The sequence below is a fragment of the Vanellus vanellus genome (assembly GCF_965231255.1).
Source record: "Vanellus vanellus genome assembly, chromosome: 2".
Classification (NCBI taxonomy): Eukaryota; Metazoa; Chordata; class Aves; order Charadriiformes; family Charadriidae; genus Vanellus; species Vanellus vanellus.
In genome coordinates, this window is record NC_138906.1 from 46408381 (window position 1) to 46532494 (window position 124114).

At 38.7% G+C, this 124114-nt stretch overlaps 1 protein-coding gene across 1 annotated transcript; it reads left to right on the plus strand.

The window, feature by feature from the left end:
- Window positions 1–66565: 66565 nt before the first annotated feature.
- On the plus strand, window positions 66566–120556 carry STT3B (STT3 oligosaccharyltransferase complex catalytic subunit B). Its single transcript, XM_082479181.1, has 16 exons — window positions 66566–67051; window positions 88384–88492; window positions 90280–90567; window positions 92218–92283; window positions 97192–97291; window positions 101918–102016; window positions 103598–103744; window positions 106261–106309; window positions 107962–108116; window positions 109859–110070; window positions 110909–111096; window positions 111604–111775; window positions 114084–114257; window positions 115169–115282; window positions 116612–116824; window positions 118902–120556. Exons 1-16 carry the CDS (start codon window positions 66771–66773, stop codon window positions 118980–118982), a joined length of 2448 nt encoding a protein of 815 aa, XP_082335307.1. The 5' UTR covers window positions 66566–66770; the 3' UTR covers window positions 118983–120556.
- The last annotated feature ends 3558 nt before the right edge of the window (window positions 120557–124114 follow it).

Genomic DNA, 124114 nt, shown 5'->3' on the forward strand with positions numbered 1-124114 from the left:
TAGCAGCTATGACTTTAGTCTGATAACAGGAGCAAGCCAGCAGTAAATGACTTCTCTTATTTCTGTATAAAAATGAAACTTACTTTGTAGAAGGGGGATGGGGAGGCTTGGAGCTGTATTTATTGTCTGAATTTCAGCTCTGTTGTATGAGATAAGAAAGATCCATCTCTTTTAGGCTTAGGCTAATGCATCAGATATTGCAAGCCTGAAAAGCTTTGATTTTCTATCGTGAATCAATCAGCTCCCACAAGGCTATCTGCTGCCTGGCAGGTCTCCATTGGTAAGTGTTTGTGTGAACAGCTTGGATCACGGGTCACACTAATGGAAGATCAAGCCTTCAACCAACTAGCCCATGAGTAGAACTCAACTCTACTTTTCATTAGTTGTGAGTTGGAGGAGGTCTCTTCCTTCAGAGACTTTGGTAGCGTAGACCTTCAGCATGTGCAAGGACCAATTTTCTGTTCTAGAAGAATATGAGTAAGATTATTCTGTTCCGTGATGGACGACTACGATGACATAGGCGATCATTCAAGCCTCTAGTACTTTGCCTGGATTTTTTTTATGCAAACTACAATATGAATTTGAAAGAAAAACAACTCTCAATCTTCACCAACACATAACAGTTCATCTTCCTCTACTTATAGAAGAGTATTACAATGAAGAACTTGACATGTGGCAAATCTCCAATAAGTCAAAACTCAACACCTCGCTTATGTGTCTCAAAAATGTTTTACTTTGCAGCAACCCATATTCTGCCTTCATTATACATCAGTAACACCATTTCCCTACACCATCTCATCTTTGTTTGCTGGTTGCCTCCTTGCTTATAGTCTGCAAGACGAGAACATGCACAAGGATGTTTGCTAATCATACAGTGAAGGTCCCAAACATTTATTTTTCTGTGCACTAGCAATCTCATTACCTCAGTAGCCAGTATGTTGCCAGAATTCTTGGGGATCTCGCTTAAAAATAGGTAGTTTTAAGATGAGATCTGAGAGAGAAACAGAAGGCAACTTTTCTGATATTTATAGGGAAGGGTTTTCTAATCATCAGGGCCAGAACAGGAGAAAACCAGAAGCTGTGAGTTTTAAAAAATCAGACTGGATGTAATGGAGGATGTGATCCCTGCCTGACCACAAGGCCATCACAAGTTTGACCTAAACCGTATCTTCCAATAAAGCAACCAAAAACTAGGCTTGACTTTCCTGATGTCTACAAGCACCTAAAAAAAGAAGCATGAAAAGCCTTTTAAAAGGAGAATCAGCCTTTCTGTTCTTAGTTTTATATGAGTTGGATATAAATATATTCAACAATCAAAAAGCAACTTAAGAATTGGCGGTATAAACATTAGGTGGAAAAAGCCTCAGTGCGATGATTTTGTCCTATTTTTAAAGGTGGAATTAAAATATTATTATTTGTCCTTGAAGTTTCAGAGGAATTTTTTTTGTACCTCTCTCAGTTTAACTACCTTAGGAATCATTAAGAGCCAAAACCAAGTTAAAACTTGGTACTAGTGAAATGTTTTTTCTTTAATCATTGAAGACTGGCATATATATCAATTTATGAACTCAGAGATGCAATGTGCAGATCACCTGACTGACAGGGAACCCTCTCAGGACCTCCCTAGCTAATAGTATTAATTCTGCCTTTGAGAGTCATTAAGAAACAAGATAAGAAAACTTTTCCTCATGTTGTTGGAACCTGGTCTAAAGCCACCAAAGCCGATACAAGTCTTTCCAATGGTTTCAGATCAGGCCAAAAGTCCTGAGACAGCACCGTCTCTTGAATTTGATGAACTATGATTCCTCAGCACTAGTGGCATACGCTCTCACTGGCAAGGTCACATCAACCATGAAACCCAGCCAGTGCTAGCAGACAGCTTGCCTTTGGTGACGTAAGAGAAAATCCAATGGGCTACATGTTTTTTGCAGTTACCAGTTTGTGCTTAATGCATGGGGAAAGAGGGAAAAGAATGAGTCTCAGCTCTGCCGCTCCACCTGGTATTCACTGGCTTTTTCTTTTTTTCCAATTTAAATACTGTGCACCTTATATGGCAATTATTTTTATGTACTCAAATTATGTGATGCTTTTTTTTTCCCCTGCTCTGTAAATGCAAAAGAATAGATGTTTTGACCTATTGAGCTGACATCACTTGAGTAATTAGGCTGATGTTAGAAGTCCACAGTTTGGCCTTCTGTGTGTTGCTATGCAGTTCTTAGGGATGTAACTTTTGTTAGATGAAACACAGTTAGACAGTTGTTATGAAAAAATTTATAACTGACAGAAATAGCAGAACTAACTCACCAAGCATATTTACCCAGTGACTCGCTAAAACACTGAAAGAGCAAAAGTTCACAACAGGCCTCCAGCCAGCAAAGTTCAAACAATCTGGAAGATGCTTTCCACCTCATAAAACTCATTCACCTCAGCCCAAAGAGGGAGCACCACCACTCTGCCTCTGGGGACACCGGACCTTGGCGGACCTGCAGGGATCTCTGGGACTGAGATCACGCAGCCCAAACCAGCACACTTAATGCCCTACTCCTCTAAACTGTTGACTACTGCTGCTCAGGTGAGCAGCTAAAGTGGGAGTAAAGACAATCCCATTTCTGTAGCTTTGTGGTCTTATACGCATTAATAATCACTCATTCACAGAGTCAATAAATATCCAAACTTCTTCACGCAGATCTAATTACCACATAGCGTTTGACGTGTGAGTTCAGTCTGTCCTGACCTAAATGACAATCATAGGAAATGCACTTTGAAACTCACTAGTCTCACTGAATTTATATTAATTCTCGTGAGCATGAAAATAAGCAGGACTACTGACAGAAGGTTCAGAAAGTCTAGAAAGGGCGTCGTTATCTGTTACAGCTATTGTAAAACATTAAATAAATAAATGCAAACATTCTTCCTACATATGAGATCCCATTCAAAAGAGTTCCAAAAGTCATCACTTCCTCTTCTAGTATTACCATAGGGCTGGTGTCACAAATGTGGCTTCTCTGGATATACAGGTTTATCTTCTTGCCAGAGCTGAAAGACTTACTGATACTGAAACAGCTTTAAAAAAAAAAGTAATTTTGCTCAACACAAATTTGCATCTATAAAAACAATAAAAATACCTAGTTGCCATAAATTTTGTGAAATAATAATACATGTTCTGCTTTCAGACTTAAACCTATATCTAACCACTGCTCAGGAGGGCACCTAATGTAAAGAAAACATTAGCCTCATTTCAATATGACATAGGTGGTTTCTTCCACCTTCCCTCTGAAACATCTGGTGCCAGCTACGTTCAGAGGCAAGTTTGTAGAGTAGATTGATATGAAGTCTAATTTGGTATGGCAAATCCTCTGGGACAAATTCCACCATAGTGTGCAGATGTACCATGACTCCGAAGTCAACAATGTTGCATAATTTATATCATTATAGATTTGTCCCAGGTTGGTTGGGTCTGGGCTTTGAGGTTTTCTTGCTGTTCTTTTTCCCCTTTTTAAGTCGGACTTCATTGGATTTTAACAAATAAATATACACTAAATTGTGTCTTCTTTGGCATATTAACTCCTAGATATAGTAATGGTTTTTCTATAAGGCTACTGCATTCAAACTGGGAAAAAAAAATCCCGTTTCACGAGATGCTCACATTAGTCATGTCAAGGCGTACAATGATGGGCAGTGATCTTATATATGCAAGTGTCTATCCTCTAGATCTAACAGCACGGTTGTTGCTTCTTCACCAAGCGTTGCCAAGTCCTACAAACAAAACTGATCATATTGTCTCCAGCTATATTACTCATCATAAGGAACACTTCATCAATAAGAATGATCTTGACCACCTGCCACCATCAGTTCTTTTCCTTTCTTCATAAATGCATACAGAACTGAATTTAAATCAGAAGCAGTGATTTTTACCTGCAAACAATTTGAGAGCTTGTGATCTGTGCAACCAGGGAACCCACAGATGGTCCAATAGGTCCTGGGAACACAGGGAGACATGAGAGGATTGAATAGCCTTGTCCTTGTCCTTCTGTTCTCTGTCTTTTTGGGAAGACACCTGTAGACTATTTGATTTCTTTCCCATTGAGAAGTGATTTATTTTTACTCATTGCCTGCTAGAAAGGTTGTGTTCATGTTAGAATTAGCAATTTATTTTTTTTTCCTCTGTGGGAACTACAATCCTGTTTCTCACATTGCATTCAATGATCTTTTTCCAGAATTCAACAAAGCACTAATCGTCACGCAACCGTTCCCTCCACAGAGCTTTGATTATATTTACATCAGGCAATGCTAACACCACAAAAAGGCTGTTAGACAAAGATAAACTTTAAAAACTATGAGTTTGCATAGTCAAGCTGGTGACAGACCTCTCATACCTGATAGTAAGCCTCCTTGAATACAATTGCGAGCTGCAGATAAAATCAACCTGCATTTTACTTTTTTTTCCAGGACTTAAAATGGATTCCTTCATGCATCCCGAATACAGCAAACACCAAGTATTCATTACAATCAATAGTGTATTATATTGTGACCTCTCAGCTGTGGCAAGATCTTTCACCCAGCAGAAATCATTCTATGTGAACGGCCCTTGAGCACAAATTAAATGAAAGTAGACTGCAATCGAGGGAAATTATAGTCATAACTGCCGTAGAAATGAAGTCAACTCTTTCTCTGCATGATCACAGCAAACAATGCAGATGCTCTCTGCTATCAGCATTGATGCAGGTGCCAAAATTCCTTCCTGCTAAAAGAGTTTTATTAAAATGCCTTTATCCTTAAGGGATGTGTCATCACTATTACACAAAAATAAAGACAGAAACAAGCCTTGAAAATACAATTTGATCTACTAGTGCCATTATAATCCAAATGAGTGTCTAATGACAGACGTTACACTTCAGGTGTGAATAAGAATCCATACACTGCCTAAGCCATGTGTGTGGAGTTGTACAAAACATGTTTAAAGGTCTTCTGCCCCAAGAAGGCAGACAGAATCACGCTCTGAGAAACCCAAAACATATACTTATTTAGAAAACTGAATGTTTTCTTTTTCCTTCCAACTGCTTCTTCAGCATAGATTTTACAATATGTCATTTTTTCTCTGCAAAGCTTATAAAAGCAAGTAATAGATCCTACAAAGTAGTAAATCATCAGAATCCAAGCTATCTTGACAATAGTCCAAGAAGCTAAGAACACATAATGGCATCTGCTTGCCAACAGCCACCAATTGAAAATACTAAATATTACTACTTATGACCATATTTATCAGAGAAAACTCACTAGCTACTATAATGTACTACAGTCAATAAGGGATCATAGAAAGGGCAGAAATAGTGTTCTTCTGAGCAGAGACACCAACTTCAGGGCTTTAAGCCTTTAAACAGAAGATTGGGTTTAACGGAGATTTTGAGCTCTCTAGGAGAATAAATTGGCCTTTCATGAAGGTAGAAATCTTTGAGTTTCCTAAATAAATAAATGCAAAACCCACAATTCTCTTTTAGGACTCAAGAACACTGAAGATCACTGAAGGAGCAGCAGGCCAGTTTATTTCAAAGACAGCAGGGAATAAGGAAAAACAAAAATAACAAACAAGAACCTTTAGGAAATGCTGGTCAAAAACTATTTAAGGATACTTCCTCTTTAAAAATATGCTTCACAAACCTATCAATTAAATGAATGCTCCTTAAAAGCTAACTCCTAATACATGTTAAAGATTAATTTACAATGCTGACATCTCAAAGAGAAAAATGCAAATAAAACCAAAACACGTTGTCTTAATTGAACTGCTTGCAGGAAACGTACCCATTTCCATCAATAACAAACAGCATACTCTGGGGACAAGGACAGATGGATGACAGGCGAATAGTGAGAAGTCTGAACTAGTCATCTGTAACATCACTTTAGGATTCCCTTCTCTTTCCATTCTGAAACTGTTAAAAGCTAGGAAGTTAGGGAAAATATCAGAGGAAGAGAAACATGTCTTTTCACCACATAAAAAAAAAAAAAAGCACAAACATACTGTCTTTTTTATTTATGGCCTCAGCTCTTTATTGAGACAACAAATATTTGTTGGGTTTTTTTTTTTTTCCTTCCCATTAAAGATTTTGGAAAAATGTAATGGAAAGTCAAATTACTATTTGTCATAGTCCTGGCTGAGTCCCTTTCATAGACAATCATCAATCTGTTGTAATTGGACCCAACAGTTGCATCCCACACATTTCCAAGCCAGCTGGATCTGGCAAAGTTCCAAATACTGTCTTTACTCTGGGTCTCTCCTGCAAATTTCTGGTTACAGAAATCCTGTTGGAAGCCCTCTGCAAGGGATCCTTTAGTATAAGTGCCCGGGGTGGCAAAATCCAACCCAACTCTCTTGTTAGGCACATTCTCACAGAATTACACCTAGCCGTAGCTGTTCTAGTTCATGTTAAAAAAAAAAAAAAAAAAAAAAACAAACCAAAAAACAGACATTCAAAGGAGTTTCCTACAAAAGTGTACTTTCATTTTAGCTAGTGCTAGAGCATTGCAATGTTCGTAAAAAAACCACACATGAAAAACATCTCCCTTTGGAGCACTTGGATTTGGTCTGTGTCCTTGAGGAAGGACAACGCTCCACTTGCCCCTGAGCTCCTTCAGCTGTCTTCTTTTTCCAGAAGTAGGTTGGACATACCTCCTTTTCTTTTACGGATGTCTCTCCTTTACAATATCAGAACACTATTCTTTTTCTTCTTCCTCTACTTGAAATTTTCCCATCTCTGCCCCCCGCCTCCCCTTCTTTATCAGCAGCTGAGCAGGGAACACATGAAAATCAGTGATTCTGCTGGTAGAAACCCTTTTGTTCTGCCACAGTGGAAACGTTTGCTGAGACCTTGATTGGCCTCTTTCTGCTTCCCAGGTGCATTCAGCACTGCTATAAAATGGATATTCTTCTCTACATTGAAGGTTACAATCATAAATGATGCTCATAAAACAAAGAAGAATTCTTGTCCTGACGGGCATATTCCCCACACTGTCACACTATTGCTCCTATCTTTATTACCAGAGGATCAACAGACTGTTGAAGGAGAGCTGCTGTAGCGGGGTATAAATAGCCTCCCCCAGCAGAGCGCAGGCCACGTGTTACACTAACACGGCTGAGCCGCCGCCAGTCCCCATCTTACCTACCTGTGGTACACCCCTGTAGTGCTGCCCTGGCGGCTTCTGAGCATCAAACTGCTGCTCCTCTTTGCTTTTGCTAATGGGCATTTATGGGAGCAGAATGTGCTTTGGATGCAATCAAAGAAGCATCTCTACCTATGGGCTTGCAGTTTAAAACATTCATTTTGTGCTAATGTTTCCTTACAAGGGTCATTATTGCATATCATAATTCATCAGTACAAAAACATAAACATGAAATTAAGGCATAAGGAGCCTCTCTAATGTAATGGCCCATGAAACAGATAACTTCACAAGATATTGTTAAGGGTTTTCAGGCTAGAGAACACAGATACTCCTTCTTAAAACAAGAATTCAATACTTATCCCTGGGCTCTTCATTTGTCAATTTCCTTCACAAATCCCTGTGTAGCTATAACGTGGGTCCAGTCTAATTTTGAAACATCTTGTAAACTGAACCTCGTCTCAAGCTGAGCTCTCCAGATCAGGTAGTGAGGTCAACCCGCCGAACATGCGAGCCCCCAGCTATACAATCAATCATGAAGTCGGGATTTCAAGCTGTGTGTATTTTAAATAAAGCAACACTGAAACTCTCTTAGCTACCTGACCTGTTGGTCCTAATAATAAATAGATTACTCAGCCAAACCCTGCTGACACAGAGAGATCCATTTAAATTAAAATAACCCTTTCTTCCTCTTCTCATCAGTTACCACCTAATAGATCAACCTGCAAGACATAAACCAAAGAGCAAGTCAGAGACAATTAAGGAAGATTTTGTGAATGCTCAGAGGTGGCCACACATGAGATCGGAGAACAAAATTCTGAGAGATTAACCGCATCACAAATCAGGAAACCTGTATTCTTAACATCATAATTTCTTCTCCCTCCCTACTAACAAATCAGTTTCTGAAGATTAAGAATTGCACCTTTCTTTATGAGTTAGATCATAGAAAATTTTTGCACTCTCCATGTATTACCTCCTAAGCCATACCTTGTCATTAGCTTCTTTCAGATTGCTCAATATTTGCACCGATTGCCTCCATTCCTTGCTGCTGACTCTCATGACACTTGCCATTAATTTGTTGCCTAAAGAAATCATTCTGGAAACGTTCTGAAATAACTCACTTCCTCAGTGCATAAAATTAGGCACTTCTACAATAAAGGATGCAGCTTTATCAAAACAGCCAAGTTCTAAACAGAATGACTTGAGTCTTGATTTCATGCCTTTAGGCGCTAGGCTGTCATGTAAAGGAATCATTAATAAAACAAGCATAGTCTGTACACCTAGAACAATTCACTCTTCAGTTAGGAAAAAAGCATACCAGATCACTTGAGCTAAATTCCCAAGAATCCCTGTGAAAGGGGCTAAGCAGCAAAAAATCCATTTCAGCACAAGACCAAAGAGAGCAAGGCAGAACAGGTTTTTGGTGTTATCCTCTAAAAAATTGTTGACCTACGGCAAAATAAGTTATAACCACTTCTAACTAATCAGGTTGCTGCCTTTTTCAGTCTTACTCTTTCCTTATCTATGCAGATATAATGAGTTGACGGAATCCTGGACCCCTTGCTATGGTCACCTTATCCTACAACTTCAGAAAGAATAAGACAGCATTCTTTTCATATGCAATCAACAAAGCAATATTATCTGGGAATAAATGTTCTTCACCTTAGGACAGGAGAAATCCTACCTTCTCCATACCAGAATTAGTAAATTACTCCAGCTGTCTGAGAAGCTTTGTTAGCTGACTGCTAAAGGGCAGTTTGCAATTTGCTTAAATGGAGTACAAACTTTTTAAGCAGTTTCCATATATTATCTACAATGTTAACAGGACACCAGGTGAGTGCACGAATATGTCAAGTACTTCAGTCTGGGGGATGGGGTATAGGAGGTGTCAGAGAGAGAGAAATTACATATATTTATGTGTTAATATCTTTTCATCTCAAGAAGCTGTTGATGGGATCCTGTTAATATGTCAACATTTTGACTTGGAATGAGTTTCAGCCTTATCCCTCTCCTGAAGCACTGGGTTGTTTCTAGGGAATGGGAAGAACAGGCTTATAAAATTCCTTCCAGGCTGAACAGCAAAACCAGCAAAAACAGCAGCTGCAGGAGGTATGAGTGGCTTTTTGGCAGAAAGGTATCCTGTCATGCATCAGACCTACGCTCATTAGTATTAGTGAGCATTGCTGCAGTCAGAATTAACTATTATGCACAGGACTCAAGGCTAATTTAGCCCCTAAAGCATATGTATTTTAACTTTAGAAGTAACGGTGGCATCAGCTTAGCTGCACTCTTAATTCTTTTGAACAGAATGCAAAACTAACCCCATGCAGAATGCCCTCCTCTTAGTCTAGTTTAAGACTTCCAAAATATTAAATAGAAAATATGACACAGTCTTGTAATAGGACAAAATAAAGAAAAACCTGATGTGAAAAACAAAAGCGTCATTATTTGGACCTACTTCTGGACAGTACTGAGCACATGCTGAACATTAAGCATTAAGCATTACTAAGCATTAAAAGGTCTCATTACCATTCAGGTAGCATCTAATGGAATCAGGCCTCTTACTAGGCGATAGTAGCTACAGGAAAGGTCATACTAGCATTTTTCATCCATACATCTCAAAGGACCACATGAAAGAGGCCAGTATCATTATGCCCATTTTACAGACAAGGAAATTGAGACAAAAAGCTGTGACATACCTTAATCAAGACTTGACAAGCTACTATTAGACCTAAAAATAGAATCCAGTTCTCTTAAATCATCATCTAGTCTAGGGATGAGCTTCCCAGGAGAAAAAGGAGCCAGTTATTTTTGAACAATGATAAAGAACTGACTTTTCAGAGGTGCAGCCAGCAAGGCAGACAGACACTTGAAGCCTACAGAAAAAAAAGCACATATTTTTCCCCTTCTTACAGCCAACACAATCACCAGATCAATAAGCAGCCTGGAGAGCTAAGACCACATTTCTTGGCCTGATTTCAGATAGCATCCCAGACCAATAAATACAACTGCCCTCAAAGGGTTGCTCTGAACTGAGTGGGATTCCCTTCAGGCAGAAAAGACGCATACGCAGGACAAGTTATAGGATCAAGATATAATAGCATGCTGAATTATTAATTTTAAAATGTTTAAATTTGCAACATCCTTTTAAATATAAACTATTTCCTACATAGTCTTGACAGTACTCTCATTAAATGCTAATAGATGGTTCTGTAATAAACGGAAGCTTAAAAATGAATCACATTTATATACCTTGGGATGTCATGAGTAACAGTGTTTTGCAACTTAGGAGTGCAGAGAATCTTTTTTTTTTTATGCATTGACATCTCCTTCTTGGCATTGAAAAACACTTCATAATAACTTACATTATAATTTTATTTCTTTTGTACCAAAATTTGTAGTTCTATACATTTCAAATGTTAATTGTATAATTGTCCTTTACCAGGATACAAGAAAGTCTCTTCAGATTCACCTTTTCTTATACATGCAAAGCAATCACTCCCTTGTGTGCCATAACAATGACAAATATCAGGTGTTTTTTGTTCTGACTGAAAGGTAACATAGCACTCCCCTCATTAGAAACGTAAATATTTGGGCTGAAAAGAAGAACTGTAACCAAGCAATGGTTTCAGAAGGTGACATTTCTCATGACCAACTGTCTAATCCTTCTCTAGGTGTGCTCATCATAATCTATTCCAAGCAAAGTTGCTGGTAATGCTGAGGTAACAGTTAATTAAATATTTTGTTCTAAGGCACTTCGAAATCCTTCAGTCAAAGACACCATGTAATTTCAAATACTATTACATCCAAAATCCCTGTTATCGGCTACTATAACAATATAAATTACATTAACACAGACTGCAGGCCTATCAATGCAAACAAACTGGAATTTCAGAGGAGTCCTAAAATGAGATTCTGGGGGGGGAGGGGGGGGGGGGCAGAGGCGGGTGACTCAGTCATTAAAAATGCAGCACAGTCTCAGCTTTTTTTCTTTGCAACAAAACTTTGGAGCCATACTATGGGGTACATCTCAATTCTGACACACAAAAAACAAAGAAGTCGACAACTGTTTATCACTGCTATTCACGCGGTTCCAAGCTCATCATAGCCACTTGCTAGGGAAACCACATGATGTCTGCATATTTGTGGTATTCAAGTTGGAAATAATAGCAGGGCAAAATAAAAGGTTTTGCATGAGTTTTATATTTGGAAATACCAAGGGAAAGAAAACAAGATGAGAACCAAGCTATTTACTTAGGTGCGAACGGATGTGTATAGAGATCCATTTTTAGCAATAAGGTAAAAGTTATTTACAATGGTTGGGTAGAAAAGCAGACAAGCATACCATGTAAGCTCTGCAGTTTAGTGTCAATGCTGGTTTTAATCTAACAATTGTTAATCACCTGATTTAATTATTAGTAGTCGCTTTGCACGCAGAGCTACAGCACAAACATGAATCAGAAGACCTAATTTCCTCTTTCTTTACATCTCCAAGTTCTAATTCTGTCTACTGTGGGGTTTTACACAATGGTGACACAGGTGTCATTATTGCTAGTTATGACAATGTCAGGATCAAATGACTTATTTATTTTATTGGCTCATCTGGATTTTTAAAACTGGCAAAACACAAGTTTAATAGTAGCTATCAGTTTAGTTACGTCAGTGCAAACTCCTAGAGGTGTGCGCATACACACAAATTACTGCAATGTAAGCAAGGTATGTATTTAGAGATATAGTAGACTGATAGAAGGATTAAAACGGTGTAGCTCAATTTGGGTATGTGTATGTCAACAGAATAAAATAGCTTCAATTTAATTTAGGCTAACATTTTAAACGGATTTACAAAATAAGCTCTCTGGAACCTCTCTGAAATTGCCACGCAGACAAATTACAATAGGGCAACAGCCTACTGTGTATCAGCTGATCCATGGCCACGGTCCATGTCAGTTCCGTAACAAATAGTGAGATAACCAAAGTTAGCTTAGCCATCTTTCCATGAAACCTAAACTAATTCAAATAATTTCTCATCTGTCTTGGACAGATGCACAGTCACTGTAGATCAGCTGATATGTGGTGTCTTGTCAAGGCACTGCATTGGATGAGGAACATGAGAACAGAGTCAAATTCTGCACAACAAAAATAACTAAATGACCCAACTAAAACGGGATAAACTGTATTTTGTTCCAGTTGATGCATTTTTCAGGGGTCTATGTCGGCCTAAACTAACTTATACTGGTACCAATTTTCTTTATCTAGATGGAAACCTACAGAGCCATCTATAAAATGTAGCGCTAGTTTAACTAAGTGTGCCTTTAAAATGACTAAATGTAATTCAGTTCAAATCACTACATTTAAAGTAGGTTTATTTTAATTTGCCTTAAATTGATTAGGAATAGGTTTAAATTAAACTAATATATTCTTAAATCAGAATGTCGGATCAGAATATCACAACTATGCAGACTTTTTCACCTGTGAAGATGTTTAAAAATACTTTCTAGCCTTTCCATCAGACAGGACAAAATCAATACTGGTAAAGGCAGTAGAAACTCCAATTAAGACCTCCATTTGTTGCCAAGAAGCTCTCAATAGTAGTAGTCTTTTGCACCTTCAAATGACCCAAAGGTGGGAATGTTTGCATATGCAAGGTTATTATAAATATCTGATTTACTCCTGGCTGAAATTTAATCCTACCTGAGGAAATACTGTCAGTTAACCCAGAAAGAGTTAATTATTATGCTTGGAAGAAATTAAGTATTTCTACAGCTTTTGCAATCCAAATTAAAAATGTAAAACCTTTTGCTCCTCAGACTCAAGGACTACAGCTAATTAGACTGAATCATAATGCTCCCTTAAAACCAATGCATATTAAAATAAGCGTATTTAAAAGACTAGAAAAAACAACATAAAGAAAAAGTAACAAAATTAGTAAATTCTTCATGATTCTGCAAATCAGTATCAAAGGGTTTACTGTCATCAGCTTTTAACGTCAAACTGTATAAAAGAGAATTTCTGTACGTGTTCTGAAGCAGGAACATCTCAAAAGAGATTTACTGGGTATATTGCTTTGGTTGGAAGTGCCAAAATATACAGAAAAAATATTACTGTCCAAGATGTCTGATCTGATTTCTAAATAAAAGAAGTAATAGCCTGAGCTTCATCCATTACAGGAATCCCAATCGTTTGGGAATCAGTCACGCTAAAACGACAGAGCAAAACATCTTAGCACACACAGGAATAAACAAGGCCTTGATGCAGGAAACTGCTCCCTTCTGAGACTGCTTGAGATCAATTAGACTCAGGGTTGACATGGGACATGGCTTATTCGGAGCAGTTTGCAAGACTGAGGCCAAAAATCTAAAGAAAAACTTTTAAAACAGAAATTCCTCTCGCTGCAACAAAAAGCCCCTTCTGCATTTTTTCAATTTTCCATTTTTTGTTGTTCCTTCTATATCTTATTGTAAGATATTAGGAAGGCCAAGGTTTATTTTATTCTTAACATTTTTCATTAGTAAAAAGGAATATTATCAATTTAAAAAAGCACATTTAAAGTAAATGATATACCACATTCTACATTCAGTGATGACTTCATAGGTGGCCAAAACACTTCTACAGGGTTAAGAACTGAGGAGGGGAGGTGTTCCCCAAAAGTCAGTTGACAAATTCCTCTTCTTTCCCAGAGACAATTCCAGGTATTTTTTATTTTCATTAAAAAGTTTCTCAGCTCGCCCTTGTGGGTACAGGTGGTGTAAACTGGTGGTTATGGAGAAAGACCATTCCGAGCTGTTGTGACTCAAGTGCTGGCACAGGTTCTAAAATACAGCAACAATTTCAGTGCTTTGATAAAGGCTGATCCTCCAGCACTTCTGCTTTTGCTACTATTGAAAATATTGCTGATAGAGTGTTAGTTATTCTCCACAATTCATACTAACCGTGGAAAATTTGCAGAGAAAGTTGAGAAAGGTCCCACTGTACTTAAATATGGACAGTATATCTACAGTTTCAATCCATTAGCTTAATAAAACTGAATTTATTTAAAAAAAAATAATCTGATTCACCATAGAGCTTGTATGCTTTTCCTATTTTCACTGCATTAAGTGAAATGCAAGAAGTAGACACTTATCCCAGCAGGGAATAGCACTGAGATATTTCATGGCTTTATAAAGTTTTAAATCAAAGGAGACCATCAGATCATCCCATCCGCTTCAGGTACATCAAAATTCATTATGTTTCGTCTCGTCACCACTGCACTGAGCCTCCTCTAACTCGTGTTTGTTGAATGCCGATCTACCAAAGTAGGCACCTGGGGGCTTTGCTTCAGTCATTACCGGTTAAACTGTGGTATCTGTGGCCCCTGCTGCAGCCGCAAATGAACACTGGGCAAACAAAATGTCACGGGTTTGTGTGGCGCACTCTGCCAGGGCACCTCACACACATTGCACCTCCTTGTGCTTGCATGTGAAGACAAGGCTGATGTAAGGATGCTCAGTTCCTTCACAGTTCATGGCACCTGAGGACCCTGACAGCAGGAGCGGCAGGTATGTCATGGTGTAGTGACCAAATCTGAAGAGACAGCTATTCTCCCTCCAGCAAATGCTGGTGCAGATCCCCTTCTGAGTGACTGGCTCTCAGACTCTTTCCTGAAAGACAGGTGTGAGGTGTTCCAGGATTATCAGTCCAAAAATGACTGGAGGACTGATAGAACCCTAGCACCTGATCGGGCGGGTATAACCACAGAACAGCTCTTTACAGAAATCAGAGGGTTCCTTCACTTCGCCCCTATGCATATCTTTGAAACTAGGACCCTTGTAAAGACATTTATCTGTATAATAGCTCCAGCACAACTGAGACTAGCAGTTGGCTTCAGGTAAACATAGGCAATACTTCACTGTCTCCTCTTCCTCTGTCAGTTGACCCTTAACTTGATAGTGCACTTGTTCAATTTGAAGTTTCCTGCATCACTGACACAACTGGAGCCTGGATTAAGGAGTTTATTAACATACTTGAAGGCCTTTGAAGACAGCTGCTACCCTTTCTCAGTCTGTTTAGCAACTGATGTAACCATGACCAGCATGACAACGCAGGTAGGCTGATGCAGAGGAGTATGTTCACCAACAGTAGGTGAAAATGGATCAATACGATCACGGCTGTCAAAAACAAAGTCATTCAAAGGATTTCTGAAGAAGTTGGAAGGAATTTAATGAAGGGATGTAGCCACTCCATCTTTATATTCTTGAATGAGAACATGAGGAGACACAGCAGAGGCATACTTGTCAAGTGTGAAAGAAGTGAATCTCCCACAGGGCCCAAGGAACGGAGAAGGGCTGATGCTGAATTAAAAAGAGAGGGAAAAGCACAGATGTCTGGATAAAGAGTCCCACATGATTCCTTCAGCCAAGTGCAGTCGAGTTGTGCTATGCCACAGAGCAAAAGGAGAACTGCTATTAAGTCTTTCAGTAGTGAGACGGGAAAAAAAAAAAAAAAAAAACAAAAACCAAAAACCAACAGTAAAGAAGAATCACCTGTTTCTTTACAGTTTCACTTTCTAGTTCTCATCTGCAACACCGTGACCGCACTGCCTGCAAACACAACAAGGGGACCTCTCTTCATCTTATTTTTTTTCCTGTAGTCAGTTATTTCTGCCTTTCCCTGAGGTGCCACTGAAATCTAAAACTCAAGGAAGAATTTAGTCAGCGAGTGGGTAGGAGTGTAAAGGAAAGAAGGGGAAAGAGAAGGCAAACAAGCAGGTAAATGTCAAACCAAACAAGCAAAGGAATCTATAGCATCAATATCAAAGCAGCAAAAGCCACAATGGCTGAGAACCTGAGGCTGATGTGATTTACTTTCATGCCTTAGGACATTCAGTTCCACATAATCCACTGTCAAAGTCAATTATAAATATTACAGTATCTGCTACTGGAACTGCTCCAATCCATTCAGAAGAAAACATCAAATACTGCCTGTAAGGTACATGAGCACTTAATGACAAGGATTTATACCAAGATAGAATCAAAAGGAACAAGCTGTACAAAAGAGCAAACCAAAGTTAGGTTGCTTGTGTCTCTCTGTTTTTAAGATCTGCACTTGATTTCTCAAGGGATAATTCTAAACTAATTTCTTCAAACATAACAGTATTAGGAAACAAAGGACAAAAAAAATTTTAACACTGGCCCATAAAGTTACTTTCCTAAGTCTATATTAATATATCAAAATAGACATAATTATTAGATTTTTAAAACACTCGGAGCCTGACACCTTCCGCTGAAATCAGTAACACCATCTATCTCTCACCACATGACTTTACCACTATTGAGAGGATGATCCACGCTTGAATGTGACAAAATAGTACTTTTTGAAGAAGGAAACTGTGCTGGTAGGCATAGGGAATTGCTTTGAAGAGTTTGAAATCAGATTACAGTCTCTTTTTGTCAAAGATATAGAGGCAGAACTGTTTTCTTATTTAACCTGGAACTGCTCCCCCAATCTTTCCCCAGTTTTAGGGCAGTTGAGTGAGTAGTGATTTTCAGTATATCTGCTTGGCTAAGAAACATGAGCCTTTTCTGGCAAAAGAGGACCTCGGCCACATTTATTTCTGTCTTTGCCGTTTCTTGACTTGTGTACAGTTGCCATGTGCTTCAACACAAAGCCTCTAACACTTTGGAAATTCCAGCTGGCACAGAGCAGAGCAGCATGTGCCCTCAGAAACACATGCTGCTGTGAGCGCATCAAATCTATTCTCCTCACTTGAAAGCGGCTTCTCAACAGGCAACAAATGAAGCTCTAGTTCTACCAGATGGCAGGGTGTCTAAAAGATCAACGGAACCTCCAAAATGAACATTATGATCAACATCATCCCACAGCCCAAGCGTGCACTATGGGAGCAGTACAAACCTCACCACGCAAGTACAGGTTGACTTTCTCTCACCTTCTCTTCTTCTAGCATTAACACACAACAGTAGCCGTAGTATATATTTTAACCTTAAATTCCATGGCACATACACTTCCTCTTAAGAAATTATGGAGTGGGCAGCACAGTCAGGCAGACAATGCCCTGCCACGTGACCTGGAAGTATAATGGCCATACCAAGTGGTGACACGGGTGGGAAAGGACTAGTGGATTGCTTAGCACACCCTTATCTAGCATATAAATTCAACAGAGATAAGCAAAAATTGCTAGGAGGTGCATAGAAGTGCATTCATCACAGAGAATAATCAGTCATACTGTAAAATCAGAAAGTAAGAGAGGAGACTGGATCAATTTTCACTTCTAACTTTCAACACTTCATCGAGCCAGGTCTGGACAATTATGACACCCTGATGCAACTCTAACTTGTGGGAAGCAAGCTGGTTCACTGGATACACTTTGCTAGCAGATAAAGAGCTATGGCACTGTCAGGGTCAGGGAAAACAAAGCCTACAAGAACAAAAGAATCCTCTGAAGTGGTATTCTAAGTGACCATGGATATCCTTTATGGAGGAAAATCGTGCTTCTGCTTTTCCTCTTGAAAACAGATGCAAGATTTGTTTCCAGGTCCATTCATTTGACTTCTCCTGAGGACATTAACAACTTATTCCTATATTTCCCACTTTTTTTTAACAGGAAGGGTTTCACTGAAAATTGTGGCTAGCACAGGAAACTCCTTTTAGTCCACCTTTTTAGCACAGTAAAAATCTTTCTACAACTACATAATTTCATTTGCTACAATGAATCATTATAAAGTCAGCTGAAGTGCAAGATAACATATCTTAAGAACCTTCAAAGAAAAAAAAATATAACGGTATCTACCTAATTATACATCAAAGAGTACTTTAGGAATAAATTTTGTTATCTGCAATGTTAGAATTTTTTTTAGTGCTCTACTTTAGTAACAATATAAGAACAGTGCTGCTTGAATTAACCATTCTGTATAACTGTGCTCAGATATCAGGGGTGTCCAGATGTCCTTTTACATGTCCACTCTATTCTTATCATTAAAGATTCTCATTCCGTATTTCCCACAAAAACATTAAATTCTTAATGCAGAAGTACTTCCACTGTGGTCCTTTTTAATAACTTCAGTCTTGTCACAGTTCAGCACAATATTTTATAAAGCTTCTTTTTGAGTTAAAGGGCATGAAGTTCCAATAATACTAGTAATGCATATTGCATTTGTATTTCAGTTTTCAATTAATTTCATGTTTCTATTACCACTTTCTCTACAAAAATGTTTATATGGAGTCAGTCTCATTTTACACATAAGAATACATCTAATTCTGACATCCATCTGGTATGCTGTCTGGAAACCTTTTTTATTATATTTGTCACAGCATATTTAGAGGTAAACTTACTCTGTGACATTTCAAGATATAACAGCACTTTCTCGCGCACGCTAATAAAAATCCTAAAAATCTCCTATACTATGTGAAAAATTTGCCATAAATCATAGATAAGATGTTTTTCAAGTTACATTGAATCTGCATGCTATTTTGCATCTAAAATGTTTAATCAAAGTTGATCAGAGTTGTGGCTGGAAGGGACTTTGGGAGGTCATGTTGTCCAAACCACCAGCACAAGCAGGGCCACCTACAGCTGGTTGCCCAGGACCACATCCAGATGGCTTTTGAATATCTCCAAGGTGAGAGACTCCACAGCCTCCCTGGGCAACCTGTGCCAGTGCTCAGTCACCCTCACAGTGAAAAAGTGTTTCCTGATGTTCAGAGGGAACCTCCTGTATTTTAGTTTCTGCCCATTGGCTCTGGTCCTGTCACTGGACACTACTGGAAAGAGCTTAACTCCATCCTCTTTGCACCCTCCCTTCAAGTATTTATATACATTGATAAGATCGCCCCCATGACTTCTCTTCTCTGGGCTGAACAGTCCCAGCTCTCTCAGCCTTTCCTCATAGGAGAGGTGCTCCAGTCCCTTAACAGTTTTCATGGCCCTTCATTAGATTCTCTCCAGTATGTCCGTGTCTCTTGTACTGGGGAGCCCAGAACTGGACACACTACTCCAGGTGTCGCCTCACCAGTGCCGAGCAGCGGGGAAGGATCACCTCCCTCATCCTGCTGGCAGTGCTTTGCCTAACACAGCCCAACAATACACTAGACTTTCTTGCTGCAAGGACAGCTTGCTGGCTCATGTTCAACTTGGAGTCCCCCAGGACCCCCAGCTCTTTTTCTGCCAAGCTGCTTTCCAGCTGGGTGGCCCCTAGCATTTATTGGTGCAGGGGGTTGTTCATCCCCAGGTTCAACATGAGCCAGCAACGTGCCCTTGCAGCAGAAAAGGCTAACAGTGTCTTGGGCTGAATTAGGAAGAGTGCTGCCAGCAGGCTGAGGGAGGTACATAAATATCTGAGGAGAAGGTACTGGATCCAGCATTGACCCCTGGGGTACATCGCTTGTTACTGGCCTCCAACTAGACTTTGTGCCACTGATCACAACCTTCTGGGCTCAGCTGTTAACTCAGTTTTAATCCCCTTCTCTGCCTGATCATCTAGACCATACCATCAGTCTCTCCGTGAGCATCTCCGTGAGGCAGTGTTGATTGCCTCACTGAAGTCAAGGTATACAATATCCACTGCTTTTAAGTTTACCAGAACCATGATTTCCTCTCATATTCTTTTATTGTTCATTAATACATCGATATTCCTGATGTGCTATGGTTAACATTTTCAAAAGAGAGTAGGTCAGATATTCAGCATCTATCAATTGGTCCATTGCCCCTAAAATCAGTGATACGTTGCTGCTTCCCCATTAGACCAAGAATCAGCCTTTAATACTGGGAAGAGAAAGCAAGAAAAACAGAGGAGCAACCAAGTTCATGATTTCTTTTTTGTTTTGTTTTGGGGTTTTTTTAATCCTTTTTTCTTTATAAATTCACTTCTCTGGGGCATCCTTGAGGATGTCTCTATGAGATGTCTGAAAGAAGAGAGGATGATGGGCCAGTAATTGGGATGGAAGAATGTCACCTGTACCCAGCAGTCCTTAAAAAAAAAAGAAACAGAAGAGTGGGATGTGAAAAGCTGGAATCACTAATAGAACAAAAGGAGGAGTGGTGACAGAATAAAAGGCTATTCAGAGGCAACAGGCTCCATTGCTCCTCAGTTTTGATTAAATCCCAGAGCAGGCTCATCTTGTGTACTGAATGAACCAAGGAATCCTTTGGAAAAAAATGGGAATGCCTTGGTGGCACAGAACTAAGTAAAAACTAATGGAACTCATATAACCAATGAGAAGTCATTAAGAACAGCTTAAAACTGAAAACTCCTTACACATTTTACCTCAGTGCGCTTTCTTTCTTTCAAACAAACATCATATTCAAATTGAGATATCTTTCCAAATGAGTCATCTTTTCACATGCAACATCCAAAATATTTTAAATAATCTTCCTTAGAAATAAGAGTAAAATTCCTTTGTCTTTTTCAGATGTTAATTCTCAGAGCAGAGGTGTCATAGGAGGCAATTATGAAATCTCAAAGTAAAATCCATCTTTCAAAGGGTAGAAAGTAGTACAGTTACATAATTAAAGAGGTAGAGTAATAAAATAGTAATAACACTGGCAACTTCTTTCTAAAGATCTTCGAAAGCTGTACAAATATTGATGTAGATGGAAGCATTATAATTTACCTGGCAATTAGGAAATAGTTTCAGTTTTATTTCAGAGATGAACAAAGGCATTCAAAGGTTAACTAATTAGCTCAGGGTCACTCAGTTATACAATGGAATCAAAAAAGGGGGATGCCGAACAGCTGTGCTTGGCCGCTGTTTTAAAAATATCACTGAAAACTGCTCTGAAGTCACATGCCTGCTTCCTAGATTGCATTCCATTCAGGAGTACTATCTATCCAGAAAATGGATCACTTTGTGCTTTTCATTGGCAAACGAAGTTACAAATCTGCCAATACAGTACCTCAGTAATGAAACACGTATAACATACAGTCTGGAACAAACGAAAAGGCAAAGTTCAGAAGATGTTTTGTCATTTTCTTACCTGCTTTTATTACTGCAGACAAATGAGAACAGGGCTGTGTGGAAAGACTAAATGATTAGATGAAATGCAAAATAGAATCACCCGGATAAAATTAAATTCTAGTCTAAAAATGTGACTGATAGTGAAGTTGGAGAAAGAAGGTGCATGCTTACATGCACTCATTTTGTCAGTGCAGGACTGAATCTATTCTACAGCATTACATACCAAGGTGAGAAATAATCAGATTCTATCCCACATTTATTTCCTCTAAAAACGTGGTAACGTATACACAGGGCAACACTGCAACACAATCAGCAACATCCTAGACTAGCTTCTCTAAAGGGGAAGCGTAAAGAGTGTAATTCACTGGCATTATACTGAGATATTTCAGTAGAGACACAAGAGAAATGAAACAAAGAATGAAAGGTGAAACTCTTCTGTGATACGGTATTAGTCACTGTCTTTATCTTTAAAGTAGGTGATAAGGGATGAGGCATACCTAATGTTGGTTAATATCCTGTTTGTTACCATTATACTGAATTTAGCAGTCTATTTCACAATTGGAGGATTTTAATCTCATTTGAATGTGACTCCTAAACCTAACACGGTGCTTGTATGAGTCCAATCTGTTGCTGAAGAAGCACCGCTTGTTCAGGTAACATTTCTGTGGAAGTAGCTTTAAATTTCTAACTAACTAACTCTGTTATTTCCAAAATGTCGTGTATTTGTATGTAACAAGAATACCAGCTCCATGTGATTGTACAACTTTGCCCAATTACAAGACCAAAACACAGTGGGAAATAGAAGACACGCTTGGGACAAGCTGAACATTGAACATCCCAGGACAATTCAGATCCTGTAATATGAATGTGTTTTACCTACCATCAACAAAGAACACACAGCTCTTTCTAGCCTGATATATCAAGCATTCTGATTTGCTATTTTGTATTGCAATAGAGCTAGATAATATCGGAATGATTCAATGGAAAATGTTTTGATTTCTTTTAATGGTAATGTAAAGTTTTGACAGAACTCATAGACCAAAGCTAAAAGGGACTGTATTTTTAGAACCTATATAAAATTTTCATTTGAACTAGTGTCAGTCTGTTAATCTTAATATAAATTCTTCATTTAAGCAACACATGCAGAAGCTTAACACACCCACGTACATTCCTTTGCTATAATTTTAGCCATTCACCTACGAAAAGGACAGAACCTGACATGAGCTGTGGCTGGAATTCTATGGATCTTAACAGATCCAGAAGCATATTTTGATGGCCAAGAAATTAGGAAACAGAGCTATAAAGGCTATTGATGTAGAAATTTGCCAATGGAGAGGGTTTGTTAAGGCTTTATCTGGAGCTATGTGATTTTTATTTTTTTTTAATTTGCCTGTTTTAGAAGAGGAAAATTTTTATCTTAAAAAGATGAACACTGATTCAAGGTGCATTTTTAAAAGTTGAATACATGAAAGATTTTCCTTACTGTCTTCTAAATGCTGTACAGATTCTCAGTCACCCTGTATTTTCTAAGTTCTCTTTATTCCTCAGCAGAACACTGTCAAGGCAAATCATATCAAGGCACCTCCACAGAAAAAATTACCGTGTATATTCAGAAGATATTAATACATTTTATAACTTTGATTTATACAAGGCAGTGGTAGGTTTTTGTTTCACTTTTTGCACACATAATTGCGATTTATTTTAAAAAATCCAACAGCTTTCCATCTTGTGACAGCAAAGTCTCTCTCATCTTCTGAGTAAAACCTTAAAAGGAAATCTCACTGTATTCTTTTTTATTAACAGTCTATAATGTTATAGCAAGAATATTCTCATTTCATTACAAATGAAAAATAATTTGCATAGTCTGGGACTCAAAAACCACACAACATACTAGAGAAAAATCGTATGACAAAATGGAAAATAAGAAATAACTTCTGTATCAGACAAGGAGCTAAAATAGGTGATCTCTAGAAACATGAACAAACCGGGTGTTTTACTTAAGATCTCACGGAAGTGGATTTATTTTCTGAGCAAGTTACAAGATCATTAATTTACACAATATTCAAAAGCCAGAATTGTGAAAGAGAAGCATGCAAAGGCAAGCACCTCCCAGCCAACATCCTGCCAATGAAGGTAGTACATCTTTTACTGTAGCTTACAACTCTACAGAGCTGATAACTAAACCAATTTATGCCCCTGATCTGTCAGTCTTTCACGTCTCAGATAAGTGCCATCAACTGCATCACGATAAAAGCGCTAAGCCTTTCTCTCTGTCTCTGCACCTGGAAAGCTTTCACCCAGCAGACATTTCATGAAAAGAAGTATATTTTTGCAGAAATGTTTAGTTTTACTAAGTGACCGGTTTTTTTGCAAAAGAATGTTTCGACAGAAAATTCATTATCTGAATTCTTGAGCATCCTCATGGCGATTAATATACTATTCTGATACCATTTTTCATTAGTTTCCTTCCACACAGAGACTGTAATATATTCTTATTAAAACAGTCATCCAAGACAGACAGAAAGACAGGCACTTTGAAGAATATTAAAACTACCTATCACAGTGCACAAAGAGGACTTTAGAGCCTACCAAGGAATCTATATATTCAGGAGCAACCAGTTATTCACAGTGTGTATTATCCACAGTCCGTAAGACTTGGCTGTAAATAGAGAGCTAGGAACAGTACTCAATTTGGTCATCTGCGGCCCCAAAACAAAGTTCTCAATTTTCTGAGTAGGCTGCACAGTGAAACACGTCCGGTAGTCTTGGACAGTATACACTGAATCTGTCATAGCTTTCTCATTGTTAGAGGTCCACAATATGCCTCCAAATCCTTTTTGGACACCTAATCAGAATGGCTAAGACTAGAATGTTAATAAAATAGTCCAGAGACTGTTCTCTGGCTCTAAGGCCATGTGGCAGATGCACACCACGTAGCATTTGACCCCGAGTCCCTCTGGGCCCCATGAATTGCCCCTCTGACCACAAGACATAATTATTTTTTACCCTGTTTTCTTTTCAGTTCAAACTGCCTGAAATAACATGAGAACTGTTCATACAGGTCCTCCAGCTTTCATTGTTCTCTGTCTGCAAAATTTAAATCTAAAAATATTCCTTCCATAATGATATGTCACACTGAAACAGCAGGCAAAAAAATGAGCGTGTATTACCATATACTACTGCTGTGGCTGGTAGCTGTACTGTAATTAAAAATTGTTAATGGTTCTATTATAACTGTCTAATTCATAGGTTTTATCATTTAGCCTTAAAAGATAATGGCTTCATTTTACTTCATTTACTTGAGTGAGTAATCCTGACTTGTGAAAGGAGTTCTGTAAATGAGTCACATCAATAAAGATGCAGGATTGGCCCCAAACTGAAATTAACATCTACAGTGTAAACTTCAGCTGAAAGCCACATTTCTCTCTTTTCCTCCCTCTACCTGTAAACAGCTTCATCTGAACCAAAATGAAAACACGTAGATGCTTTCAGTTAACACTGGATTTTTTTTTTCAGAATGAAATAGTAAATTTATGAAGTGAGCAGTCGTTACAAGGTTATGATTTCTTTTGGAAAAAATCTTTGCAATGTAGTTCAGGTGTTTATATTTGGTCATGATCAGTGGTCAGTGCCCTCCTAAAGCAAAAGCCAAAGGATCTTATTGCAAATCTTACATAAGATGCTGAGGTGATACTCAATTCATACTCAATACAACCCCAAACTCACTTCAAATTCAGGAGTAATTGGTCAGATCCAGAAGAAATGTTTGGTTTGGGATAGTGCCTACATATCATGATTTTTTGTTGGCAAATATGAAGCTTTTACACATATTATGAATGTCTATTTGACCATCTAAGGCCTGGTCTTTTTCACAACTATCAGTCCACCACAGTACAGAAGAAATTCAGTTATTTTGATAGAGATCTTATCTGCATTTTTATGCAGTGCCTCTACTGTGGGGTTTCCCCAGTCCACAAGGTATCCCTTGCACTTAACACTCCACACTTTGCAGCGCTGTATTTTTTTTCCTTCGACGTTGTTATTTTATGCACTACATCCAATAATGTGTCAGTGCAACAACAGAGATTCTGCATCACTTAGCATACCACCACATGGAAGTGCTAAATCACAGCGAAGAATGATGTTTCTTTGAGGGACATGAACTCCAGGCTGCCGAGGCCAATAAAACAATCCTGTTGCCTTCTGCCAAGATGAACAAGGGAAGTGAACGTATATCACAGAAGCTAGGAAGAAGTTTGTGCATCAAAACTGGTGACAGAAGGGTGCAACATTCAAGGTACAAACAGTGCTGGAGAGCTAAAGCAAAGGAGCCCAAGCCAGTGATGATTCTGATGATTTACCTTACTTTGAGCTGCTTATTTTAATGGGGATATCGAACTCATAAAACCAGATCCATGTTTGTAAAGGCAAAGTTTGATCCTGATGAGCTAAAATCCTGCCATGACAAGTCAGTCCCTCAGCTCAGTTCTTTTAGCAATGCAGGAAGCTGCTCTCATCAACACATCAAGTTCAGACCACTGAGAACTTTCAATACAGAAATTAAACATTAAAAAGGCACAGGAAACCACAGATAACACCTCAGCATTAGAATATGACAGAAAACAACATGGAGGAAAGTCTGACTCAGAGCTCAGAGGAAAGGGCCAAGAGCAGGATGAGTAAAAGTGTTGAGGTGTGATAACAGCCAAAAACCTCACTCAGGACAGCAGCCACTGAAAGAAAAGCTAGGTTAGGCATGTCTTTGAAAAGCTTACCTACCGTTTAAATTCCAGTGATAACAAGTGATTAAAAAAAAAAAAAAAAAAAAAAAGGATCAGGAGGCCTTAGGCTAAGGCTTACAGGAATCAAGGAATTAATTTTATTTATATATGTATACGCATCTATATGCATTGAGCACCTAAGAGGCTTTGACAAAAAGCTAAAGTTGTGTTGGCTAAAATAATTGGAAATTATTCCTGGGGCCAGGATTTTCTTCCAGGTCTTCAGTTACAAATTCTCTCAGAGCTACCAGATTATGAGAGAATGCACCAGCGGGGTGGATCCTTTGGAACAGCCTCAAAAGTCTCAGAGGTTAGCAGTTTCCCTGTTTGTGTCAAAGGGTGAAAAACAAGATGAATAGGCCCAAAACTAAATGAATAGGGGCTACAGAAAGGGCAGTGATTTTGACCTGGGGGCAAAGAAAAGCTGCGTATTGGGAATGCAAGTGTGAGATGGTACTGACCACAGATGAGTTAGAAATAAAACTCAAGGGCTTCACGAACTATTGAGTATCTGCCAATTTCCAAGTTGGTATTCTGAAAGACTTAGCACGTGTATTCACATGAAAATACTTTTAATGAATGCCTCAAGTTATCATATGACCGGGTAGCAGCAATTATAAACAGCAGTGGGGACAGAAAAAGTGATCCAGACAGTTACTGCACTATTTGGACCTCAGTGGAATACAGTACTTTCAAACAGATGACACCAGTAGACAGAAATAAATACAAAATGGATTCAAAGGCAGATAAGTCCACACTAAACTTGACAGCATTCTTTTTTAAAGACAGCTGGCTTTATAAGAAAATCTTTAGATGTCCTCTGTCCAGACTTCAGTAAAATAGCTGATACAGGGCTATGTGGGAAATTAATAAATAATGCTAGAGAAGAAAGAGGTAAAAGAGGAACTGTTAGATGGGTATTGCTAAAGGAAAAATGGAAATAGAGTGTTGGATAGTTGACAGTGTTGAAAGGGGCAATTTGACACCGGAGGGAGCTTAATGGTAGTTACTCGAGGATCAGTTCTCCGGCCAATTCTCTTCAAATTTTCTTTCATGATCATGGCATAAAAATGAGTGGTACGATGACACAAAGCAAAGAAGCATTGTCAATACAAAACAAAATCAAGTCACTTGAGAGAAAAATTGGAATGATATGAGGACAGGAATAATGGAAAAAAGAGTGTGGACTGCAACACTATTTACTTGAGGACCTAACTACAAATCTTTCTGCAGCAAATGAATGAGATCACTAGTGAAAAAAAAAAAACCAGAAGGACTTATCTTGGCAATGAGGCACAGATTTACCAAGAAACTAGAATGTCCTTCCTCTCTTGCACCAGCATTTACGTGAGAGCAAGTCCAGCACACATATTCCCACTGCATGTGATGCAATTTCAGTTGTTCAGCTGCCTAGATGCCCTGTCAGCGCATGGTATGTTTAAGGGCTGATCACAGAACAACTATGAGCAATGCAGCTGCAACAAGAATGAAGACAAAATCAGGATGTATTATTGAGGTATTTTCCATGGACACAGAGAACCACGTGTGCAATTATAGAAGGCACTGGTGATCAGTGAAAACTCCATCCACCCCTTAAAAAAAAAGGAAGACACAAACAGGAACAGGTGGCAAGAGGCTACTAGGAAAAGCACGAGGGTTATGGTTGATGTAATAACAGAGCTCTGAAGCTGAAATTGCAGGAGGTCTTGGCCAATCCTTTTTTCTTGGGTTGCAATCGGCAGTCTGTTACCCTGTCTCTATTGGAAGTAAAGTCACAATCCTGACCAAGAAGCAAAAAGGTTGGGTTGTTGTTTTGTTTTTTTTTAAAATAGTCTCACAACAGCACAGGTAACAGGCTTTTTTTTTGCAAAGCTTTACATTTGTATTTACAGCTTTAAGCAGATCCAAGATTACGGAGATAGAAGAGATATTTTAAAAATAACAACTCTGTTTGCATGATTTATCTTTCATGCCATTGTCAAGAGTGCATTGTACTATTGTACACTCAAAGAAAGGATCAGTAACCCAACCATAGAGTGATATTTCTATTGCATTCTGCAAGAAGTGCAATTATCATCACCACATCATAATACAGTCCCATAAAGAAAGATTCTTTCACCCTGAGCCAACACACAGAAACGTAATGCCTTCAAAGACTTTTTATAGCCCTATATTCTAAAATTTCCAGGTTCAAACAGAAAAAAAAAAAAAAAAGAGAAATAAAGTTTTATTAAAAAAGCATTCTGACCATTAAGGCAAAAATGTGCGTTTGCGTAACATCTTTTTGTAAACAGGATTAACAAGCAGAAGGACCAAATATTAAAGCCTGGGTTTTCTTTCATTCTTCCAAATAGCCTCCAAATAGCTCACTGTTGCATTTTTACTGGTTTATACCTTACTTATGAATTTTGGCATTAAATCAAAGTAATAGTCTTTTCAGTCTGTTATCCTGTCTTCCACAGTAGCTACAGGCAGATAATTTATGCAACAGTTTAAACTTTCTTCCTTGCGATCATATTGATGCATAAAGTTCCTTCCTTACCTCTGGCAGGTAGCAGTTAGATTACATCCTAAAATCTTACGTCCTGGATGATAGCCTCTTCTTTGAATATTTCTAATACAAGCTAACATGACTGTTGCTGTGTACTAACCCTGTAAAGTAGGAAGACCCATCTAGAAACATGGGCCATACATGACGTGTCAGAACAACTGATTGAGCCTGGCCGCTCTCTTCTCTTACTATTCCTGAGGCACAAGTGAGGAGGGAGCTGCCAGCCACCTGAAAAGTTCTATGCCCAGTCTTCTTTTCCAGCAGCCCAGCACGTGGCAGTCACAGAAAAATGGGAAAATGGCAGTGAAGGGCTACTGTGCAAGAAAGCAGCAGGGACTGGGATAGATTGATGATTATGGAGTTGGCAGTGAAGAATAGCCAAAGCTTTCCTTGATACACATGGACAGATGTATGCTGCATCGTGTATCAGCAATACTGCCGTTGCTTCAGATCTAGCAAGCATACTCAATCTCATTCATTTGGGCATGTTCAGTAAATCCTGTGCCATAAGGATAAATGTAATTTGCTGTGCAAGTGCAAATCCTCTGGTCAGTCCATTACGTACTGGCCACATGACCATGGAAGAGCCATGGCACGTGACTCAAGTGCTTCTATAAGACGCTGTGTGGCCAGCCACATCAGAAAGACTGGGCATCACCAACATAAAAAAATAATGGCAAAAAAAGATTGTCCACATAGTAAGGCACCAATCTAGCATTCAAGTCACTAAAATTCAGTTTTGCACTACATGAGATTCTGCCTGTGGTCGAGGACTAATCATCTAATGTTCCCTTGGCGTCAATTCTGTTCACTAGATTAGGGGCATGATAATACTTTCCTCCCTTAGAAGCCTGTTGTAAGGATCAATACATTAAGGATTCTTAAATATTCAGACCATATATTATTGGATGATTATCCAAGGTAGCAAGAAATGTCAGACCCTTTTATTAATCCCATGAAGTTCATTGCCTCAAAGCTCAAAGCAATGAGGCCACATTTATGTAAAAAGGATTTCTTGCTATCAGTTTTAAACTGAAAGGCTACGATTTCCTTGTGAACCCTTTGTTCTTGTGTTCTGAGAGAGTTAAATCAGTGCACCTTCTTGACATTCTCTAAACCATTAATAATTTATACAACTCTTTCATTTCACCTCTTATTCATCCCGGCTCTTACGTAAATACTCAAATCTTTTTAATCTCTGCATGTATGAAACTCCATGCCTCTAATCATTCTCATTACTATTCTCTATTCCCTATGTCTTATAACCTAAATGAAATAAAGTGACCAAACTGAATGCGTATTCAAAATGGAAGGTTACTATTGCTTTATGTAAGGTGTTTATAATACATTTGATTTATTGCTAAATTTCAGGATCCTCTTTTTTTTCTCCTTGTGTGTGCAGACGTTTTCAATAGGAAGTCCACAGTAACAGCATAGTCTTTCCTCTGAATATAGCTGCTGTTTGTTTAGGACTTCTCAGGGTATGCAAGCAGTCCTAGTAATTTTTCCCAATGTCCATTAATGTTTTCTTACTTTCTCAATTGTTGTTGGAGTACAGGCTTCCAAACTGTAGGTCCCTGCATTCTGCACCCTGACATTCTCTCTGTTTTGCATTTAATTTCTTTCTTTCCTGTGTCAGTACAGCTGTTTCCTGAGCTTTGCTGAAAAATCCTGTTTTTTTCTTCAATTTTATTTCTGTTACTCAAATAAGTAGTATCCCATCATATCTTGTACTGCTGCTTATGCCATTGCTTTGCATGAATCCAAATGTGATCATCTGGGCACAATGAGAAGACCTTCACTCACCTATTGCACTGATCTGTTTAGCTTGGCATTCCCTTATCTGTTCCCATGAACCCTCTTGCTTATCTTTGGGATCTTTTCCCTCCTGTTTGCCTTCCTTTCTGTTTTGCTTTAAATCAATGATCTCCTGGCCATCTTGATTGCCAACTCTGCCATACCATCATTTTGTGTTACCTATGAGAATGTGCGCTTTTGCTCAAAGTTCTGTTGATGCTGACTTGGTTAAATCCAGCTGCAGTGAAGTATGGACCATTGTCTGAGTACAGTAATCCCAGGCCAAACACATACTTTGCAAAACACACCTGGGGCACCCTCGTCAGAGCTCTTGCTTGCACGTCCTTCAGACAGACATTTCTCAGAAATGTGTGTAGTGCCTTACAGGTGACTGTTACCAGAAGTAAAGTCTATTCTCATCTTCTGCCAGAATTAAGATGCATGAAGACTATATTGCATACTGTCTTTGAATTCATAATCCAGTTACATATGTACCCTCAATTAGGTATTTATGTCTGCCAAGCAGACAGGCTCTCTAACCAGTCCTAGCAATGTCTGTAATTTCATATATGAGATGTTGTCCATTTCATATCATTCATATATGAGATGTTGTCCATTTCATATCAACTCCTAGGATTATGACTCAACTCTCCATAAATAAAATGTCTCTATCACACAGTTCATCCCTCATCTCATATAAGAAACAGCTTCATGTGGTACTTACTCCTCACCATCAGGTCAATACCAGAGTATAATCTTTTTTACTCCCGTTAATCCCCACTTTCAGTACAGTGTTGTATTAGATACAGAGGGTGCACACACACCTCTCAAGAAAAGAAGTAAATATAACATAGTCCATTGGTAGAATCCACCTCACAGAGACGCATGCATTGTGTTCCAGAAAGCCAGTTCAGTATCTGCTACTCGTAGTGACTCTTGCTCCACATTACGGCTCTGGAGTCTTCACAACACACAGTCATCTGAGTGTACTCAGAATGCAGCTTCTCTGATGAGACTGCTCACAGTGTTAGTACCTAGAGGTGAGCTGGTGAAAATGTTTGTTTGCAAAAAGCTCTCTGTGACTCTTTCTAACAGCCATTTTTGTGCCTCCTGATACTTTCCAACGACTTCTGCAAGCTGCTGCCTTAACCACAGCATCTTTGGTTTCCAGCAGGACAAATACTTTAGGCAACTACTTCAGCTATAATATTTTTATTCATCAAATACCCGTTCTTGGATCCATGACTCTCCTTATGCTGCAATCACTACGTGTTAAAACCTGTCTCAAAGGCTATTGGTAAGAGCGTGCAGTATCTAGGAAGACAGTTATCCGTCCTTATAGATCATTGATTCCTTTCATATACGTCAGTCCTACACACTCTTAATTGCACCTCGAGGCCTGACCATTATTTCCAAAAAGTCTATAGAGTTCAGTTCCCCTCACTTTAACCTTGCCCATGTTTTCAATAATATTCTCTTCACAGTACTTGCTTATAAATTGTTGCACCTTCATATTATGGACCTGCATTGCGTGTTCCTTGATACCTCATTTACCTTGAAGAATGTCATCAGAACTGCTCCTAGGACTTTTTCTAGTGTTTCGATTGACATTAGAACTCCTTTGAAGATGGACAGATACTCAAAGCTACTCATGGCCAGCAACGCTAACCCAATGACAACAGTAAAGGTAGTTGCATTGCCTTATTATGCCAAAACTTGTACTTGACTTCATCTAAAATGGTATTTTTATCCTAAAGCAGATCTTACATCCTCATTCTCTGGATAAGGCTAATGACTTATCTTCAGCGTGACTTCAGTACAGGTTCTGACATTACCCGAAGAGACCTTCATTTCTTGTGGAGCTAGATTACCACTGTAGTCTGCTGCAAGTAATTACTGTACACAGTATGGTAGTTCATTGCTATATTTGCCAGTTCCCTTCTATGGGGATTTTAAAAACATTTCATTGTCTCACACAGTAAACAGAGGAATATACCTCTAAAATAACCCTGCAGTGTAGGCGTCCTTTTCCTTGACATATATTATCAGTCTCCTATTTGGACGCTGCTAGAGAGTTTTCTTTTCTCTCTTCCATCACGGACTTCATTGCTGTTCACCAGTGGGAGGTACACCTGTATTTGGACTACTGGAAATTCTAACAAATAACATCATTTGGGGAGGAGGGGTTCTTAGGGACAGTATGTATTCACCCCACTGACTTCATAAAGCTTTTACTACCTTTTATCACTTGGTGGACACCCTCCCTAAACCTAACCACTTATCAGCCGGTATTATAATGCAGCTGGAATTTAATTGGTTGCCAGTCTAATAACATAGCTTCAAACATTATTTGACATGAATATATGTATATTAGTTTGGAGATTGCTCATACGTGCCAGACATCTCTTCTGTAGGCTTCCTTCATTAGCCACACTGCTGCTTACCGCTCCTATGGTAGTTTCAGTTTTGGGATAAGAAGTATTTCTAGTCCTCATCCCTGACCACAGAGAGCGTTTATTTTTTTGTTGGTTTTTTTTTGCTTTTCATGCTGATTTCTGATGTCTGCTCTAGATCACAGTACTCCTACTTGCTGGTTTTCTTTAATTTGAGGCAGTAGATTGTTGGGTGGGGGTGGTGGTGTTCCTCTAGTATCCACTATTGCTTTGGTAGTCTCCCTGTATAGTGCAACAGTCTTGGTTATTGGAAGCTATGCTGTATGTCTCTTGACAGTCTTTCCTGTGAGAAACTTGTCTCCCACACACAAATCTGTCATTAACAAGGAATCTTTAACATTTCTAGAGTTTCATGGGGCTAGAAGAGTTCCCAGCTCTTGGTATAATTATTTCCTCTTCTGCTTGGCTTTAAGTAGAAAATACCAAAAATAGCACAACAGCTTCTTGTCCATGATGGCCTTCCGTGGGTTCACGTTACTTATTAAGCACTTTTATCAGTCTTCCCAGTGTTTCAGGCACAAAAGCATCTTACTCACTTCTCTTCCATCTTTTCCCAAAAGGATAGTAAAAAAACCCTTTACTGTCATTTTTTCATTTTTATTCCTTTGTGCATACACACAATTACTTTTTTAACCACTTCCTTTTTTGTGTAGGTTATTTTGTCTGGAAGTCCACCATCACATTTTTAAAAGTCCCTCCAGGCCATCTGTTTACTTTACTCCTAGTTTTGTTTTCTAGTTAATCATATTTGAAGAGGGAGGTGAGTCTCTAAGGAATTATTGCTGCTGACATGTTTCTGCATCACGTACTGGATGATAATACAAGACAACTCCATGTTTATAAGACTAACCTGGCTTTTTAATAAGCAAACTATTTACACAGATGCTGAGACTGCAATTAACACTAAAGCCATGTGCATGCAGATTAGCTTATGTTTGGTCTTTCAGATCTCCCTGCAACCTATATTCTTCTCCCTGGTTTCACACAGATTTCTATATTCAGTTATCTTTATTTACTTCCCCAGCCTAAGGAATTGCATGTGATTTAACAGCAGCTAGAGAAGTCAGATGCTGAGCACTTATCAGTAGTGGTAGCAGCTGTTATTCCAATAAATCTCTCTTTTCCAGCTTGGCTTTATATTTAGGTACTTACTTAAGCAAGACTGCATCTATGTTAAACAGAATTCCTCTAAAAAAAATGGAATTTTAAGTATTTGCTCTGGCAACTTTATGTATTTACTAGGAAAGCAAATTTTCAAAACTTTGTGCTCGTGTTTCACATATAGTCCAGGCATATGCAGAAAAAATGACCTGTTTTGAGTATTGATGAGCTTTCCTTAAATCCATCACTAGTCTTGTACACATTATCTCACTTGGACCGTGTCACCTATACAGGATGTCCAAAAAGTCTGTGCCTAATAAAGCAGTGTGTTATGCTGACAGAAAAACCTTTAACATATTCAAATTTACTCTTTGATCATAGACTATGATGGTATTGCCAAGATAAGGATAAAAGGCACATTTAAAACCACTTTAGCTTAAATATTTAAATGTTACTATTTCTAAATTCAAATATATAGAGAGATGTTCTAAAATATATGAGCTACTAAAAATAAACTCTAAGCTCTTCCTATAGTTTTTGACTCAAATAGCGAAACATGGCAAAATATATCACAATATTTTGATAGGACATTAAAACATGACCATTAAAATGTGGTATATAGTGTGGAGGGCTCTTTAGTCAATAACTCCTGTGTTAATCTAAAAATATCCTGTAATAATTCAGGCAAATCCAAGAAAAAAATGGCAGTTCAGACCTTGTGCTTAAAGCATTGTGCTCTTTAGTGTAAAGCAGCAATAAAAGATTCATTTCACATTTAAGAATTAGACATACAGCTATAAATACAAGATATGGTATCAAATATAAAATGAAGATTATATTGCCTTTAAGAAAAAGTAACTTTCATTCACAGAATCATAGAATAGTTAGAGTCAGAGGGGAATTTAAACATCATCTAGTTCCAACCCCCCTGCCATGGGCAGGGACACCTCACACTAGACCAGGTTGCTCAAAGCCCCATCCAGCCTGGCCTTGAACACTTCCAGGAATGGGGCATCCACAACTTCTCTGGGCAACCTGTTCCAGTGTCTCACCACACTCAGAGTAAAGAATTTCTTCCTAATCTTTAATTTAAATCTACCATCTTCCAGTTTAAAACTGTTACCCCTCGTCCTGTCGCTACATTCCCTGATAAAGAGTCCCTTTCCACCCTGTAGGCCCCTTTAGGTACTGGAAGGCCACTATAAGGTCTCCCTGGAGTGTTCTCTTCTCCAGGCTGAACAGCCCCAACTCTCTCAGCCTGTCTTCAGAGGAGAGGTGCTCCAGCCCTGTCATCATCTTCATGGCCCTCCTCTGGACTCATTCCAACAGGTCCATGTCCTTCTTATGTTGGGGGCCCCAGATCTGGACACAGTACTCCAGGTGTGGTCTCACGAGAGCAGAGTAGAGGGGGGAATCACCTCCCTCGACCTGCTGGCCATGCTTCTTTTGATGCAGCCCAGGATGCAGTTGGCTTTCTGGATTGCAAACGCACATTGCTGTCTCATGTTGAGCTTCTCATCCACCAGCACCCCCAAGTCCTCCTCAGGGCTGCTTTCAATCCATTCTCTGTCCAGCCTGTATTTGTGCTTGGGATTGCCCCGACCCATGTGCAGGACCTTGTACTTGGCCTTGTTGCACTTCATGAGGTTTGCACAGGCCCAGATATGTTCAGTCTTAAAAATTAATATATAGGTAGAGGTATATTGTATTTTTCCAGGAAGAGAGACATAGTACGTTTTCTTACTTCACACTGCAGTAGAAGTGGCCACATCTGCTTACCTCAGAAAGCAGATGGATGATCAAATACTGTATCAAAGTATATATTTCAAGGAGAAAATTTAACTGCCTGGGTGTCACATTTTAATTCAATAGAGCTGAAGCAGGATGATTAGAATTTTTAAAAATTTCCTGAATTAATTGATTGATGAATAACAGCTTCCAAGACACAGACCTTTATTCATCTCATTTCATATACCCTGATCTGAAATTCACTCAGATTACCTCAGGTCATAGAAAATGATAACTAAGGACACACTGAAGTGTGCACTGCACACCACACACTTGCATTTTCTATTTTCTAGCATTTTTCTGGGATTTTAATTTACCGGAGATACATGACCAGAATACCTATTTCTATAAATCTACTTTTAGAGCTTGAGTCAAGAAATATTAAGAGCAAGTCTTTCCCCACAATGTTTCTGTGAAGAGCAGTAATGACCTGGTACCATTGCAACTCTCAACACAGACAAATGGGAAAGCTTCTGAGCTCCAATGATAAACATTTTTATAAATATGGTTATTGATGCAAATACTTCTGTGTTTTCTGCCAAATTAGGTTTTCTGCCCGATAGCTTATACTAATTGAAGAGGTGTTTGTTAAAACGATAACTATATAGGTACAAATAACTTAACAATAGAAGAACAGCAGCATGAAGTCTAGAACGTGAAATCTGTACACATCATAAGTTACTGTGGATGGATCTGATTTTATCACTGCTGAATGGTTTTAAAATATTGGATTCCTTTCACTTGTGCATCCACAGCAAGCATATACGTGTCAACTCTTTCAATTACAGACATCTGATAGGCAGCCAAATTGTCTAAATCATAAAAGGGAAATCTAAGAGATTTAGGTTCTGAGATAGCAAGAGCCAATTAGAAACATAATAAAAAGCATAAAGGTTTGGAGCATAGTTCAAATTGTATCTTCTTAAAGAATGATCTATGATGCATCATATTCAGCAGCCTCATAGCTTGCAGTACCCCTCGTTTGAACTGGGCACAACCCTGTACAGAATGTACATGTTTTTCATAGGGACATCATGTGACAGGATGTTCCACACTGAATAGGCATGTCACACACTGACTACATTTAGCCCTTCACGAGGCAGTGAATGGAAGACAAGGAAAAATACTTTCTTAGTCACCCAGACAGGGTGAATGAACAAACATTCAATCTGTGAATAACTGAAGGAAAAATTAAAATTCATGCAGAGCTTGGTGTTGTTTGTTTAGCATAATCCTAAAACATGTGCTGTTCGCACAAATATATATTAAAAAATGAATACTCGTTCTTCAAAAATAAATAAATGTTTTGCAATAGAACTCCATCATCTCTGACGCTGATCATAGTGGTTTTCTTTTGTCATGGGAGTGATGGAGTATGACCGGTTTTAAGCAGGCCTTATCATGTAATTGTTATCAACATCCATATATATTCAATTGGACAGGTAATTTTTTTTCTCACTGATATTGGCTTCCATCAGTTCTGTGGATAGATCTTCTTTTTGTCTTCTGGAACGTTCATAATACTATTGGGAAATTGATTTCTAAATTATAAATGAGGCAGGGTCATTTATAATAAACAGTGGTTTTTAAAAGATCAGGTTTTCGGAAGTCAGTTTCTAACATTAATACGAACTGTCATTGCAAGGGGTTTGTCGAGCACAGCTACAGCAAATAGGACAAGCAAAGTACAGAACAATAACATTATAGAGGAGGACATTATTGAACATAACAGATAAAATGGGATGCCAAAAAATACATGGTACGAGGAGTCAGAAGGTTTAAGAAACTGTGAACTTTAAAATGATTGTTTCTCTTATAGCTTGGTGCTGATAATCAGTTGTCAACTAACTTGTATCATCCAAACAAGTGGCTAGCTGAGTTTACTAGCTGTATATAGGCAACTGTATAGAAATAACACATAAAATAGCTGTGTAGCAAAGCACGTAAGATTATGCTTACTTGCTACGTAGATGCACTGCAGGATACTGCGACTTATTTGCCCTCAGGATGGCATCATGTCATGGAGGTCAGCAAAATGAGATGGCTGTTCTTCAATGAAGGCCACACCGAGTCCTACTGCAAAGATAAAGGGGACGTGTGAGCTCAAGCTTCAGCTCAAGGAAAATTGTTTGTAAGACGGAGACAAAGTTTCAAGGTTTCAAAGAATTTTGGGGCCACCCAGCTCACATACAACATGCAGGTACAGCCAGAGGTTATTAACAGTTATGATATCTTTGCATCTACCTGCTAAATTATATAAATAACAAGTAGGTCACATGGCCAAATACCACTCTACATGTTCCGATGACTGTTACCAACACATTTGTTCTTCCTTAACTTGTTGTTTTTCTTCATTTAGGCCCATTTTGCAAAGATTTCCAGGGCCTTATCATGAGGATGGCATTAAAGACTCGAGATCTCACATTCAAATCTGTTTGGAACAGAGACTGTCTTGTGATATCAGTCTGTATGATGCCCAAGGTTTCAGGGTATTTGAGTTTACTGTAATTAAAAAAACCAACCAAACAACACCACCACCACCCCCAAAACAAAAACAACAACAACCACACGCCCCCAAAAAAAACCAAACACAAAGCAACACAAAAACAGTAGAACGTTACATTCTCTCCAAAAGATTTCTTCCACATGTTAACCTAGTGAGGTTACTTGGAGGTTACTTGGTCCAATTTTGTTTAATATATTTATTAATGACCTGGATGAGGGGACAGAGTGTATCCTCAGCAAGTTTGCTGATGATACCAAACTGGGTGGGGTGGCTGACACCCCAGAGGGCCGTGCTGCCGTCCAGCGTGACCTGGACAGGCCGGAGAGCTGGGCAGAGAAGAACCTAATGAGGTTCAACAAAAGCAAGTGCCGGGTCCTGCACCTGGGGAGGAAGAATGCAAAGCATCAGTACAGGTTAGGGGCGGACCTGCTGAGAAGTAGTTCTGAGGAGAAGGATCTGGGGGTCCTAGTAGACAGTAAATTATCCATGAGCAAGCAATGTGCCCTTGTTGCCAAAAGGGCCAATGGAATCCTGGGCTGCATAGGGAAGAGTGTGGCCGGTAGGTCGAGGGAGGTCATTCTCCCCCTCTACTCTGCACTGGTGAGGCCACAACTGGAATACTGTGTCCAGTTTGGGGCTCCCCAGTTCAAGAGGGACAGGGAACTGCTGGAGCGAGTCCAGCGAAGGGCAACTAAGATGATTAAGGGCTTGGAGCATCTCCCTTATGAGGAAAGGCTGAGAGAGCTGGGACTCTCTAGCCTGGAGAAGAGAAGGCTGAGGGGAGACCTTGTTAATGCTTACAAGTATCTAAAGGGTGGGTTGAAGGAGGATGGAGCCAGGCTCTTTTCCATGGTTCCCAGTGACAGGACGAGGGGCAATGGGCACAAGTTAGAACATAGGAAGTTCCATTCAAATACACGGAAACACTTCTTTACGGTGAGGGTGACGGAGCACTGGAACAGGCTGCCCAGGGAGGTTGTGGAGCCGCCTTCTCTGGAGATTTTCAAGACCCGCCTGGATGCAGTCCTGAGTAATTGCTCTAGGCAATCCTGCTTTAGCAGGGGAGTTGGACTGATCTCTAGAGGTCCCTTCCAACTCTGAAACTCCGTGATTCCATGATTCTGTAATTAGCTGGTCTGTAGAAAGCATTCCTCTGACACCCCATTCTTCTCCTTTTTCTGTTCTCTTCTTTGTGGTTGGGAAGGTACCCAGAAATGGGGTCTTGCCCACTTTAATCACATCTTCACTTCAGAATCAAACAACAAAGTCAGCACTATTGGCAAAGAAAAGAATATAACGTTTCAAGAGAGAGTAATCTTACTTGCAAACCCTCATCAATCCCATTTGCATTGCTTGTTTGCATTCTGGAAACAACACTTTCATGTTGCCACTATACCCTTGCAACAACTATCATCTTCAGGTGTCTTTATCTTTGTAAATTAATGCTTTTTATTCATAAATAAAAGTGGGGTCGAATAAAGAATGCTGGCAAAGCGAGCAAAAGAAGCCGCCTTTGAATCAGAAGTATTCCGGTCATCATTATCCTAAGACACCACATTAAAGGTTTTCTCCTATATTCATCTTAGCACTGTAAACAAGAGGTATCTGCTTCTGGAGAGCTGCGGAATCAAGGTGCCACAATATTAGCTATATCACAGCAAGTAACAGACAAGCTCTGATGTGACAGAATAATAATAGAAAATACATCTGTTTCAGGGAGAAAACATACTAATTTGTAGTCAACTCCACACGGTGGAGAGATACTGAAAACAACTTCTTAAACTGGCTTCCTAAGAAAGATGGTAGGATTTTAGCTTACTGTCTCTTTTTCCTGAGAGACACAACCAAGTGCATTAGACAGAAGAATGATGAGTGCTATTTTTGAAAAAGGGTAGTTAACTATTTCAACTAAAACTATTAACACTTGGCTATTCAAACAAAGCTTTACATCTCACCTACGTCTCACAGCACTTTGCGAAAGTTGTGTTTTATAGTCCCTTTCAGCCAGGAAATTCAAAAGCAAAGCACTATCAAAGTGGGATCACCTCTGAGGAAACACCAAAGGAGCAAAAAACGTGCCTAAAGCACTTCTGTTGCTGCCAAGAACGTTCACCTCCTGTGTCCTCATCCATGCAAGTTCACGCCACCTGGAGGCAGGTGCATATCAGAGTTATAGAGGGAAGGGGTAAAGGTAAGCAGGCTGACTGGAATGAAACGGTGAGGGGAAAAAAAGGGTCAGGAAAACCTTGGAGGAAGTACAGTTTGACAGAATAGAACGTGGAAAGCTCACACAGTTGGGAGGGCAAAGATCCAAAGGTAAAGACAGTTCATTAACATTTACACAGACTGTGAACCACTGTGGGAAGTAGACCACAGATATGACAACCCTGCACTGCACTACTAAGTTCTAGTGGGGAATGTGGCATCTGTTGCACAATGAGCAACATTTCACCACAATCTATACAAAGACAAAATAGAGAAGGATCTAACTGAAGCTACTAGGAAATTTAGTAGACAACAGGTAATTGTCTACACTACAGACTGGGGTTTGCTTTTCCCACAACTGCTAAATGAGAAAAGGCTCTACTTTGCTCCCAGCTAGTGGAAGACAGTTGAGGTCCACCTGTCTATATTAAGAAGTGTATTGCATTCCCTTATGTCATTATTCTTCTACAGAGGTCAAGGAATGCAAGAAAAACTCTGCTGTGCAATTCACTAGAACAGAATACAGAGTTCCTCTTCCAAAACCCTTTAAGCAACAACTTTGCTTTATATCCATCACTAGTAGAATCTATAATCTACCAGTAGACACTGCATTGGCTCAGTTCCAGCAATTATCTGAAAAACACTGTTTCAGCCACTAATTCTACAGTTTTAATCAACTGACAAAACCAAATCATCCCCAGCAGTGAGCCACTGTATCCTCAGTGTTTAGACCTCATGGAAACAGTGATTGCACCTGTCACCCCAAAAGACCTACTCTGTCTTACACAGCTCTTCACCATCCCTAGAGTAAAAAAATTCACCCCTCTGAATTTAGGCAAGTTTTTTAAATATGGAACAGTGCCCCAGTTGTTGCTTATTTGGACCAGAATTCCTGTGAACCATAAATGACAGGGTTTGAGACAGAACTGTTATCTGTATCGTTTGGTTCCTAGATTGACCAGAGACTTCCATACTGCTCCTATGATACGTTTTATGGAAACCCTTCTGGTATAATTGAATTTCTTGGCTACCATTTCCTTCACACCAAGGAAAAAAAAAAAAAAGCTAAAAAAATGGTAAGGACTTCAGCAATGCAATTTCCAGATAATCCCACTTTTTAAATGAACAACAATGCCAAAAACATTTATTTCTAAGATCTTTAATTCTAGTCACCCTTAAGCCTTGCAAAACCAATTACACCCTAGAAAGAAAGCAAAATACAATAGATCAGTTCATCTTTTCTATAGTAGATGTCTATTCTGTGCAATGCTCCCACCCTCCCACCTTCTTAGTGATGTGGGGAGGACTGCAATTTCCTGTTGTATCTATCCCAAGGAACACAAGTCCCTGCTAAGAAACACAAGTCTCCGCTAAAAATCACTGTAACGCATATGACCTTTAGAGAAACAGTGTGCAAGAGGCTTGAAGTGTTTAGTTACTCCCTAGCCACGTAGAATGTAGCACATAACATTGAAAACAGTCTTTTCACCAGACATTAATTTTATCACCTCATATTAATTATATCACCGGATATTTAACTCTATCTGGCCAGACTCCCCTGTCTTATCCCTGTGCAACCATTCACACTTATTCTAATTTAAAATAAAGCGTAGGTAAGGTGCCCATCCAGTACTGATGGGACACATAACATCCACTTTGTAATAGCACAACGGGCTCTGCATTAAAGAATTAAAAAAAAAAAAAATCCAGATTCTTAAATATTGGTATACTACCATAGACAGATTGATTAAAAATTAGCCAAAAAAACTACTTGGAGACAAAGTAGTTGTGTCCAAAAATATTTGGAGACAAATATTTTTGTCGTAGCAAACTGAACATTTAACCTGGAAGAAGTCTAAAACACATTGCTAAAAATAATCTTTCCAGAGCAGATACAAACATTCCAGTACATTTCTGTTTACTTTTATTATTATTTGATCATTGTTGTCACCAAGAGCCATAGTCACGGACCATGAAGTCACATCACTTTAACTATTGAAAAAATGATATTTACTGTGTAATTGAGCTTACTTGTACATTGTCAAAGGTAATTGCCAAAGGTTTCAGGGCAGAAAACTGAACACTTGATGTCATCAAAAGTGAGATAAATGTCTGGTGTCTGCCCATAATACAGTGTAGTTCAGTGCCATACTTCCGCAGTTAACAATACTATGAAGAAGACAAACTGTATTTGCAATAGAATTTTGCTTTGTATCCCATATCTTCACTTCCTGTCTTGTTTGCACCCTTCTGTTGCCTTGTATCAATGCACAATATCCACATCTTCATTCTTTTAAGGAGAATATATCTGGGCTTTTTTGCCTTCCCATCAAGTTTGAACTGTCTTTAGTTTGGTAGAGTTAAGAGGCATGTGAAAAAAAAAAAAAAAGAAAAAGAAAAGCCTCTACATTATTCAACAGTGTTTGACATGGCTACAGAACTGGGAAAAAACATATCTTTGAAGTGCATGTGCTATCATACTGTGACATTATATTACCAGGTGGTGATAAAACATGACATTATGTGACATGATGATACACCTTTGTCACAGAGAATGTCAGCTGCTGTGGAATAGTATCACTTGCTGTTCTGAGAAAGAAAAATTCTAAGTTATCAGGAAACGTACAGGATGGCTGCATCCAACATTGAAGAAAATTACTTGAAAATAGTTTCATCTTCACTGCCCAGAGCATATATTAAATGCATTATCTGTATTGAGCTCTGCTGCAGCTCTAAATTTAGTGAAATGTGGTTTCCACTGAGGCTAATGAAACTGGTAATCCCTATGGAGAGTGAAATTTCAGCATTTTCTTTATTCAGTGGCTTCTCATTTTCCAACCAGACCACCTCAGGCTATGATTTATCAGAGCTCAGAAGTTAAGGTTTGAGGGCCTTTTTAAATATGTGGATAGGAAACCTTTTTGGAAAACTTGGTGTTGAAGGAAGATGTGCTAATGATACTATCACACTACTACAAACTCAGAACAAGGGTAGTAGGTACCAAGCCACTGAAATTGCCTTCTCTTGACTGAGACCTAAAATAGAAGTGTAATTAGCAGAAGCCTTTCAAAAGATTTTTTTTTTTTTTTCCACAAGAGGAAATGCCTCTACTCCTATTTCAGTGGGATACGGAGCTGTAGTTCTGCATACTGCCAGGTCACATCGCAGTAAACCTTCCTTCTGGCTTAACTATGGGCACAGAACCATAGTTCTATTGAATTTGCTAGATGACACAACTTGGAGCTTATACAGGCTTCACGCTTTTGTGATATGTGTATGTCACTACAGAAATACCTACTTCCCCCTAAAATCAGGGTGATACAGATCATCCATACTTAACCTGCATAAAGTCAGCAGGAGCAAAACTAGCCCGCCAAAAGTTTTCAGAGAAGTCTAACCTAGCCATGTGAATGGGGTTGTTTTGTCCTGTGGCCAGGGTGGTTTCCATCCAAAACTAAGAGCTCTAATGTTGGATTTACTATATCATCATGTTATAGCTTGTACACAGATCCAAAGATCAAAACAACCCAAACATTTGATGCTCAGTAAAAAGTTACGAGGATGGGACTTACCTCTAGATTAAGACAACTAAACATGGGGTTCTATATGTGAGCTAGATGTCCTCAGTCCCACTGTAGTTAGTGGAGATCTGATCAATATAGTTGATATAGAATCCAAAAGCAATTCAGCTCAAAAGTCTGTTCTGAATTTGGCAGCTCATAAGGCCAGCATGGTTAACAGCATTGTTTCCGCAGTCAGTTTTACCCAAATAAATGATACGTCTGTCAACCCACTTCATTACTTTTGACGCCTGAACCCAAATGACCAAGGACCCACGCATACCAGGACCAATCATACAGTTTTGTCACAAGGCTGAAATTCGCATATCTACATACCATAAGGGCCACCCTACCTCCAGAGTGATCACTATCTATACCTGTACTTCACCTCTATGTCACCTTCAAAGGTCCACTTAAAAGCAAATAAACCAGAAGGATAACAGTTCAGATTTGGTTTAACACCACAGTTCAAATGGTGTAATTTCCTATCAGCGTTAAGTCCTCTTGGAGAAACATATAATGGCATAATCTACACAAAGCACCTAAAATTACCTAAATGCCCAAGGTACTGAGCTGCCTGCTGAAACGTATACTGATCTTATACATCCTCTAGGCAGCCTTTGCTGACTGACACCTAAGAAATCCAGTATGGAATTTAAATCTCCCCCTACGCAGACTTCTCAAGCTCTCTGTCTGATAATTACACCTCAGCATTACAGCAAGGTTCAAGGATCCTCTCACACATGACATTTAACTGAAAATGGTTCATGCCTCAGGGAAAGTTTGGATGAAGGTGCTAAAGATATCCCCTGCAGATCAGCTTAAAAGCTTTTTAGCTTGGTTAATAGATGAGAGTCTGATTGTATTAGTATCAGCTAATTGATTTGGGGAACAAAAACCCATTGCTTTTGGTTTAGCCTGTCTTACAACTGCCCTATAGTTTGCTGGTAAAGCTGAATAGTCAGAGATCAAGTCTTACCAGATGCAGCAGAGACTGGAAATTGGATGTTTTCCAGCCCAGCAATCGGTATAGACGCTATCTGGATTATGCAGTCCCTTATTAAGAAGTGTCAAGGATTAGCCAGAACTAAAAACACTTGTGGGATTAGGGATTTATTTATATGGGGACAATCAGGAAAGTGTATTAACTAAAAATGTTACTTTAAAGAGAAGCTGTAAAACTGCATTAAACCCTAATGTGGATGTTCTCCTTTAGAATTACATTTGAATGATCTAACTTCACTGTAGAAGTAAATTAAATTAAATTAGGACCACTTGAATTCTGGATAAGAAGGTCCTTGGGGGTTTTAATGACGTTTAACTGATCTATTTCTAAGTCACATCTTCAGTTGACTCACATTAATTTTCATGAATTGCTCCATGCAGATAAGTCTCAAGTTCTGAAATGAGGAAATCCCACAAAAAGAAAAGTGACTGCTAAATTAATGGCAACAAAGCACCTCTAAAAACAGTTGCAACACAGTTTATTCGTCTGCAAAGGCAACAGTAAGTAATCACAATGACTCTGGATCTGCATACTGAAGGACAAGATTTAGTAAAAGCTTCTCAAAGCTTCTTGTGACAATGCCCAAGTGAGGCTCCTTATATACTTCTCACATTGAAAACTGCTTGCTCTGTAATTGTTGTTTAGCCAGTTTTACACCAAGATTCTAGATTTTCAGAAACTCAAACCACTTTGGAATGCATTTAAACCAAGGCTAAGATTTATAATTAAAGAGCTGTAAACTATTGACATGTCAGGAAAGCAGCTTTCTTTTCTCTTTTTTTCATTCCAAGTTCAACTGCTGGAGGCAAAAAGAACAACACAAAACTCAAAACTCTTTTTTCTTTTTTTTTGCGTTTTTGTAATCTTTGTAATCCATGGTTGACAACTTTTTCTACCCAATCTATTTCTTGTATAGTATTAGAAAGCCAAAGGGACAAATGGCATTACTGACCTTTTTGCTTTATGGATGTTCAATATCCTGTTTCCAGAGGGCAAGGAACTACATGACTCTAAAATATTATTGATATTTGTGTCAAATTATGTACCAGTTAGTTTGATGCAAATTCAGCTAATTTGCTATTGTCATCCTTCTATTGCACATTTAGAATGCCTTCTGTGCTTTTACTGTCTATAGAACAATGCTATTACAGATACTCATATTTGGGGTGTGCACAAGACTTCATTTCCTCATACAAGTTTTCCTTTTCCTTAAGAGGGATCATATAAGAATATACATTTAAATTTTAATACTGGGCATTATAAATAGGTTGTTCCTTACAGCGAGATAGTTCCTCAAGTCCCTCTCATGACATGAGCGGTAATGAGCATATTATCACTGTAGACGGGTTGCAGTTATTGCTGTTCAGAGAATATCCCTATACCAGAGGTTAAAAAAAAGGCTGGAACCAGGTTCGAATACTTTTGTATTCAGCACTGGCAGCAGCTAAAGGTAAAAACATCTGTATTGTGCCTCAAAAGAGGCAAAGTCAAAGATTTTCTTTGTGTACAGGATAATCTGTGAAGGCCTGACCTCTGTTGCTAATAGCAAACACATATTTGGATTAAAATGTAGGTGTTAAAATATCCTTCTCTTGAACACATGCACCTAAAAGGATGTTATATTTAATTTAGGCCTTTTGGGAGGCTTACTTTTTTCAGATTTTATTTTACTGATGTCTTAGTATATTTGCAGAAATAAATTACAACATGTAGCTTCAGTAGCAACCAAGTTTCAAAAAATCAAGATGGATTTGGTGTTTTCTCCTCACTTGAAAGAATAAAAGAAAAAGCTACTTTGTACCAAAAACCAAAGACATTTCATTATTGTCATTATGATCTGAAACAAGATTCATGTTACCAGAATGGTTAAAGAAGCAGAAAAACTAAAAAGTTGTAATAAAGTTGTAGTAAAGCTTAGCTTAGTATCTTTACCTTTTTCCATTATGGAATTAAGAATTCAGCATTTTGATTAATAATTCCTGATGGTTTACCCATTACATCATCATTTTCAATAGAAAGGGAACATAACTTGCCTATTTCAGAGCACGGAACAAACCAAAAAAAATGCAGGGGGGTTTGCATTTATGAACAAGGTAGAGAATGTAATCGGTCTCTCAACTTTCCGGAAAACACAAGGGGCTAAAACCAGAGAGGTTAAGGGGAGGAAAGTGTGCCAGCTTTAAAACTGAAGAGGAAGACGATTTAACCTGGACTTCACCAGTGTTTGTGAAATGCTAACATCCAAGCAGAGTTTTAAATGAAAAAACAACCCTACTTCTCAACTATTCTGGGGTGACAAGGATTGCAAAAGTTCAGAGAGCAGGGTTCTGAGAATCTGGTATGCTGTTGCCCATCAAATAATCCTGATTTTATTTTCAACTGTGAAAGGCAAAATCAATTATTTCTTTTTGAAGCCCTGAACTAGTAATGGCTTAAGCACATACCTAAATCCTTCTCATTTCTAAAATACTGTATGTTTTTCAGGAATGTGATAGTCTTTTTGTTATGTGTTTGTGCAGACTCTTCCATGACAAATATAACAAATAAAATTGCAAAAGCCTGCCTGGTTCAGCAAAAAAAACCCACCCTGCTTTCTGCTGACTTAATGAGCTGAATCAGCTCATGAGTGGTTGAACAAGTAACAGTGCCTATAAAAAAGAGGTTGGACCATGGGGCAGAAGTAAGGGAGGGCAGAAGAGGAAGTAGGGAAGAACAGAACCTGAAATCCTCCTTTCAGGAGCAGCAAACTGTTAAATGGGATCAGAGATCTCATCTCTTTGCTGGTTTACAGACCCAAGTACAATGCCTGAAAATAGGCAAGCCTCTTTGCCTTTTCCTCTTCCCTTGCTTCCCAGGGGCACAGTTCTGCTAAATGTGTAAAAAGAGCTGTTAAATCTGCAAGATTTAGCAAAAAACGTTTTTGGGGTTTTTTTTATGTTCAAGTATTTGTAGTAGCTCCAGTGCATTAAACACAGTCTTATAGAGAAAGTCCTACCTAGTTAATAATAACCCTGATTCTTTCTCATGCTAGTCAAGACTATTAAGTCTCCAGACAAGACGTTTTTGTAAGGCTTTTCCAAAAGCAAAATCTTTTGCTGTAAAAATAAAAACAATATCTTTTCAGTTTCCATCCTCTCAAAGAACAGCTTGTGCAGTTAAACTTGAGTCCTTTCCAAGTACCTTCTTTTGACTACACATCACACTCGAAAATTTAAAAGAAGAAAAAGTTCTCCTCTATGAAAGTCAACATTAAAAGCTTTTAATAAAAAAAAAGTTTTACAACTTTAACCATGAAACTGCTATTGGAAGACTATATTCTCCAGATGCACTGCAAAATATTTGGGGGGAGAGGTACAGAAATTTGTCTGGATTTTTCTGTAAATAATTATCAACACGCACTGGCAGACTTTGCTGGAATGCACTAAAATGCAGTAAAGAAAAAAATGTTGCCATTTTCTATCTATATTTAAATTAGACCTTTGTTCAAAAGCCCATTTCAGATCAGAATTTTTTTTTGCTTAAACCAACATTGGAAGAGATGAACTATTTAAAAAAAATATCCCCCCAAATGAAAAAGAAGATTATCCAATTTTATTTTCTACCCAGTTTTGATTAAAACTCAGTGATAAAAATGCTCATATGCTATCCTATGTAATAAATTGATATATAAGCAACATCTGCAAAAATTCTAAAAATGTACCCATCTTTCAATGTATATTTAATAATCACACACCAAAATCTTCAGCCTTCCACTGTGAAATAATACAAGCACACGTACCACAGGGTCCCACGTGACAGTCTTTCATATTGCCTTCTGCTCTTTTCCTGCACTAGAAATACTCTTGTAACAGGCTGTTTCACAAAATTTGTCATAAATGGATAAAATTGATGGTATTTTCATTCTGAATGTTACATCTACGCACCCACAAATACACCAGTAGATTTTTTTTACTGTGGTTTTATTTAAGCAGTAAGGTATACCCATTTGCTAAATCTTACCATTGATTGGAGAAAGGCAAACAGATTTATGTGTGTGTGGAGGAAATGTAAGTGTAGGAGGGAAGGAACCAAATGGCAGAACCAAATGTGTACTCCTGCATACAAAAGATGGCAGTAGCAAGTGGGGGGGGGAGGTGTAACATATGATGGAACACTGCTCTTAACTTAATTTTAACATTCTTTTGGACTAGGAAATTCACCACACTTACACCACTAAGATTCTTCAGCCATTTGCAAGCAAGCACAAGAATGTAAGAATGGAAGAGCAGTAGGAAGGAACTACAATTACAGAGAATGCATGGATAATTCAGCAGATAACAAGCAGGAATATAGAGATGGTTGATGGACAAAAAGTGAGAAGGAAGGAAAAGTAGAGTGGCTAGAGACTGAGGCTGGCCTGCTGAGCTCTGCAGCAGTGGGACTGTGGCTGCAGGATGAGTGGAGCATACACTGGGTATGGTATGAAACTGCTGGAGACTGAAGAACAGAATGCACACATGAGGAAACGCCATCTTACTCAAATGTAGACACCCTGTCAATTATCCTCCTCAGTTCCTATTTTCAGAGTAATACCCAATTCTCCTGTTGAAAGTAACAGAAGAGGCAGGTGTGCCAGGAAACTTTGGAAATTAGAGTTGGACAACCAAGAATTCAAAGACCAACAATTATGGATACTTTCCAAAGGCTGGCTGTTGAAGATCTTCTGTCTCAGCTTATCTCTAAAATGGAGATACAGTAACTAGCTAGCCTACAGAAGATATCGAGTTGTTGGCAGCAAAGCTCTTTTCAACACATGGGGTAATATAAAAGCGTTAAATATTATTCTTGTTACTAAGAAAAAACAATAAAATATAGTATTGAACAAAGGGCAGCACACTGTAATATTGTTACATCCTGCTTGAAAAAATATCTTTTTCTGTCAATGGTAATAAAAATATACTATAAAAATGGAAACTTGTAAAAATAAATCTCAGAAAAGTAATCTAAGGAGGGTGTGAGTGATATAAGAAATTGGCATTAGTTTGCTTGAATGCTTTTATGCTAAATGGCTTGGGGATTGGTCTGAATACTCTAGACTGTTGTAAGATTCTCTTTTAAGGTTGATTTGTCCAAATCCATTCCTCTGTCAAAATTTGGCCATTTATGAATCTGTTGGGGAGAGAAATCAAACGTTATAATCTCTCAAGGCAGTGATGTAACTCCCATATTGTATTTTTTTCAGTTTGAAGCCACCACAGACCACGTAGATGTTGCGAACTTCTTTATTGCCTCCACAGGTGTCTAGACACTCTGAACTTTCCTTACCGCATGCAGCTTTGAGTGGAATAAAGAATATGCTGGTTTGCCACTAGGCAGCATATCTTGTGTGTACATATCCAAGCTGATATAACTAACCTGTTCGGCGATTGACAAAAGTCAAGCCCAAAGCAGGATGAGTCTCAGAAAGACTGTTAAAGCCTAAGTACATCAAACAGCCTAAATGGACCTCCAGATCCCTGTCTGGTTATGCTCTGCTTGGTACCCAAGCTAGCTGTTTTAAAGCCAGCCCAGGTGTATAACAAGGAGCTATAGCTGTATCACTAGATTGCAGTGCAGATGTATGATACGAGAGATGACCACAGATATTCATCAGCTTTAAAAATTTAAAAATGCCTAGGATGAGAGCAGGAAAGAGACAAAGACAAATTTTTAAAGGAAATAAGATTTTACTTTCTGGAAATTGCCACTTGGGCATAAAGACTGATTAATGACAATTTAGTAATGTTTTTAGCATCTAATCACATTTGCCAGGGTGGTTTTGGCTCCTACCAGTGCTGGTTATCCAGTAACTTCCTAACCAGGGAAATACATGACATTTCCTCAGTCATCTGAAGCTTTGGCAGGAAGATTTCTCACAAGAAAATGATCACAGTCCAAGAGGTTCTTCTCAGGAATGCCAACAAATTTTGAAGATTTCTCTTTTCAGCTTCCCGGGCAACAAGCTCGCTGATTTGCTTATTTCACTCAGCAACTTCAACAAGCAAAAATAGTAAAAGGCTCCTCAGATGGGAGCAGCACTTTCTTATGGATTCATTTTTACCTCACTTTACTTTCTTTAAGCAAAATATTCCCACAGGCATCCTATGTATAAAACCAAAGTCCTTAGAAAAGAACATAGACAAATGTCCAATCCAGCTTATTTTAAAGTCATTAAGTACTTAAAACATTTTAGCATGGGCATAAGTCCCATCAATATTTTTGGGAATGGAGGAGAGCAAATCTGTGTCTTAACGCTTTTATCATTATAGAGGGAAAAAGTCAGGAACTTGCTGTATGTAATTAAGGCATGAAGGCCATAAGAGTTTCAAATCCCTTTTTTGGTCATGAACTGATCCACAGCTACACAGGCAATCACATTATTTCATTAAGATGCAATTCATTAAGGAACTTAAGCCTGCCAAATTGTAACCATGAATAATTCTATTACCAAGACTAGAAATATTGGAAGTCTTTTATCTATTGGGATTCTAGGTACTCAGAAAATGAATAAAAGTTTTATTTGTAAACTTTAGATGTTAAATACATATATATTTTTTTAAATTAGAGAGAATACTATCTTTAGTTTGATATTAATTGCTTTAGCAAGCTATATTTTTAGGCTTATTTACTTAAACTGACTTGTTTTCAGTTCTGAGATTTCTATCGATCATCATCTCATTGTAGACCCTGACAGAGCAAGTCATTGTTATCACGTAAGTTGTCCCAGAGAGGTGAGGAACCATTGTATTTATGGGCAAATAGATGTGCTACAGTGTTTTAAAACACTAGAAATTACTTCTGTTCAACTTCAAGCAGGAACAGTAACCGTTTCACCAAAGGGTGAAACAAAGTGAAAGTGAATGTTAGCTTTTTGTGCCTCTATAATCTTCTTCTTTACTTGTTCTTTTAATCTCTCTTAAAGATTAAAGATCAAGACCTGTGTAATTTGTTTCAATGATAACATTGTTAGTTCAGAAGTAATATCTATAAAGATCTGCAGTGCTTGGCAGCAAGAATTAACAAGGAGAGTAGCAAAGAGATGTAGACATGAATTTAAAATAAAGAGATACAATTTATAAATCTCATTTTGCTTACTCTTTTGTTTACCTGACATTGCAATTAGCAGTACAATGAATAGTTGTGATAAGAATTTATGGTAATAGGAGAAGCTTTTTTTTTTTTTTTTTAAGTCAGGAAGAATTTGTTTCAATAGTATATCCTCTCACTCTTCAGGGGGGCTGCTTACTGCAACAAAATAGATATGAAACCATAATTGCAAAACTGCAACATTTCTAAGACATTTGGGTATATATAGCATTGGACTGGAAAATACTTTAATTTTTTTTCTCTCTCCATAGCCCAGAAAAGATCAGATAACAAATTGGTGTCCTTTAAAATATATCTATCTCCATCTACCTATCTATATATGCATGCTAAATATAAAGTAAAATATAATAAAATATTTTTGAATAAGTTGTTCAATAACTTCTCTACGGAAGCAGGCAAAATCCTGTTATTTGCAGAGATATTTCAAAATAAATTGCATAAACCACTGGAAAAGTTTATGTTAGAGAACCATTTTGCAGTGGCAAGGCAATGGACTATGTAACCTAATAGGTCTTTACTGTCTAGATTCTGTGGTTCATATAGCACATGAAAATGACCAATGACCTTTCTTTTTTTTTTTAACCAATAAAATGAATAACACTATCTTATAAAAATTCTGTCCTTCATTATTCTGGGAGACAATATGGTTGAGAAGTCTGACAGTCCACTAATGGTTCTGAAATTGCAACAAAATAAAAAAAAATATTTAGATTTAAGTACCATTTCACAAGTACTGTATCATACTTCTTACTTCTAACATACTACAGTTTCTGACATGTTTACATTTGATCATGATTGAACTTGCTGTATGCGCAGAGCAAAGTGAAACAGTAAAGTCATACAGGTAGACAAAGGGTACGCAACAAGTACTTAAGCCCGATTTGAGCCATAAATATAGTAGCTAAGTTAGAGCAATAAATGACTGATCACATCAGTGAGAATTCCTGAGAATTTCAGGAATCCTGGAGTCTTCCCAGCCTAATTTGGGATATTTACCACAATGCCTAAAATTAACATTGTCACCTTGAGCTCCACCTACAGCCACTCCTGAGACAGCTGCTCTGCCATGCAATTCAGGCCACCTACAATCTGAAAGAGAAAAAAAAAGAGACCGAACAGGGAGCCTCAGTTCTCGATCCCTGCCCCAACATGGAGTTTCTGAGACACTCCTTGGAGCCCAATTGCAAATCCTTCTTTGGAAACATCAGCAGCTAATGCTCTGCATGACCCCTGCTACTCACAGCAGAGAGCTGTGGCTGACCCAGGAGTGACATGCAGCCCCAGCTATTGCTTTCTCCTCTCCCCAGGGAGCAGAAGGGTCATATACTAGAACCACACAGAGCTTCCTATAGGACTGAAAGAATAGTAACTTGGCTGTGCACAGGCCATGCCTACCTGCTACTCCTTATTACAGTTGGGTGAACCTTGAGTAACTTTGGAAATCTCACGTTCTCACCTCCCTCAGGATACATCCCATGCACCTTCTTGAGAGCATATATACCCCCGTCACCAAAAATAAAAATCTGAGATCCACTTCTGTGGGCTGATTCTTCCACAGCAAATTATGAATAGTTCTTGCTGACAAGAGTGGCTTAATCCTGTTTGCAGAGTGATGATAGAGTTTCTTCAGCACAATGACTAGTATTATCCTGGATGGGAGTAGGAGGGCAGGTGAAGTCTCACACTTTCTCTGTGCTTATGCAACAGCACGGAACAGTGCACAAATCCAGCCCGTAGGCAGTTGAAAAGTATCTTATTACTGTCCAGCATTTTATACATTCTCAATAAAATAGTAACATCAATATATAGCATGATACACCTACCAAACGCAACTTTGGGGGAGGGAGGGAAGAAAGGAGGAAGGGAGGGAGAAGAGGGAAAGATATTTATGGCATGCTGCTTCCATCTGGGTTGCTGAACAGCAGAATTGTATTAAAACTGCATTCAAGGGAAATGTATACTAAGAAGTACATATAGGAAGCAAAAATATTTCCACCAAACCTGGGAACAATGCTCATATATTTAGATATATTTTTCTTTGGGCACATTAAATTCTCTAGGGACTCAATTCAGCAAAACACTTCAGCATAAGATTCACTCTACACACTTTAATGGGGCTATTCACGTGCTTACAGAGAAATACTAGCTTAAGCACTCAACTTAAGGCTTAGACATTTCAACAATTTTAAAATTACAGTCTTCAAACAAAACATGCCAACACAGATTTTATAAAAATGTATCCTATAAAAATATTCCCAGCTTGCAAGTAACTTTTTTCCCATCATCCAGCATCTGCAGGGATGTCCTCACCTCATCCATTGCTAGAGAGAATCCTCAGATTTGTCTCTTTTCTTATATTGAGACATATAACCAAACTACAAATGTCCATGGCAACCTGACCTCTATAGAGACCACAGCAATTTTATTTATTTATTTTTTAAAATCACAACTCTTCTGTTAATTTTCCTAGAAAAAAAGGAGATTTGAAACGATATACTGAGAAAACTGTTGAAACAATATCCCTAGAAAACTGACAGGAAAGATGCTTTCTTGATCCAATACCTGAACCAAAGTGCTTCTGCAAGAAGTTATCACTCTGATCCTGATTAATAGTCAGCAGCAGCATCTTCCTGGCTTCTAGGAAGGACAGGACCTAAAAGACAGAAGTCTAACACATACGTCACCATAAGTGTGCTCTGGCAGCACTTCACCTCACCTAGACGGAAACCTTCACAGAAAAATCTACAGATTTTTCTCCTCTTATAGTCCTCGTTCTTCTGTCATGGATTCAGCCCAGTGAGAATCCAAGCAACTCTATCTTCAAAAGAATTTGAAAACTCACAGCAAGAAATGCTTAACTCTATTACTGTAGGCAAGTTGTTTAGATTAACCAGGTAGCTAAGCACCAGGAATGCTCCTGCTGATTAGGATTTCATATGTGCTCCTTAAGGCACAGGCATTTTTCTTTTCCCTCCACCATAGTAACAGAATAAAAGTTTCAGATTTAAAATACTTACAGTTCTCTATAACTGAAGTAAAGTCTTCCACAACTATCATCATAGTTTTCTTCCTTGCTGCTTCAGGTATCACAGTCAGTACCCTTGCAACACAGCTGAAGTGCAGGAAATTTAGGACTACTTAGTATTAATGGTTTAAGGATAGAAGTTCATCTCCCATCAAACCAAGACATCTGTCAATCTGCATTACTCTTCTTCAGAGCCCTAAGAAACATATATTTTATTAGTTTTAGGGATAGACATTCAAAACAGAGTCTAAAAAGTAAAATATTGTATCACATCCTTACAGGTCCTTTACATGTAATCTCTGTTCATCGGGAGACAGGACTGGGGAAGCTCCTTGCTCACAGAAGGAGACCCTGCACTAGACCAAGAGTGTAAACACTGCAACAGAAGAGCTGTTTTCAGTCCTTTTCAATTTTTATACCCCAAAAAGTGAAGATGTATTTCTCCATAGTCAATCTAAGGTCATTGATATTGGGCTTCCTATTGCAAACCCCTTATAGGTAGCCGTGATGGGGATCCACTGACCACATTTTGAAATCTGTAAACAGCGTTGCTACCAAAAGAACTGGCCCCTCAGACTATTTTTCAAGTGGGAAAAAGCTCTGCCACGTGTAAGTTAGGCCTAAAAAAACTGATTTTTTCCAAAAATTCAGAGTTGACTAGATACATGGGTAGAAACACACAGCGTTTGTTTGCTCATGACATGTATACACTGATGAGCTTGTTTTGAACACTTAACATCTCAACTCTGCTAGCAGTGTATTATTTATAACTCCAGAGGATTTCTCAAGCCTTGCAGATGCCTGAAAATAAGGACCACATAAGCAGAGTAAAGGAGGCAATGCCAGTAACTATGTACTAAGAGGCTCAGAAGAGCCATAATACTGTTCTGACCAATTTAAATATTCATTCTTTCCTTGTTAACATAAAGCCTCTCCACGTTCAGTTTCTAATTAAACAAGAGGTGAAGTGGTTTACATAGCAGTGCTTTAGTGAGATGGAATCTAATTACAGTTAATCTCCCAATACACAAAAGGGTGGCTTCCCAACAGTTAATAAAAAGAGATGGTTAGGAATGATGAGAGTACTCTTTCCAAAATGAACTTAAGATAAAGCACAAGAATGTCTAATTACCAAATTTAAAAACCTGCACTGAGAGGTATTCATTTCTCAAGCAAAGATGGGTGGAACAAGTTATCATTATATCTCTTATTCTGGAGGAAAGAAAAGCTTACCATACACATTTCTTACAGGCCTACCTTGCACTAGTGCTTAGGAAGCTGAATGCTTTTGCTTCCTTATCAAGAAACTAGGTGACATGATGTTGGCTCTATGAATAAAAGGATAATAATACCATATGGAGACAGAGGAACTAAAATATTTATATTTCATTTTTTTAATCCTACAGGGGATCTGTGGTTCTTCAGATTGTTCCAATATGCAACAGACAGAGAAAACTGATTTGCCATCATAAATTAATATGATTCAGGATTGCACACCTAAAAGCACTCAGGGTTTGACCTTGTGTTTCCAAATTTTTAGGAGTCTCTATGGTACTCCACAACATAATTGTATTACGCTGACAGACAGTGCTTATAATACTCTGGAGGATCTGCCTGATCTTCAGAAGCATATCTCTATCTCAACTAAAATAGAGAATTAAGTAAAAGATGGTCTGTCTTTGTACTTAATATTCACAGCTTTCCCAGTTTCTGGCTGTGAGAACCAGTGGTGACTGTATTAATAAAATTTTTCTCCTATATTAGAAGAAAAAACATAAAACTTTTACTTGACAGTTCAGGTTAGGACAGTGCACACTAAGCTACAGGCCACAGTAGGGTGGAGGGACTACAGTGAAACAACACTGCACTTTTCCCAAGCCTGACAAAATTACTCTAATGCTGTTAAAAGAGCATTTAAACACTGTCTTCTCCTCGTTGTTACCTAACACAATGAGTTCATGAAGAAAACACGTAAATAACAGACTAATACCAGTCACGTTTCTCTCCAGAAGAAGGATACAAAGATGATTAGGGGATTGGAGCATCTTTCTTATGAGTAAAGGCTGAGGCACTTGGGCCTTTTCAGTCTAGAGAACAAAAGACTGAGGGGGGATCTTATCAATATTTATAAATACTTAAAGGAAGGGTGCCAGGTAGATGGGAGTAGTCTTTTTTCAGTCACGCCCAGCGATAGAACAAGAGGTAATGAGCACAAACTTGAGCATAGGAAGTTCCCTCTAAACATGAGGAGGAATTTCTTTACTTTGAGGGTGGCAGAGCACTGGAACAGGCTGCCCAGAGAGGTTGTGGTGTCTCCAACTCTGGAGACATTCAAAACCCACCTGGACGTCGTCCTGTGCAACCTGCTGTAGGTGTACCTGATCTGGCGGAGGGGTTGGACTAGATGATCTCCAGAGGTCCCTTCCAACCCCTATCATTCTGTGATGATTGTTGCAGAAATAAGAAAAGACTATCATGCCTAATAATTCAAATGCCAGTAATTAACAACCCAATGAAAATTGCCTAGCATATCCACACAAATCTTACCATCTGCCCACAATAAAAACCATGGAGTGTATCTCTGCTTCAAGTGGAAGTCACATGAAGGAGATGTAAGTAGAACCAATTCAGCAAATTAAAGAATCTTATGCATCAAGATAATGGGGGTATTTTCTCTAAAAAAAAAAAAAGAGACCTATTATCTTAAAAATTCCTGAATTAACTCCTCTAATCCCCCCAATTTCTTCCTTCAACTTCTTTAACCCCCAAATTCTTCTTTTAACTCCTTTATCCCCCAAATTTCTCCTAACTCTGGGATCGGTCCCAGCCCAGTCCCACTTCCCACTCACTTCCTGAATTTATTCTCAATATTAATAAATAAGATCCTCTCCAAACAAAAAGTTCTGTGACTCCATAAATACATACAGCCTCTAAGCATAGAATCATAGAATCGTCTGCATTGGAAGGGACTTTTGAGATCATGAAGTCCAACCATTAACCTAACACTGCCAAAACCACCGCTAAACCATGTCCCCAAGCACCACATCTACCCATCTACCCGTCTTTTAAGTACCTCCAGGCATGGTGATTCAATCACTTCCCTGGGCAGCCTGTTCCAATTCAGTGAATATTGTTTTCCTAATATCCACTCTAAACCTCCCGTGGTGCAACTCAAGGCCATTTCCTCTTGTCCTATCACTTGTTACTTGGGAGAAGAGACCGACCCCTACCTCGCTACCACCTCCTTTCAGGTAGTTGTAGAGAGCAATAATATGGTCTCCTTGAGCTTCCCTTTTCTCCAGACTAAACTACCCCAGTTCCCTCAGCCACTCCTCATTAGACTTGTGGTCTAGACCCCTCACCAGCTTTGTTTGAATTATTGGATGTGTGATGTTGTATAAATAAGAATAGTATGTAATAAAAAGACCTTTGAGTAAAGTAAAAAAAGTCCTAGTAACCAGCAAAAATATGCAGATAGCTTGGTCACATTCCCTATCCAACTTGTGTGTGCGGACTTGGAAATCAGTACTGGGTGTATGTAGCAAGATTTTGGTAGTGGGGAGACCGCAGGTTCATCCTCTGTGGGAAGAGGTCAGGGGCTGCCCCATGCTGGTTCCAGACAGCTATGCAATGGACCCACTGCAGTTCAAAGCTGAGCCCATCAGCCAAATTACTGTCACTTTTATGAAAATCTATCTAAGAGAAGAAAACACCAGCTAAAGAGAGGAGGAGGGAACAAAAAGAGTTAGAAACAACAGAGGAAATGCCAAGGCCAGAGGAGGAGGAAGGGGAGGAAGCACTCCATGACAGATACTCCCTGCAGCCCATGAGACACTACCTTTATACCTTGCACTTGAAGGACTGCAACTACACTCACAAAAATGCATCTCAGTTAATGTTGATAAGCTCTTTATGATACTTTGTGTCTGTTAGATGTCAGAGGATGAGAGCAGGCATGGAAGCTGCCATACTGTTTGGATGTTGGTGCTATCCCGGAGTGTCTGCCCCCCACCCCCCTCTGCTCAATTAATGCACGACTGACACGGTAGGTTACAGGACTGAAAAGGCTCTCAGGATGAATCTTGACTACTGTACATAATGGTCCACACTTTAGGCATCAGTACAGTTGGAAGATTTGTCCAATCCCATACAGTTTTCAAGGTCAACAGTTTGGCTGTTCCTACCATGTGAGCTCCACGGCACAAAGAAGCTAAAGCAACACTGAACGTAGTCCTTTGTGCAAAACCAATGTGCATCTGCTCTAGCTCAGAAAAGAGCAATATCAAGATTAGAGTTGTCACACAGGTCTCGGCAACTTTGGATGGTCTCAAGCAACAGGTTCCATGCAAAAACGAGGCAAAATATCAACAAGGTAGGGGAAGGGATAGGGTAGGCAGGCTGTATGAGTGTGCCAGGGTAGTAGAGTTATTAAATCAGCATTTGTAAGGCACTTCCGTATCTTCATGTTAAAGACAATTTCACAGAACCCCTCAAAGTGTTTTTAAATGCAGAAATACAGAGAGCGTAAGAGGAAAAAACAAGAATAAGTTCTAGAGGACAGAATTCACACCAGAAAACAACAAAGAGGCTTTTTAAAGTTATGAGATGGCTTGTTAAGTTAGGGTATATTAGTCTGGCTGATTGCCACATCAAGGAAGGAAAACAGGGCACATAAAAGCCACATAACCTGCCCAATGTGTCCTGCAAGTGTTTGCCTTGAACAGTGGCTCAGGTGCTTTGGCAGGAGTGTTTATCCTCTGGTTCTGTTTTTGCAGCAGCACTTCTTATATAGTCAAATCAGAAAAGGATCTTTATTTTTGCCTCTATTTTACGTGGCTGCTTTCCTTTAGCAATTAGAAATTCTCCTTTAGGAAATAAATTTGAAATACTAACTGGGTTTTTAAGTAAAAAAAATAAAATAAACAAAAAACACATGCCAGAAATTCAACTGGATAACAATAAATCTGGGATTCAAGTGCTACAGTGATTTACAAAAAGAGCTTCTTGTGTGTAAGAACTGAAGGCCTATAGATTAGATATCACAGAACATACCGTCTCAGTTCACATGTGGACAGAAGTAATTAAAAGCCTCTTACTAACTTTTTTGCAATACAGCAGTTTTTTCCATTTTTGAAGTCTCTAATTATTTGATGCCACTGCAGCAGCCAAAAAAATTCAAGTCATACAAACTCATAGAGTAGTCATTTCTGAATTCTCTTCTCAATGATGGAGTCCTCACTTCAGATCTTTATGTGAGGATGGGTTGAAATTATACCATCCCAAAGCACTCATAAGTTCCTGTTTTGTATTGCATTGTGCATTTTGGCACAGTTCATCCCTCAACAAAATGACTTAAATTCTTTTGCAATTCTGATGCAGTTATTAATGCAGCTGTTGACTAGAAGAATATCTACAAGCGGTCTAGAAAACAGCAAGGAGACAATAATTTGTCTAAATTGCTAGCAACAGAAAAGCACTAGAAACAATCCTTTGTAAAATAACTTCTCTTTCCTCAAGGCTATGCACATTTAGACTACAAACCCAATTATGGAAAAATACTGCACAATACTTACAGAGAAATTTTCAGGCATGGGGAATTCTTTGCTGATATTATACTACACAATCTTAAATTTTTTTCCTACTGAATTATTTATCTTTGATACTGTAGAAGAACTTTCCAACTTAAACAACTTGCTCAAAATTATGAGCCAAACTAAAATCAGAAGAGTTAAGCTTTGATGAACTATGGTAATAGTTTACAGACAACGTGCAAACAACACCCTCTTCCCCTTCCCCTACATTCAGTTGCTATCAGGAACTGTGTGGAATGTTCTGGTGAAGGAGGCAGTGAAGAAAAATACAACTCAAGGGTGATCAAAATCCTACCAACAAAAATCTCCCACTGATTTCAATAGGCTTTAAACAATGACATGAAAATAATTTTCTTTCCTCTCTGCCCCTCTGTCCCATGCTGTTTCCACACATCTTGCTCTGATGCTGTAACATGCAACTGCTGTTACAGCTAACAGCAGAATGCCTCTTCCCTGTATTCTGCTTTCCCCTCTCACTTCAACCTAGTGACAATATTAATCTTAATTGCAACTAAGCAGTAACAGATCCCATATACTTAAAATGGATATCTCTCTCACTTCACTCCCCAGAGGTTAGCTTTACCCTGCAGCTAGTTCCCTCAGCAGCTTTGCTGTTCCAACATAATATTTTAATAAGACCCAGTATCTATAACTGGGGACTTAGCATTTACATGTTAAACATCACCCTTCAGCTATTTGATGGGCTATTTAGTGATGTCCCTGAAGAAAATGGCCTTTTTCGAATTTTATTTTTTGCTGATCATTCCCAAGGCAGCACATTCCTTCTTACCAGAAGGAATAAAATGAAAGTTTTACAAAAACACCTGACTGCAGCATTTGCCAAGAACAACCAAGTTCTGGTTAAGGTACTTGCAAACACTAGTGATGTCAAAACACAACACTTCAAGAAAGGTACTTCAGAAGTCCACATGTTTTAGATGTTGCACAGCACTTACGCATGTGGGTAAGAATACACACGTGTTTAATGTTGGAATGATATTTTTTTTTATTTATTTAAAGAAAGGCCCACTGCATGCCTCTCCCTCAGTTTTTCTAACAAGGGATGGGGACTTTGCAGAGCTGGTACCAGACCACCAGACGGAAAAGCCCCATTTCTCCACAAGAAGTGAAGACAAGTTTGCTACAAATTCTTCTTTGATACATATTCTTCTCCTGGCGGCAGAAGAATATGCCAGAGGTCAGCTAGGGAGAGGAAAAAGCATTGTGATTCCTGGCAGGACTGTGTGTGTAAACCGGAGTGATTTTTACCACTGTGCATGTCATGGGAAAGGGAAATTAAGTAGGATAATTAATACAGGGGAAGCAGAGGAAGAACATCAACACACGTTTAAATTATTGGAAAGGAAGAGAAGAAATCACCAGTAGAACACTGTTAGGAGTAAGTCAAGTTTCTACTGTTATTGAATTAAATGCTAGATGAAGGCCTTGTCTGAAAACAACGGTTGCGCCATTTTAATTCAAATCAATTAAAAACCTCACTATGGTTGCACAGGTGCAAAGCTCTTTGCAGACAATCTTGTATCAGTTTACAACAGGCTTAAGTGATTTACACATATCCACAAAAGGTTGCACCTGCTTAATTAAACTGATTTTAAAATTATTTTAAACTCATGCCATTTTGTCTATACAGACACTAATAGATAGTTATTTTTTAAACACATTAAACCTCAGATTCTCAAGGATAATTATGTGCAATAGTATTATATCTCATTTAAACACTGTCATACATTTTTAAACAATGAACACATAGCTGAAATCAAGCATCTTCTACCACATCAAGTTATACTCAACTGTGCTACTTAGATTGTCATATTCTTCAGTTCGGGAAGTATTGTATTGTTAATTTCTAAAGCCATGCTCAAAAAACTCATAACACCAAAGTTATTAATGTGTTCATCTGTAGGACCACAAAGTTGGGAGGAGGACTGTTTAAGACACTTGTTTATTCAACTCAAACCTGAACTGCTCTTCAAGTGGCTTTCTAAACTAAGGTACCTACTCCTGTTTATAAAAACTGCTGAATTGTTGCCAATCAAGTTTGGTGAAAAGTATGAATTGTTCCCACCCACCATGAGTTTCTACTTCTGATTAATAATTTATTACCTAGATGTGTCCATGTGCAGTTTTTTCTGCACAAATTTCATTTTCAGTTCTTTCAATAGCAGCCTGAATCAGTGATACATGGTAGCTGTGTTGAAGAACAAGGAGCTCTCATCTGCCATTTTCCTGTATGCAGCTCCACAACTTTCAAGATGTTCTGGTTTGTACAACCATAACATGAATTCTGCACTTGGCATTATCCCCTGAATAATTCCATTATTAAGGAAGCTTGAAAATGAAATAAATTCTTTTTTTCCATAAGGCATTTAGCTACTATTTTGCATGCTCAGAATAGGAAACTGATTTTCTATATGCAAAATGGTTCATAATCACTACGCAAAGTCAACTCCTCAGTCACTAATGTGGACATTTTTGTGGTTTTTTGTTTTCAAAGAAAACACCACCACACACAGTGGAACAAATGAAACCAAATTATCCAAAATAAATGGAAGAACATGTATGGGTTGAACACAGTTTTCAGTACACGTTTTGCACCCCCTCTACAGAAATGTACTTTCCATTGCTGTCATGACAGCATAGCATCCACTGAATCCTTCCATCTAACTATAGGAGTCCATGAATTTCCATCTGTGTGCATTTGTTTGATCAATTTTATTGTAAGACTACTAAACCTCATTTCATACAAAAATTGAAACAATGTATTTACAGAAACATTAACAAAAGCTTTTACTAGAACTGTGCTTTCGCTGCCACTAAATTTCATTGCCCAAGCTCCGAGGTATTCAACAGTACAGACTTTTGAACAGTTTGATAATGAATAGGCAACAATATCATTTGTCACCAACGACAAAGAAACACTTTACCATTAGTCAGCATTCAAATAAATCACATTCTGTTTGGGCTTGTCTATGCTCAAAAAATTGTCTGATTTAACTCTTGTCAGTATAGTCAAAATGATATAACCTCCCTGTTGGATGTAAAAGTTATAGCGTTGAAATTTAAAGTAAACATCATATAACCTTACCCACACCATGATCTGCAATAATTTTTAAATAAAACAGGTTCCCAATCAAGGAAATTTAACATTGATACTAAATTTTACATAAAGAGAAGGTTTGATACACACATTTTTTTCCAGCTAATAAGCACCATCATTCTTTTTTGGCTCCTTAGCTTCTAGAAAAATGGTCAGGAGGGCGGGGGGAGGGGAGGATGGGGGATAAGGAGAGACAAAGGTATTCTACATACAATATCAACATATAAAGCAGCTCTTCTACTGCATCGTTAAGCCTGAACTGCTGTTACCAAAACACAGGATCCCAACTGTGAGAATGGAAATACCGCATTGTCATTTCAGAAAAGTAGACCAGGACTGAGCCTGCTGTAAAATCAGTCAATGCATTTTCGAAAACATTTGATAGTTGCACATTTCTAGTCACATTTGATCTTTGTTCATGAGCCAATTAAAAAAACCCAAACAAACAAACAAAAAAAAAAACACAAAACCCACCTTCACTTCTTCACTTGAAATGCCACTTGGTCAGCTCATTAAAAAAGCCTCACTGACAACACTAGAAAAAGGGGCAAATGTCTAACCTAGTTTATCTTGATCTTATTATTGGCCTACTTTAACAAGAATAAGAAAGAAAACAGTATTAAAAAGCAAACAAACAAACAAAACCGCATCAAACAAAATACATAGCCTTTTAAAAGCCAGATTCAGCAAAATTTAACCTCAAAATTTTCTGGAAGATTTCCTAGTCTTATTCTAAAAAAGGCATGTAAAGTGGAGTCCTTTAGGAGCAATGGTATATCAAAGTGCTCATCCTAAAACATACACACACCTTGAAATACAGTAGCTTTGCTTTCAAACCCAGTGACCAAGTCACAGATATTGACTACTGCAAGGATTGAGGAAAAATAGTTACATTCTCTACAAATGGTTAAACAGAGCTTTCCACTAAAAGAACAACTTTACTAGAAAGGCTTCCACTTTGCTTTCAATGAAACATACTGTTTTCTTCCTCTGGCAAATAAAATAAAAACTGAGACAACAGCAAGGGCTAATTAGAATTATATTAGTCAGCTAAGGCCCAGTGTAGTTCCCATTGATATTAGTGAAATTGAACTGCAAATCTTCAGGATCTCTGAAGAGCCATTTTTGTGGATCAGAGGGAATGCCTGGAGCTCAGACAAACCCCAAGCTATTCAGTTTCAAAATTACAGCCCTACATAAAAGTCATAACACGAGTTGTTGGTGTAAACCATGCAAACAACCATATATTTTTTTATTTTGCCTGTGCTTAGTATCATACTACTTCTAAAAGCAGGCAGTCTCCTGCCATCTCAGAGTAGAATGAAGGTCAGCAGGGCCATCCAAAAGCATGACTGCAAAACTTCTCTAGCTTTCTTCACATTCGCATTATAACTGCAGGTTTCACAAAATATTTGAGGAAGTTACAAGACTCCCAAATAGCATTTCATCATGAAAACTCCTAAAAGAGAAGTCACTTAAAAAAAAAAAAAAAAAAAAAGCCGAGGTTTCCATTTGCCGGTCTCCACACCAGACTGGAAGTGCTCCCAGCAGAGGCAGGTGGGCCCCAGACACCCTGCAGGTGGCTTCAGCGGGGTGAGGGCAGCAAGCACCCCCACACCTCGGCCAGGCCTCACCTCCAGCTACTCCTCCTCCTGGCTGCCTGAGGGGTGAGCTCTGGCTCCACCCTTGCTGCGGCCAACGCGATTTCCACCGGGGTAATTAAACATTTGAAACACACGGATCAAAGGCACGCGAGCCCTCAGGAGACACGGCATCGAAGAGTAAGCTCACGCCGTGAAAGACAAACAAAAGCCGGCTCCGGCGCTGAGAGGCGGCTGATCTGCCCTTAACACCGGCCAGAGCCCCCTCAGGGGAGGGGGGAACCCCCAGGGCTCCCTGGGGACGGCTGGCGCCGCTGCCACCTCCCGCCACACAAACACAGCCCCACCACAAAGCTCCCCTGACAAGCAAGGGGCGTTGGAGCCGTTACAAGCGTTGGAGCAGCCCCTCGCGTGCTCAGGAGCTAGGACACGCCCCCTCACCTCACGGACTACGGTTCCCGGCAGGCGGCGCGGCGCGGCGCGGCTCGGGCGCCCCTCCCCCGCGCAGAGCACGCCGGAAAGCGGTGCCACCCCGCCGGCCCACACGCACTGCAGCACCCTGGCACGGCGCCGGGGGTGATGGCCGCCCCCGGCTGCGTCCACGTGACTCACACGCCTCGCTCCCATTGGAGCAAACCGCCACCAGTCACCGCTGCCCCTTTTTTTTTTTTTATTCCCCCAATGGCTGGCGGCGACCGCAACCTCCCCTTACGCGCGCTACCACGCCTTCACCTCCGCCGCTCCGATTGGCTGCCTGGTCTGGCCCCGCCCCTTTTAAATACCTGTCGCTCTGTGACAGGTCGCCATGCAGTTCCTGTTAGAAGGGCTACCGCGGGCATTGGTCCCCCGCCACCCCCGCCTTCTCCTCGGAGCCCCGCCCCTCCCCCGTAGCTCCTCCTCCGCTGGAGGGCGGCAATGTCAAACCGCTCGCTCGACATGGCCCGACCCACCCGCCCCCTCCCCCCAACCCTGCCGGGGTCTTCGCGCGCGCGCCCGCCCACGCGTGGCGGCAGGGCGGGGGGGAGGCGCAGCCCCCCTGTCGCCGGCCGCGCGCCTTGCAGCTTCCCCCCGCCCCAACCCCTCCGCGCGCTGTCTTCAGGCTGTGTGCGCGGCCGCAGGCCCCTCCCCCCCCGCCTCGAGCCCGGCCCTCGGCTCCTCCCCCTCTCCGTCACTGGCTCCGCCCCCTCTGGGCTCCCCCCCCTCGCCGCCGCACCGGCCCCCTCCGCCTCGCCCCGCCCCGCCCCGCGCCGCACTGGGATGGTGACGGCGGCGGCGGGAGGCAGAGCCCGGCCCAGCGAGGAGGCGGCGGCGGCGGGGAGTCAGTGAGGGAGCGGGTGGGCTCCGCCCCTCCCCTGCCGAGCCTCCCTCCCCCTGCCCTTCCTCCCGCTCCCTCCCCCACCCCTCCTCCGCCTCCTCCCCGCACGCGCCGGGCGGAGAGGCTGCGAGGGAGCCCCGGGTACAACATGGCGGAGCACTCGGCCCCCGACAACAAGCACAAACCCGCCGCCAACTCCGTGGCGCTGCTCAACAGCCGCGCTGGGGCGGGTGGCGGCGGCGCGGCGGCGGCGGTTGCCGGCGGCCCCCCGGCGGGCGGAGGCGGCCTGTCGGGGGGCCTGTCGCAGCCGGCGGGCTGGCAGTCGCTCCTCTCCTTCACCATCCTCTTCCTGGCCTGGCTAGCCGGCTTCAGCTCCCGGCTTTTCGCCGTCATCCGCTTCGAGAGCATCATCCACGAGTTCGACCCCTGGTGAGTCGTCCGTCGTCGTCCCTGTCCCCTCCCTCCCCCCCACCGCTGCCGGACGGGACGAGGAAGGCGGGAAAGCCGCCCCTTCACGCGGGCGCGCCTCAGGCGGGCGCCCCGCCGTCAGCCCCGGCGGCGGTGGTGGTGATTGGGGGGGGCTTCCCCCGCCGCGGGGACAACGGGAGGCCCCCGCCGCCTGCCGCTCCGCTCCGCCACTTGGCCAACTTGCGCCTTGCATGTTCCCCCGGTCGCCGGGCGGAGGGAGCCGAGAGCCGCGGCCGCCCGGGGAGAGAGAGAAAGGGGGGGCGGGGGAGGCGGTGCGGACGGGACACGCTGTGGCAGGTCGGGAGGGAGCCCGAGGGGTCGCGATGCGCGGGGATGAGGCGTGAGGGGGCCGCCCCGCGGGGCAAGGAGGACGGGGGGGGGGGGGAGGGCGGCGGGAAGGGAAGTGCCGGCAGCGAGCGGCGGTGCCGGGCCGCTTTGGTGTACCCGCAGGGCGGGAAGGGAGCCCGGTGCCGGCGGAGACCTCGGGGGGGAGGCGGCTGTTCCCGCGGATCTGGCGGGAGTTACGTGGAGTGGACGCGGCGGAGTTGCGGCAGGACGCTCCGCTAAAGAGAGGGGGGGAGAGACGGGGGAAAAGTTGTGGCGCTGCTGCAGGGAGGTGGGGATGCCAGGCGGGAATCGGGGGGGGGGGGAAGGAGGGGAGGGGAGGGCTCCGGCGACCGCCGTCGTAACGAAAACGGTTGTCCCAAACGCGACCGGCGACCCGGTGCGGGTCCTGCTGCCGCCGCGGCGTTGGGTCGCCAGATGTGGTTTCCCGGAGTGGTCTTTTTTGCTACAGCCCATTTCGGCCGGGGAGGGAGGAGGGCGAGGAATGCAGTGCAGGAAGTAATCTTCATAAAAGTGACTTGAGGGATTACAGTGAAATGGGTGACATTGATTTACTGCCAGGTGTTTCAAAGCTGCGTTTCTGAGCCCAAGGACTTTCACTCTTTCCCACGCATCTTGATTTTTTTTTTTTTCTAAAGGTTGCTTTCCCTCCTGTAGAAGCTTGTCTGTTCTTTTCCCTGTTGGAGGGGACTGAAACCATTTTATGTATAAGATCAAGAAATGCTGTGCCGGTTCCTTGCAGCGAGGCGAAGTGAAAGATGATGGGACTTGCGGGGCAGTTTTTTCTTTTTTTTTTAATGCAGAAACGTGACAATTAATTTTTATATTAGTGGCTACTTCATCCTGGGAGTCCATGGTGATTTTTTTTTTTTTTTAAGAAATTCCAAGTAGTGTAAGCGGCAGATTACATTAGAATAATGAATTGTCTGTTTGTAATTTAAAATGTTGTGTCTCGAGTCATGTTGTTAATCTTACAAAGGAAGGAGATGCTTCGTTTTGAAATGCATGGTAGATGCTCTGTGTTTAAACTTAATCTAAAATTGTTACTGAAATTTACTTATCTGCAAAGCATACACTCCACTCTGATAGTTTCAAAAGCACAACTTCCTCTTTTCTGGTTGTTTTTTCTCCCCCTCGCTACCCCCCCAGTGTAATCCATTCACAAATCATGGTTCAGAATAGTGGATAGAGAACAAGGAATTGCTTTGTTTTTAAATGCTGTCTGAAGTAATACACACTTTGTGATGTGAAAGCCAAATATCTCAAAATATCTTCAAAACATCAAATGATTGCCCATAATTTAGAGTGTTTTTCTGCAAACATGAATGGAAGGAATGCAGACTTTCAATTAATAAAGTTAACGATGGGGGGAGCACAGTTAAACACATCTGCAATGAGGCTGTGAACCTGGACTTGTATCCTATGGAGTAGTTCTCAGGCTCTTCTAATCTAAATTTAAGAAAAAGACTTTCCTTTGTATCGTGGAGGAAACTTTTTTTTTGAGCATACAACCTACATTTTTTGTACTTCATCTGATTTTTATAATCAAGGCTCATCCTTATTGGATAAATGGAAATTTTACAGTGCTGAGTTGCATAACTTTTGTTGTTAAGTCTTGAAGAATCCTTTTTAATGTCCTATGGGAGTTAAGTTCGTAGCTGTGATATGGTTGTAAAGATAAACTTCTGGTTTAAGCAATGTGTAAGTTGGTGCAAAGTCATCTTCTGAGTATATAAACAGAAGGCATTGCTGCCTATGCTGCTGTATATAACTTTGTTAATCAGAGAATAGATGATGTTGACAAAACTCATTGATTCTAATGCAGGTCTGTGAGAAGCAGTTGAAATGTCAAGAATCATGCCAGTGTCATGTTGCTGCATGCCAGAAATGGTAGAGGCGAATGCACTTAAGTTAATTAGTAGGGAAGAGAACCTAGAGTGGTAGAAGCTGAGGAAAACCAAAGGGCTTTGTCTATTGCAGCAGCAATGTTGGTGGAAAGAGTGAAAAATGATGTCGCTCCTAAATACTGTTGAGTAACTAGATAGGAATGGTTTTTCACAGTTATAGGGGTCTTAAAAGTCTGAATCTTATATGGAAAATGAGCTTATGAAAAGAGATTAGAAGCAGTGCTTTATTTTTATTTTTTTAAACCACTTCTTTAGCAGCTTGTCCAGGTGAACTGGATTTTTTTTTTTTTTTTTTTTTTAGGACAGTGGCTTCAGTATTTGCTGGTGGAGCAATTCCATAGTTCTGTCCATTTCTTTGGCTTTTTCTGTCAAGTTTGCATAGGATATCTTGCCATGTGTTGATATGTTACCTGTTCTCTAGTATTCTTTTTGTGATCAAGAGAGGTATATTTTATAAAATAAGGAGCATTAGGCAAACCTATTTTTGTTTTGAATGGAAACATGTTTTTGCCTCTGAGGTCTACAAAGCTTTCTCTTCTTACTTAAGAATCCAGTTTTCTGGTATGGGCAATAAGAAACATAGGCGATCTGGGGTGGGAAGAAAGGGAGATTTGCCTTGGGTTTTCTGCATATTAATTGAATCAAATACTACTTTTTTCTAACATCCCTTTCAAGCTGCATTTCTGACAGTAAATTTAGGTTTTGATTCAGGGCTGGGAGGTTTGCGTGTTTTGTAAAATTAGCCTCTGAGAATTACTACAGTTGGCATTTCTTCCAGAAATGACCCAAATGTAGTACAATAGGCCAAGGCAGTAGAAAAAGGATGGCTTTTGCTTTTGATCTCCATTATAATACAATGTCTGTATGAGGAAAAAACAAACTGGTATCTTGAGGTCACCAGATTGTCACTTACAAACTTGTAACCTGTTTGTCATTAGTAGGATTACTGTGTTTTTTTCCATGCTGAATACCTCTTTGGTATAGTATTAACACTTTGTTTTGATTTTTCTCATGTCTTGTTTACTTTCCATACTTGAGCTTGTCCAGAGACTTTGAAAAATGCATGTAATTTTTGGCAGCCCCTGGGTCAGGTGAGCCGATAGATGAAGTCAGTCGCATTGACTTTAAGCTGTGCTGTTGACAGGCCTCCAGCATTTAACTTCAGGATTTCATTATCAGGCCAAGAACTTGAAACGTGGACAGTGGTGGTACATTAGGATGGGCAGGTTTTGTGTCTGAAATTTGGTTCATCTTTTGGCTGGTTTAGCAGCTGGGTGGACCAAGAGCGTAATTTTGGTGCTATGTGCACACAGGTGCACAGTGAAGGTTTTTCATGAAAGTACAACCGCGTGTTTAACTCAGTTGTCAAGTGACGTCGTTCTTTCTGTAAGATATTGCCTTAAATGCCAGCATGGCTGCTGAACCAAGGCAACTAAAATTGTGGAGTACTTGAACAGGGATTACTTCCTATGCACTTTTTGTCTAAAATACAGCTCCAGCATGCCCGTGTGCTATTTCATTTGGCTCCTTGTATCCTATCTATACATAATAATTATATGTCTGTGTATATATGTATGCATGCATGTAAGGTAAATATATCTATCAAGACTGTTGCATCCTGATACTGCTACTAACTAAAACAGTACCAACCTTTGGTATGTCAGTAGTCTTCAGGGAATGTTATCGAAATAGTAATGTTCATTCTCTTTGCATGGTTCTTACCATTAAGTTGCACATGTGAGAACTGTATCTGAATCATTAATTGTATCCCATGTCATTAGATCAAACTTTTGTATTTCCCTGAGAATTTTAACAGCTTTCTAAACACCGGATTAACACCAGCTACCTTAGGAGTGAAAGACCTGGCTTAAGCTGGAGTGCAGAAGCTTGTGTGTCTGAGCATGAGGCCCTCTCTATATCAGCTTGCACATGCAGGATGGAGCGCCAGCGTGATCTTTGTCAGTTACATTTGCCTACCTGCTACTGCCAGGAATGTTATCTCCCACTGTCCTGCCAGTTCCTGGTACTGAACAGCACTAACAGAATCTCGTATACATCTTTGCCTCTTCCAAACCAACATCATTGAATGCTCAAACCACCAGCTTTTTAACTGTCTTCAGGGTGACTGTTGTTTATCATAATTTACTGAGGTAACAAAATTGTGCTAGTGGGAAGTATGGTTTGTGTATGTGATAGCAATCCGCTTTCTTACCACTGATACCATCATCCACCATTAGTGGACTTTGGTGAATGGGAATGAACTGGTGAAAATAAACATAAGGTCGGTGCTATTGCCATTTCAGAGGCAGACTGGTTAAAGGAAGTTAGGGTTTTATCTTGGGCAAAGCTGAAAATACAGGTTTTGCTAGGCTCAAATCATGTTTGCTACATGGGTTCTTGAGCTGTTACGAACTTTTTCAATTAATGAGAACTTAAATTAACACCTATAAATATGATATGAAAGCTTCATTAAAATACAAAGCATGACTCAAGTGAACGTTAGAAGTGGTGTATGGAATTGATCAAACACTGGAGGTTGTGTAAATGTATTGATTTTGTTGGGAGAGAGTAAGGTTGTGGGTTTGTTTTGTAGTTAGCTGATCCCATGGTTGCCTCTTGGAGTAAGAGTTCTCCTCTGTCACCTGCTGTGCAGTCCTGCTTTTTCTTTTGTCTTGCTCTAAAGCAGTCATGGTGAGTTGATTTAATTGTCAAAATACTGTAGCATTTTAATTCCCTGAGCCTGCCCACCATCAGTTTTTATAGTGCAGTTTAGTTTCTTATTTTTGCAGAAGAATGTGAACGTTCGGAGGGAATGTAAATAGCAACTGATTTTAGAGGGTAAACTGGGATTGAGTGATAGGGTGGAGACTTCTATACATATAATGTATGGCAACAGGAGTGATGAAAGAATGGCTATGTAGCAGTGAATGAGAGTACCTTAAACTTCATAAGGGGGGAGGGGGGGGGGGCGGAATTAAAGAGGACGATAGTGTTGATAATCTCAGTTAACAATGCTCAATCTCTAGGCTATGGTCAGATGTGGTCCACCCAGATAATTCATCTGGTTGTTGCTTACCTGCTAGTGACTCTTCTTGCTGGGAAAACAGACAGCAGATTGCATAGTAAATGTGTTCTTCTTGAGGGGTGGCAGCCACTGTAATCTCCAAACTGCTATCTTTCTGGAGGCTTTCAACCCATTACATAATCTTGTTGAAGGTGAGTACATGAACGTGGATCTGCTTAGAAAACATTTCCCACCTGCTTCAGGATTCTTTTTCCAAACACTTCTTTTTGTTTATAATCTTCAACAACTTCCAGACCTTGGGAAAGCATTTGATTCCAATCCAGTTTGAATATAATCACTTTGGGTTAATTTTGAGATGTTGCAGATGTTATGAGATTCATATTAAAAACTTACTACAGTATCTTCATTCACTAGCATTTTGTTTCTTTGAAGTACTCTATTTCTATTTTATAGGAATATATTTTAAAAGGTTGTGTACTTACTGTTAATGAACAGTTGGATTAAGTATTTTGTGACTTTTTTTCTAAACATAGGATACAGACATATGACATTTGAATGATGCAAGTTGTTTATACTGTAGTAATACTAATAACTTTAGCGGGATTTCAGGTCGCCAGATAGCTCAGACTCATTTCTGCCTTTTTATTATAGTAGGGAAAATGTTCTAGCATAGTCCCCAAATCTGATTTAGCAGGGCCTGTGTGTTAATGAAGGGCAAGTCTAGAGATTTCAATGTTCTTGAAGAATAGTCTGCAAGGTATCTTCCCCCCTTTTTAATGAGGAAGATCCAGATCAGGCATCTTTTTTTGGTTATTTCTATTGCAATATGACATGTGTTGAGAAACTCTATTAGCACAGGTCAGTCTCTGGCTTTTGGGGCTTTCTAGATCATAAGATCATAAGTTCTGTATGTCCTGGGACTCAAACAGGCTTTTCTTGTTTAGGTACTTGGAGTGTACTGTTTTGAAGCTAAGTGAACTTTTCTAGAAGGTTGATATGGTATTAACAGTCAAGAAGATGTGTAGTTGACTGTACTGAACTTCTCTACTGCTTTGGAAATTACAGAAATAGGTAAGTATTAGAAATTAAATGGAAGGAGGACAATCTGGAAAAAGAACATTGGACAGAGCTGAAGGCATAGCAGAGACCGTGCTTTGTGAGTTGGCAGACTTCGGGCTAGATTTGGTCAGTTACACTGATACAGCTGGAAAGTGGTTCACCATGTGGCCTCATAAAATAACATTCATGTAAGAACCAAACCTCTGCTCCATCTTCACTAATGTTTTCTGCCATCTTTATTTAGCAGGTAGTGTTTCTTTCCTAATTGCACAACTTTTATTTGGGGTAAAAACCTCATTGGTCTTCATGTGGGTGCAGTAATGAGTATATGCATGAGACGGTAGGAGGGGCAGTATTCATAGAACACGGGTAGAGTATGGTTGAGTACAGAGACTATCCCAACAGTCGTCTTTTGGAAAACATAGAAGATGAGACAGAATGCATGCAAAGTGTTGACCCTTTTACTGATTTGTGGGTAGCAGAATGATACTTGAAAAGGAAAATGTATCAGAATGTTTTATGTAGGCTGAGTCAAACTGAACCAGCAAGTTTAGCTATTAATGCCATGATATTTTTTTTAAATGCTCTTCAGCAGATACTCACAAACACTTGACTAGCTAGAGCAAATGCTATGATGAATATCCTTGAATGGACTTTTCTTGGCAGATATCCTATTATTTGAGCTGCTTAATATGTTCTGTTTTTTAAACAGAAATATGATTTGATTACATAAGGTTAGGGTGGTTTATAAAGGTTACCTTTTGTTTCGTATCATAATTCTCTCAGTAACAGGCTCTGGTTTTGGCAGCCTGTAATCCTAATGCTCATGTTTTTAAATCTGTCTCATGTTGAACTGGTGGGGGAAGGGCAGAATAAAGATTTTGGACAGTAAAGCTAGCAGGAAAATTCAAAATCCTGTACTAATAGTTTTTAAATAGGCTGGGGGTAGTTTGGGTTTAGGGAGGTGTCTTTTCTGATCTCTTCTGATTCAGTCAGGTTGTTTCCCATTTAATGTCTATCTGTGCATGTGCTGTAAAGTTGCCTCCTTAATTTTTGAAAATTCCATTCTTGAAAGCCCTTTGAGGTACATTTATACTGACGTTTAGGGCTAATCCTGAGTGCTTCTTTCTACTTAGCTGAGCCATTAAACTGCTGCTTTTGGAGCCTGTGGAGCCTACACCCTGTAGCAGGGCATGTGCAGCTGTTTTAATTATTTTTAACTCCTATTGCAAAACTTCTTCTAGCCATCAGTCTTACCATTTGCTTGGAGAACAAAGTGCATTTAGGACAAGTATTGCTATAGTCGTTCTGTGCCTTACATCTGCAGTAAGTTTTGTAGTATGTCCAACGGGTAGACTTCATTTCCAGCCCTGTAGCTGAGCAGGGCTTGTCATTTTTATCCGAGCTGTTGCTGAGAATCAAGCTGAGGTATTTTTAATGTGGGTAGTTGGTAGGTCTGGGCTTGAGAGGTACCATGAAATTGACCCTAATGCTGCACCACACCTTACATAAGTTGAACCAGCCCCAGGAATGAATTTATGGGCATAATACAAACAAAATAGATCAGTTTCTGTATTTTCTGAGTTACTGCTGCTTTCACACGGTAGAAACTCCTTTGGCATACGGAGAATTAAATGCTTCCTGTACTTCAAAAGTTCTTGCTGTTAAGTGAGGCGATAGCCCTGTGCTTTAGAAAAAGAAATGGTCTGTTTTAAACAAGGAATAACTGAGTGTACGTGAGTGCTTCTTAGAGCAGGAAACAGTATTTAAAATGTCTGTCTGCTATGGGAGACCCAAGTCCAGTATCATAAGCTACTTTTTAGAAGGCCTATCTAATATAGATGACTGGGCTGTAGGCTGTAATGACAATTGCTTCCGGGTGTTACAATCCTTATCATATAACTTTCTGTGGCAGTTGATTTATATGGGTTGTATTAGTTTGTTCATTAAAGAGCATGTTAGAGTTCTGTTCAGCTGATAATCCATGAAGACAGAGTTGCAAAACACCCTGCAAAACTTCCCTCACTTAAAACAGACAACCAAACCCTTGGGAAAGTACATTGCAGGTGAGGATGGGGGTTTGGTTTGATTGTTGGTTTTTGGTGATGTTCTTAATGGGATTGCTGTTATCTTCTAGACTGTTTTACACAGTATTATTTACATTTATTTAAAAAGAGTGGCGCACTGTATGTATGGGCATCACCTGTCCTTTTTGTTGAATGGTAAATGATTTTGCAGAAGGGAAAAATAGAATGTAATTATGTAATTTTAAACTGTTCCAGCACATGTGGCTGGCCAATCTACATTCTGTGAGTTCTTTGCTTTAATTTTCAGTCTCTGGATTCATTTTTTGCAATTGTTATACTATAAATGGTAGCCAACTACTTTAACTCCAAGAAGTGTGATTCTATTTATTTTTATTCCGATCTTCCCAACAGATGGATATTTTAAGGACATTTAGGTGTGGAAGGCACCTGTTTGAGGATGCAGCTGACTGGGAAGACCACATGTTGAACAGAATACTTGTGTTCTGTAGCCAGAGGATTTGAAAAGACAGCAATGTGTTTTCTTGATGCAGAAGCAAAATATAACAAAATGAGCTTACTTTTTTCTGTAGTCTATTGCATACGCTGAATGTGCTTCCTTCCTATTCTAAACTTATCCCAAGCAGCACTTGAAAGTTCAGTTGAATAAATATTTCATAAATATTGTTTGAAATGTATATCTTGAAAAAGGCAGTTTCATCTCATGGTTAAAATACTTAAAGTTTATTATTTGGGTATTAAAGGCCTTTAAAATGCCTTTAATTCTTTCTCTGGGAATAGATAAAATGCCTTAAAATTGCAATTCTTCTAATTTAGAAAGTCGGCAAAACAAAATTGGAGCTTTGGCATTATATCGATATTAACAATAGAAGTAAATGGGTGTCTCTTTGGCTCGCTTTACTGTAGAACAAGAGTCATGAAAGCCAATGCAGTGTTTGAGTTTTCCAAGAAGTTGTGTAATGCTACTGTGTTTTGACTATTTTATCTTTTACAGGCGACTAAAATGATTTATCTAATGTCAAATGTCTGAAGTAATATTTGAAAAACTGTTGCATATGTCTCTCAATTCATTTTACTCTGTAACAGTTTTAATCTTTCATTTGCCAAATAGAAAATGGATTTTGACACTGGAGAGACTGCTTTAAACATTTGCAAGAGTATCTTAATTTGTGATGTCTCAGGTCAGCTAGTAATGACAAATGTAATTTTTCTCCTATGGCTAAACGTGTTCAGGAGCCAAGGAATTTTTAGTGCTTTAATTTTGTAATCCACCACTACTTCACCAGTGCTCCCCCCACCCTCCCACAGTAAAGTCCAATATTTGCTTGGGAGAAGACTGGATGATAGGTTTTGTGTCAAATATGTCATGCTTGTAACTGTTTCATCACTGAATTTTATTTTCTAGATTTTTGCTTTAGTAAGTGAACTTCAGGGTCCCTTTTTCCTTATGCTTCCATCATACTCTAGTTTCAGCACAACATTCTTACCTATGCACATCACGGTTTTCTTTGTGATAGTATGTTCTGTACAGCATCATCTGCTCTCTTCTTTCAGGGCTATCTCCAAGAAGAAAAAGCCACAGAACAGCTATAAATGTTAGTTGAATGATACTTTTATCTGGGAAGTTCAGCAGTGTTGTCTTCTATCTCAGTATCTAATACACTGTGCTGGAGTACCCATGGATATCATTTCCGTGTTGGAAAACACATGGAAGATGATTCCAAAAGTTTCTTTGAGAACCTCCAGGAAGCTGCTGTCACTGGTAAGACAGCAGTTCAGTGTTTTGAGTAAAGCACTGGCTCTGAATAGCTGCAAGATGACAAGGTGCTGCTAAGCTTGTCTTCACCACTATAAATTGGCCTTGTTTGCATCTAATCAAGTGGAGCAGTTCTTCTGAATTTCCCGTAATCTGTTGGACACTTCCTGGGATAGTTTTCTGCTACCTTAACAAGTTAAGGCAACTCACAGAAATCTGGTAAGCACAGATGTCAGGATCTGCAGCTGGATGCAGGGCGAGGGGAAAATCCCCTTTTCCAGTGGCAGTGAGCTACTGCATTGGACACGTCTTGTACTCTGATCTGACTTCACGTATATGTGAGTTCTCTGACCAACAGGCCTTGAGTTATTGAGGGGCGAATATAGCAACAGTTTCTGCTAAAGCTCTTCTGCTGTGCTGTAACTGTTTAAAAGTTCTGCCAGAAATAACATTGTCATTGTTTAAATGGTTATATGGGATGTTGGGGATCTAGAGCCGAATCCCTTTTCTGAATCAGGAAGGCTAACTCTGGTTTTCTAATTTAAATGCACGTTTGTGGAGAGAGAGTTGAGAGGGCATACGGTCTGGGGGGGATTGAAGCATGAAAGATCCTGGAGCAGGCCAATTTAATTCATGTCTGGAGAGTGAGGAGAGAGATTTAGGATTATGTGACCTAAGAACTATCCCTTGAGAACTTCTGCTAGGTCCTTCCCAACAACTTTCACGTATCCCCTGCAATACACCTCTTTTCAAGCCTGCCTGAACTGCAGCTGATCATCTTGCTTTAGTATCCTGCTTTCCCCATTCCTTTTCATGGGCAACCAGACATTCGTTTTACCTTACGCCATTTTATGTGACAATGGGGGAGGAGGGGAAAGCATGGTACCTGAAGTCAGTACTTGTTATTTAATAAAACGGCATTAGAAATTAAACTCATCCTTTTTACTGTTCATTAATGTAAGACAGAAGGGCCGTAGCTACCAAACTGTATACTAATGTAGCCAGCTGGTCAAGGAGATGATTTGTTTTGGAATGGACATGCTCCTGGACTTAGGATAGACAAGGCAATGGTGGGTGTAGTCTATGAATATGTCCATAATAGCATTTGTGGCAGAAAGGCATCACAGATTCAAAGCATGTATGTGTAATATTAAGCCTAGCTCGTCTTGACAGTGTTCCCCCACCTCCACATTTTTATTGTATTTTCTTTTTTTAAAGAAAACCCTTTAAGTTCCTGTCTAAACATGAATTGGATTTTACTAGTGACAGAGGACCACAGTGAAATAGTTTGATGGCTACAATATAGTAAGACTAAGCAGTACTAGAAATTCTATCATATAATGAGAAAACAAACATGTAACTTTAATTTCACATTGTACATGGCAGGAATTTAATATTAATTATAAATACTGTCTTAAATGCTGAGCACTGTAGTCACTGCAGTACACTTAATCTGCAGTGTTTCTGTGAGGATACCTAATAAAAAGCAAATAATGTTTTGTTATTACACTTGTGTTTCTTGTGCATAGTCTTTAAAGAAACATTAGTAACCATTAGGTACAATTCTTAAGGGATTGAATTAAATTCAGTGAAAACTTGCATTTTTATTTTGATTTAGACTTATTTGAAACAGTATGAAACATAAAATAAATGTAGTGGATAACTGATTTTTAAATACTTCTTGCCATACTTATTTCAGAATAAATCAGACATTGAAAGTGGATCAAGAATGCAAAATACAGTTGGAAAGATAAACTCCTGTCTGTGTATTGTAGGAAAGGATGAAGACCAATTTCTGTTGTCATGTACTTTTCTGGTCTTTGTTTATTTTATTGGTGACCCTCTATTCCCACATCAGTTTCCTCCACTGTGAGAATATGCAGTCGCTCTGCAAACAGCTGGAGTTTTTCTGCCCTCATCTGGAAGCCACCATCCCTTCTGTTGGACTGTATTAATAGATCATGTGCGTACTCCTAATCTGCTTCAGAGAAAAATCAGGTGAAATAGTTCAAATCATCTTTAGAGTGATTTGCTTTATAGCTGTGGTTCAAGCTAATTTGGGCACAGAAGCGGATTAGGAGTGTTTCTGCACTCCTTTTAACTAGTAACACTCAGCTGAAGGATAACTGCCACAGTTAAATTTGGGTGAGTGTGTAATTCAGTACAAGGCATGCTGGAGTTGTGAGTCTTTCCCCTCCCACTCTTTAAGCTATATTCATGCCTTTTCCTTTTCAGCTTTATTTGATTAGGGCATAATTACATTTATCTCTAGGTTTCTGCAAACCCTGGGCATATTGTTTGGTTTGGTCTGCAGGTAACTATGTATGTATATCTATATATGTATGTACCCACAGCAGAAAATTGCCTGATCTCTGCTACATGCCCTATGAATGCAATATTTGTGTCTATTTATGTCAGGTTACTGAAGGGTTAAGCAGAATTTGAGCAGACATATTTAAGTTAGATAAAATTTGGTCTTTAACCCAGCCTCAATCACTGGACAGAAATTGTTCAAGTTAGATAAACTATCTGGTTCTGCTCTGATGATGCTTTGTATTATCCACTCTGAAACATTAATTTTTTTTTTCAGCATTCATTGTAGTAAAATGTCAGTAAGTCAATATTGCAACAGATGGAGCTGAACAGGTGCACTATGAGAGGTCCAGCTTCTTAGATTAAATATGATCTGCATACAGAAAGGACAACTGAAAGAAAGCACAGTCAGAGAATATAGGTAACCGAGAGCAGGAGGAAGAATAGCAGGTGCATTAAGAGATGTACTAAAAAGCAAATACTTATTTTAACTCGCTAAACTGACTTAGGCTGCTGATGTGCAACCACAACACTGCAGCTTTTTAAAATTTCTGTGAGCTAACAAAAAACTATGTTGCCGTAATCTGCATGGAGTTGTTTGATACCTAATGTCTGATTCTGGCTGGGTCTACTCTTTAAGCACAGGCTGTGGGTTATTGAGGGGTGAAGACAATAGTTTCTGCTGAAGCTCTTCTGTGGTGATATAGCTGTTTAAGTGTTCTGCCAAAAATAACATTGCTGTTGCTTAAATGCTTATACGGGATGTTGGGAATCTAGTCTTTTTAAGGGTCCTGTTTACTTTTTACCACACCTTGTATCTTGCCAGGCCGCCTTGCATCCTGACTGATTCCTTAAATTTCACTTAATGGGAGGTGGTTGTGAAGTTGGTTCAACTGTATTGTGGTGTAACTAGTACTTCCATGGTTGCCACTACATTGTAGCATATAGATGACTTTGTTGTGTAATAGAGATGATGGCTGTGCCACATACTCCCAAATACTTAAAATCTAATTAAAGTACCTGCAATGAATAAGGAATATTTTCATTTACTCTATATTTCAGACTATTACAAAAATTAGCATTCTTTTCTGGATACATATTAGAACTTGCTACAGGATAGCAGGTAGCATTTTTGAGATCTGTTTAATAAGAGTCCGCTATAGTTGTTTAGGTGTTATAACTTGCTTTGTTCTATGGTAGAAGAGCATGACAAAAGTGGCTTGGGGGCTAGCCATCCTCTGTTGATGGATCTCAAGAAGCTGATGCTGCCAAAAGATATGGAACCGATATTGCTGTCAGTATTGATGCCCTCTTAGGGTAGTATCTGCAGTGAAGTTTATGTCCAGTAGAGAAAATGAACATTCAGTTTTCCCCTGTAGGAATTTTGAGTTATTCTGTTTGCATCTTAACATTGAAAGTCTTGGGAATGTTGACAGTCCCAAGAAAAAAATGGCATCATCACTTACTTCTTAGGTCTAAAATGTTGTTAAATGTTATGAATGGCAGACTTAACTGTCAAAGTATGTCTTTTAGTATTGATAAAATTAACTCTTTTCTTAACCATTTGCCTTGAGACGTGGAATAGTTCAAAAGCAAGATGGAAAAAAGTAATGGAAAAGCATAATAGGCATCAGAGGAAGTGTCTGAAACTGTAGGCAGATATACACCCACTACAGTGATGAGGGGAAGCATAGCGTGGCTTCAGATGTGGTATATTGTGTGAAAAATATAAGCTGTGGTCATGGAATGCTTTAAAAAGCTTGTGGCTCTTCAGCAAAAACATTGAAGATGCCCTGGGCTCTCTGAAGAAGTTAGACTGTGTGCTCCCTGTAAAATTTCATATCATTAAGCTACTGGCAGCATGCAGTTCCTGATTTTAGCACTTGCTAAGCATGACATCTTATTGCAGGCAGTGAAAATACCATGCCAAGTAGTGGCAGTAGGAATGCTGTAATCCTTCTTAAACACATTGGGGACATTCTGATTTTCTTAATGGTTATTCTCAATGGTTATTCTATAACTATTCTAGTATTCTTCAGGATTTACATTGAGCATGGCTGAATGTTGGAACTGGAAAAAAAGTTGTGCTATCCAGCTCTTTTTTTTTTTTTTTTTTTTTTTTTTCCCCCCTCTTTTTTTCTCCTGCCTGGGATTTCTACTGTTCTTCATCAGGGAAGTCCTTCTTTGACTCAGAATTTCCATCTCTTCTGAAGTTAGGTGGCCACATCACTGCAGAACTTCCTGCCATCTTATTACTTCAGCATACTAATTATTGTTTATATAACAAAGGAGTCTTCACCGTATTTTTCCGAGTTGAGGGTGTTTGTTCAGAATTAGGAAATCTGAAATCAAAAGCAGGATCGTGACCAATTTTGAACCCGAGGAAACTCAGAATGACAGTACTGCTGCCAGTTCTGTTACCAAACGTTAGACTTCTGGCTGACAGTCAACTTACAGGATGTGTATTTCTCTTTTCAAATGTCCCTACTTGCAACAAAACCCCTAAAGATCAGTTGGGCCTTTCAAAATGTAGGGCACTCTTGGGAGCTTTCACCAAATACTTGATATTAGTTGAGGCTTATCTCAGAATACAAAGAGTAATTACATATACATATATTTTAAGATAAAACCATAAAGACTAAGCCATCAAAAAATCCATATTTAGCCCCTCCAAAAGGACTAGGACATTATTAAACTCTCCTTCAGCCGAAGCTGTTATTTCTTCTTTCTGGTGGACTTTCCTAAAGTTGATTGAAAAAGATTATTATTAAGTCAAGAACTGTGTGAACATATTTCATGTCTCTTGTGTCATGAACACATTAACTCTCCTCAGTCTTTCACATTTGTTGTTTGTTGTCCAGTGAGGTGCGGAAGCTCTGGTTGAGTGTACAGAGTGATAACATCTTCCACATAAAACTGTGGTAGCTGTGCAGCTAGAGAAATTCCAGAGAAAAGATCTGTGGACACCTAAGTACTTGATTATGTATAAATGTTCTAATTGGGGATGATTCATGCAGTGTATCTTTGTTTGTATTAGCTTTAAGACCTAATAAAACCATTCTGCTGACATCAGCTTAAGTTAAAAGGGAAAGGAACATGAGATTTTTCTGAAAATAAAATTGCTTGGTTGCTCTTCCATTTTGCAGAGTTATGTCAGTTTTGGCTCAGGTAAACGGAGGACTGCCTTCTGTCTCGCTGGTTCTTACACATGCAGAGCTTGGTGTTATGTTTCTCCATTCTTACTGTGAGGACTGTAACACCTTGGTTTTAGGCTGTGGGCAGTAGGAAAGGCTCTTTAGCTGTCATAACTACTTTTGTCTACAGGTATTGCTGGTGCAAAATTCTGATCTTGATTAGTTGAAACTGGCTTAAATGTCCATACATACTTTCCAAGGTTATAAACTCAACACAAGTAAGCGTTTTCATGATGAGAAATACCACCATAGCGCACTGAATTCATTGTGTGATTGATGGGGTACTGTACTTCCATTTTAAAAAACACATGCAAAACTCATTGTGGTAATTGCTTATTTGTAGTTACAGACTTCAGAATAAGACTTCCAGGATGTTGTGCTTGTGTGCTTGCAGTATAATATGTAGGCAAGCAGGTGTTTTAAAATTTAATATGGAATACTGTATATATGTTTCTTAGTTTCAGTGGAAGTTACTGAACTTTCTCATTAGATTTTCCATAAAAGTGCTGCACTGAATAATTTCTTCCTTTGGGTGCAAAGAATATGTCGGATATGCAACTATCTTTTTCAACAGTCTACACTTGCCATCTCTAATTAGATGCTGTATGGCAGAATTGATTCTGTAATCTACATTTGCATTAAAAACTGACTCCTAGAATTGCTCAGATAGCTTGTAATGTTCACAGTTAGTTTGTATCATGTTATTTTTCTGAGTTTGCAGATGTTAAAGTTTTGTGCATCTGCAGCTGAAGACTTTTGGAGCACAGAAGCCTTTATAATTGCAGGCTTAGAAATTTTTCAACGGATTCTGCTAGTAAGGAGATTACATATTCTCAGATGGCTATAAAATGCCAGATAAAAAGTCTAGATGATGGGGCAGTAGTAGCATGAAATCGATGGGGTTTTAGACAGTCAATAACATTCCCACAAGAAGCAGTGCTCTGATCTTGTGCTCTGTTGTAATGGGAGGGTCAAATGAATTCCATGGCCATCAGTGTAATTTGCCCTAAATGTTGTTAAGATCTGGATGAAGTAACCGCATTGCTATATGTGTGCTGTTTTCTTCGGTTCTTACTTTCTTGGTAGGCTGAATTTTATTTGAATGTTCATCTTAAATAGTACTTTTGTCAAGGAAATACTAAAGTTAGGAATGTCAAAGCCAAAGATGTCTCCTTATAAATATAGCAGTAATTGTTACTGTGAAGTGCTGGAGAATTCTATAGCTCCTGGATAGAGTGAGTGATCGCTGTGAATAGCATTAGCTAATCATCTTACAGCATTACCTTGTGTCATCAAAAAAGCAGTTCATAGGGTGAAATAAAAATCAAACCAAAGCATGAACAGATAGTTAAGATTATGTATTAACAGTACATAACTTATAACTGAAAACTTTACAGGCTTTATTTTCCAAGCTGCCTAGTTAAGCTTTCCAAATTAATGTTGCTACTAAAAAAAAATTATGCCTCTGCTCAGTTATTTTGCTTTTGCTGCTTGTGCTCTGTTCTATGCTGAAATGGAAATATACTTTGAAAATGAGAACCATGTCTTTATTAACTTATCTTCAGTTGCCTACTGAACCAACTATAATATAGGTATCTCCAGTAATGCAGAAAACTAATGGTACCGCATGTAGAGCGCTTTTGTGATGGTTAGAGTGTTCCCCAAAAGGTTCCAACTACAATATCATGCTAATTTGATGGTTGTGACTTTGAATTCTGAAATGTACAAAGATTGTTTGAGTCCTTTAAAGCTTAGCATGGAGGAGGAGACAGTTCAAACTACAGACCTGACAGAAAGAGGCAAGGAGAACAACAGAGCATCACTTTTTCTCTGAGAACATCAGCTAAAATAAGAAAAGTCAACGCTTACTGGTGTTAGTCAGTCAGGTCTTTAAGAGCTCTTCCCTGCTGAATGTGTAGCAGGTGTGGTTATCTTCTTCACAACATGGACTGAGAACTTGAATATTCGTCTCAGTCTTTCAAGCTAAGTTCTTAATTAGGCATGTGCTTCACATAATTTTGTTCTTCATTCTTCTCAGGTCTGTCTCAAATTGATTTCCCTCAAAGGGATGAGGGAAGGTGAGAGGGAATCTTGGAACATAGGTGAACAGTTCCTATACCTCAAGATTAGATGGATGTGAGGGTTGGGGGCAGAGAAGAGGGATCCTTTCAGTCTGGTCCTGTCACATGGTACTGCATCCTATTAAGTCCCTGTAACCAGCAGTGTACTCCAGTTCCTCTGTCTCCTTGGCTAATGTCTAGCCAGTCAGAAAGAGGGTTAGATAAAAACCCTAAATACCACCTATTCTTGCTGCTGCTGGGGATGGAAGAACTGGGGAAGGCAGTGACATCCAAGCCTGAAATGCAACCCCTACCCATCACTGGCTGTTCTTTTCTCCAATCTGATTCCTCCCTCAGTTGCAGCCCCTAAATCTCCAGGATGCAGGCACAGGCAAAGGTGGCACTTCTGATATTTCCCCGGGCTGTTTTACACTCGTATGGAACCTATAGATGTAGCTACCGTAACAGTTCTGCTGTAGAAATAAAATACCACTGTGCTGTGTTTCAAACACAGTTTGAAAAGTACCAAGATAATAAGAAGGTTGTGTGACTATGGTTTGTGATACTCACTGTTTGTTAGCGGTGCTCTTCATTCTGGCCAAAAGGGAAACAGTTTTCCAAAGTTCAGGCTCGTCCCTAAAGGAGTAGAGTGCTGTGAAGTGGGTAAGCGGTACCAGAGCATAATACTGGCATCATGTGATTGCTAGACCATCCGGTTGTCTGATGCACTGCCCATTGCTGCCACCTTGTCAATGTCTGAAGCTGGCTTTGATACACAACATTAATTATCAGGCTTCTCCTTATGTATGCATATGTTTATATTTACATTTCAACTTACTTTTGTTTGCAGGTTACCTAGTGGGAAGTGAAGTGAGCACTGTGGGGTTTTTTTTGGTTTTGTTTGTTTTTGGTTTTTTTTAAGTCAAAGTGCGATGCTGTAGTTAAACCTGAAAAAAGTATTTAGAAGCCTATGTGGTCAGAAGGTTATTTCTTGTTCTCACCTATAGGTTTCTTCACAGTGAAAAATTAATGTACCTGTAGTATTGCTAATAATTTCTGCTATGAATGCTAGTAATTTCTGCCCAGCTGTCTCTGCATGTTTTCGTTTCTGGCCAAAGGATCAATCACTCTTTGAAAGAAGGGTTTGATAGATTTGTATTTATCCAAAAGTATATTAGGAGGGAAGATTAAATTCTTACCTCTTCAGTGGTGGTAGAATGCTGTTACATTGCATTTCAATTTTGGGTGGTAATTCATTCTTGTTAAAGACTTAATGGGATGCTGCCAAAGCACAAGACAGTTGTTCGCATCCTTCTGAAGTCAGTTATGAAGCTTTACTAGTTCTAAACATGGGGAGAATGTCAATATGTATTCTTCTTGCCTATTTCATCTGTTTAACTAATCTTTTCATGCTCTAAAAGTAAACATTAGTCATACTTTTGTAGCCTCTGTGAATTTGAGTCATGATATAAAAATTTGAAAGTAATCCATGTTAGTAAATATCTTTCTTGTTTCCGTTTTAAAGTTCTAGGATAATAACATTGACTGGGTTTTCAGTGCATTTTATGTCCGGTCCATAGCTGGCTGGATTGTATGCGTCCTGTGCAACATGGAACTCCTGCTTTGTCTTGTACTGTACTGCAGGCACTTGGCACTAAACAAATTAACAATAGACCTTGCTATACTAAGATAAGAGGCTAATTTTACAGGTACAGCATTTCATAAATAACATTATAGTTGACAGTTCAGAACTAGAGAATTAATTTATATTTAGAAATCTAGTCAAATGGGAATAGTTGCAGGCTTATTAGAAACAAATGTCACATTGCTCTTTGATACAAGAATTCTAGGTCATAATGACTGATGTTTGTGTGAATTTTCTTATATAAACATGACTAATTACTTTTGAAAGTCCACAGTTTTATCAGTTAATGTATCCTATATAACTGCTTATTTAACATGTAAGGCTGTTCTTGAAAATACTGCATTCTGTTTTTTTTATTATTTTTTAATGTCACTTGACTGATGCTGTGATAGTTCAGTCAGTGGAAACGTGCAAGTTTGCTGACATCTGGACTTGAATTTCAGTTCTTTTTGTTCTTTCACTGTGTAGATGAAGAAATCTGCTTGTGACCTCTATGTGGTTGTACTTCAGATATTAGACTGGTTGTACTGATTAAACAAGTAGCAACTTGATGGATCTTAGTCTTGAATGACATTAGCTTTATTCTGTTGAAATGAATTAGTTCAAAGTAAACCTGTGATATTTTGAGAATCCTAGATATACAAAAGAATTTGATGTAGTTTTAAAATATGTTAGAAGTGATGCGTGTTACTGATATAAGTGGATACTTTCATAAAATAGACAAAATGAAAAATACACATAAGCTTTTCTGGTCTTGAATACTAACTGTCTTTGGAAGTCTCTTGTGGTGGTTTGCTCATCTAACCTGTTGTCTGTTAGTGTTCCATTTAGTCATTGGAACTTCCGCTTAGCTAAGGAATATAATCTTTAACACTTCTTTAACTAATGAATTTCACATTGTTGTCTAAATTCCAATTAGAATTTCTGTTTGTACCAGGGTTGGTTTGTGGATGTTGCTTGTTTCAGAAGTGGTGTTCACCCAGGCTTTTCTAAGCCTAAACTTTCTTCACAAAACTTTACATCGTCAATACCTGTAGCCTTGTTAGTTTGGCTTTTGAATGATCATGAAAGAGTTGCAGTTTGGGGTCACATGCACTGCAGTTCTCACGGCAGTCTGATACCTAATTTGAAGAATTAATGGGCTTTGTAATAGTTGAAAGGTTTTGCTGTCTGAAGTTTGAGAAGTTAGAAAAATTATGTGCCAGAAAAGTGGAAGATCAATGCCTTGATGACAATCCACTGATGTTTTTAAATGGTGTATGGGCAATATGGAACTGAAGGTATGCATGGGAGGGGCTTTTGTTCCACAAGGAATCTTCTGCAGCAGAGAATGTACAAACTTTGAAGATGAAACTTCATCTACATAGACTCTTACTGATTGAAAGAAGGGAATATGTCAAGGGCATTAATTTATTAGTGTGAACAAACAGACTGTTTCCTTTTGTTGCATATTACTACATTACATTGCCTCTCAGTGTTACATGAAATAGAGCAGCAGCAGATGTACTGGGTAGCTGTCCTGTCTCAGAATGGGACTCTTGCATTGATTCTTCCATGATCTTAATTCTGTTTAAGTGGTATTCTGGATGTGGTAAATACTTGGTTTAAAAGGGAATGCAGACAAAACACAGGAGTGTTTGTCAGAGTGATAGAAAGCTTTCTAATGTTTACAAAAAAACCCTCCAAAACTGTAACATTTCATCTGTATATATGCACTGGCTGTAGAAATGAAGAACATATAGTGATTAGTAACTGAGAGTTTAGTAATTTACTTTAAAACTCTATAGATTTAGAGAGGACTGTTGTATACTAAATGAGATGCAAAAGTTTAATTACTTTCTAGGTCTTAGAAAACAGATGACTTAAGATATGCCTAAAACTTAAGTTCTTGATTTTTGTCTTCCACCCCCCCCACCCCCCCCCTTTTTCTCTGTTTCTTTCTAGGTTTAACTATAGATCAACACATCATCTTGCATCCCATGGGTTTTATGAATTTTTAAATTGGTTTGATGAAAGAGCATGGTATCCACTGGGAAGAATAGTAGGTGGAACTGTAAGTATTGTAATCATAACTTAAAGATGACTTTGCAGCAAGTTTTTTTTTTTTTAACTTTCAATACAATTTGACATTGATAAAAGGAGAATCTTCATGAAATATGCTTTTAATTGTCAAATTGCTGCAGAGGGAATAACAAGATGTTTTAATTTTTAGCTTCAGGAGACAGTAAGTCAACATGCTTTAGTCTTTATCCAACAGCATACTGTGAACAAGAAATACAGAACTGAGTTTTACTTCCTTATGTATGAACTTCTAATAAGGATATTATGATAAGGATATGTAATTCTGGTACATGAAATGAAAAAAGTAAAAACAAAAACAAACAAAAAAAAAACCAAAACAATTTTTTTTAAAAATAGCTACCTAAATCTCTTAAGGCATAAGTTTTAATCCAGTGGTATATGTTAAGTAGACTTCATGTGTGTATGGAAAATGTTAGGATTTCACTGGGAAAAAACCTCTTGAAATTAAATCAGTGGGGCACCTGTATCAGGAGTAGGTAAGATTGGTATCAACGCAAGCTATAAGACAGGAAAGGTGTACAAAACAATATCACCAAATCAGAATACAAATATTGTTCACTAGTAGAATAGCTTTAGTAACACGAAGTAACACAGCCACGTGAAACTGCATTAAAACTTTTTAATTATAGTACATGCCATTTAAATGCATTTATGAAGTTTTTTGTAACATTAGATCATCATTTGTTTTAGTATCTTAGAGGTACTTGCAACTCTTTTTATGTAACATATGTGTGCAATTTTTCCATACCTGTCTTATGCAAAGTAAAAACCTTTAGGAAATAGAATTGCATACATTATTTTACAAGTCACATGGTATATTATGTTTTAGTAGTTTATCTTGAAAACGGGCTCTCAAGGATATATGCAGGGGAACATTCTGTCGTCTGTTAATTAAATTTTGTACAACGCCCTTCTTAGCTTTTGAAAGAAACTAACGCAGGTGAAGTACATATTAACTTTTCTAGTACATATTGATTTTTCTAATGTTGATAAATGTGGAAGGGTAGAATTCCTATTACGAATATTTTAAAGTTCTCCAATATTCTATGATGGGTTCAATAGTTTTATGTGAGTCTGTTACCTTTCATGGAGGACATCTTAATTCAATTTTATAGGACTTTATTTAAATCCTTCATATCCAAAGATATCTACAGATGTCTTGCAATTATATAATACTCAAATGACTGTCCGTCAGCTTTTCAGCTTAAAAATAATAATCTTATTGATGCATATTTTCTTTCTCCATGGGTAACAAGAAATGAAAAAGTGGCATGGTATATTTTGGAGGAACATGGATAGGGCTGGGGAATGTTGTTGGGTTTCTTCTTGTTGTCTTAAGGTTTTGGGGTCTTTTTTTTTTTTTTTTTCTTAAAGCTGTTAGCTGACTTGAAATTCTCTTGCAAACTTCAGCTTCTGCTTCTATACCTTAATGATAAATTCTTCTCATTATATGATAAATGTCAGGCAAGATAGGATACTATCTTTATGCTGCTTATTCATTTACAAAATGGATTATACGTAATTGTTAGCATTTGGATAAAATTTAAAGACTGTCTGGTATTCAGCAGTGTTGTCAAAACATGATTAAAGTAGTATTAAAATAATTTCATTAGCTTTACCTGCTCACTGCTTGTATCAGCTTAAGAAATGACTGTTTCATTGCAAATTATATGCAAATAAACCAATCATGATTGTTTTCTGCAATAACCTAGGGGTTTGGTTTTTGTGTTTTGTTTTTTTTTTTTCCTCTCCTTTTAGGTATATCCAGGACTAATGGTGACAGCAGGCCTTATACATTGGATTTTAAATATGCTTAATGTGACAGTCCATATAAGAGATGTATGTGTGTTCCTAGCACCAGTTTTTAGCGGCCTTACAGCTATTTCTACTTTCCTGCTCACCAGAGAACTGTGGAACCAGGGAGCAGGGCTTTTAGCTGCCTGTTTTATTGCCATAGTTCCAGGTTACATATCCCGATCAGTAGCAGGATCATTTGACAATGAAGGCATAGCTATTTTTGCACTGCAGTTCACATACTATTTATGGGTAAGTAATTGCTGGGTCTTTTGCTTTGGAAAGGGTTTTTGGTTCCTCCTTCCAACCAAATGACTGATTTTTCTTAGAATACATTGAATTCTCATTTTCCTCCCTCTCATCCCTCTTCCCCTTGGCTCTTGATCAGACAAGTACTGAGAAGTCACATGATCTGAACCACTCCATAATCATCCTCTTTAGTTTGCTATGTAAAAGTAGTGTTCAACTGAAGTATGTGTGTCCTGGAGTAGTAGTAATAATAACAATAAGTCTATAAATTTAAAGCAAAGAGAAGGGTTGTTTCTGGTTTTCAGTTTGCAGGTATTAGTATTATGTGAGCATCAAACTTCAGCGTCCTTATTTAGCTGGTTAAAAGCAGTAGACTGAATATAAAGTGCTTTGAATTGCCTTCTGGAGAAGCTTTTGACTGTATGGAGGGTCTGGGCTTTGGCTTAAGCATCCAAATTACCCAAAGCTGTCCAGAGCAAGATATTAATATTGTTTGCATGCTTTAAAAAAATAGTCTGTCTTTTAATTAGCCTATTTGCTAGCGCAGCTTGTTTGTCACTCCTTAATCTGTGTGTAGAATTGCATCTGTAATACAGTTTTGTATGAAGGAGTTTAGGCAACCTGGAGTTTTTCTGGACTGTTGCATCTATTTTGGAAATACCACAAATAGCATAACTATATTATTAATTCAGCATAGACGCTGCATGGTACTGTCCCTTGGATGTTCCTTGAATGCGCATAATTTTCCTTTTGAGCGTCTCCATGTAGGTATATGGTCATTACAACTTTTCCCATGATTTTGTCACACACAAATTATTTAGCTTTAGAATATTTCAAACTTGGGATATTGTTGGTAGGAGTATAATGGAAGGGAATTCGAGTTTTTCATGACTGAGTGACAATTGTTACTTAAATGCAGGGTTTTTTTAATCTGGGCTTAGAATAAACTGCAGCTGTAAAGGCACTGTGTTTGATAACAATGATAGAATCCAGCTATGTTGTTACTTTATAACAACTGAGACATGATAGCAGTTATCTGTTCTCATGGAACTCATGTTTAACTAAACTGCATAATGCAATAATGTTTGCATGAACTCTTGTAGAATTATGTGTGAATCAAATATATTTTATAGATTACTTTCTAGCTTTATTTAATGTTGGGTTTTCATTCCTGTTTTCCCACACCACAATTGCCACCATCAGTTTTGAGCAAAATCATAGTGCTGGGCCAGTTTACGGATCCTGCTAAACCTTTACTAGTGTCTGGGTGCTCGTTAACCTTGAGTGAGTTTTTCAAAATTACATAATAGCTCTTTTATCTATAATTGCAGAGTTGGGTCTGATGCCAGCCAAAGTAAGTCATGGATAGTCTACGCTTAGCTTTAGACTTGGTCTAATGTCTCACAGAAAGTAACCCAGAGGTGTTGCAACTACTTTTCTACCTCAGATCATGAAGCAAAGAGTTGCTTTGCACCCTGTTTGTGTGTGAATGAATTGCACTTGTGGTTTGTTTTTATGGGCATCAGTTCAGAAGCATACAAATATAACTTGATATGTGCTGAAGAAGTTCTCTTGACAGTTGTTTTGGAATTAAATTTTGGAATATTGTCCAGTATTTGTTTGTCATTCATAAATACTTGGTTATTTTTAAAGGTGAAGTCTGTGAAAACTGGGTCGGTCTTTTGGACAATCTGCTGCTGTCTATCCTACTTTTACATGGTAAGCCTTTTAGATATATATACTAGCTAAACTATTTGAGCAGGTCTTACATAATCTGTATGTTGATGAAGGAGACCTTAATATTTGTTGGAACCCTAATAAAAAAATTGTTGCTTCATATCACTATTAAAACCTTAAATATATGAGTAAAAAGGCATAATAAATATTTTGAAATTCAAAGTATGTAAGTAAACACAATGAAAACAATGTTTTGCAAAACTCTCAAGTAGAATAACTACTTAGAAATTTATCCTATGCTGTGAATAGGTACTCTGATTCAGTGGGATTTTTGTTTTGCTGCAGGTGATCTAAGGTGGAATTTTGACATTCATTCTGTTTGTCATTATTACTAAAATGCAATAATACTATTTAAAAATTATGGACAAAGTTACACTCATATAACTTTGAAAACTATTTCTTTGGGTATAATTATGCCATTAAGTCAAATCACAAGAACTGCTGAAGGAATTCAGTGTCAGATTAAATGATCATAAAGTCCCTTTTCATTCTTGATCTGTGAAAATAGAGGCTATTGCAGAGATGTTCCTAAGGGCTAACACGGCAAAAACAGTAGTAAAATTGGGGAGATAAAATTAATAGTAAAATGGAGGGAATTGGTTTCCCCCCTCCTTCATCTTCTGAAAACTTCGACTTGAAGAATTTTCCTCTGTGAATCAGTCAGAGGTCTTTTTTTCACCTAACTGATAAACTTGTGGCTTTATGAAAAATAAATTAACCTCAAACTAGCCTGTAGTGGGACAGTCAGGCTAATTGCTTGGCGTTGCTTAAGGTTAAGATTGAGATCTGATATATTGCTTTTCTACAGTCGGTTAACTAGTCTTGCAAGAAAAAAGTACTTATGAACTATTTTGCATGCCTTAATTTAAAGTACAAGGTTAATTCAGAGGTTATCTGGATGATGCCTAGATTTCCTCTGGCTTTGATGTTCATTGGGTTTTTTGGAGATTTTTGCTGTTAATGTAGCAAATAATAGCCCTGTATACATCGCTAGAGAGGATAGCTGTCTCCTGTTAAGAGTACATTTATTTCCTCCCCTACTTCTCCTCCTTTTTGCCAAGTCATTAAATAAACAGCCACTTCTTTGTACACAGCACTGCTGTTTATATAGCATTACAGTGAAGAGATCCTGTAGGTTTGGAACAGACTTACGTGCAGTACAAAATGAGGCAAATAAGTTTTTGAATTGTTATATTTGTATACCATAGTCTTCGTTACATAGTGCCAAGTTATTGGCATGATCCTCTAAAAGTGCTCTTCATAAATATGCAGATAACAAATACAACACTCTTATATCACCTCTGTCCCTGGGAAAGTAATGGAGCGACTCATTCTGGATGACATCTCCAAACACGTTGAGGAACAGGAAGTTATTGGAAGTGCTCAACATGGATTTACCAAGGGTAAATCATGCTTGACCAATCTGATAGCTTTCTATGATGTTATAACTGGTTGGCTTGATGAGGGGAGAGTCGTAGATGTCATCTACCTTGACTTTAGCAAGGCTTTTGACACTGTCTCCCATAACATCCTCATTAGGAAGCTGAGGAAGTATGGGCTAGATGAGGCGACAGCGAGGTGGATTGAGAGTTGGTTGCGGGACAGAACTCAGAGGGTTGTGATCAGCGGCACAGAGTCTAGTTGGAGGCCTGTAACCAGTGGTGTCAATACTTGGTCCAATTTTGTTTAATATATTCATTCATGACCTGGATGAGGGGACAGAATGTATCCTCAGCAAGTTTGCTGATGATACCAAACTGGGTGGGGTGGCTGACACCCCAGAGGGCCGTGCTGCCGTCCAGCGTGACCTGGACAGGCTGGAGAGCTGGGCAGAGAAGAACCTAATGAGGTTCAACAAAAGCAAGTGCAGGGTCCTGCACCTGGGGAGGAAGAATGCTAGGCACCAGTATAGGTTAGGGGTGGACCTGCTGGGAAGTAGTTCTGAGGAGAAGGATCTGGGGGTCCTGGTAGACAGTAAATTATCCATGAGCAAGTAATGTGCCCTTGTTGCCAAAAGGGCCAAGGGCTGCATAGGGAAGAGTGGGTCGAGGGAGGTCATTCTCCCCCTCTACTCTGCACTGGTGAGGCCACAACTGGAATACTGTGTCCAGTTTGGGGCTCCCCAGTTCAAGAGGGACTGGGAACTGCTGGAGCGAGTCCAGCAAAGGGCAACTAAGATGATTAAGGGATTGGAGCATCTGCCTTATAAGGAAAGGCTGAGAGAGCTGGGACTCTTTAGCCTGGAGAAGAGAAGGCTGAGGGGAGACTTAATTAAGGCTTACACGTATCTAAAGGGTGGGTTGAAGGAGGATGGAGCCAGGCTTTTTTCCATGGTTCCCAGTGACAGGACGAGGGGCAATGGGCACAGGTTAGAACACAGGAAGTTCCGTTCAAATACACGGAAACACTTCTTTACGGTGAGGGTGACAGAGCACTGGAACAGGCTGCCCAGGGAGGTTGTGGAGTCCCCTTCTCTGGAGATTTTCAAGACGCGCCTGGATGCAGTCCTGAGTAATGTGCTCTGGGCAATCCTGCTTTAGCAGGGGAGTTGGACTGGATGATCTCTAGAGGTCCCTTCCAACTCTGAAAACTCTGTGATTCCATGATAATTTTACTGCTGAAAAATCACACAGTAACAAGTTCATGCTATCTTAGGCTGAGCAGTGTCTTGATCTATGGTACTGAACAAGAGGGAGGGGATGTGGTCTGGAGCATGCATGGTGACAGAACTTATGGAATCGATGTCATCATCGTGACATTCAATCGTTGAATGTAAATTAATGGTTTTTTCTCTTGTTTTCCTTTCAAGTCCTGTCAGCTACTGAAAGGTTAAGATTTGTCCATAGCTGAGCCTCAGTGATTGGATGATAGAATATTATTGCTTACAGAGTGTACTTACTTCATCCCTAGTGGTGGCTTTCCATATATTGTATTTCCCTTTGGGAAGGAGTTTCATTAAGATGCCCTTCTAGACATTTTGCTTAGGTAAATTTTTAGGACAAAACATAATTGTAATGTTTGTTATGTGGTATTCATTTGCCTTTATCTGATGGAATTAGTTATGTTTTCAGTGAAAATTAATTCAAATCATGATTTTGAGGTAATAAGAATCAGTCCTTGCATGGGGAGTTTGGGAAACAGCTCCTTGAAAGAGGAACGGATGTTGCATGGACTGACAGAAATCTTTCTTGATAACTAAATCTGCTTAAAATATATACCTAACTCAATGTGGTAATTTGACTCACAGCATTGCATTGCATTCCATAAGGAGAAGGTTTTTTTTTCCTTGCATTTATATTTTTAGCATTTATTTGACTTCAGCAACTTCTGCTTCAGATAGCTTTTTATGACAAGGAGGTAAAATAAAACAAATCTTTACATTGAAGCAATCCTTGTAGGAGTAACAGCATGTTTCCACTCTTTATACTAATCTACAAGGATGCCGCAGTTCTGTTTGAAAAGTTTCAAAGTGCATCTTCAGTTCAGTACAGTCTCCAGCGCTTAGATTTGATGAAATATTTTGATAATTGGAGATGCAGGTCTGTGGTCCGTACAAATTGTCTGCTACCTGCTTCATCCAAACCTTTCCCTAATTATGACAGTGTCCTAATTCCACATTTGTCCTTATTCTATTCTGTATTACCTATCTTCATATAATATTTTCTCCTATTAAATAAATTTGCCTGTGTAAACCATGATGCTTCATGCTACTAACTTTGCAATAGGATCTTGATAATCTGAAACGAGTTTCTAGAAAACTTCTAGATTTCTATTCTACTTGTTTCACATTGTTTGAATCGGTTACCCCAAATTTTGAAACGCTGGATTTTGTAGTATTAGTATCAAAACCCAGCAGTGCTTGGCCTCGTCCTTGTTTTAGAATCTGTTCTATAGAACATAGTCATTTGGGTTTCTTTTTGGATTCTAGGGCTTTAAAAATAGTTACATGAATCTAAGCCCTAAAGTACAATTAAAGTGAAAACCACATTAGCTACTGCATTCTAAAAATGAAGATCTAGGGTAGGCATGGTACATATGGGAGAAGTCTAGACTGTAATTTGACAAGAGGACATGTGTTAAAATACAGATTGTCTAGTCAACATTAGCCCTTCTAAATATGTTAGAAATTTAGATAACACACGGTAATGATAGCTCATTAAATCTTTATCTAAACCAGCACTCAGTGATATATTGATAACATTGTAGCATTTCAGTTCTGAGTACATCATACCGGTGCTTCTCAAGTGCTGCTGTTACTCCAGGTTTGCAGTATCCGTGATATTGTTGTACACCATTCCACAGTGCTCAGCCCCACTTCCCTGTGCATCCACCACCTTCCTTTTGTTTCTTTCCTTATGCTGCAACCTGCGTTGGCTGCTCTGCTCCAGGAGTTCTGCTCCTGGAGGTGCACATTGCTACCTTTCTTCTCTCTGGCTGGACATACTGTTCCCTGTCCCCAGCAACAAGTGCAGAGCATGGTGCTAAATTTGTACATGAAAGGAAAATTTTGGATCCTACCTGGGAGTTTTACGGCTGCCTTGTGCTGTAGCCTTCACCATAGGGAAAAGCCCTCGGCATCCCATTTTTGTTTGCCAGTGTTGACCATATTAGCTCAGGAGGAGGAGGAGATACAGGAAGGACAGCCGTGAAAATTCCCCAGCCCATTTCAAAAGTCTTTACTACTTTGATATGTGGGGATTTTGTTGGGTTTTTCTTTTTTGATAATAAATATTTAAAAAGATCCTGGTGCTATTACTGGTAGCTCTGACTGCTTGTCTAGATGGAGTTTGTGTTTTCTTGTTAGACCATCAGAATGTATAAATCCAATATTGGCTATCCTGAGAATTTGCAGATATTTTCAGATCTAATTTCCTATTCCATTTCTCCTAGGTCTCTGCATGGGGTGGATATGTTTTCATCATCAACCTTATTCCATTGCATGTGTTTGTTCTGTTGCTGATGCAAAGATACAGCAGGAGAGTCTACATCGGTAAGTTTTGTTCAGTGAACAGTCATTCTCAAATGCTTAATCATGAGATAGGAAATTAATTATATGGATATGTTTTGTATCAAGTGGGAATTAAGTAATTGCACATCAGGTTGCATTTTATTAGTTTATAAACTAATAAACTGACTGATTATAGTCAGTTATTCTCTACAACATGGAAATAAGGAGTTAAAACATACTCATACTTCCAAAATTTCATATATGTAGCTGCTAATTAATTTTCTTTTCTTTTGCACTAAAAAAAAAAGGATGGTTTGATATTTGTAGAATCCTTTTAACAGATTATTACAGACACACACATAATATATGTAAAATGTTCCATACTTTTTTCTTTTCCTAGTACGTTAAACAATTGCTATTTTAAAGTTGTGCAGCAGAAATTATGCAAACTTATAGTATATTGTGACATATGAGAAAAGACATAGGGAATTTTAAGCAGTCATGTATGTTTTATATAACCTAGACTGAAAAGCAGTGTAAGAGTCTGTCCACTCCACGTGAATCCCTGAGATTTTATTGGGTTAATAGGTCAGCCTTCCTTCCACTTTCAGAAAGGTGTGAATAGTGATGTTAGGAGGCTAACTTTTTAATTAATTTGCCTGACATTTAAATACTCTGTAAACTGTTGTTACAGACTTCACCAGTTAAATCAGTTGGCCATGGTATAGGTATGTGAATGAAATAAATAATAAGCAATTTGAGGACTCAAAGGTTTATAAGTTAGCTAGAACATTTGTGACTGTGTAATGTGAAATCTTTACAATACCTAGTTTGAGAACATAGTATGAGTTGAAGTGTAGTATCACAGGATGTTTCATATTTGTAAATATATTTTTGTTACCCATTTTAATACTGCTTTATCTTTGTATTTTTAATTATTTTATTGCCTTTTTTAGTGCCTGCTAGAGAAATTACTATGTTTACATATATATTTGAACCATTATACACTAGAATAATTACTCAATTTACTCAAGTTCAGTTTTGTATTTTTCTTACAAAAACCTATAAATACTGGTTTCATGCTTCTTTGTTAATCTATTTATGTAATTCAGAAATGGAAATTCTTTAAAAAAAGGAAAAAAAAACTAACCCATTTTTAATGTTAGTGTTGCTTAAGTTGTTCGTTAACTGCTTCTTCATAACTTAAGGGGAAAGTAATTTATCTTGTTTTCCTTTTAAAATTATTTTATTGAATATTTTCATTTTCCAATTTCTGTGAGTTAGGCGAGAGAAAATTAAATCTACTAATTATAAAATCCTGAAGCGATGTAGTAACCAGAAACAATAAAGAATAAGTACTCTCGCTTTTTCAGCTTTCAATGAACTAGTCTTTGAACTAGTCTGGGGAAAATAGTACCGCAGGTTCATATGAATTAAAGGTTTTGGCAGACGTTTGTTTTGCAAATAGCTACCGTGTGTTGAGATGTTATTGCCCTTCAGCTGTACTTCAGCAGAGTTGTCAGAATGAAAATGTAATTGCTGCTCTGCTGTTTCATTGCTACTGCTGGCTTAATTTAAGCTTTCGTGGGAAGCCTTACACACAGAGAAGGCTGTACGTCTCATATTAGCATGTGATTTCTAGGTTTGTTTAACAGGATGTTTTTGTAAAACAGGTAAGAATGTTTAAGCACTTCTGAGAGGAAATTCAAGTGTTCTTCACTTCCAAACTATTCAGATAGGGAGAAGAGTTTACAAAAGCTCATTGAAATAGGGAGAATAAAGATATTTCTGGAGTTTCTGTGATACGCAATTGCTACTGTGCCTATGGAAGTCTCGTAATTCTCAAAAAACTACCAATGTGCAGCTAAAACTTTTGTAAACTATCGTCAGCTGACAGTAGCTAGTAAAATCTGCAAACATTTTACTATTACTGAGAATTTTGGGGGTTTTAATCTCTAGATAAATTGCTTAATTTTATTTAAAACTAGCACAAGCCTAACTTTTTCTAACTGATCAATGTTTAATCTAACATAATAATGTAAATGTACAGGACAGTATCTGGCAGCACCAAGTTTTTAAAAATAGTGATGGCTTCCTAGTATATGTTTTTCACATGGGTGTTCATACACCAAAGAAAAGGTTAATGGGATATGATCTGATATGCCTGGCAGTGCTTATTAAATGATTCTGAATTACAAAAATTTCCCAGAATGTGAACCTTTTGCCAATTTTAAAATATTTTGCAACTTGCGTGCAGATGAATTTATCAGCAAGATAACTTCTGACACACTTGGCATCAATGGTGATCATGCTACCTACATTTGAAAGCTTAAGCTGTGGGGTTTTTGTTTGTTTTGTTTTGGTTTTTTTTTTTTTTTTTTGTCTTGGCAGTGTGTTTCATTCAGATCTTACTAGCTTAATAATTAAGAAGTGCTTACGATTCCTGTGTATTAGCATTAGCACCACCTGTATAGGTAAAAAACCTCTTTATTCAGATACAGGAAGCATTGATATTATGTTCTATTGTTGTACTTGTAGTTTCTCTTGCAGTTTATCATATGTTTAGAAAGTAAAGGGGTTTACATTTGGAAAGGTACAAGTATAGATTTAATTCGCGCTTTGCACAATTTAGAGACTTGGTAATTTTCACTTCAATCTGGTAAAATTTTTTTGTGGACAATTTTTAAGTTCTGTATACTTTTCAAAATGTTTACTAACAAAATCACTTGAGGATCTTCCAGAATTTAAAACTTAATTTCAAAAATTCCTTGTTTTAGGTATTGGGTTTTATAATTTAAATAGTGAGTGGGCATATATTTATATCAACTGCTTCAGTATTCTAAAACTTCAGATGATTAGTGATTATTTCTGGCAATTATAATCCATTAATTGAAAGTATGTAGTCAAGTATTTGGTTGTACTCTCTGGAAAAGGTTTTCAGTAGGTTCTTCCTGTGTTTGGGCAGGATTGTTTGTAAAATGAGTTTATCCATAGTAGGTCAGAATGTTTGCTGTTGTTAACCTAGTCAGAGTTATAACCATGAGAATAGATTGCAGGGATCAAAATTATCTTTTTGTTTTTGCAAAGACTGTGCAAACAGTAGAATGTAAAGGAACGTGGAAAGCTTGTGATGATGTATCACCTTGATACAGCCAAGTTCCTAGAAATACTGCATTGCTGAGTAAATGACCTTTTTATTTATTTATCAGACAGACAGACATGATAGCTGTTTGAAAGAAGTGGGAAGTAAGGGATGGGGGTGGGAGGGGATGGCCATAGAAAGTGTAACAGTTGCAGGCCTAGGTTTAAAAATGATGATTTACAATGGTCTAACAAATGTGAAATGTAGTGATTTATGCCAATCATTGAACTTCCACAGGATGGCAGTGTTGTAACACTTTCATGGTACAGTAAATGATTTATATTGAAGTGAATTCTTCAAAAATTGAGCTTCCTACAGCAAAAATGTGTTTTCGGTGACAAAAGAGGGAATAGATCAGTAGCTGGGCAAAGTAGTGCAATACAGATGCTTGAAGAAATACACCAGAGAAGGCAGGATGTGGTTGGAAGTACCAACAGTCAATTCTGTGACTTTTGGAAAGCATACCGTACTCTGGGAGTGTAATTCCCCAGTGAGACCACACAGGTGCTATGGAAACAATACCACTGGTAAATGATGTGCTCCCCAAGCCTGTTCTCATGGAGGTTAGTAAAGGATTGTATGAGAACAGGGATCTTGTCATAAGGTGGATGCTGTAACAAATACAGTGGTTTATGATTTGTAGTAGTGTTTAGAAATCTGGGAGGTGGATCTTTGCTGTTTGCCACTGAAGGCACGAAACTTTGTTTGGACTTTAAGTTGGCTGGTTGCTTTGAACGTGATCAGACTCATGGCTGTTCAAAGTTGGTATTTCTCTCTTCCCCTCTCTTCTCTTCTTGACTCTGGAATACTGAAGACCAAAATCCTGTCAAAAAAAAGTATATGAATCTTAGTGCATACATAATAATAATCTGTATTATTAATACTAATATTAATATTAATGATGTTCTCTGCTTCTACTTTCTGGGGAAGCTATGGGTCTTCATGGTTGATAAAGATCCATTAATATATGTGCTTAATATTAATTTTTAATTCTGTTGCGTTTCAGTTTCTTGGCATGCTTCTGCTCTTGTGTTAACAAAAGAACAAGCGTATCTCTTTGCATTTTCTAAATAGGTAGTGGACTCTTAAATGTTTTGCTCTATTGAGGTCTGGTCCCTTCAATTTCTCCTCATATTGAAAGCTTCTTTTGTCATTTGTTATCTGAGAGCTTTTTCTCCCATCCATGACTTGAGAAAACAAGATAGGAAGAGAAAACTATTTCCAAGCCAGAGCATCTTAGGTTGATAGTTTGTTTCCCTAGGAGGAGAAAAAACAGTGCAATTAGGAACAACAATACTTTGCTACTTTCTTCTAAAATTGGATGTAATAGGCAGATTTATCCTAGTCAAAGGAGTAAAAAATTATTAGGATGAGTGAAATATTTAGAATTATACGGTTCTGTTTCAATGTCACTGAAGTTGGGGGGAGGATGGACTCTATTGTGGAATCAATGCTTTTTGAAATGCGTGTATTCATTTTCTTCCCACCTTTCTCTTCTTCCCTTCTCTTCATTCTTTTTTTCCTAGCATATAGCACTTTCTACATTGTGGGATTAATATTATCGATGCAGATACCTTTTGTGGGATTTCAGCCAATTAGAACAAGTGAACACATGGCAGCTGCAGGTAAGAAAATGACATGTCTGTTTCCAAACAGCCTGCTTAGCACAAGAAAACCTCAAACCCGTGCGGCTTTGTTTACTTGTATTAGAAAGAACACATACTAACAAACCAAATTGTTAAAGAAAAAGAGGTACAATTTAGTGTCTGTGGGGAAGTTTTCTTTCCAATTGACACATTATCCTTTTTTGTGCGAGGTAATGGAGGTAAAATGCCTCCATAACAGTGGATCAGTTACCTATGCTACAAGCACTTATTTTACACACTGATAATCTCTACTGTTTTGCAATATAATGTTGTCTTCAAGCATTATACAATTGAAACATTCCTTATTGGTAAACACAGTTTTTACTGAGCAATTTGGTTTTAGAGTTGATACTCTTCTGTAATTTTTCAAAGTAGGTTAAATACAAATGACTTAAAAATCAGCTTCCTGATTAGTAATTTAAATCTTGTTTGATTCTTTTTATTTCTTTAAAGTAAGTTGATTTTTCAATAGTTGTTAACAGTCTCGATTTCTTGACAGCAATACTACCAAGACTGATAGGTTTATGTTTAACTGCATACACTGTTTGTGTGATATAGTTTGTTAGATTCCTCGTTTTTTTTTTTATAATGTACAGTCACTTATCAAAATGTATTTGGGACAGCGGTTGGAATATCATTAAAATTTACCAGAAAAATACTTTTAAAAATGGAGATTTTTTTTCTCAACAGTCTGAATGTAATGAAAAGACTGAAGATTATCAAACCGCATTTTGCATCTGAAGAATTCTGAATTTGTTTAGTGAATAGAGTTAATGACTTTCTCTAAGAGTTCAGAATGAGGGAATTTCATCATTGTGCACCTCAAATTTATTGTTAAATTGAAGAAAGGCCATACACTTGAGTTCTGTTTTTCTTCTGCTAGCTACCAGTGAATTTTCACTTTTGAATGGACTAATCATTGGATTGATCTGACTATATATACTGAAATGAATAACAACAGAAAAATCGTGTCTAAGTTCTGGTGTAATGTTAAATGCCTTTTTGAGGGTGTGGGGTGCTTACGTGGTGAATTCCAGTGTTTCAACACGAGCTTTATATAATTCAGTTGTCTGTATCACTTTAAGCGTGGTGTTTTTTCTTTCATTAAATCCTCCTGGTTTGTTCAGTAGCTCTATTTCCATATATTTCTATATCAGCCTTGTTTGTGTTGCCTGGGGTGCGTGTCTTAATTTTTCACCAGGTCTATGTAAGTTAACCTGTGTTTTTGTCATTATCAATGCAATCTAGATTTCAAGTGATTCTCTCCCTTACCCCAGTTTAATGTGGGAGCAAAGAGGCGATGGGTATCAAAGCTCTTGATATAATGAGCCAAGAATGTTTTGCAAAGCATTTTCTCCCATTGCAAGTTTTTGTCATTGCAAGAAAGTATCATCCCTGTTAAGTGTTAAAGGCCATTTGTCAGAAAGTGATTTTATACTAGTTTTTAGATGTAAGGGTGTACCCTACATCTATTTTCCTAATTCAAATATAGCCAAAGTATGCCAATTGCTTTAACAGCTGCTTTTGAGCATTTAAACAAAAACTTTCCTCTTTCTTTAGGTGTTTTTGCACTGCTGCAGGCATATGCGTTTTTGCAGTACCTGAGAGACAGATTAACAAAGCAAGAATTTCAGACATTGTTCTTCTTGGGTGTCTCACTAGCTGCTGGTATTGTATTCCTGAGTGTCATCTATTTGACATACACAGGTAAATAAATGTGAAAGTAGTTTACCTTTGATCATCTGGTTTACATGCTCCAATATTTGGTTTACAAGTAGTTACTAAAAAAGTAGTTTACAAGCAGTTGTTGGTAATGCCACAGCAAACCTGTGCCCACGTTACTCTGTATTTCTGTGATGGAATTTACTGTGCTTTCTGGGCTGCAGGAAAAAAAAACAACTTTGTAGCATCATTCCAACATTTCAGATGTATCCACAATCCACATGATGATGTAAGAAGTCAGACTGGATGAGGAACAACAACTATAGCCAAAGCATATTATGAAGACACATATGTCTATTCTGAATAGCATTGATAAGTCAGATTGCTTACTTTCCCAAATACTTGAACCTGATTTCTGTATGACTGGAATTAATCCATAAGCTCTATTTTACTTCTGTGGCTCAGCCTCCAGTCTTCAAGGCAGTTCTACCCAATCTTACAAAAACAAGCATGTCTTCACTTGGCTGCCATTCCCAGGTGCCTCACTGCCATCTTCTGATTCCATGATACACTTCCTTGGTGATCCAATACCATACTTTCTTCCTCAATGGAAAAAAAAAAAAAAGCAAACTTATTTTCCTAGCTAAATATGTTACCCATGCAAAAATTAACTTCTGTTTGGTCTCAATTACATGATCTTAATATTATACCTCAAACAGTTGTTTTGTCAGAGTTTTATTTTGGAGAAAAGCACTTTCCTGAGGCTTAAGTTGTTTTTATTTTAACTGACTTCTTTTTTGTACTTCTTTTTATCAATGTTTCTGGCATAAATTTGTTGGTATCAGTTGTTTAACATTTTGGACTGTTTAATAGCAGTTTTCTTCTGTTAATTATGATACTGTTATTCAAAAAAATTACTTAGCATCTCTATTTGTTTGAAAGTCTTCCAAAACTTGATGGTTTATGATTTACTTTTCAGTACGTATGAACAGGTCCTACTAATACTTAGTAAAAATTTTCAGACTTGCATATCAAAACAATATTTGGCTTCTAATCTCAGTGTGCAGCAAAATCCCTCTCTATTTCCTTAACAATCCTCTTGCAGAAGGGTGCCCACGTTTGGACCTTTTATCCCAGGTGCAGCACCTGGAAGAAGGGGTTTGAGGTTCTGGATTGAAGTCCTGCCACTTTTCAATTTAGCACTGTTCTTTGTGCCTCTAGGGTATTTTTACTTTTTACTAGCCACCAGCTGGACCCTGATCCACTGAGTACTACTTTAAGCTTGTCAGTGCAGCCAGTTTTCAACCCATCAAATGGCCTGTTTGTCCAGACCGTTCTTCTTCAGCTTATGAATAAGAAATGAGGAAAATGGCTCAAAAAGCATGTAGTAATGTATTTCAGGAGGCTGTGCTCCATGATCTTTTCAGGGACTCGGGTTACTGGCCTGTAGTTTCCTGCATATTCCTTCTTGCCTTTCTTAGAGGTGTAGCATTAGCCATTTACCAGCACCAGGGGCCTCCCTTAACACCCTGATGAAGATGGTGGGTAGTTATCACATTGGCCAACTCTTTCAGCACCCTCACATGAATGCCATCTCATCTCATGTTTTGGATACACTCAGAGACGACCATAACCAGTAGTTCCCCATCTGCTGGCAGCTCCTTCTTGTGCATGCAGTGGTTTGGGAGCAAGCTTTACATCCAAAAGACTGAAGGGAAAAGTATGTCTTGTTGAATGTTAACCACAATATTTAAATGCCTAAACTGGATGTTAAACTAAAACTTTCAGTCAGACTATACTAATTTTAAATATCAGAGAGAGGGAAGACTTACTGTGTCATGCACAAAGACTTGGGTAATAAATAAAAGGATTCAACTTTCTCTTTCAGCTTGTCTGTATCTGTCTTCAGAGGAAGCTGAAACAGATGCAAGGAAAGTGAAAATAAAATTTAAGAAGAATCTTACTAATAACTATAAATATCTTTTATCTTTCATTTGATAATGATACTGTTTCACCTTATGATATTCAAGTTTCTAAAGGCTTTGTTTAAAAAAAATAATATGTAAAGCTTATCAGCACATCTAGTAGCAGCTTTTATATTCCATGCCACGTGTAGATCCATCAGTAGAGAAACAATAGGAAACCAGTGTTTCACTGGGTATTAGTGAATGTTCCCAGTTTCCTGCTCAGGCATTTCAGGAAAATTAAATATTCACTTATGAATTATGTTTTCTTTTTCTTACACTTCTTGACAGACAGCAACTTATACTCTGTAATCTTCTTTGAGAAATATTTTAATTATTACTGCATTACTTTGATTTTGGAGGTGTGCATGTCTTGATACTCAATGAGCACAATGTAATCCTGTGAGACGGATTCAGTAAGAGTGTGTTCTTCTAAAACTAGCTTCATGGTTGGTAGACTTTATAGCCTGCCTAATGCACTAGGTCTAGTTCACATATATTACAAGTTAATGAAATTTCTTTGGTTTTGTGCTAGAAAAATTACTGCATTTAAATACCTAGGGAGCAAAAGGTTTTTTTCTCCATTCTCTTTTTCAGGTTATATTGCTCCTTGGAGTGGCAGATTTTATTCATTGTGGGATACTGGGTAAGTAGGGATAGAGGATATAAGGATTTAACTATCAATAACTTTCTACTGAAAACTAATAATATCTTGCTCTCCTCATCCTCAAATCCATTCAGTATATCAGTCAAGGAGAATATAGTGGGCTTTAATCAGTTATCTCAAGAAAGCACTTGTAGTGACTGTTTCATGATCTTTGCAACCGTTTCACTAATTTGTCTGTTAAATTTCTTGCTTCTTTGGAAGTCTGACTATGTAATGATATGTTTTTCTATATGAAGTTGTAGTGCTTCTTGGCATAAAATAACCAAAAGTTGTACCAATGCTTGAGGACACATTTAAAAATTACTAAAAGCTGCAAACTTACGCTATTTTCATTGCACAATATTGCACAAAATTGCAAAGATGTTGCACATATGATCTTGCATGTTACCTGTTTATTATGTTCATGCATCTGTTTTGTGTATACAGATGTCTACTCTGAACAATTCTGGTTTATTCGTGTACGTTTTTATGTGTAAAAACCCATGTTAGTTAACCTTTTGTTTTAGTAAACCTTTAAAAATCCAATCTTGGATTCTTTAGCCAGCCAGGAGAATAAGGATAAAACTGAAGATTCTCCCCCACCACCACCCCTCCAATAAATGTATTTAAGGTGTATTTCAATTGGTAGGGTTTGGGGGTTGGGGTTTTTTTAAGATTAAAAGCAGAGATAGGAGAACTTCAAACTTCTGCTGTTCAGGTTTTTTTTCAAGCTCCTAAGTCCAGCTCATATAGATGCTGTACCAACTCTGTAATAAACGTAGTAGAATATATGTCAGTAAAGAAGCCTCAGATTTGTTTGAAGAACATATAGACTTTGTTCTGCCTATAAATTAAGTAGTCTATATATATATATACAAAGCATTAAACTTTTGAGGGCTTGTCTACATTAGAAAATCATATTGTGTTAAAACACACAATGCAGTTTTGAATGAGAACTAGATCTCAGTGAAGAAAAGGACATATTTCTGATACCTCACCATTCAGTCATGTAGCACCCCAGATTAGGTCCATATGTATAGCTGTCTTTAATATAGAACATAGTTTTGTCCTTGTCTGCACTGAGTGTTTGACATGTTGTTTAGCTGACATGTATTTCCAAGTGTAGACAAGGCCTGATTTATTCAGCATCTAAAAGGATGTGGGGGCATCAGTAACAGGTCTGGTATTGAATACTGTAACTTTCTGTACTAAGAAAATAAAGGTGTTCTGTGTAGAGGAGAGTTTTCAAAATACAATGTTGAAAATCTAGGAGACTTACTGGCATGGATGATAATCTCTTCAAAATGTAAAGATGGGGCTTCCATAGCTGCGTATTTTCGTTTTGATGAATTTGGCTTCACATTTAGTGATACTAAAACCAAACATCCATAATTCTCATTCTTTTAATTAGTATGGAAATAATCCTTTATATTGGTGTTTTAAATAACTCTATACACTAAATACTTCCTAAATACAGTAAGACCTGGGGACTTGTTTGGTATAAAAGTTTCATCAGATTTCCACTGAATAGAGCACTTGCCATTTTAAATTGAAATGCTTCCTTTGAAATGAATTTCAGAATTCCTAATGTTTACAAGTTTTAATAATTTTATCTTTTCAAAATAATTTGAACTGAATTTTTTTTAAAAAAGGTATGCGAAAATTCACATCCCGATCATTGCCTCTGTGTCTGAGCATCAGCCTACAACATGGGTTTCCTTCTTTTTTGATCTGCATATTCTCGTGTGTACTTTCCCAGCAGGGCTGTGGTTCTGTATCAAAAACATCAATGATGAAAGAGTCTTTGGTAAGAGAAAATATTTAAAAATTGTTTTGAAAAATCTTGTCTTCAACTTGATTCTATTTTGGTTTTGTTTTCTCAGAGCTGGTATATGGCTTGTTCTAAAAAAAAAGATTTAAAAGTGATGTGTTTAAAGATGATTATTAAAAGTTGCCTGCACCCAGCAGTATTTAAAACCATTTATAAAAATGCAGAGACTGGTGAAATGGTGATGGAGTGTCCTCTGGGATTGAAATATTTGTCAGTATGGTTCTGTTCTGTGGCTGGACTTGTATGCTCTTCTGTATGCTGATTTTGCAAACCATGCGTTGGGGTGCAGTTCCACCAGACAGACAGCTCAGTGCAAAGGGAAGCTCCCAACCCTGCGCAGACTGCGAGGCGCTCGACCCTTCCCTGGGTGTCTGGCACTCATCCCATCACAGATGATGATTCAAAATGCCTTTTCTTTTCAGATTTTCTGCTGTTTTAGTGAATGCAATCACTTGCTGTGGAACAAGTGCTAGATAAGGCACAAGCCTAAGCGGAGGTGTGGGGTCTCCCTATGTCAGTGACAACAAATTGTTTATTGGTACAAAGCTGTACTGAGAAAGCAGACTTTTAAGACTATGAAGGAGGCTTGTAAGGATGTAATTTGGAGTTGTGGCCCATATGGAGGAGTGAAGATCACTCAGTTCTTGGGCTTTTACAGGGACAGGAGGCTCCAGACTAATATAACTGCCTATTAGGATTACCTAAGAGGTATGTGGGCAGTGGGAACACTTACTGTGTTAAATCCAGTGACTCTGGGGTATTCTGTGCTCTGTGGCTTACAATGAGTTCTTGTCAAGACCAGTGCTGGGCAACTTGCTTTCAGCCTCCTACTGCTGCATCATCCATTTAAGTCAGCATAAAGAGACCTGTGAATGAGAATGGGGAGCCATGCTCCTTAGCTACAAAGTAGAAAATATTTATGTAATGTAATCTGATAAATCAGTGTCCCTTGATGATTTCTGTGGCAGATCTTTCACAAGAGTATATTGTTAAGCTGTAGCAGACAAGGAATAACAGCTATTACTTGAACAATAGATGTTCCTAACCAGTGCATACAGGTTTGTTTGGGTTTTTTTTTTCCCTTCTAAGAAAAGTGTTCTGGATATTCCTTACTATTCTGAAAATCTTGTTTTGGGATTTTTTGGGGAGGGGAGTGGACGTAATATTGTTCCAGAAAACATGCTTCAGAATAGGGCTCACAGTATTGTATTATTTGTCTGTATGGAATTATAATGTAGACAAGCCCCCAATTTGTCCACAGATATCTCTAACTTAAATTAAAATTTGATATTTACATGAAATTCTAACACTTCTTTTTGCTTTTTCAGTTTCAGTAACTTGTTTGGTCTAGGGCTGTTTGACCTCTTTAATCAAATGAAGCTTCCTATTAGTCCAGTAGTATTTTTGGTGTGTGTGATACTGAATTTCACTAATAATGTATCTTCTGACACATTATTAATGAATATGAAAATGGGGTTGTATTCTTACTAGTTGTCAAGATGAACTTCAGGAAGGGTTTGAGGCTTAGAAGGGATAAACATTAATTGAACTTTATCTCTGTAAATTAAAAAGCAATGAAATGCTAGATGCGTACTCAAGGCTTTATATACACAGATGTTCAACCCACTTCTAGAAGTAGTTTTATGGAGAGCATGTACGTGTGCAGTCAGAGTGAGTGTTATTTTCTAAATGTTATCAGTAGATTTGTTTCTTCGCAGTTGCTCTGTATGCAATCAGCGCCGTTTACTTCGCTGGTGTGATGGTTCGGCTGATGCTCACTTTGACTCCAGTGGTCTGCATGCTCTCTGCAATTGCTTTCTCCAATGTCTTTGAGCGGTATTTGGGTGATGATATGAAGAGGGAAAACCCACCAATAGAGGACAGCAGTGATGAGGATGATAAAAGGAACCCTGGAAACCTGTATGATAAGGTGAGGGAAGGAAGCAAAAGTTACAAGTCGGAAAACAGCTTTTTTTTTTTTTTTTTTTTTTTTTTTCCTGTTGGTCAGTGTGTTTTAAATATCACTAGCATTTAAATTTAGAACAAATATTGCTGTTCTCCAATAAGGTGTAACTGATGTCCTGAAAAAAAAATCAGTGTCAGTGCAAAGTGGTTCCTTCAAGCTTGATGGGTGATGAGCCTTTAACCTAAAAGAAGTGTACAGTGTTGACCCAGCTTTCTATAGAAGCAATGGCAGACAGTTGCTCACTCCCCTTAACTAGTTATAGCAGTCCTGTGTCACTGAATGTTTTCCTCTTGTATTTCCTCCAGGACATGGTGAAATTAAAGAATACTTTTTCATAAAATATATTATTTCTATTAATAAACTTGCATACTCTTTTCATCGTGAAGAAAATGCTGTTAGGTACTAAATTTTTAACTCTTAGCCTTTTTATACTGACCCTGACAGTGCGTGAGCCTTGGGTTTCCCCCTTTTCCTCACAGTAATTATCTGTGCCTTTCTCTATTCCACCCCGCCTTATAAAAGGCTGTCATCATACTGACCCAAACCAAGTCAGTCGTGCATTGACCCTCAAGTAATAGTTTTTTTTTCCTTCTGAAAGAGGCTTTCAAGAAATCATTTTTGCAAGTTGCTGGATTGTCAAAATATTCTTGTGCCTACTTAGTTAATTTATGCTACAACTTGGTCTAGCTTTATAGTATCCCGTAGCATTTGTGGGGTGTATGTGGTGGAAAAAAAAAAGGCGTGGGGTCCATTGTCAAGGGTCACAAAATTTGCCGTAACAGATATATTTGTGTTTGTTTAGGCAGGCAAAGTGAGAAAACATGTATCTGAACAGGAAAAAACAGAAGAAGGACTGGGTCCCAATATCAAAAACATTGTCACTATGCTGATGCTGATGTTGTTGATGATGTTTGCTGTTCACTGTACCTGGGTAACTAGCAATGCATACTCCAGCCCCAGCGTTGTTCTCGCTTCCTATAACCATGATGGGTAAGTAAGGCCTACAGGTCTGAAAATAAACGGCAAAAGCCTTCCTACTTTCTTTGTGTTAGCAATTTGCTTTACCTTCTTTTAATCACTTCTTGGTAGATTAAGACAGAATCGTCACCTGAATAAAAAATTCTTAATACTCTAATTATCAAAAAGATACAACATTTTCTGAAATATTTAATGCAAATACATAAAAATAATCCCAGCCAAAGCCAATCAAGGTGATGGTTTAAAAAAAAAAAAAGGAAGTTTTTGAGTCAACTGGGAAAACTTGTTTATGAATATATATTCAACTGGAAATGCATTTAGTCACATCTTCAAAAGCAGTTCAGCTTCTGTCTCTTCAGCCGTTGGTGGGTTTAAACTTATGACTGCTGGCAACTGAATCCCTCAAAGGGAGCTGAACGCATAAGAAAACCCTTATTTGTGAGCCCAGATTTATCACGGTGCAGTTAATTTGATGCTTGTATTTGTACTGATGTGTATAAAATGAACTCTGTTTTCCAGCACTCGGAATATCCTAGATGACTTCAGAGAAGCCTATTACTGGCTGAGACAAAACACAGATGAGCATGCCAGAGTGATGTCGTGGTGGGACTATGGTTATCAGATAGCAGGAATGGCTAACCGGACAACTTTGGTTGATAACAACACTTGGAACAACAGCCACATAGCCCTGGTAAGGGTGGCGATTTTCTGTGGAGTAATAACACCAAAACATTTACATTGCAGTGGAGTGTGAAATTGTAAATGTCTGTTGACAGATAGTAAGACATTAAGGAAAAATTCCATAGAGTGGGAAACACAGAGGGTGAAGGAACCCTTTGCATTTACTAGAACTCAAGTGTAAAGAGTTTTGGGGCGGGAAGGGAGAGGGATCAATTTTGCTTTTGGAGTTTCCATTTTGTTTACCTGGAGTTTCCAAAACTTCACTTCTACCTCAGTTTCTTGTCTTTTCTTTGTGGGAGGACAGACAAAATCTAATGTAACCATTCCCCTTGTGATTAGTGCTACGACAGCTTAGCTGGTATCCCTACTTTACTGGCACTATCCAAATAGAGATCGTTTCAGTTCACCAGGGTCATTGCTGACTGGACTTTTGAATGGCATGTGACAACTGACCACGTGAAACAATAAATTTTCAGGCATCTTGGAAATTAGAGGAAGTTTATGAGTAGCAATGAAAGTGTTGCAGACTTGATGTGATTCTGTCTTCTCAAGTTTGCAGTTAGACAAAACATCTGTACATGTAATTTAACCTTTGTGCATTGTGCTTAAAAGCAGGGCATTAGCATTGCCTGTGGCTACAGGGGCACCACCTTGGGCAACTTAAACTTTTTTCAGAAACAAAATAATGCTCTATATTGTATCGGTCTTACTTTGTGCTGTGTAATGACTTCTCATCACTTGGTGATGACATCAGTCATCACCCAGTGGCTGTTTCTTCCCAGAAGACCTGTGTCATGCTACATGGGCAGAACAGGGGGAGGGAATTGAGGAACACGTTCAGGCAGTTTCTTGTCTTGTGTCAGTACCTAGTACAGCAGTTGGACCACATCTGCAGACAAGCAGTGTTCAAAATCGACAAATTACTCAAGCTGCGCTTTGAGCATCCAAAGTCCTGAAAAATGTGTATTGGGGAAGGGGGAGATCATATGTACGCGCTTCTTGACAGGAGCGGGAAACTCACATCAGCCAAAAGCAAGCTTGGGATTTTGTGCTGTTGGTGCTAATACCAGTCACAAGCCTTCCCATGTACTCTAAGGCACTTTTCTCTTATTTTGGCTGTTGACCTGACAGTGTTTTAGATGAACATTCAACTCTGATAGCTCTATGTGCTGAACCAACAGCTCCCTGCAGGACAAGGTGCATCATGTGAATAGAGAGACCGTGGAAGTCATCTGTATTGCATAAGCACAGTAACCAGATGCATTATGACAATTAGCAGTGATGGTTTTTAATAAAGAGTTCTCTCCAGTATGACTGCTGGCACTGTCAGGTTCCATTTCGGAATGAATACTCCTCAAAGGGGGACCTGAGCAATAAATGCGTGTTGTAGCAAATACCTGAACTTGTGCGCTAAATGAGGCATGCCCCAGAGACATGTGCCAGCTGACTTCCTCCTGCACAGAAATGGAAATCTGCCAAATACCTTCACATTGATTAGGATAATGGCCAAGAAGCTGAGGTTCTCGGTCTTTTTGACAGATTGCAGCCTAAGCTGAGCGTTTTCTAATTACGTTCTTAACTGAATGTTACCAATTTGGATGCAATATTATTTATGTTGTAGTTACTCACTTTTACAACAGCGATACATTATTAGAGCTTCAATAGCAAACAAAACTACTGAACTGAATGCCAGTTACTGACCTAAGTGAATTCTTTAGGTGTGGGAAGTGACCAGTATGGAAGAGGTTCTGGAAACAGCTTTAAAATGTTTTTCAAAGTCAAAACTGTATTATGCTTTTAGCTCAAAGATGTCTGTATTTTGACATTTTCTCTGCATAAATTTACCTTGAATTCAATGCTGAGGGTGCCTGTACGCTACTGGCTGCTTCATTAGTGAAGGACAGAGTTCAAGGAAAAACCCCAAGAAATTACTAACATCTCAAATAATTTCTTCACTTTGAACTGTGTCTCAAGCTTCGGAAATAATTTGTAATTGGGTATCTTCTGCAACACTAAGTTTTTTGGCATTACAACCACAACTTGAAAAATTTCTAGATGCCACAAAAGGAAAACCTGTATTGCTACATTTTTATACTCAAGCCACTCGTTTCAACTGGCAGCACTTCTCTTACAGAGGAGAAAATATTTCAGTTTAAGTCGGGCTTTTGAGTTTCTAAATATTCACAATAGAATGAATGAAAATGTGGGCTTTGGTTGAAGTGTGGATTCTTGGGCTTTGGTCTGTCGGGTACTGACCTGCGGATCTGTTCAACAGGCAGCTATGGCAGATATTTAAGATATTTTTTACTATGATACAGGTGGGAAAGGCAATGTCATCAAATGAGTCAGCGGCATACGAGATCATGAGAAGTCTGGATGTGGATTACGTTTTGATTATTTTTGGTGGTGTGATTGGCTACTCTGGTGATGATATTAATAAGTTCTTGTGGATGGTGAGAATAGCCGAGGGGGAACATCCCAAAGATATTCGGGTAAGTGGAAATGTACACAGGAAGACCGAAGCGTTCTTGACTGAAATCTCCACTACTTATTGCAATTTTATTTGTAAAATGTGTTATGGGTGGTTTTCCTAGAACAGTAGGAAACTGTAGCCCAGTTTCTTTCAATATTTATGGTTTTGAAAGGTCAGTAGCCTCAACAGCTTCTCACTTTTTTTTTTGCACGATACTAAAAGTAATTCTTGTGTACATGTCTCACTGTGCACCATCATACTTTAAAATAAAATAGGAGCGTTCAGACTGTTTAAATAGTTGGCATGACAAATTTCTTCAAACTCTGTAATAGTAGGAGACAAGTTAAAGTGTTAATATTGACTTATGTAGAGTTTAAGTTATTCAAACATCTCAGAGATTGCAGAAGTCTGTAGTAATATTTGCTTAAGCCTAACAAAAACTTCTAGATATTGAGCACAGGCTTAAGGGAGTAGCCTGCATGCACAGTGTCATCTTGTACTGGAGATGAAAATGGCAGACATTTTTTGTTTAAACACTCTGCACATATGGAGCTTATGGTAACATTGCAGACCTCGTACATTAACAATACAGTGCTTTTCACTTTTCTGAAGAATAATTTTGATAGATGCCCAACTAACCTCTATGTTTTGAGGTCAGTTTTCCAGTAACTGCCTACTGTGAAGTGACAAAACTTGTACCAGCACAATAGGATGGATTTGCAAAGATTGGCCCATTGGGGTCTGGGTAGTTTGTAACTATTTTACCTTTAATGAGCACCATCATTTTCTAGCTTGAATCAGCTTTTAAACTGTGGAAGTCAGTTTAGATTCTTCATGAAGGTTTTCTTTTTGGGGAGAAGGGAATGAGAAACGATCTCAAATAGGGGTTTAGTTTATATTGACTCTTCGTATCTTCTTTTCTTTTTAAAGGAAAGTGATTACTTTACCCCTCAGGGAGAATTCCGGGTAGACAAGGCAGGTTCTCCAACTTTGCTCAACTGCCTCATGTATAAAATGTCCTATTACAGATTTGGAGAGATGCAGGTTAGTGCTACGACTTCTACTGAACCTGAATTGAAATGTGAGAGAGCAAATGTTATTTTGATGTATTTTCCATCTTTTAGACTAACTGTTGCTTTTAGTAGCAGAATCGGAGGGAAGAGTCAGCTTTACAAATGAAAACACATCTAGGCATGGTCTACTGTATATAACCTTTAGAAAAAAGCATTTCTTCTGCTAACCTGCACTTGTACTTAGCTTTTTGCTGTCCTTCACATTGCCCCAGACAAGCATCTTAATTCCATTATGCAGTGCACTTGCTGAAGTATTAACTGTTATGTTGTGGTGAGCTTTAGATTTGTGTTTTGTAATAGCGACACAGAAGTGGAACTGTTAATTGACTATTTAATCTTTGTCAGAAACTACCCCATTTCCATCCAAGACACATCAGTGTATTAAACAACAAGGCACTTATTATATAAGGGCATAAGTCTCCGAGAGAGTTATCACTCCCCTTTGGGATCATCAAGCATATGTATGTAGCTAAGTCTGCCTCGTTTGCTTTTTTCTTTCCTGTTCTTCCCCCCGCTTCCCGCCAAGGGCCCTTCCTTCTGATGTGTTAGCACAAGTATCATTTATTCAGCTAAAATTGAGACCAGTGGATCTTACGTGTAATGTGGGGGAATCAAATTTAACTGATAAACTATTTCAGACTTGTATGGTAAACCATGAAAGTGCAAATTATTGCACTATAGAAGAGAGAGCACAAAGCTGATGGGACAAGGGGTAATGGCTTTGAATTAAAAGAGAGAGGATTTAGACTAGATCTCAGGAAGAAATTTTTTTACAATGAGGGGGGTGAAACACAGGAACAGGTTGCCCAGAGAGGTGGTAGATGGCCCATCCCTGGAAATGTTCAAGGTCAGGTTGGATGGGGCTCTGAGCAACCTGATCTAGTTGAAGATGTCCCTGCTCATTGCAGAGGGGGTTGGACTGGATGGCCTTTAAATGTCCCTTTTCCAACCCAAACTATTCAATGATTCTAAGCGAGCAACTATGCTAAAAAGCCACCACAGGCTCCTGCATCTCAGACTTTCAATTGAGTTGTTTCATCTCCTAACACAGACGTGATATTTCTGCTGAGACATGAAGTGCTGCCTCCAGCAACATCGGTAGGAGTAAGAATAAATGTGTCTTTCTCAATTGTAAAAAAAGAACTGAGAGCATTTTCTGTGTAATAGTAACCAATGCAGGAGAAGTGTCCTTTGTCTAGACCAGTTGAAAGCGTTGTGTTGTGCTGTGAAGTACCACGGTTTGCAGTGATGGGTGTTGTGGGTTTTGTCTCAAACTAATCTGCAACTTTAATTTTTATAGCTGGATTTTCGGACACCCCCAGGATTCGATCGTACGCGCAATGCTGAGATAGGCAACAAAGACATTAAATTTAAACATCTGGAGGAGGCCTTTACCTCAGAGCACTGGCTTGTTAGAATATACAAGGTGAAACAACTAGACAACAGAGAGACATTGGATCATAAACCTAGAGTAACCAACATTGTACCGAAACAGAAGTATTTGTCAAAGAAGGTGGGTTCCCAGTGAAGTAATGGAAAGAGGTCAGGAGCTGGCAGTTTCTTTTTAACAGTGAATCACATAGCGGGTGAATTATGTATTTCCACTAGCCAGAATGTTACGGATACTGTTCATGTTAGTGTCCAATATCAGACCTGCCTGCTGGTAATAATTGTTAATTTACTGTCTGCTTAACTTAAAAGCATGTGAAGACACAAGGCTAGATTTTTTTTTAGGCAGAATGCTAACTGGAAATAGAGTGTGTCACTGGCTGTTACAACTCTTAAGTCTTCATGTAACTGGAAGTATAATCTCTAAAGTACATCAATTCATGTTTCAGTATCTATGGCTCACTAAGTAAATAATGTGGAAGTTGCTTTCTGACTTTGTTTGAAAGTAGTGATGCCTAGAAGTTTAAAAATGGCAATTTTGTATGAAATAAATTAAATATGAAACTTTTGTTGACGGAACTTTAGTGTCTGGCTGCTTACTATTTGAAGTCATCTTCACGGTTTTAAAACTGTTAGCTGTGGTGTTAAAACTGTTAGCTGTGGTGTGCTGCTTCAGCCTATTAAGAAAGATGTGTTACCAGGGGAGTTGGGGAGACTCTTAGGAGTCCTCTCTTTCACAACATCTATTCCCTGTATATTCAAATATATGTTGCAAAAGGAATTGCAGAGTCCTGTCAGAAACAAACATGTAACAAACTAAATTAGTGTAGGCAGTAAACCTACACTGCATCGTGGCAATACAAGTAAAAGATGTTAGAGGGTAAAGATGCTAGTTTTTGTGATTTGATGCAAGGTCATAAAATAAGGCATTTGGGAGTTCCCACTGAAGCTAGACTTATCTTGAAAGGAAATTATAAGCTTTACTGTGTGTCATACACTTCACTGTAACTCTTGATCTTAAGTGACAAGCAAGGCTGTATTTATTAATGATGGATGCATTGACCCCCACTTAAGCTGTGGATGTGTTGGTCTCTGTGTAAAGACAGGATAAAAGTTGATGCAAATTCTGATCCATCACCAACTCCTGCAGTACAAACAGGCTCTACTTCCCATTAAGCAGTCTGAGAACCAGCAGAGACCATGGGGCGAATGTCTAAACTAGGATTTCTTAACTGCGTTCTGAGGTGCCCTTAGTACACACAGGTTTTCAGCAGTTGCTCCCTTACCGGAAATTCAGTCCACCTCCTGTCACTCTTCCGTGTTAGGAATGACATTGCTCAAGCTCAGAGGTATAATGTCTTGAGTATTACACAGTAGTTTGAAGCTATCTCTTTCTAATATTATTATTTTTGCTGTTGTTATTATTAGAAAGAGAAAAGTTATATTTAATTGACATCATAGAGCCTGCTGGTAAGCACAGCAAAGTGCAGCAAGTGTGGGAGCTGCCCACTGTCTAATTTGTTGTGGCAGGTGTGTTGGATGTACAGCTCTACCTGCCAGGAGCTAACTGTATTTATACAATTTCGAAGTTAACGTTACCTAAGACTAACATTAATGCTTACCCCCATTACTACCTTAAAAAGAAAAAAAAAAAAACCAACTAAAATATGCTGATAAAGACACATGAGCAGAAGGTGCTAACTAGTCTACAGACCAACAGCAGAAGACTAAAGACTAAAATGTTATTATTGAGGTTTTTCTCTTATTTTTGAAAAATGCTGCTTTGAGCAAGTATTACTGTCTATCTATCACCTTGCTAATTTCTAAGAGAATCAAGTAGCACATAAGATGAGAAGGTATTTCCAAACAAAACTGACATTCTACACCACTTCTGCTCTTTGGGCATATTAGAGCTTTATCATGTTGGTTTATTACTAATTCTGCCTCAGCACAAACTTTGACAAAAATCCCACAGGTCTGGTAGATGTGGCTTGCAAAAGTACAGCTTGTGCAAAAGCAAGTGTTGGGCGTGAATTAATAATCCCAACTTCAAAAATAATAACTGGATAATACCTAGTTGAGGGTTTACCGTTTAAGCTCTTTAAAATCAATCTAAAGATCAGGCATTGAAATGCACATCATTAAACCGCGGTCAAGACTAAATCATTAACTAATACGTTTTATTCTGTTTTTCTTTTTAGACCTCCAAAAGGAAGCGTGGCTACATTAAGAATAAACTAATTTTAAAGAAAGGCAAGAGACCCAACAGGAAGACAGTTTAAATACACTGTTCCGATTGCTAATACGAAGCAGTTGTCCTTGAGATAACCAGTCTTTGCCTTTAGCTCAAGTCATGTTTCACAGCAACATGAGGGTACAGAACCATCATTGGTCCAGATTATTGTACAAAATTTTCAGGCAATGTCTGATTAAAAATATTGGCTTATTGAGAACAGCTGTTTTAGATTTGTAATGTGAAGCAAGACAGAGCTGCTATCCGAGTCTAGCAGCATTTTTTTTATTGGTACATATTATCCTTCAAATCTGTTGAGAAATTGGACTGACTGCACCAAAGAACCCTGTAATTTGGTCCGTGGCACATGCATACTTGTCAATCTTTTTTGGAAAACACGGTTCAGCTGAATAGCAGCGGTATGTAAACTGGAATGGCGAAATCTAAAAATGACTTGGTTTCAACAATTAAGAGGAAGCAGAGCTCTCCAAAATCAAACTTTCAAAATAAGTTACTCCCATGGTTACTTTTCAATGGTTCCTTTCAATGTCCTCTTACTCTGGCTGCAGGCTGGTTTTGATCTGGTGTGTAAGAATGCAAAGCTGCAGTTTCACAAGAGCTGGCAGGACAGATGGACAAGCTGCTCTTGTTTATTTAACATGGGGTTGCAGTATTGCTGCCTTACACGGTCACTTCATAAGGTAGCCAAGGCAAAGCCTTGCACACCGCAGATACAAGGGCTAAATTTGTATCCTCCTGAAAAATCTGAAATGACAGTAATGAATGCTACAGTGACATACAACTGAGCACCACGTAGCAGCTGATGCCTCAGAACAGAATTGAAAGTAGTTTAGGTAAATGTTTACATTGATAACAAAAGTATAGCCTGTTTAATAGGAAAAACAAAAAAAGGTTGACAGGTATACAACCCCCTTTTCTGTGGCTATCAGAGGTAGAGGATTTGCAAACCTCTCCCCCCCCCCACTGCCTTTCTTGTGAGGGTAAAAGTTTTTCTGGAAACCTGTTTCTCTGCATTTTTATTTAGAGTGCTTAAATCAATTGAAGAAATTCCTGCTATAGTGCTATTTGCTTTGTCTGTCTTTTATACTATTTTTTTTAAAGGAAAAAAAAAAGTGGTGAAAACTGTCAGATTAAATGCACTAAAATATAAATGGAGATTGAACATGTTCACTTTCCAGCTATAGGAAGACTTTATACAGACTTGAAAATTTTCTTTAATTAAAATGAAAGGGTTTTGCAGTTTGTTTTCCTGCCACAGGTTGTAACTTTTTATAGAAACAAAACTTGCATCAGTAATTAGATGCAAAACACAGAATAGTATGTACCTTTCATGAAGCAAATGTAAATTTACAGTGTTCTGTGAGAATGTTACTGCTGAATTCTTTCCCAAGGTGTAGAATATTTTTTTGATTTATGAACTCATTTTTGACTCCAATGGTTTATTACAGACCAATACTACAGCTGCAACATTTTTGCAAAGGTAATTAAATCTGGATTTCTGGCCCCGTTCGGAGATTTCATTTTATTTTGTTGCTTTAAAGCTCAATGCAGACCAGTTGTTGACTGTAGGGGAAAATAAAGTTAATTCAAGTTTTGTGTTAAGGGTGTTGTGTCAGTTTTGTTGTGATTAACTTGGTAACAGGTTGCTTTTATTCCTAGTGATAATCTAAGTCATTCAAACTCCATAATGCCAATCTGCTGACCTCATGAAGTTGCTGTAATGAAGCCACAGCAGCTACTTAACATCCTTCCAGCTTAAATTTGTTAAGCCAAACTCAGGGTCTCTGCTGTGATGACACAGGGAAGGATGGCTGCTCTTCTCTGAAAATACTACAACCACCTTCAACCACATGTTGCAATCAATCCTTGGAGCAGCTCAAGCTGTTGCCATTTCACACCAGCAGAAGGGGCAATTTGTAATATCTTTCTTGCTTCTTCCAAGAAAATCTGCATCCTGCCCCCTCACCACTGCTAAGAAATAGGTGATCCAACATTTGGAAGAACAGATGAATGGCAGCAGAACAGATGCTGCTGGGCCGTCCATGCTTTGGCAGTAACTCAGCCTTGTTTTAAAAGAAGGAAATAAAAGGTTGCCCTCCCATCTTTAGGTATCTTTACAGTCCTGTCAGATTGTTTTCTGTCTTAGCTGACAGTGTTCTCTTTAACAGAGCAGAAATAAGTGAATCCTGTCACCTCTTACAGCATTTTTAAAGCTATGTGAAAGAAAAACTACAGGAATCTTAGCCAGCCTACCACTTACCTCAGCTTTCTTAAATCTAACTGGACTTCAAGGCTTCTGCCAATGGTGTTCACTTAAATGAAATGAAAAGTTGGAGTCATTAAGGCAGCCACTTAAAACCCAACCATGTTACAAAGAAGAACTGGCAGGCATTGTATCACCTTCTGTGGTTCCTCAGGAACCTGCAGGCTGGGTTGGTTACCTGGTTCTCCAGCTGCATCCGAGAGTTACTGAGCAAACTAACTTCTACCTCTTCTCTCCGAGAACTGAACCACAGTCGTATCAGTGGAGAACACTGGCATCTTGCATCATTATCAAACATACCTCCCATACTAGTTTATTTCCTTAGCTACAGCCATCCTTTGGTTGTTCCATTCGGTCAAATTTTGAAGATTTTTAAGCATTAACTGCCACAAAATAGTAAAATCTGAAATAAAAATATGCTTACGCTGGGCTTTGGTCTCTTCAGTTACTAAGGAACTAAAACTGCACATGCCTAGAAGCCAGTCCTGCTGAAGTTCTGTATCACTTAATCATTACTGCTGAAAGCAGTGAGAGCAGACAATACTATCCGCAATCCCAGAAGAAATATTTTGACTTGTGGAAGTAATTCCGTAACAGAGGGGGGAGAAAAAGTCATTAGTTAAAAATCTCGATAGATTAACTTGAAAAAACAGTTAAATACTTTGACTCAGCCCTCTGTACATGTCGATCCCACTATGAGTTAAAACTGAAAATAAATCATACTTGGCTGTGAATAAAACTCAGTAATGTCTTTAAACCAAATGTACAAACTGCTCCAAGACACGGCCTTGAAGGAACGCAATGAAAGGCGAGGAACACGCCTGGGTAGTGTTTCCCGTCCTATCTACAGCCGGTGTCATTTTCTGTTTTGCATAAAAACAAAGTGTTCTGGCACCATCGTTTCCAGCACTGTGGATGAATGTTTAAAATAAACCTTGAAAATAAATAAATCTAACACTTAAAAAATGTAGACCAGGATCCATGAAGCTTCCAAGAACATTTTTCCTCCCCGTGCAAGTATCCAATGCTGCAATAATTTAGAGTTGTATTTTAAGAGGTATCTAATCAAGAATCTCTGTTAATGACAAAGATTACATGAAACAATGATTTTCAGAAACAAGGGAACACCTTAGCCTATTTCCTTTTTATTTGTCAAAATAAGGCATGTGTTCCCCAGCCTTTTTTTCCCCTGCTACCCCTGTGTAGGGCTGGCCAATTGAAACAAAAACTTACCAATACAGTGTGCGGCAGTAGCAACAGGGGGGAGAAAACCCCACAATGAACCAGGATTCAGCTGACAAGTCACTTCTGTCAGAACCACGCAAAGAGCTCACAGGTGCCCCGAGTATTGTACACCACTCCTGGACATCCAAGAAACTGGTACCAGTTAACTCATGCTTCAATGGAAAGAGAAAGGGCTTCCCACTACTAAATGAAACAAATCTTTTATTCATGAGCATTGTCATTTTAAATTCACAAATTATGAAAGGAAGGCAAATCAGAAGAGACTGCCAGAGCATCTTTTAAATGATAAAGGTATAAATTTTCTTTCTGAACATTTCTAATTTAAGAAAGAAAAAGGTTGCATAGGCTTTCTACAGGTGTGCACAAAAAAAATTAAAAAAACAAAATCGAAGTACATGGAGGTTTTTACATTACAATTCAGAGTGTACATTGGCTACTTGAAAAGGAAACGATTCACTTGCAAGTCCAAGACGGCTATTGGAACAACCTACAGAATAAGGCTTATGAATATTTACTTTTCAGTCCTGTAAAATATACTGAACACGTAACTATCAGAAAAATAAAATGACACGTGTGAATCTTGTTCTGGAATCTCTCGCTGATGGGATCTTTTCAGAAAGGACTATTTTTCTGTTTGCCTCTCCCAAGTTCCTTCGGTAAAGAAAGACCGGTAATGGCATCAGGGGATTCTTCACAGCATCAGAACAAAACATTTATCAGAGCACAAGTGGAATGTTCTCGGCATGCAGAAACAACCAACCATGCAGACAGAAAAAAATCTTCAATAAATTACAAGCATAAAATTACTCAAATTTCTCCTTAAAAGAACGGCTACAGCATCTCTGTCGCCTCGCCAGTCATACCATCAAAGCTGAAAGAGGTCTACTCCTCCAGGGGCTCAGGCCTCTGTGCCTGGCAGAGAGAGGTTGGCAATGGCTATTTTTAGCAAGTATGTGGCTTGTTCTTTGGTGCGTGAAAGTCAAAGTTCTGGGAGGGATGTTCCACGTGTTTAATTCTGCATTTGCAATTGCTCTTGGTGATGATATTACAAACCGTACGAATACTTCTAGTTACTTATCAGACTAACCTCTAGAACAAGAGTGGATCCATTATGAAGTTAATTCTGGCAGGTGATAAAGTACACATTTTCCTGATGATGCTTGGTAGTACTTCAGTGATTACTATGACAGCATCAGTTTGGTTTTTGTTACAGAAAAACATCAGCTATTCCTAAAAATAAAATTTTTTTCCTTAAAAAAAAAAAGTGTCAGTTAGAAAACCCAGCTCGTCAAGTCCACCTTTTTTAAAAAATAGGATTTAAATCATTTATAACGTGAATCTTTCTAATGTGCAAAAAAAGGACACACAAGCAGACAAAACAGCATTTAGGAGGAAAAAGGAGCCACACCTTCATTAAACAGGGTTCTCAAGTTCAAATGTAAAGATCTATTAAATATTATATCCAAATGAACAACTAATGGCATGTTTCCTTGTGTACACACCTCCGTTTAGCCTTTTTTTCTTTTTTTTTTTGAGTTGCTCAAGAGATTTCAACATCTACCAGAAAAATAATTCTAAAATGCAGGACGCACAAAAACAGATATAAGCAGTGCTTTGACTTAAATATATTTGTGTAATATCTACAAAGCCTA

Bases quoted from the DNA above. Each gene is read 5' to 3' on its own strand.
- STT3B (XM_082479181.1), top strand. From the start codon at position 66,771: ATGGCGGAGCACTCGGCCCCCGACAACAAGCACAAACCCGCCGCCAAC. The intron at 67,052-88,383 runs GTGAGTCGTCCG...GTTTCTTTCTAG, and splicing joins ATCCACGAGTTCGACCCCTG to GTTTAACTATAGATCAACAC. The intron at 88,493-90,279 runs GTAAGTATTGTA...CTCTCCTTTTAG, and splicing joins GAAGAATAGTAGGTGGAACT to GTATATCCAGGACTAATGGT.